At 40.3% G+C, this 131118-nt stretch overlaps 2 protein-coding genes across 2 annotated transcripts; one reads left to right on the top strand and one right to left on the bottom strand.

The window, feature by feature from the left end:
- Positions 1-10849: 10849 nt before the first annotated feature.
- On the bottom strand, positions 10850-77799 carry si:ch1073-280e3.1 (complement factor B). Its single transcript, XM_056264628.1, has 18 exons — positions 77691-77799; positions 60790-61017; positions 59942-60178; positions 57944-58129; positions 55914-55991; positions 55677-55810; positions 33852-33990; positions 33599-33730; positions 31013-31117; positions 29492-29629; positions 29214-29323; positions 28973-29102; positions 28589-28736; positions 28243-28319; positions 28002-28093; positions 14412-14544; positions 13064-13113; positions 10850-11178 (listed from the first exon to the last, which is right to left on the bottom strand). Exons 1-18 carry the CDS (start codon positions 77755-77757, stop codon positions 11020-11022), a joined length of 2343 nt encoding a protein of 780 aa, XP_056120603.1. The 5' UTR covers positions 77758-77799; the 3' UTR covers positions 10850-11019.
- A 27886-nt stretch (positions 77800-105685) lies between these two features.
- On the top strand, positions 105686-107883 carry LOC130097686 (E3 SUMO-protein ligase ZBED1-like). The gene is made up of 2 exons (XM_056264627.1): positions 105686-107149; positions 107383-107883. The coding sequence occupies exons 1-2, from the start codon at positions 105686-105688 to the stop codon at positions 107881-107883; spliced, it is 1965 nt and encodes a 654-aa protein (XP_056120602.1).
- The last annotated feature ends 23235 nt before the right edge of the window (positions 107884-131118 follow it).

Here is a 131118-nt window from a genome sequence, read left to right as displayed (position 1 = left end):
CTGCGATCAAGATTGCAATGCTGGAGTGTGTGTGTGTGTGTGTGTGCGAGAGAGAGAGAGAGAGAGAGAGAGAGGCGCGATTAACAGTATGTGTGTGTGTGTGTGTGTGTGTGTGTGCGCGCGCGTGTGCGAGAGAGAGAGAGAGAGAGAGAGAGAGAGAGGCGCGGGCGCGAATCGCGCGATCGAACAGTGTGTGTGTGTGCGCGCGCGTGCGAGAGAGAGAATGATCTCTCCTGCGCGATCGAACAGTGGAAACATAAAAACATACTCCGTCATTTTTTTATACAGGACATCATTAAAACTGCAAATTGTTACTTATATTTGTGTACACTCGCAATAAAACACTACATTGTGCTTTTGTCAGACTCTAAACTCTTGTCGAACTGTAACCTACAACTGTAAACAAAAGTTTTGAATGGTAGTATTATTTTATACGGAAATCAACTATTTATAATTCAGATGAGAATAAAGTTAGGGTTAACTAAAATAAAGGAAAACAAATATATTGATCTGAAATAGCAAATTGATTTTAAATTCATTCAGGTACAATTACCAAACTGGGTCTGGGTACTCAAGGTCTTTTCATCTTTTTAATAATTTAATTAATAAACTAATTATATAAAACTATTGTCAGTGCACTACAAATAAACTGGTTCTATGCCTTTATTAATAAAACTTATTTAAAAAATACAAGGCTTAAGACATTTATAAAAATGCCTTCTGCATTTTTGTTTTGCTTTTCACTCCATTGTACCGAAATCATACCGAACCGTGACGTCTGAACCGAGGTATGAACCGAACCGTAACTTCTGTGTACCGTTCCACCCCTAACAGGCAGTGTTGGGGATTAGGCTAACTACATGCAATTTAGTCAAATATTGTACTTACAAATTAAATGTAAGTGTTATCTGTTACAGTTAGGCCTACTGGTAAAATATGTAATTAAATCACAATTTCTTATGAAAATGTTTAAGATGCCATATTCTTTAATAAGCTTGGCTATATATTGAATAATCATTTTGTTGCATTATGTGTATTTCATGTGCACATTGTCTTCCTTTGCCATTTCCAGCCACAGTTGTTTAGTAAAGTTTGTTGCTGTTCTGGTGCTTTTGATTGGTTCTCATGTTTGAATTTGCAGCACTCAATTAAACTGCCTCTCAAGCTGTGTTTTTAAAATGGTTAACCATTGAAAAACAAAACATTTATGGCAGCATCAAATATGAGGAAAACATTGATGTAAATAAAACATGTAGCTTGTTGTTGGTCTATTTTTTATATTTTAAATGCCAGTTGGGTACACAAAGTAAATGATAAAAGCACAATTTTAATCTACAGAATAGACCACAAATAAACAACATGCCAGTTAAATGAAAAATGGGAGGCTAGAACTTCAAGTTGTCCCAGTTATCTATAATACAAAAATATAGCATAATTTTATGGCCTATAGGCTAGTCAATTAAATTACAAATGTTACCAGTTATATTTTAGTTAGTTTTTAGTTTAAGTTAGAGCTATAGTCTATTAACGAATAAATGTAAAAACACACTCAATGTAATATTTAATTAAGTAAACCCCACAATTAATTGAGTTCCCTTTCGAAGGGACAATTCGAAACAATACGTCATTCGACGCTATGCGGGAACGCCTCAGGCGTGACAGGTGTCTGAAATCACTATCAAATCACGTCAATCACATTGACCGGCGACAGCCCGTGAATCATTAACGTGAATGATTAACGTGCGACCTGGAAGTATATAAGGGCGCCTTGCAAACATGACAAATCATCTTTTCGTCTTCAGGGACTGTTTTGTCTGTAACTGCTTTGAAAATCAGGTAATTATGAAATGCTTTCAGAAGTGTGCAGACCCGTGCTCAAGATATCTGAAGCCGGGTGACACGCGAACTGTGCATTTTTCTGTCTGGGAAGGAAAACGCGCACAGGCAGTTCTCGAGGGAACTGCCTGTACAAATTGTGATCGCGCGTGTCCCTTTTCTCGAGAGAAGAGGGTTCAGCGTCTGGATGTCACATATGAAGCTCGCCGATCGCCTTGAGAGGGGTGTAATCCTCTCAGACGATGCGGCGGCTGACGAGAAGCTGCATTTGGATGAAGTAAAAAAAAAAAAAAAGGGGAAAACTTAGTCCAGCAGCAAGCGCTCTCCCGGACAAACAGGAGATGGCTAATGAGTGTGGTAATAATAAGATATTTTCCTGTATCTTCCCAGCCACCCTGCCCCATGTATGCTGAGCTGGTTGGTGTTATAGAACGCGCTGCGGGCAGGCTGCAGCTGCCGTGGCTGCTCGTTGGGGGAGAAATCGCTTGCTATGAGAGCGGTTTTTCCCCGGTCATAGAACCACCAGCTCAGGTGAGCCTTTCATTTCTTCCCGATCTCATACTAAGATCGAGAGGACATGGAAGAACCCATACTCTGCCTGTATCCACCAACATCAGCAGGCTAGTCTCGCTGATGTTGAGAGGATAGGAGAGCGTGGGTATGCGTCAATGGGAAAACAATCGACACTGAGAGCTCAAACCCTGCCAGTTGAATGGCAGAGCATACACGTCAGCGGGTCAGGCCGGTGCTAGCCTGCACATCATGGCGGTGTTGCAGGTACACCAGGCCGATCTGCTGGGGGATCTCGACCAGGGGGTCGAGATCCCCCAGTCCTGCTTTGCAGGTGCAGTGGGCCGCTAAAATTGTCCCATCATCATGGACCACGATCCATGGTTGTGTGGGGGTCATGTTGACAGCCTGAGAGTGGTTCACCTTAAGAGAAGACAGCAGTCTAATTAGTCTAGTAAGCAGACCAATTAGTCTAGTAAAATCAACTCATTTGTCAATCAATGCATTTAAAGCACAGTACCATGTTACAACTGTTTTTTTTTTTTTTTTGTACTACGGGAGTGGAGAATTACCAGATCATGAGATACTACTAAATGAATGTTGAAGAAGCCAACAGATTCATTAAAACCATCATGGTCATTGACTGTTAGTTTAGAAAGGTATGTTAGGTTATTAAATAAATGATACCAGACCTACATATTATGTGCTTGTTGCATTTCAACAAAGGTCCAAAATAATCAAATAATCAAAATGTAAATATGACTTCGATGACACAGTAAAAAAAAAAAAAAACATACCTGTTATTTCCTCCCCAAAACATGAAAACACGCCGCTTTTCATTTACAAAAAGAGCATTTCTTCGCTATTTTATTGTTGTTGCAAAGTGTGCATTAGATCTTGTAGTTCGTTTTGAAACCATAACTACAGGGCTGCCAACTTTTGAGTTCAGCTTAGAGTGAGATTTTGGGGGGCGGGGCTTGGGTTATGGGGGAGGGGCTTATTGAGGGGCGTGGCTTGGTGTGGGGAAAAATACAAACACAAAATCCTTGCATTAGCAGAAGTGTATTAAGTATATATTGATTGTCAAAGTATTTGGTATCTGTACAGAATTTCTTGGGAGATTTACATTACATTTAATTTTACATTTAACATTTTAATTGACATTCTGTTCTTAGACAACAATAATTAACATTAACTACTAGGCATGTCCATATTTGTCATCTGGAAATGCTTTTGTACTGTTTTTATGATAAAGTTATGTAAAATAACTGCTCAGTGCTGCAAAACAAACAACTCTGCTATTGCTAACTTAATTCTATATAAACTATATAACAGGCCTATTACCAGCCTAAACTGGATGGAGACAAGGAGCGCCCTGTAACTCACTGACCTGCCTGCGTTCACAATTCACACGGTGCAGATGGGAGGGAGAACAGAACGGCTGACTACACAGTTTATGGGAATAAATTGTGTATTTCCCTCACAATTGTCACAAAAAACTCACACTGTCTGTCTGGTCTCCAGAGCCGGTCCGAGCCTTTTGGGGGCCCTAAGCAGAATTAGATTTGGGGGCCCCCTCCCACTACGCGAAGTCCCCTGTGCTTGACGATTATTGACACAAATGTCACGCAATAATGATACATTATGAATGAATACAGTAAGGTTATGTATTAATACAAAATTAATAGGTCTACTTAATAAAAAATAGATGCCTACTTAAATAAAAAAGTTTTAACTTTTACTTTACTCTTTTACTAACTCTTTGAAACTTCTTAAAACAAACCATATAAAATAAATGATTTGCTAAAATAATGACAAAACTGAGAAATCAGAAATATAATAAGAGCAAGGGTTCAACAATGACAATTATTGTAAAAAACTGTAAAAATATTATTATTTCTCAACTGTCTCAATACAGTGTAACTGGTTGTGTTGCGAAAGACACGCAAGCTCGCTTACCTCTCTGCCGTCGTGCGCGTGCGCGGTTAGGAGCGCCGTTAGGAGCTCAACACATCTGTCTCGCATGCACGCTCGCTCGCTATAGATTACAGGATATTTTAACTAATTTGCGGTAAAACTAGTCGATCACGAATGGCTCAACTGGTAGATCTATAGATAAACTTATCTTTCAGGCATTTGACCGACCGGGTTGACACTTCAGCGTGAGAAATCGGGGGTGTGGCGTGAGAGCGTGAGAATTGGCTCAATTGCGTGAGTCTCACGGTGAATGCGTGAGAGTTGGCAGCCCTGTAACTAAATGATTTAGCTACCCCTTGTGCTGACTTGCTAGAGAACAGCTAGAAGTTAGTCTAGATAGCGTTGAGTTGTTAGGCTAGCTGCTGTTTACAAAGTTTGGTTAAAAGAACACTTACCTTTCCTTTCACGAGAAACATCTTCTTCTTGTGAAGGTGCCATATTTTCGAGTCAAGGACCCAGCCTGCAACAAAGTACCGATATGCCTCGGTACTCTTGTAGGCTTTCAGGCTTTTACCGGTGTATGGCGATGGATTATGTACAATGTATATATATCATTGACTGCCATGATTGGTAGTTCGGTAACGTTAGCAGCGGGCAGAGGCTGGAAGTACGCATCAGGTATCGCGTAGGGATCACACCCTAACGATGTTGATATTTTTTTAAAGTACCGTTTCTTTTCATGGCAGTAGAGATGCGAAATGTTGTCTTACGTAGCCATTTCCTTTATTTCATACGAAGCTGTAAATAATAACAAGCAAGCTAGCTAATGCTTGACAGTACTCGGTAGGTACTCAAGATGGCAGCAGTCAACTGGAAAAAGAGCGGATGACGTAAGAGGTCATGTGACTGATATTCATGTATAGAGCAGGATATTTTTTTTTGAAATATCAGGATATTTTTTAGATACAGAATATATTTATGGTTCCTGAATGACATAGACCGTAAAAAATTGAGAAGGCCGCCATCATTTGTGTGTGGTGATGTTGCTGAGCCAAATAAATATTTCTCTTCCCCCAAACAGGCTACCATTCGTCTTTCTTGCAAAACAGCCCACATTGGCATACCCCATGGCGATTTAGCCCTTTTTATAATTTCATACATCTCTCTGGACATTATTTTGGTCCATTCTGGTTTTTATCTTTGAAGCGACCAGTTGTGCGAAGGACAGTGCATAACCAGACTCAGACCTCAGGTCTGGGTTTTGGATTTATTTTCCCCTTACCAGCCGTGCCTCGTTCTCTGGACTTCATTGATGGCATTGGGGTGTTCCTGGTAGTGTTTTATGGGTGCATGTATGGATTTATAAAAATTTGAAAATATTTTAAAATAAAAAACAACAAGGTTGATAGCAAGAAAACGTCTCATGACGCTGATATTTCAAAAAAATATCCTGCTCTATAACAGCAACCTGTGCGGTGGGAAGCTGTTGCAGGAGAGTACTGGTCTCGAATCCAAAGATTTGATCCTTTTCCCTTTGTTCTAGTTTCAATTTGAGATTGGTCATCAACTCGAAAAGTTCACACACAGTTGTCTCGGCTCCTCAAATTTAAGCATTGCGTTGAAAAAAAACTTTGAGGCTATTTTGCAAAAACAAGAAGTATGCCTGGAGTTCACAGGGCACGTTTTCTCCAAGAGATAAACAATATCTTTTGACAGCTGTCCAGGAGTCGTGCAGACGTTTGACAGAAGGCCACAAACTTAGCCACCGTGTCGGCACACTCTTGTAAAGAGCCGTGTACTCCTCGTCCACAAACTCAAACACTTCCTTTAATTCTTGCACACGTTTAGCTGAAGACGAAAAGTGGTCGTAAACTTTTGTGACTATGTTCTCAATGTCAATTCTCAGTTTATCGCCTCCCACAGTTGTGCAGAATATGGGCCACGCATTTGGCCTTGATAATTGATGCATTCTTGTCCGTCAGTTTTTTATACACAGAGTTATGCACACCATAATTGACACTGGCGTTATCAGCCGAGTATGCAGAGATCCGTTCTAACGGTTTCTCTCCTTCACATCAGAAAATCCTGAAAATCGCATCAGAGTAGGGGTGTGCGATATCACGGTTTTTGATCGTGGACGATTAAAATGTCTCCACGATCTGCTTTTGAAGAAATATCGTAGTATCGTGCATTTTATCAGTTCTGGCGCCGAGCTCCGTCTCAACATACAACAAATGTTAACGCAGAGGAACGGGACACTGCAGTTCACAGAAGTTCATTATTTGCATGTGCTTTAAAGCCTTGCTGGTTAAACATGTAATTCACGTGCTGATGCGCTGTTCTGACGTGTGCTTTCTGAGCGCATACACCCGAAGCACACGGGCACTAAAAGCCTGTCTAACAGCGTCTGTTTACTGGACTACGTTATAAGTTATCTTTCGAGTCTTATTGCGCTAATATTGTCAAATACACACAAGGTTTACATAAACAAAGTTGGTTATGTCTAAAGTGAAAGCAAACAGGAAAAAAATGAGAGAAAATCTGCTTGTCAAATGCGTGTATATTAGACGCGTCGCGTGCAGCTCTTAAAGCGACAGTAGCCAGTTAGTAAACAAGCTGCCTCTTGTCCTTAAAGAGATAGTTCACCCAAAAATAAAAATTCTGTCATTATTTACACACTCTAATGTTGTTCCAAACCTGTATTAATTTCTTTCTTCTGTTAAAAATTAAAGTTATTTGGAAGAATGTGGCTAACCAAACAGTTGCTGGTCCCCATTGACTTCCATAGTAGGAAAACATATACTATGGAAGTCACTGGACTACAGCAACTGTTTGGTTAGCCACATTCTTCCAAATAACTTTTATTTTCAACAGAAGAAAGAAACTTATTCGGGTTTGAAAACAACTTGAGAGAGTAAATGATGACAATTAAAATGTTTGGGAGAACTATCCCTTTAATGTTAATAAAACAACAAAACACAAAGAGGAAATCACTCACTGCTCTTGACTGAGAACTTTAGTAGTAGCTTTAATAATAATCAATGTATAATTTATACAGTGAAGTCTATGTTGTGTTTTATTTTCGTATTTGTTCATTTAGCCTAATTACTTTCTTCAATGCTACTGTTAAATACCCCTACTGTAGCTGAAAAAATAAAGCACTGTTTATTTCATTTGTATATTAAGTTGTGTATGCTTAATGTGTATCTTTGTTCCTAATTCTTAATAACAAAGAAAATAATGATAAAGATTTTTACCTTCACCACTTTGGCCTAAATGTCTGCCATTCTTTTTTCTTTTGTTACCTATAAGGCTTTTTTTTTTAAATAGGGACATTAGTTTGGCTGTAATGCTCAGTCACTTGCAAAAATAGTAAAACCAACATGAAAAAGAATCGTGATAAAATCGTTAATCGTGATTTTCCTGAAAAAAATCGTGATATGATATTTTTGCCATATCGCCCACCCCTACATCAGAGTTTTCGTTGCAATCATCATAAAAGTCCAACAGTTTGTTCTGCACTCCTAGGTCGGGTGTGTAATATCTTAATGCTAATAGGAATAACTTGGTTGTTCCATGGTTTGATGCATCAGACACAATGGAGAAATGTGGAAGAGAATCCGGTCTATCTGCAATCATTGGCGTATTTAACTGTTTCAAGCATGCTTCTAAAGATGCTGGTGCAAGCACACCTGTAACAATGGATTCACTCTTCGTTCTGGACATTTTTTAATATTACTCTGATTGTATTTGTCTGAAACAATGTCATATACACCTAGTATGGCTTCAGGGTGAGTAAATCATGGGCTAATAATTTTTTTTGGGTGAACTATCCCTTTAATATGCATGTGCATACCGACACCGTTTTCACAGATGCATGTTTTTGAAGTTTTCACGGAGATGATAACGGTATTTCAATTTTTTTTTATTTCTATTGCTTTGAAACCTGTTTCAAAGTTTGCACTCTCAGGCCACCAAACCACTGCTGTCGTGTAAATGAACGGCCGAACCGCACAAAAGTTTTCTGTTTTTGTTTAAAACGGTGTCGTGTAAGCTGCCTCTAATTAATAACTAATGATTTTTACAATGGTAATGAATCAATCAAAAACTTACTTAAACTAGACAATGACTTTGTCCTAGATCTGCTATACAACCAAAGCAATATTTGTTGCATTAATTTTCTATTATCACTGTAAAGCTGCTTTGAAAAAATCTGTATTGAAAAAAGTGATATATAAATTAAGGTGATTGACCTAAAGAACAACCTTGCTAACACCCCAATGAACCAGCCCAGTCTCATCCCAAGACGTCATCTGTCTGACGCTTTTGACCATACGTCAACATCCGACGTTTTAGGGTACCCTTTAACGTCAGTTAGATGACGCTATCTAATCCTAACCCTACCCCAGACCTTAACCTACCCGCGTCATCTAACTGACGCTAAAGGTAAAGCGTCAGTTAGATGACGCCCTAGGATCGTCATCTAACTGACGTTAAAGGGTACCCTAAAACGTCGGATGTTGACGTATGGTCAAAAGCTTTAGACAGATGACGTCTTGGGATGAGACTGTGTTAAATGAACATGTCAAAAGTGACATACTTCATGCTCCTTTTCAGTATAGTAAATTTGCCATTAACAGATACTTAAAAGTTTTACATACCTAAGTTATGATATGTCTTTGCCTATTTTTTCTTTGCTTTTTGATGTGTGAAAACGAATAAGAGCCAGTGAAACTTTGCAGAGTGCAGAAATTCCCACTGAAGCATTTCCTTGGATCAGTCTTACCTTTTTGAAGTCCCTGTGTGGCAACGGGTCTCTCTCTTTCTTTCTTTTTTCTTTGTGGAAGAAATTTTCTTTAAGATGTGTGACCATTATATGGCAGTAAAAGAGCACACACAAACCTCATTCTAATATGGAATTGTATTGGAATGGTAAAGAGTGTTGGTAGGTGACAGAAGGGCCTCCACTCAGGGTAAATATGATGAACAAGTCCAAGAATGTTCCACATCGTTGAAATACCATCATTGGCCTAGAAAGATGGGAGTCAAAACTATAATAGAGGAAGGATGCCCTCACTAAGTTTCCATCCACTTGTCAATCGAATTATCTGAAGTTCGGTAAAAAAAACTCATGCGAATAAAGCTGGTGAAAGTGTGTTTCCATCCAACGGCGTTAAAGTGAATAAAAACCTGTATGTAATGACGTCACATGCTGTTCAAATTGGTATATCGAATTGATTAGAGACATTTTAAGGTGTTTCCATTCATTTTCGCACTGAATCGCACAACATTCAAGCAAACATTAGCTAACAAAGTTTTGCTAGACAAAATGGATCGCGCCATCTACCAACAAATGATCAATATTGCACAAGTTGTAGCCTAATAGTGCTTATGTGCCAGCTGAAAGCGACATCAGCCTCCCCTCACTGTCACACTCTGCAGCCACTCTGTGTGACTGTATGACTGCTGACCTTTTCTTGCAAGAAAATAAACCTCATCAAAGACAGTTGGAAATGTTTGTCTCTTATTCAGTGATAGAGTTTGTTTGCCACCACATCTTCTAGATTCCTGTTGACGGAGGCTGGCACCAATCCCCATCGTCCCGCTGACTTAACATTCAATCTCACCAATCCTGTTACCCTGTTTACCCTTCTTGTTGTTCTATGTTCTGATAGCATACATTGTCAATTCATTGTGTTGGACGACATTGTGATTTGTTATCTTCCCCTTTGTCTGTGTTAGTTATGCTACATAACTGTCACATGACCTTGTTACGTTGCATGTTGAATTCAACAAGTGTTGTTCAGTTATCTCCGAATTAAATATTTTCTATTAATCCACTTTATGTAAAACATCTACCAACTCTAGGATGATTTAAAGAAAGATTAAAGGATGAGATATTTAAAATCATGGCTTATGATATTACTTATGGGTTGCTCATTACATTGCAAATGGACGGCCCATATTGAGTCTGTTGCATTGTAGGATAAAATACCCAGTACAGTGTGCTCTGTTGAATATTGCACTTACTGCAAAATAAATCATTCAGGTGTTCTTTACATACATAAATACTCGTATGCATACTGTACACTAAAGAAACAATAAGAGTCGTATGGTTCTATGCTGTACTGAACATGGCCTAAAGTCAGTTTGATAAATCTGTAGGAACACAACACCTATCACAGCATTTCCATTTAAGTGACTTTTTCAGTTATTCTTCAGTGGCTTCATTGTGTTGCTCAGAAACTATTACCCTCCATCATCCCCAGCTCTTCCTCTTGTCTGCAGTCAGTACCTGTCCTGACATATCTTAATGCCATTTCATTATTGTTATCAATAGCACTAATGATATCTGTAATACATTTTGTTGTTTGGGTTCTGTTTAACAGGGGTTTTTTATCCCTGCTCTTACCCATTCTGCGCTGCATTGATGGACAGGGAGTTCTTGCCTGGAAACGATCTATATCACCAACCCAAACTCTATGATAAATGTCAATCATCTTTGATGGTAATGGTCCTGACAGAACATTAGATTAGTATTGTCTCCTGTCAACCATTTACCTAATACAAAAAATGTCATCATAAATTAGATAATAATCTGTTTTTGTTTATTATCTTGAACTGATACAATCCTTTGACAAAAGCATGTCTGCAATGTCAGCTCACTCATAGACCATGCACTCTGAAAACATTCAGGAATCTGTCAAATCGGCATAGTTTCTTATGCATTCCTGTGTTTCAGTCGGCTCCGCTATGCTAAGGACGAAACTCCAGCTCCTTGTAAAGGTGTTGTTTGAGCCAGGGCATCACTGAGAACACACTGATGTGGAAGTCCCGGGCGTCGAGAGGCCTGTTATCTCTGACAGCTGTCCTTGAGTCACATGTCTGCTTAGTGCCCCAGCTAATGACTGCCACCTGTGGGAGAATAACAGAAGTCAAATGATTTGAGAAGTCAAGAGTTTTGCTCTGGGGTGTGTTTCCCGAACAATGACGTAACTCGCTGCTTAACTAACCATAGTACGATGCATCGTTGAAGAAATCAACTAGCTAGTCACGACTGTTTCCCGAAACCGTATTGTCGCAAATTTGTTGTTCAGTAATAACTTATTTTAATGAATACGTTTAAGATCGAATTAATGCTAAAAGTTTTGCTATAAATTACAGACATGGCATCTGAGAACTATGTCCCATTTTTCTTAGTTATTTTGCTTAGTTATTTCCAGATTCAATCATAGTTCTTACGTACTAGAGCATGTACATGCTCACTCTTCAAAAATGACGCTTTAAATCTCGGCAAACTAAAAGATGAAAATGACATTTGTATATATTAGAAATAAAATATATATATACACTGAATGTCAGCTTGCTTATTTTGCTGAAGATAAGGATTTATTAAGTCCACATATCACATATTATTCGGGAAACACAGACTCGCGACCATGCTTGGCTAACGATGCTTTCAGGAAACGCACCCCTGTTTAGTTTTAGGGTTTGTTCACAATTGTAGTTTGGTTCTCTTGGAACTTTTGGTCTGGACAAAAAAAAAAACAATTATACATTTAGTCCTGGTTCACTTAGCGTTCACTCTGTCATTTTTAACGCCGAACTTAAAGATAAAACAAAAAGGAACAGCTTTTGTGACTGAACTTACCGATCATTCAAAACAATGCTGTGTGCTGCTGGACTTAATGCGCTCATCGTGTGTATGTGCATATTATGGTATTTTTCTAGCTGAAACTCGTGAAGAGCTTAGAAAATGTGCAAAAGAGTAAAAACAGAGGCAGGAATACCTCCGTCACACAAACAAAGATATGCTTTAAGAAGACGCCTGTACTGAACTGTAATAGCCAACTTAGCTCCAATGACGAGAAAATCCAGTGTTGCATCCGAAATGGCAAACTTCCCTTCTATATAGTAGGCAAAAAAAATAGTATTTGACAAAAGAAGTAGCCTATGTCCGAATTCACAGTACTCATAAAAGATTAGGCAAAAAGTACCCTGATGACCGACTACTTTCGGTGAGATTGAGGCCACAGGAGAAGATATATGAGTGGCAGTAAAACGACGCAACTGACGCTGGTGGGTCACATGATAATGACAACATGGTGGATGTAGTCAGTCTGGATTACATTCATACTACACACATTCATACTATATAGAACATACTTTTTTAGTAGTTACACAGTAAGTCGCATGCAAAAACAAGTGAGAACCAAAGAAATATGAATAATTGATTATGTTGAAGTCAGTGTAAGCTTTTCCCCGTGAGCTTTGTTTTTCTATGCATTTTTTTGCATATCAAAATAAAACCCTTAGCTGCAGTTTGCCTTCTTTGCCAAAAAGTAGTCAGATAAATACCTTAACAAAGTTTAGTTATTTGCTCTTCCCTCGTATTTAAAAAAAAATATATATATATATATATTTTTTTTTTTTGATGGTTTAAACGAAATTGTAGGGTCATTAAAACACTACTGTACATATTCACACTTATGAACACTGATCTCTCTAATTAACTTATCCTGGTGATAAATATTGTCTATATTGTAATATGAATATTGGAATTATTGGAATATGAAGTGGAAATTTATCCTAGAAATTTCTTATTTGCCAGTGATATCAAGACATATTCTTTAAAAACACGTAATATTATCTTACATTACTTTGATTCAAGTAAAAGTATTATTAAGAGAAAAGAAACCAGAATAATTTTTGTTCTTTGCTGTGCACTTTAACTTCCACCTCGGGGGCTCTCTCTTTATCAAAGTGAAAGAAATTTGAAAATAAACTATAAAGCACTCACTTGAAAATATCGCATCCTCTTACGTAGAAAGAGAGCTCCTCCAGAATCCCCTGCAAAGAATTGCACTCATTATGTGTCAGCTCAGTGTGTAGATATGAATATATATACACTCACCGGCCACTTTATTAGGTACACCTGTCCAACTGCTCGTTAACACTTAATTTCTAAGCAGCCAATCACATGGCGGCAACTCAGTGCATTTAGGCATGTAGACATGGTCAAGACAATCTCCTGCAGTTCAAACCGAGCATCAGTATGGGGAAGAAAGTTGATTTGAGTGACTTTGAACGTGGCATGATTGTTGGTGCCAGAAGGGCTGGTCTGAGTATTTCAGAAACTGCTAATCTACTGGGATTTTCACGCACAACCATCTCTAGGGTTTACAGAGAATGGTCCGAAAAAGAAAAAACATCCAGTGAGCGGCAGTTCTGTGGGCGGAAATGCCTTGTTGATGCCAGAGGTCAGAGGAGAATGGCCAGACTGGTTCGAGCTGATAGAAGGGCAACAGTGACTGAAATAACCACTCGTTACAACCGAGGTATGCAGTAAAGCATTTGTGAAGCCACAACACGCACAACCTTGAGGCGGATGGGCTACAACAGCAGAAGACTCCACCGGGTACCACTCATCTCCACTACAAATAGGAAAAAGAGGCTACAATTTGCAAGAGCTCACCAAAATTGAACAGTTGAAGACTGGAAAAATGTTGCCTGGTCTGATGAGTCTCGATTTCTGTTGAGACATTCAGATGTTAGAGTCAGAATTTGGCGTAAACAGAATGAGAACATGGAACCATCATGCCTTGTTACCAGTGTGCAGGCTGGTGGTGGTGGTGTAATGGTGTGGGGGATGTTTTCCTGGCACACTTTAGGCCCCTTAGTGCCAATTGGGCATCGTTTAAATGCCACGGCCTACCTGAGCATTGTTTCTGACCATGTCCATCCCTTTATGGCCACCATGTACCCATCCTCTGATGGCTACTTCCACCATGTCACAAAGCTCTAATCATTTCAAATTGGTTTCTTGAACATAACAATGAGTTCACTGTACTAAAATGGCCTCCACAGTCACCAGATCTCAACCCAATAGAGCATCTTTGGGATGTGGTGGAACGGGAGATTCGCATCATGGATGTGCAGCCGACAAATCTGCGGCAACTGTGTGATGCCATCATGTCAATATGGACCAAAGTTCCTGAGGAATGCTTCCAGCACCTTGTTGAATCTATGCCACGAAGAATTGAGGCAGTTCTGAAGGCAAAAGGGGGTCCAACCCGTTACTAGCATGGGGTACCTAAAAAAGTGGCCGGTGAGTGTATATATATATATATATTTTTTTTCAATCAAACCTTTGCAAGTCATTTCATGTCTGATTGTCTCGGTTCCTCCAGTGCACATGAACCTGTCTGTGATCACTTCTGACAGAGATGCGCTGCTGTTTGCAGGGAAGGTGGATCTTGCTTTCTTTAAGCATTCACTTCTCTGTGGAAGAAAGTTTCATATTATAATATACATAATCGACTAAATTATAGGATGCACTGATTAAATAATCAAATGGATCACATGAAATTACATTACAAGTGAATTATTGTTTGTTTTATTTCCATTATATTGAACACAAGTCTATCACTGTCCTTCAGTCCTACATCCTATTCACAAAGGGTGTGTTCTTACTTCAAGTCTTTCTGTTTTAATTGTTGGTCTATGTACAGCTGTGGCCAAAAGATTAACCAGTGACAAATTCTGTGCAAACAAATCACTGCAAAACTGAACTTTGCTGCTTCCGTTTTTACTGTGTTGATGCACATTTTTTCTAGATTATTGTGCGGAGGGATCAGATGCATTTTAAATAACTGCAAAAAGCTTCACTTTATCACAAAAACCCTAAAATATGTTTGTTATTTTTTTTTGGCCCTGGCATCTAACATCATTTCACTTATCATATAAATAGCTCATGAGAAAGTGTGAACGAGTACAATTCTGGTAAAATCACTCTATCATTCTCATTGAATTATGAGAGCAAACTTATTGCATTAAAGGAAGGAAAGAAGTGTTTCCAATCATTGTGTTCTTGTGTTAGCAATGGTTGCCTCCAAAAAAAGACTTGCAGCCATCATCGCTTTGCATCAACATGGCCTCACATGCAAGGAAATTGCTGCCAAGAATATTGCACTTGAAATAACCATTTACCGGATCATCGAGAACTTCAAAGAGAGAGGTTGGACTGTAGTGAAGAATGTTTCAGGATGTCCCAGAGGGTCCAGAAAGAGTAAATGGCTACAGAATCGTGTCACCACCAGTGCAGAGCTTGTTCTGTATTGTCAGTAGGTGGGTGTGATGCATCTTCACGCACATTGAGGCCAAGTCTTCTGGATAATTGCCTGGTGTCAAGAGGAACAGCAAAGAAGCCACTTCTCTCCATGACAAACATCAAGAACTTACTGAAATTCTGTAGGAGGTACAAGGATTGGATGGCAGAAGACAGTGCAAAGTTATTTTCTCAACTGTTTGGGACATCTGGAAAATAGATTGTCTGGAGAACAAAAGGTGAACGCTACCATGACAGCATTGTCACCAGCCATATCACCCTGTAGCCCAAGACTGGTTGCCCACTGAAGCTAAGCAGGGCTGAGCCTGGTCAGTACCTGGATGGGAGACCTCCTGAGAAAACCAGGTTGCTGCTGGAAGAGGTGTTAGTGAGGCCAGCGGGGGGCGCTCTCCCTGTGGTCTGTGTGAATCCTGACGCCCCAGTATAGTGACGGGGACACTATACTGTCAAAGAGCACCGTCCTTCTGATGAGACATTAAACCGAGGCCCTAACTTTCTGTGGTCATTAAAAATCCCTGGATGTCCTTCGAAAAAGAGTAGGGGTGTAACCCCGGCATCCTGGCCAAATTTGCCCCTTGGCCTCTGTCCATGATGGCCTCCTAATAATCCCCATATACTGATTGGCTTCATCACTGTCTCCTCTTCACCAATAAGCTGGTGTGTGGTGGGTGTTCTGGAGCAATATGGCTGCCGTTGCATCATCCAGGTGGATGCTGCACATTGGTGGTGGTTGAGGAGATTCCCCCTTCCATGTAAAGCACTTTGAGTACCCAGAAAAGTGCTATATAAATGTAACAAATTATTATTATTTATTATGAGTCCCATGCCGTTCCAACAGCGAAACATCCTGAGGCCATCCATGTGTTGGGTTGCTTTTCATCCAGGGGAGTGGGCGCTCTAACAATTCTGCCCAAAAACGCTGCTTAATAAAGAATGGTATCAAAACATCCTGCAAGAGAAACTTCTCCCATTGACTCAGGAGCAATTTGGTGATGATCTGTGCATTTTCCAGCATGATGGCGCAGCATGTCACAAGGCAGAAGTGATAATGAAGTGGCTCAGAGATCCTGGCAACTCCCTGGATCTTCATCCCATATGTTACGTCCAAGGACGTATTTTTTTTCTCTTGTGCATATGTTAAGGTCATTGCTATGTATTTTTGTGTATTGTTACTTATGCGGTTTCCCTCTCTATTTTCTCTCTATGCTGATGCTCTTCAGGTGTTGATTGTAAACACCTGCAACTCATTTACTCATGGTCATCTGTTACCCTATTCATTGGTTCCTGCAAGAAGAGGGCCAGCAATAGAAGCACCCTAAAGCCACACAGCAAGCAGAGAGATTTGGAGGTTTTTCCCCTCCCCGTGTGGACTTTTTCTCTTCTGCCCCAGATCATTTGCTAATGTTTTTTTTTTTTTTTTTTTTTTTTTAAATCAGTTCATATAAACTGCTAATTGAATTGAAGGTATTGGATTGGTTTTTGCTAGTGGTGGGCAGATCGAGGCTTAGTGAAACACTGAAACAGTTGAAGCAAATGTGCCGAATTGTGTCGAGGCTTCGAAACAATCCGACACCTGTCTCTATGGTGACCCCTAGTGGTCAGAACAGTGTAAATGCAACAAAAACCCGAGCCATACATGCATAAAACCTTTTACTAATCAATTGCAATTTTTTTATTGAAAGTAAAATCTTTCAAATGCAATCATCTAATCATCTAATAAGATTATCAAGTGTCAATATGTTCTTCTATCAATTGTATCAATTGTTTGTTTTGTTTGTTCTATGAATGGCTCAGCTAAACAGGCCAATAAGACTTTTAACTAACATTATTCATTTTAATTATACTAATGTCTAATTAAAACGTCTACAAATGTATCAAACTGGTCAGAGATCAGGTAAAACCAACAGATACTTGTTCATTGGTTCTCAGTGACTCCTCATGATTCATGGGTTGACAGATATCTTCGCCCCCAGCGGTGAACCATTGAAATTTCGAAGTGTTTCGAAACAGTTGTGACATAATGAAGCCTCGTTTACTGAAATCACTTGACTCTGGCAGTTTAAAACACCATTGTTTCGGAACAAAAGATTCGTAAAGGCTTCATGAAGCAGTGTTTTGAATTTGCCATCACTAGTTTTTGCTAAGAGCGTGCTCTGGTATACCTTCTTTGTGCTGACAGTTCAAGTTGTTAAGTCTTTTATTAGTTGAGTTATTTGGAAGCCTGTAGGGAGGTGGGTGCCGTTTTTCTTTGTAATTTATCTTTTTCTCCCGTTTTTCTGAGTGAGACAGGGAAGTTTTGCTGTTTTTCTTTTCATTTTATTTTTGTTATAGGTAATTTATTAGATTCAAATTAGAATATTTTTGTTTATTATTTTGGCCTTGCTCACTCCTGAAGCTTTTGTTCCCTTTTTTTCCTGTTTTAATGAATTATGCTTCAGTTTGACCTCTGGTTGTCAGTGTTCATTCGTGAGCTGGGGCTGGAGATGAGAAGTTTCCCATGGTCTCTCTCATCTCATTGTTACATTTTCCCTTAACACCTAGACATAAAAAGGGGAGATCGTAACACATAGAGAACCTGTGGTCAATCCTCAAAAGGTGACTGGACAAGTAGAAGTACACAAATTGTGATCAACTTCAAGCACTAATAATGTAAGAATGGATCATAAGTCTGGTTTTGGCCTATAAGATGATATCCAGCACACCAGAGAGAATTGCAGAGGTTATGAAGAAGAAGGGTCAACACATATTCTTTGCATATGTTGAATGTTTTTGGCAATAAAAGCCTTTAAAACTTAAAACTGCATATCATTGTTTTCCAGTATACCATAGAAACATGAAAAAAAAAAGATCTATGAATAATGAAGCAGTAAACTTTGCGAAACAAGTTTATGTCACTGGCAAACTTTGTATTCTGTGCTGCCGCTCTGAGACCCATCATCTGCAGAGCCATACATGACAGCATTTTCTGACTGGCAGCACCGGGCAAGCAGTCTCAGAGCTGTTAAATGCCTAACCTGCTCCTAACCTCACTAAAACTATAAGCTCCACCATATGAATGCCTAAACCCACCTTTAACCTCACTGACACTATAATCTCCTGCTGACCTGGTGCTGCGACTTTGAACGTGGCATGGCTGTTGGTGCCAGACGGGCTGGTCTCAGTATTTCAGAAACTGCTGATCTACTGGGATTTTCTCGCACAACCATCTCTAGGGTTTACAGAGAGAGAATATATCTAGTGAGCAGCAGTTCTGTGGGTGAAAATGCTTTGTTGATGCCAGAGGTCAGAGGTGAATGGCCTGACTGGTTTGAGCTGATAGAAAAGCAATAGTAACTCAAATAACCACTCGTTACAACCAAGGTCTGCAGAAGATCCTCTCTGAACGCACAACACGTGGAACCTTGAAGCAGATGGACTATAGCAGCAGAAGGCAAACTGATGCCACTCCTGTAATGATTTCCATTACACGAGAGTAGATGTTAACCCTCTGGGGTCTGAGGTGTTTTCAGGGTCCTTGGGATGTTTTGGCATGCTCTGACATTTCTGCTTTTTTCAGTTGCTTATAAACATATTAATGGCACAGGTTAAATTACACTCTATATAGCACACACAGGGCTACCATAATATGTGAACAACATGTTAATACATGTTTGTATTGTTGAGAGAATATTGTTTATGCGTGGTAATTGAAAAAACTAAAAAATAAAGTTTCTAATATAAGGCCACAAATAACATACTAAATATCTGTCCACAAGACTTTTGACTAGTGGATGTTGTCGCCTAGAGTTTTTGCTTCGAATTGATCTGAAAATCATTCTGCCTAATCATTCACATAAAACAATAGATTGTTTTAAATTGTGAAAAACATTTTTTTTTTGCAAAGGCAATATGCGGATGGGCGGAACGGCCCAACCCCCTCATGAATAATTAGGCAGTTCTCACCTGAGCAGACTGCATACTAATGAGCCTTTCATTCAGTGGTGTCACACAAGAAAGAATGCAAGGACAATATATATATATAAATAAATAAATATGTATACACACACACACACACATATATATATATATATATATATATATATATATATATATATATATATATATATATATATACACTACCGTTCAAAAGTTTGGGGTCAGTGAGAATTTTATTTTTATTTTTTGGAGGAAAGAAATCAATACTTTTATTTATCAAGGAATAATTAATTTGATCGAAAGTGACAGTAAAGACATTTATAATGTTACAAAAGATTCTAACCCTAACCCTATTAATCAAAGAATCCAAAAAAAAAAAAAAAAAAAAAAAAACTGTACAACTGACAGACCAACAACTGTTTCAACATTGATAATAATAATAAATGTTTCTTGAGCATCAAATCCTCATATTATACTGATTTGTGAAGGATCATTTGACACTGAAGACACTGACACTGGTGATGCTGAAAATTCAGCTTTGATCACAGGAATAAATTACACTTTATTGTATATTCACACAGAAAACAGCTGATTTACACTGGAATAATATTTAATACTATAACTGATTTTTGTTGTATTTTTAATCAAATAAGCGCAGCCATGGTTAGCAGAAGAGAATTCTTTTAAAAGTATTTAAAATCGTACCGACCCCAAACTTTTGAACGGTAGTGTGTATATATATACAAACAATCAAAATATAAATGAAAGCCAAAAGCACATTTTTAGTCACACCTTTTAGCCATCCACATACCATTTTTAGCCATCCACCACGGTCAAAATAAACCAGTCGCATTTCAAAGTCGTTCGCGAAACGACCGCCAGGTGGCGCAAAGGGACATTTAGCAAAACTTAAGTGGGGCTAATGTCTGTAGCCTAAGGATGAAATACTACAAGTTATGGTAATTTCCAAATAAGCCTACAACAAACATTTATAAGATATAATCTTTTAAAACTGTAAAAGGCTAAAGTATAGGCCTACACTCACAGGCTAAATGAAAAAATCGCTCATGTGAGAAACAGACGTTTGGGTATTTCTCAGTGAGTAAATTCATAGCCAAGCGGTAGAACTTACGGTTCATCATCAAGATGACACGGGTTCAAATCCCGCACAAACAAGGTCTGCTGTATATTTTATATTTATTTAGATTTGTCTAGCTCTAAAACTCTGTTACACCATACAGGTTTTTTTTGCTTATATTTATAAAATACAATTATCATGCATTTCCATTTTACACTAAGGAAAAAAAATAGTATCCAACAGAACGACTTTGCATCTGTATAATAATAGGCTACCAATCGTAATTTCAAAAGCAGTTATGTAAAAAAATTAATTATATATAGCCTATATATATATATTATTTTTTTTTCAGGGCTGCCAACTCTCACGCAATTGACCCAAATCTCACGCTCTCACGCCACACCCCCGATTTCTCACGCTGAAGTGTCAACCCGGTCGGTCAAATTCCTAAAAGATATAGTTTATCTATAGATCTACCTGTTGAGCCACTCGTGATCGACTAGTTATACCGCAAATTAGTTAAAATATCCCGTAATCTATCTAGAGCGAGCGTGCATGCGAGACAGATATTGTGCTCCAAACCATGCGCGCGCATGGCAGAGAGGTCTGTTCCCTACAACCTAGAGTTTTTAAAAACATGGTTTTAAGTAAAGTGTGATTTGCCAGGGGGGACTAGGATTTCCTTCTGGTCTAAACATCCCTGCTTCTGCTGAATTATTTTAATCCCCCCCGTAATTTTTTGGTCATACAGATAAGAGTAGGCTTACATCGTTCAAAACTGTAAACTTGTATTCATATAGGCTAACGACAAAAACAGTATAGGCCTACAGAGGATCTACTCAAACATGCAATGTAAGCGCTTCCCAATGAGAAAATGACAAGACAAGGGTGAAAATCTCGCTCTATGTAGGCTAAATCGCCCTGAATTAAAATGTAAAAACAAATCAAATAATGTATTTGTCGAAATGTTGCGATATTGTTTCATTTAAGTTCATAATTATTCTATAAATGTTATTTGATTTAGCAGCATTACCACGAAGCACCGTGTTTCGATATGTATTTGAATAATACAAAATAAAATAAAAACTTAATTCACAAATTGCATGCCTTGTAAGGATCCAAAGATCCCTGTAGAATTTAATATTGAGTTGAACATTTTGTTCATGACAACAAATTAACATGCGTTTTTTCAGATTATATTTAGTTTTGCTTGGAAAAAGCTGGCCCAAACCAGTTTTATTTCATCAATTATTGAAATAATGAAATATTTAGTAATAAACTTTTGTGACAGAAATATCACTAGGCTACATGTAACTTAAATCATTTAATTCCTTCATTATCAACACTGTCTAGAATAGCGATTTAAGTGTGAATTGCGACTTCTCTTTGTGTTAAGTCAGCCTCAGACTCCGATAGCCTGTGGGGGGTTGGAGGGACAGTTGCTGGACAAAGGTGTTAATGTTCCTCTTTCATATGGAGAGTGTCGGATAGCCAGCCTGATGAGCAGGCAAAATTATTGTAAGGATAAATCTGTGTGCAAATGTAGACCCCATATCTTATTAAATTATAAATATTGTAGTTTATTTATTGTAGCCTATTTAAAGTTTTTTTCACACAAAATTTCAATTGAAGTTATTGTAAGGTGAATTCAACAAGGCATGCTGTGTCTTTGAAGCAACAATTAAAGGTTAAATAATTTTTTCGTGATTTGTATGGCTGACACGCAGCGACATATACAGTATTATCAGCTGTATGATGTGTTTTTACCCTGAAATGTTTAATTTCGAGAGAGAGACCCGCGCGCGCAGCGAGGGAGACTAAATAAACTTGTTAAAAAGAGATCCAGCGCGAGAGAGGCAAAGAGAAACGCATGTTTTTAATTTAATTATGTTTCTTTGGACAATTTTCGTTTTGTAGGCCTACTGTTTTAATTGTTTAATTTAGCTGTAATTTCTTTGGCAATACAAATTTAAAATGTCGCAAGAATAAGATTAGCCTAGTGTTTCTTATTTTGCATCGCAAAAGAAATAAACTCTAAACAAGATGCAACCCTGTTTTACATTAAACAATTTAAACCTTGAAATGTTCGAACTTGGTTTCAAACTTAAGTAATTTTAGTGTTCTTTTACATTACACAATAATTTAACAGACTAAAGACGAGCTTCTTCATTTTCATTTTCTGATGCAATCGGCTGACAATCTTCCTTCATCAGTTTTTGTCGTTTGTGCAGCGCTGCGGTTCTACAGGAATGTAGCAAATTTATGTTGTAATGATAATCAAACAAAACTCTTGACTTTAAATAAGTAAACAGATATAAACAGTTACCTATTTAAGCATCAAGGTGGGAAAATATAAACGTAGGACAACATCGGTTAACAACATGTATGCTACATTGAGATTCGATCTCGGGTCGAATGAAGCTCCTCGAAGCTCGTGTCGTTGCGTTGATTACTGAGCTGTCTTCTGTATGCTGTTAAAGTTGTAAAGCCTCATTCATGTAGCCTAAATGTTTTTATTGCAATGTTTTATGTTGAAATGTTTTCATTATTTATTCAATTACATTTCAGTAGCCTAATTTCAGTATTGTGATTATGAATTATTTTAACTACGTTTCACTTGTTGAATTCTTCTGCTACCAGCTTTCAATCGCTCTGAATCAGCGCGGTGCGGCAGCAGATTACGCATTAGAGAGAATAAACCGGAATAAACGAACACTTTTCAGAGTCTATGATTGTAGCGCCTCTTAGCGGTAAAAGGCAGCAAATACACCACACATTTTACCGCCGCGGTGGAACGGCTGATGTGGGCATGGCTTGCCTCGACATTTGCGTTTGAATAGCGCACGTCCTCCGTGGGCGTGTCAGATTAACGCGTAATGAAGTGTAATGAGCTGGGGAAAAAAATACTGACAGCACTCTCTTTTCATACAGATTGCATAAACTGAGAATATTTGTTTTTTATATAAATTACTTCATTTAAAAGAAGAGAATTTAAGCTTCATAAAGAAAAACCTCTCGTGCCTGTGTGACAAGTAATCGCGAAGTTACAGTTAATCTTAGGACGCGTTTCAGAATGGACTTCACTGACAGAGAGAACGCAGAACTCGCATCATGTTTGTTTTTCTTTATTTGGTGAAAAGCACAACACTTTGTTTTTATTGTGAGTATCCACAAAAAAAATAGAAACTTAACAGGATCTAATGATGTACAACACTTATATGTAAGATCAAAATTAACCGAGTCACCCCCCTCCGTCCCCCACTCAACTCAGCCCAGCTTAATGACATTTACATCCCTCCTGCTGCTGAGGTACTCCTTCCTCGTAGTTCACGTGTGACCTAGCCGCAATCTCACAATCTCTCCGCAACCCAACCATACGCGCCAACCCGTTTGACTAAGGCTGTCGAGCCCCACTGGTGCGTTAATGCAGTTTTAGTGGCAACGGTAACAAATAAACCAACAGACTCTTCGAGTTTTTCAAGAATTCTACGAAACCTTAGCGTGGCGGCCTGTACACAGCCAGCCAGAATCTTTCCGTCTCAACCACAGCCAGTTGCTGCTCCTCTCTGCTGCTTCAGATAAGTTCTTTACTGTTCGACGCAACTCTTGGCCACTGAATCCGACGTCTCTGAGGAACCGGGTTGTTGAGTGTGCCACAAATCCTCGACAACCCACTTCCACTGGATAAACCTGGACTCTCCATCCTCGCTGTTCTGCTTCAGTGGCCAGATGAGCATACCGCAGTTTCTTCCTCTCATATGCCTCATCTACAGCATCCTCCCATGGCACTGTTAACTCTATCAGTAGAACAATGCGTGCTGATCCAGACCACAAAACAATATCTGGTCGGAGGTTAGTGGTGGCAATCTCAGGTGGAAAAATAAACCGTTGATCAAGATCAGCCAGCATTTTCCAGTCCCTAGCAGCTTCCAGTTGTCCTGGGCGAGAATTGGTTTTAACATCTTTTCTTGGTGGTTGCTCGCCTGGGCGGAGGAATATTGTGTGCAATGTTTTGCTAGAACAGGCGGCAACTTATTGGTCATGTTGCGCTTGCCTTCCAATGCTAAAGCCAAACATCGCAGTACTTGGTCATGGCACCAAGTAAACGGACCCTGGCTAAGAGCCACCTTACATCCTGTCAAAATGTGCCTTAATGTGGCAGGTGATGAACACGAAGGACAAGAGGGATCCTCTCCTACCCAGAGGTTTAGGTTCTGTGGTGATGAGAGAACATCATATGTTGACCTGATATGGAAACTGATCCTACTCTCTTCCATTGACCAAAGGTCTTGCCAGCCCATCTTGCGTTTTTCCACACTCTCCCATCTCCCATCTCCCTGCTTGGCCTGAGAAATGGCCTTTATACACCTCATCCTCTCCTCCTGCTTTCGCACCTCGTTGACTACCAGCTTCCTCCTTTGAGCTGGGCCTGCCTTGTGCCATTTAGGAAGAGCTAAACTGAGCCTTAAAACCCCCTCTTCCATGCTGTACCTGTCCCACGATATCACCAATTTGAAGGGCAGCCTTTGCCTCTACCACCGATTTCTTTGCTGACCACTTCCTACCAGTTTTTAACACAGGTGCTGCATCCCTTAAACATTTGTCGCGTGACTCTACTAAGGTCATTACCAGTCTGACCTTGGCGCACTTTAACTCCTCGGTTAAAGCAGAGACTGGCAGCTGCAATATTCCTTTACTATAAAGTCCCACTCTGCTGAGGCAGCGTGGAACTCCCAACCATTTCCTGATGTATGAACTTATTAACGCTTCCAACTTATCCACTGTTGTCAAAGAAACCTCGTACACAGTCAGTGGCCACAGCAACCTCGGCAGTAGACCAAACTGAAAGCACCAGAGTTTTAGTTTGCCTGGTAGAGCACAGCTGTTTATGCTCTTCAACCCTTCCACTGCTTGTCATCTAACTTCTCCCACCCGAACTGTGTCCTTTAGATCCCCATCGTACCATCTCCCAAGACTCTTCACTGGCTTCTCAGAAACTGTTGGTATTCCCTCACCATTAATGAATAATGTTTTATCTACTACCTTTCCTTTAACTATCGAGATGCGCGCTCCTTGATTTAGAGGGCTTAAATTGCATTCTTGCCCATTCAATATTATCGGTTAACTTACCCAATCACCGATTAGTGCAGGCTACTGTTGTAGTCATGGTTGTCATGTCATCCACGTATGCTCTGATTGGTGGTAGTCGCAACCCAGAAGCCAAGCGCTCTACTCCTACTACCCATCTCGATGCCCTAATGATTACTTCCATTGCCATGGTAAAAGCCAGTGGAGAAATGGTGCATCCTGCCATTATTCCAACCTCTAAGCATTGCCATGTAGTGCTGAATTCTGGAGTTGAGAAACTAAATTGCAAATCTCCAAAATAGGCTTTCACTAAATTTGTTATTGACATTGGTACTCTGAAAAAATCAAATGCTGCCCAAAGAAGCTCATGCGGCACTAAACCATATGCATTAGCCAAATCCAGGAATGTCACATGGAGCTCATTCCTCTCCTTTTTAGCTGATTGAATTCGTCGCCAGATAACATTGATGTGTTCTAAGTAGGGATGGGACGAAATATCGTTTGACAAAATATCGCGATACAAAACGTGACGAAACGCATCGAGGCCGAAAAAAATGGATCGCGAAATAAAGATAGATGGCACTGCTGCATGATTTGCGTAGTATATAAATAATTTAGTGTATTATATGTGTGTGTGTATGTATATGGGGCAGACATACAGTCTATGGTGGCAGGCTGGCAGCACCAGCTGCTGATCAAGCAGGGTAAAACTAAATGAAAAAAAAAAAAATTATATCCGGGGAACGGTGCGGTACGTCATCACGTCAAGACAGCGCATGTTCCAACAACAACACTGCAGTCTACAGCGAGCTAACAAATATTAGCATTAGCACCAACTGCCTTGCCCCCAAACAGCCGACCATGGAGTCAAATGTATATATATACCGTAAAACTTCAAATAATAGCCCGGGCTTTTATTTTCCCAAATCGTCGAACTGCACCGGCTTGTATTTGAGACAGGCGTCTATATGAGACCGGCCTTTATAATTTAGTGTTGAGATATTGTTCATTGAGTGTAGGCCTAGAGTCTCTAATCTCTAAAAATCTCCAAATGCTCCACGTGAAACTGCGGTATTCCGACCTTTTACTATCGTGTCAACTGATTTTGATTAATATGCACGAGGGAGAGAGAGCAAGACAGCGCTCGTTTTGTTTGAAGACGTGAGAGTGCGCGCGCGCGGCCGGGGCGCTCTCTCTCTCTCTCTCTGCTCGTTATGCGCCCTGTCAAGCGCAGCAGTCAATTCTACATCACTCGGCGGGACACACATTTGCTTTGGCGGCCGCCAAAAAGCGGACGATCTGACGGGTTTTAGAAGGTTAAATACAACCCGAAACTAAAAAACAGACCCGGCCTCTATTTGAGACCGGCCTTTATTTACCCAAACCTGCAGCCACACCAGGCGTGTAAAAGAGACAGGCGTCTATTTGGGACTCGGCTATTATTTGAAGTTTTACGGTATGCTACATCAGTGCCCAGTGAGCGTGTCTTTTCCACAGCAGGAGACATTGTGTATGCTCAAAGATCACTGATTACACCAGAACATGTTGATATGTTAGTTTTTTTGAAGAAGAACCAGTCCTGAGATAACTTAACCTAGGATTAGAGCAGCACTAAGGGAGTGTTCTTGTTTGTGTTTGGGCAGTTAGGCCTTGTGTTTTCCCTGTGTGCAGCTGAAACAAAAATAAATAAGTTGTTGTTATACAGTAATTTTTTTTTCTTTTTTTTTCCTTTTTTGATATCGTAACGTGACGTATCGTGACCCTGGCATATCGAGGTGCATTGTATCGTGAGTTTCCCTAGTTCTAAGCATCCTCAGAAGCCTGGAATGCCCGCTTTTTGAACTGAAGTGTCAATGAAGCCATTCTTTAATAGGTAGGTGGACAATCTCTGAGCAATAATGCTGAAGAAAATCTTACCTTCAACGTTTAATAGCGAGATAGGACGAAACTGACTGATGCTTGTAGCATCTTTTTCTTTAGGTATAAAGACTCCACCTGCTCTGCGCCATGCTCTAGGTACAACCTAGATTCATCCTGCCTTTTTTCAACGGTTCAGGTTGTGGTGTGAGGGAAACTGGTTTCTTGAACACGAAAATGAGTTCACTAAACTCGAATGGCCCCCACAGTCACCAGATCTCAATCCAAAAGAGCCCTTTTGGCATGTGCTGAAACGGAAGATTCGCATCATGGATATGCAGCCGACGAATCAGCAACTGTGTGATGCGATCATGTCAATATAGACCAAAATCTCTGAGGAATATTTCCAGCATCTTATTGAATCTATGCAACAAAGAATTAAGTTCTGAAGGAAAAAACATGTCTAACCCAGTACTAGCAAAGTGAACTTAATGAAGTGGCCGGTGAGTGTATAAGGCAGCTGTAACTCGGATGACCTGAGTTTGAGTCCCGCCTCAAGGTCATCCCCCCTCTCTCCTCCTCCCTGTTGTTTTCTGACTCATATACACTGCATTATCTAATCAAGGCACAACACATATTAAAGTGTTGTAATTTTGTAAGGACAGCACTCACTTTTGCACCACTATGTATGTGGGTGTCTGATCGATGAGTTCCCTGTCTGATGAAGTTAGCCGGAGTCTCTTCCAGGTGGATCAGGGATCTCTCTGGTCAATCACACAAACAATCATTTCATCATAGAATTAAATTTTTATCTTTTAGCTAAAGATTATGAGGTCGAGTATGTTTTGAACTTTGATGTTATTTATTATAAATCTTCATAACAGTATATTAATTGAATTTTATAAATACTCACTGTGCTCGTCACACGTAGAGTCTGGATCCATTCTGAGAGCCCGGTTTGATGATTTGGTACAAGGTAAACAAATGGGCCTGTGTAGAAAGTTATATATGTAATGCATTAATTGGCAAGACAGAACACCAGGGCTCCAGTCTGCTTGTTAAGCCATGACATATTGAATACGGTTTCTTGTCCAAGTCTTTACTCCGTTTCATCTGAGAATACCATCTCAACAGCAGTTTATAAGCACTATTTATTTATTTATTTATTTATAGCACACATTTAAGATAAAAAAAACCCACCAGAATAGGTTTGCAAGCATCTAAATATATACCCAAGGGAAAGGGTTGTTGAATCTTACCTTGCCTTCAAAGATATCGTAATGTTTTCTCTCATCCTAACCAGAGCAATGTCGTAATCATAAAACTCATTTACATTCTTGTCCTTAAGGCCTTTCACATTAAACAGTGGATGAAGAATCAATTCCATGGCTTTAACTTCACCATTACCTTTGTAAGAGAATTGAAGCAAAGTACATGTAGTTTAGCATCTGTGCATGACCGGATAAAATCAACATAAATTCAAAGTTGACCCAATTTACTGTTCCTGGTCTAATTCAACACTGCAAGTGATTTTATTCGATTTGGCTTTGATTTTTAGCTGACTTTATAAGAGATTCTTTCTGAGGAGCATGAGTCACCTTGAATTATTCCATAACATTGTTGACAAAAGAAACAATTCTTACCATGGTGAACTGTTATGTCAGCAGCACTGGCAACTGATACAGATTCATCTGAATTCACCTTTATTAAGCAGTGTGCAGCTGTCAATACCATGCTCTTAGTCACTAGAGTCCCTCTGCATGTTTTAGCTCCCTGGATGACAACAAAGTAAAATGTGATCTTCCATCTGAAAGCAGTGCTTTTATAGAAGTCTTTGTCTCAAGTTTTATTAAATTGTTAAACTCTTGATATGAATTTACCAACCCAGAGAACATTGACATGCCAAGGTCTGGTGTAAGTGGTTTCGGGCTTCTCTCGCTCGTCTTGGTCCTCTTGCTCTTGTGCCACTCCACACTTAGTCACAGCAGAATCACCTGATTTGTACAGTAAGGCACTATTATCAGTAAAGCTGCTTTGAAACAATATATCCGGAGAAAAGATATTCCGATTGAAACTGAAAATAGACATATTAATTGTTCAGAGTCTCTGGACAACGATTTCAACTGGGGGACGTAGAGGTTCTCTGATATCTGATCACTTACTGATCATTCGGTTGAACACAGATCCCAGATGTTTATAGTCCTTCAAAATAAAAAAATGCAGCTCATCTTTCTTGGAAGAGGCAATGCTTGTGAGATCTTTCTTGTTAACTTCTCCACTGACAGCAAACACATACACGTCTGTGAAACATATAAATGCACACAACTGGTAAAACTAAGAAAACAATCATTAGGCTGTATTTTTTTAAACTTTGGATCAAGGTCTTCACAACCACACTGCTACACAAAATGGGGGGGGATCACATTATGAAGTAAATGATTTTCTCCAAAACAAGTTGGCCATAATTATTGGCAACCTTTTATTGTTGCCAGTAAACCTTTTTATTGAATGTAACGTCCTTTTGCCAAGATAACAGCTCTTTTCTTTCTCCTATGATGCCTGATGAGCTTGGAGAACAACTGACAAAAGATCAGAGACTATTTCTCCATACAGAATCTCTCCAGATCCTTCAGATTCCCAGCTCCATGTTGTTGTTTCTTCTCTTCCGTTCACTCCACTAATTTTCTACAGGGATCACAGGGGATTGGGATGGTTATGACAGAAGCTTCATTTTGTGCTCAGTGACACATTTTTGTGATGATTTTGATGTTTGTTTTGGATCATTATCCTGATCGAAGATCCAACCACGGCCCATTATAAGATTTCCAGCAGAGGCTGTTAGGTTTAGATTTTTTTATCTGTTGGTATTTGCTAGAATCCATGGTACCATGTGTCTGAACAAGATGTCCAGGGCCTCCAGCAAAAAAATAGGCCCTCAACATTAAAGATCCAGCAGTATATTTAACGTAGACATGGGGTATATTGCTGCCAAAAAGCTCTTTTTTTAGTTTCATCTGACCACAGAATCTGGTCACTTTTGAAGTTCCAGTCGTGTCTGACAACTGAATGTGCTGGAGTTTGATTTTTGGATGAGTGAGGAGGATATTTTTTTAAAACCCTCGCAAACAACATGTGGGGATGTCGGGGTTGTTTGATCATTTTTTTTAGGCTGTCTGACTCCAAGACTCAACTAATCTCTGCAATTCTCCATCTGTGATCCTTGGAGAGTCTTTGGCCACTCAAACATTCCTCCTCGCCGTGCATGCATCACATCATTGTGCGGTGGGCCCTTTAAGAGACTGATCACTTCTCTCATAACGTGCGCTGTTGTGCTGATGACTTAGAAGGACTGTCGCGTTGTGATCAAAACCACTGTAGATGATAAGTTTGCTCTGCCTTGCTATAATTGTGTTCTTACTTTTATTTGTAACGCCAAGAAAGGGTTAATCCATCATGTATGAGAGGATTCTAACATACTTTTGGAGAAGTGGATGGGATCAGGACTGAATTTTGTGGGAGTGGGACTAAAAAATACACCCCTCCTCAGACAATAAGATATGTGTCCAGTTATAATGATTCAAAATAAACTGAAATTTGAGCAATTATGACAAGAGAGGAAAAACAGGGTTAATATCAAAATGAGTCTGATAGGGTTAAGACATGAACACTTTTATGAGACAAACCCAGGAGCTCCTCTTGTGTGTGGTCTACACTGCTGGGTCTGTAGCCGAATAAGTTCCGGATCTTAGCTAACATGGTTTGTGGCCTGGGTCCCATATTTGAGTGGCCTGGATATACACAAAAACAAAAGCAAAATTAGTACATCATTAAATGAGCTTTAAAATTATTCACAACTTTTGGGCTTAAAATGCTGGGTATTACGTTATTAACATACAGTATCTCCAATAATGATGAGCTTACTGAGGGCTTGTACAGTAGTTAAATATATAACGTTATATAGTTTAATTAAAATGGAAATTCTGTGGTCATTTACTCACAACACAAAATATGATATTTTATGAATAATTTGTGGAACAAAAAAAGGAGATATTTTGAAAAGTCAAAAGATATTTGGAAATCCCCCTTTTTTATGTTCCCCATAAGTAAGAAAGTCACGGAGTGTATAATGACCTTACTTAATGAACCGTTATGTTTTTATTACCTTAGAATGAGCCATTTATATCTACATACACTTCTCGTTCCCCTAACATTGACATGTTTCTACAGTGGCCCTAAACGGACAAACGCGTTTCGTCACTGTGTTGTTCTTCGTGCAAAGAAGATAGCTAAAGTCAGCGAAGGGTTGCCACCCGTCCCTTAAAATACGGAATCGTCCCGTATTTGTGAAATAAACAGCGCGTCCCGCTTTGAATCAATACGGGACGCGGTTTGTCCCGTATTTCCGAGTTGTCTTAAATGCATCATCACATGCAAATCATAACACCCGCATTCTGTGAAGACTCGTCCTATTCTACCCTTGATTGGGTAATACTCGCTGCCATTGTTGGTTTGATTGGTTTGTTTAATAACATCAGGTTCAGGGCCAATCAGAGTCAGAGGAGGGCGGGTCTTTTGGCAGAGAGTTGATAGCAATGCTAGCTTAGAGAAATCAAAGCACCGTCTCACAGTTCTTCATACGTTAAGGATCTCCCGAAGCAGATAGTCATAGTGTAATGACAGTTTTTTAATCAGCTCAATAATGTTCTGATTGATTACGTTTTCATATGCTTCATACCCTATGCCCATTTGCTAAGAAATAATGTTTCAATGTAAATGAATTATATCCATACATTATGGTATGATTTGTTTATTATAGTTAAGGTAGTCAGACACATGCATTTTTTAAATAAGAGAGAGAGATATTTAATAGGCCTACATATTTAATAATAAAAATGTGCATGTGTGAAGAAAATGACTTATGCTTAACAAATCTAGAGAATAGGTCAATAGGTCTGAATACATAAATAAATAAATACATAAATAGATTTTCTTACCAATAATAAAAATAGTGTTATAATTAAATTTAGAAATGTTTGTAGATTATAGGTTATTTATGTGTGGTATCACTGTTTGGATGGTGTTACATGTTTGAAAGAAACAGCTACTCGGTGCTGCATGGAGTGACAAGTACACTTAACGCCTATAGTCCAATACTGCACAGTACTACTGGTCTACTGATGTTTTTGATGTTCAAGATCCTTTGCTAAAGTCATAGTTTTTTCCAATCAAATTTAGTATTTGTTTGAGTATCAACACATTTGTTTAATTTATAGTGAATAATTTATGGATCTGTTAATTTAATAAGTTAATAAGTTAACATCTCACATACAACTCCGACGAAAGGCCATTTTTTTTGTAATCTCATTGTCACACTTTGTTAACGTTGTTTGTGATAGAGAGTGATTTATTCACAATGATTTCAATAGCAGATAGCTTATTATAATGTCCATTGGTATGATCTTATTACTTTCCTGAAAAATATGTTTTGAGTTATGATACCATTGGCATACCGTCGGGCCTGTGGTCATTGTGGCCCTGAGGGCTTTGGCCCCCGCTGCGGCCGCCGGCAGGCGTCCCTTATTTTTTTGTATTGAAGGTGGCAACCCTATGCACAAATAACAATAATATTCGCAATTGTTTTACTGAATAATTAAGAAAACCTAATTTCTTAAAGTATCTCTGTAAAGAAACATCATTGTTTAACTGGCTCCTTTCTGCCGTCTCAGACGACGACATCATTTCCTGTCGGCCACCATGACTTCCGTTGGGTGCAATTCGCAACCTCACCACTAGATTCCGCTAAAAATGACTGGCAGATATACACTTCTGCATCAGATGCTGTAGGCTCTGCATATGGCGGTTACAACATATCCTACAGCTGTGTCTCATTTTAAAGGCTGCGCCCTCTGGAGGTCACATTTGTCAGCCACATACATCATTGAGGATGTCTCATTTCAGAAAAATTACCATTATGAAACTGATTGTTATTCCTTGTGAGGCATACATTTCTTTACTTTCTTTCTTACATTTAAATGAAAAAGTTATTTTTCTTAAATGAGGCATCCTTGATGGCACAGTAGCCGACTAAAGTATGAGCCCTGGTCCTTGTAGACCCCCAACACTGCTCTGCTATGTCTTACTAATGAAGCACTGCCATAGACTGCCACATCTACAGAAATGTGTGTGTGTGTGTGTGTGTGTGTGTGTGGGTCAGACACAAAAGTAAAGCCACCCTTTAGCCTTTCTCTTCTCATATTGGTCAGTCTTACCATCAGTCGTAATGATTACGACGTTCTGAGTCTCATTGAACTGATTTCTTTTGGTCTCCCTGAGGAAACCAAGCTGACTGTACACCCTTTCTAGGGCTTTATACAGATTGGTGCCTTTCTTACTTCCATGGCCTGAAATGAAATTTAAATGAATTACATAAAACTGGAAACTGGAGTTAGAAAGCTATAATAAAGATGTAGTAAAACACATGGCTTAAAAATGTAAAAACAAACATTTGTACAGTGAACTTACTTTCGGCACTAAACTCCTCTAATTTCCTCAAGATATAATTCACATCTTGACTCTCGATGCTTGTAATGGACACTATTTCTTTGGGCTCACTGGCATATGAGATGATCTCAAACTTCATGTGGACTTCATAGCTATCCAGCTGGAAGATGAACAAAATTGCACAGCAAATTTAATTTTGCACAATCAATTATTTTGATTCAAACACATGATGGCTATTTTATGCTTTAGAATTAGAGGTGGGAAATTAAATAATTATTTATATACATATGTAAGTATGAGGAGCAGTGATGTAGAGCAGGCCTATTCAGTTAGCAGTGTGCAGAACAAATGTGCAGGCATGTTTCAATCCTTTTGTGGCCCATGTAAAATCGGCAGTTATTTCTCTTAGACTATTATCCCTAGTGTGAATTGCAATCTGTATGAATGCACTATTATTTACTGATCAAACACTCATCCCTCATACATATTTGCACATAAACAACATGCCATATATCATACATATTGTTCAAATTTTTCAGTCCATCATAAGCTAACCACAGGCTCTACTGTTCACCACAATGGTAACCTTCAAAACTGCAACAACAGAAACCCATGTAAATCTCAACATAACAGAAGATTAAACACTAAAGCCTGTTTTATGCTTCTGCGTCGAATCGACGGCGTACCCCCGCAGACCTCTCTGCGTCGCCGCGAACCCCTCTCCGACCCCTCTGCCGTAGCTCGACGTGCACCTCCAAAAAATTGTAACTACGCGTCGAGGCGACGCAGACCACAAGGGCTGTGATTGGTCAGATACATCATTTCGGGAGTGAAGCTTTACCGGTTTCCCCTTCCCGCTATACCGCCATTTTTAAAGTGACCACTGCACTGTTTGTTTTAACGATATCAAGTTGAGGAACGTTTGATTCTTCTGCGATTAAATATTTGCAATAAAATCATTTGTTGTTCAACGTCGATTAGCTCCAGCTGCAACAACAATCTCTCTCTTTCGCTCGCCATCAGGCGCGTTTCCATTACAGATTTGCGCAAAACTTTTGCGATTTTTTTCTATTTGTCGATAAAAAACTATTGCGAAATGACGGCGTTTCCATTAACCGATGTTATGCGACTAAAAAAAAAGCCATTATAAAAATCATGGTACCGGACGTTGGTAGGTTTAACGTTATAGCCTATAGCCACCGCACTATACATTATTATTATTAATGGAAGGAGACGTGGTGTGTAATCCAAGCATTGATGGCAGGGAAAGACACGCAGGGAGAGTTCTCCCTCATTTCTGCTCCGAGGTCTTGATTGTGGCATTTCTTTGAGGTTTAGAGTCCATAGGCTATTCCTGTAATTATTGTTTATTTTATGAATTTAATAAAGAACTCTGTCTCGTATTAATTCCAAACGGTCAGTGTACTTTTGTGTCCATTCGTTTTCCCTTATTTAACCCGTAATTGCAAAACGAAAAATGAACTGAATTATTTTTAAAACGCAAAGTTGAACACAAAAATTTTAATTTGAACGGTACACCAAATGCTGCGCAACAAAAAATATATATATCGACGAATTTTAAGATATTTGTTTATGATTTTTTGCCCCTTTATTAAACATTTAAAATATTCACAAATTAATATGGAAAAATTTAGATTTTACTGGTTTTCTAAGGCCAAATTAGAACCTGGAAATTATATTTTTCCCGCAGTGCTGAATGAGAAGACCATAACCACAGCCTACAGAAAGGTGATTTATAGGTGAGTTATAGGCTATAATAAATGTGTCTGAAAAAATAACGAGGCATTTTAATTGTTTATTAATAAACTATTGTTTTCTAAATCAATGTCGGCTAAAAACATATCTCCATCTCCGGATGCACCTTTAGAGAGAAATGCACCTTTCATACCGATAACATAATCAGAAGGTATTAGCTTTCGATTCGAATTTGTTCGTTTTAAAGTGGACATTTCAAGCTTTAGCCTACATAGGCTATATTTTGTTTTAGTTATCGCGCTTCAGTTCACGGAGACCATGAAAGCGCGCCTGATTGTTTTATTTTATTTTACAAAACCACAACGTTTTCTTGTTATTGTGAGTTTACGCAAATAAAAGTAGTTGCGAATAATGTATTATTATTTTCTGTATGACCAGAAATGATAGAGTATTTTAAGTTGTTTCCACTGTTGATAGGAAAATGCAAGTGTTCGCGCCAGCGCGCCTATCCCTGCCATCCAGTGCGCGCTCCGCTTAAACACTTGAATATGCGTCAAAATCTTGTGTTTATTTGTGATAATCTTAGCCCCGTATTATTATTGCCCAACCTGTATTTTGAATGAGATGTGACGAATTGCTTTGTTCCTTTTTTGGATAAAAGCGTCTTCTACATATGTAGCCTAATAAATGTTATAATAATGATGATAATTATTATTGTTATTTGCGGACACGGACCCCAAACACACCGCGTCTTCTAAGTCAGGTGACTGTAAATGCGCAAAACCTTCCATTGCAGTTTTGCTAAATATTTTGCGAGCATAAAGTCTTTTTTTGCGATAAACGGGAGTTTATGCGAAATGGACGTGGTTCCATTGTGCGTATTTTCAATACGCAATTTCAATTTGCGCAATTTGAAGGGTAATGGAAACGAAAGCGGAACCGACGCACGGAACCAAAACAAACTAGCAAAAAGATTCGCGAAGCACACACCCCCCTAGCGTTCTGGCGGTGAAATACACCGCGATGCAACGCAACCTGACGCAGAACCATAAAACGGCCACGACGCCGTAGGAGTGACGGCGTAGCTACGCCGTGGAGTTGACGCAGAAGCATAATGAGGCCTTAACACATCACTCCCTATATTAATTTTGTGCAAAAACGTCTCAGGTTACGTATGTAACCCTGGTTCCCTGAGAGGGAACGAGATGCTGCGTTTGAGACGTGGTGGGAACGCTCTGCGTGATTACGTCGTGATGCACATGTAAAATCAATCCAATGGAAGCCCGAAACGTCATAGGCAGGTGACGTCATAGATCAGGAAACTGTAAAGCACCCCTGAATTCAGACCGCGCCAGCTTCTGAAAAAACCTGAAGCAAGTCGATCAGGGCATGCAGGAAGTATGGCAGGCAAACGCAGCGTCTCGTTCCCTCTCAGGGAAAAAGGGTTACATACGTAACCTGAGACGTTCCCTTTCAAGGGAACTTCGAGCTGCGTTTGAGACGCGGTGGGAACCCCATACCCACTACGCCATAGTGACAAATGCCCGTTCTGTGTGAAGTCCTTGCACACACTAAGAAGCAAGCAACCTCGCCCCTGGAGTGGAGAGGTCAAGGTCATAAAACCTGACAAATGTATGTGGAGAGGACCAACCTGCCGCATTACAGATATCAAGAAGGGAAACACCCGAAATTAAGGCCGTAGAGGCCGCCATACTCCTTGTAGAATGGGCCCGTACAGCCATAGGTGAAGGCTGACCGGCCGCTTCATAAGCCATTTGCTCATTACCTGTTTAGATGCAGGGCATCCTCTCTTGAGTGACCCAAAGCAGACTAACAATTGTTTAGACTTACGCCACAGGGCAGCCCTGTGAACGTAGGCATCTAATGCCCAAACTGGACATAACAGGTTCAGTTGTTCCTGATCTGGGGTATTAAAAGGTGGAGGATAAAAGGCCTGCAGCACTATTGGGCCCCCAACATTAAGTCAAAGTCAAAGTCAAAGTATCTTTATTTGTCTCCCCAAGGAGAAATTAGTTTTGGATAGAGAGATTGCTACATGAAGATTTCAACAAAGACAAAGCACAGGTATAGGGTTAAAACAGTTGAAAACAAAAAAAAGACATACAACATTAAAGCTACTCAGAGAACTGTGCAAAATAGCAAATCACCAAATTCCTAAATTCTGCTCATGCAAAAGTGATATCATATCATGTCCATGCATAACATTCAATCACAGATATACAGTATCCGGCTATACAGAATTAAAATCAAATTAAAAAACAAACAAGTACATAGGATATTCAAGCTACCCGAAGAGCTATGCAAATTGCAAATCACCTTTTTCTAAAAACTACTTATACAAAATTAATATCCTAACATGATCATACATAAATTAATCACGGATATAAAAATATATTAATAAATTCATAGTCACATGTTCATCGCTGATCATTTATAAGCTTAATTGAGAGAGGAACAAATGAGCGCTTATACCTATTATGTTTGCACAGAGGAACCCTGTACCTCTTTCCTGAGTTCAGTAACTCAAACTCTGTAAACAACGCATGAGTATTATCAGATATAATGTTTTTAGCCTGCCTAATTGTTGTCTGGTCAAAAAGCTCCTGTGGGTTGAGGGGTGGCGATGTACCCATAATTTTGCCTGCCGTCTTGACCAAATTAGAAATCTGAGTTTTTGATTTGACTGTCAAATTTCCAAACCAACTGGTGATACCATATCGAAGAATGGACTCTATTGTTGCTCTATAAAAGATTAACATAATATTTTTACAGACCCCAAACACTCTAAGTCTACGTAAAAAATAGAGGCGCTGATGAGTTCTGGCACAAACATTTATAACATGTGTGCGCCAACTCAAGTCATTATCAATAGACACCCCTAAGTAATTAAAAGATGTCACCTGCCTGATATCATGACCATGAATGACCACAGGGCTCTGATCTCCAACTGTTTTGGGGTCCACCAACATTTCCACAGTTTTTTGTGTGTTAATCTGAAGTTGATGTGAATCACACCAGTTGACAAACTTGTCCACTGCAACTTGGTGGATATTCATGTTGCTTTCTTTATTGAGCAAACTAAGAAGGACAGTATCATCAGAGAATTTGACTATATATTGGTTTGGCTCATAGCTGACACAGTCATTAGTATACAATGTAAACAGGAGAGGTGAGCTAACACACCCTTGGGGGGCGCCAGTGCTGCACACCGCTAGATCAGACAGAGAAGAGTTAAACTTCACCTGCTGTGGCCTGTTCGACAAAAAGGAATGATACCATCTGATTAAAAAAGGATTTACTTTTAGCTGAATTAATTTCCTAAGAAGGATGTCTGGCTGGATTGAATTAAAAGCAGAACTAAAATCAACAAAAAGCAGTCTAGCATATGCAACAGGACTTTCAAGGTGCTTCAAGGTTAGGTGCGTTATTGTCGATAAAGCATCACTTGTACTACGTTTTTTTGTATAAGCAAATTGGTATTTATCTAAAAAATTTTCCACATCTGTGTGGAGTTTCTCTATCATAAGCCTCTCTAGAGATTTAAAAACATTGGAAGTAATGGCCACTGGCCGATAGTCATTATTCTCCTGGGGGCATACCTTTTTGGGTACTGGAATGATGATAGATTTTTTTTTTTTTTTTTTTTAACTGGGACCATAGGAATATAACCCGGTCTAGGGTAGAGAAATGCTTTCACCATACCAGGTGCAAATTCCAGAAATGAGGGAGCAACCGACAGGACATGCAAATCTCTTGATAGATGAAATAGCAAGGAGAAATAAAGTTTTTAGAGTGAGGAATTACTCTGAAACATCTTCAATGGGCTCGAAAGGAGCCAAAGCCAGACCCTCAAGTGCAATGGCCAAATCCCAAGCCGGTGCTCTAGAGTGCAGTGCAGGTCTCAACCTCAGTGTACCACGGAGAAAACGAGTAATAAGAGGATCTCTCCCGATAGAAGTACCCCCCGAGGGGTGTGGTAGGCAGATATAGCCGCCACGTAAACCTCTAGGGTAGAAGGAGATGACCTAGCAGAGAAACGGTCTTGCAAGAAATCAAGAACTGAACCAACAGGGCAGTTAACAGGATCTAAATGACGTTCACCACACCAGGTGGAGAATAATTTCCATTTCAATGCATATAGTTTTCTCGTGGAAGGAGCTCTGGATTGGAGAATGGTCTCAACGACCTCAGTCGAGAGACCGGATTCTATGAGCCGGGCCCCCTCAGAGGCCGAGCCCACAGTATCCAAAACTCCAAATGAGGGTGAACTCCCAGGAGCAAAGATATCGGGAAATGCGTACCGGTGTAGCGTCAACCACACCTAATACATCACATCCAGTCCAAGCGGAGCTGGATGTGTGAGGGAGAACCAAATAGAGCAATGCATTGTACAAACGATGTGAAAGGTCGACTTGACTTTAGTTTGACCAAAGTTCTCCCTAAGAAGCTCCACCACCTCGGGGTTGAAGTCTTTAATCCCTGGGCCTCAGCCCCTGCCTCAACAGGATATCTGCTCTGATATATACGAGACCAACAGTGTGTTGTTCGCCATTCGCCGAGCGACCACTCATGATCGCCCCCACTTGTGAGGGAAGTGGCCCAACACTGGGCCTGGGCGAGGAACCAAGGTTCTTCCACATGACCGAGGCACGAAGGCATAGCCGCGTGACCTTGATCATGCGAAAACATATTTCCCTTCGGAGAAAACCCCTTGGTCCCGAGCCACCACTGCAGGGGTCTCATGTGCAGAAGGCCAAAAGTAATTACGTTGGACACAGCTGTCATGAGACCCACCAGTCTGAAACTGTTTCACAGTGAGTGACTGGCCTAGATATACCCCAATACGGCTGTGAGAATCGCTACACCTAGAAAAGTGGTCGTCAGAGCACACTCTTCTTGGCATTGAGAGGCAACCCAACATCCTTAATGAGACAGAACGACATCTCGATGCCGAACTGCCATAAACTCAGATTGAGCTAGGATCAACCAATCATTGATGTATGATAATACGCGAATGCCCTGGAGTCTCATAAGAGCCAGAGCTGCATCCACGCATACTGTAAAGGTGTGGGGTAATAAACCTAGGCCGAATGGAAGAACCCTCATCCTCTTTCGGAAACAATGAGGTAATGGCTGTCTGCTGGGAGGAGGAACCCCTTCTACAGCTCCTTTTGCAGAAGTGACAGTACTTTCTGCTCCATAACCAAAGCCTGCTCGGTGTCCACCAATTAGAGGAGGACCCCAGAAATCTGGGTGAACGAGAACCGAACTGAATTCTGAAACCCTTTTCTATAGAGTGCAGGACCCACTGAGAAATATGTGGGAGTAGTTTCAACGCTGCCAGAAATTCTACTAGGGGAACCAATCTCTCAAGACTGGCCTCTGGATTTGTTTGAACAGTCACTACGGCGCATTGAAGCGGCGAACCGGCAGGGAACAACCGAACTGACCATTCTACGACCCTCCTCGGAGGATCGCATGGGGACACTGACACCTCGGTGCCCTGAACGGCGAACCGGCAGGGAACAACCGAACTGGCAGCGCTGCATCCCTCCTCAGAGAGTTGCACCCCAGAGGGCGCAGAGGAAAAACGATTTCTCAAAACCGTCCCTTGGTTAAACAGTCACTACGGTGCCCTGAAGCGGCGAACCGGCAGGGAACAACCGAACTGACCGTTGTACGATCCTCCTCGGAGAGTCGCACCCCAGAGGTCGCCGAGGAGAAACGATTTCTCAAAACCTTCCCTGCCCCGGAGGAGCCCTCAGAAGCCTGATAGCCTCGTTTTTTGCGACAGGACTTCTTGTCTAAGCTTTATTAGATATGATGACAGTCCTCAGATCTTGCCTACCTCTAACTAGCTTAGTTCCTACGACCCTCTTTGAAAGATCGTTGGAAAAAGCAGGCACTTCGGCGCCCTGAAACGGCGAACCGGCAGGGAAACCGAACTGACTGCTCTTCATTTTTTCTTATTTGAAGGCTCGTTTGGGGACACTGACACCTTGGTGCCCTGAAACAGCGAACCGGCAGGGAAACCGAACTGGCAGTGCTGCGACCCTCCTCAGAGAGTCGCACCCCAAAGGGCGCTGAGAGGAAACGATTTCTCAAAACCGTCCCTACCCCAGAGGGGACCACCCTTAGAAGCCTGATCGCCTCGGCGTTAGGGCTTCTTCTTTGTCCAAGCTATGTTAGAGATAAAACAGTCCTCATATCTTGCATGTCTCTAACTGGCTAGACTGCGACCGCCACCCAGGTACCCCTCAATTGCAGAGGAGCCCGAATGGTCTGTTTTGCACTTGTGCTGAGAGGAGCTTAATAGGCCGAGACTGCTCCCGCCCAGCAGTCTCAGGAACATTAGATTGGTGAGGAAGAAACCTCTGGAACGCCGCTGAATGGTTTATTTCTTAGTTTTCTTGAAAGCGGAGCGTCCAGAAGAACAGACATAATTATATGTTTATTTTCCTTTATCTTTATATCAGAAAAACTTATATATATATATACATATATATCACTCTGTGGCCACCAGCAGGAAACAACCGAACTGGCAGCACTGCGACCCTCCTCAGAGAGTTGCCCCTCACATTTATCCATGTCCTTATATACTTTACCCACCAGCGCTGCCTAATAAAAATTAATTAATTATTTAAGATGGCTGGTGGGTAACGTCGGGGTTAATAACAATGACGCCGATTCGGGAGAGAGAAAGCTCGCAAGCGTCTCTTTAACCCGAGGCACTGTCATACTATGATACTTAATACCCAAACTTTACTATAGTTAGACATCTGGGGATTAAACACATAAAATACAAACCGGTTTATTCCACGATCTGGACACCTCAGTGTGGAGATAGGGAAAAAACCACAGTCCCCGACGAGGAGGCTGAGATACAGAGTTTTCCTGTTTTAAGATACAGTTCATCTTACAAACTCTTCTTTATTTTCAATCTCATAATGTTCAGCTGTCCAGTAAATATTTGACTGGCAACAGCACTAGATAAAACCTCCTTTTTTTAAAAACAAGCTCCTCTTTATTCAGCAGAGTTATGAGCTGACTTATTTATTCATTGAAAACTCAAACATCTGCATTTTTCTTAAGATTTATATTTGTTTTGTTCTCTTTCTTTTTAAACAAAACACGAACGATACCAATTCCTCGGAACTGGAAATCGCAGCACACTAGATCTGGCATGTGAAAGCTGAGAAAGGGCGGAGCCTGTCCCAACCCACGCTGTCAGATCCGTTTGCGAACCCCGAAATGCGAGCCGTCTCCATGCCTCGGCAACAGAGAGACCCGCGCAGGGAACGCGAACCGAACCGTCCTCCTCGAAGAACGCCCGGCGGGAGCGGAGCGTCCTCACGGACAGCCTCTCGCAATGCACAGTCAGATCCCTCGAGAACTGACTGTTGGCATGCTCCACTCCCAAACAGCAACAAAAAGCTGATGTGTGTCCCCGTGATGTAACGAGGGCAGGGAACAACACAACGTCTATAATCTTGCTTGCTCGCCATAATGATAGATAGTGATATATATTGGGCTTGACAAAAAACAATAAAGAGACAAGAACAGATTTCACAGAGAGCGCTTGCTGAAGGTTACAGAAGCTGGCGCGGTCTGAATTCAGGGGTGCTTTATAGTTTCCTAGTCTATGACGTCACCCGCCTATGACGTTTCGGGCTTCCATTGGATTGATTTTACATGTGCTTCACGACGTAATCACGCAGAGCGTTCCCACCGCGTCTCAAACGCAGCTCGAAGTTCCCTTGAAAGGGAACTCATACAATAACACTTAATTTCAATATGTGTTCTCCTTATGCAGTTTGACGCTAGGCATTCTGGACACTAGAACTCTGCTGCACTCATTTAGTTCAAGTTCAGATTAAAATAATCCGCTAATAAATAATAATAATAATAATAATAATAATAATCTAGCTTCATGGATTCTTTTTTTTTATCAACACTTAAATGTTGGGTATGTTTAATAAAAAAGCTAAATTTTGGACACATTTTTTTTGTCAAAGGCTTACTTTTCATTCTGTAGAATAAGGCAGTTTATTTGTATGCTGTTGAATGTTTAATGATCGAGTTATTTTACATGAGCGTAAACAATCTTCTATAACATGTGTTCTGCTTCTCCTCCTGTGTTTTAATCCGGACATTCTGTAATCATTCAGAAGATTTGTGATAGCGCCCCCTACCGTATAATAGCGAAAACATGGATTGCCGGAAAATTCTATCAATGGCGGGGAAGTGTTGTGTCGTGAATGACGGAAAATTCCATCAATGGCAGTGAAAGAGTTAAGTACAATGAACCTTCAGTAATATTTGTGTGAAATAAACTTTCATTTGGTTAATTTCACTGTTCGGGTTTATAGTGTAGGCTGAGAGTCCACCCTGAGCTGGCTCACTTGAATGCCATAGGTATTATTGCCAGAGTGTATTACACCGGCGTATTTCAAAAGGGCTTGAGTATTTTCAGAAAAAGGTGTTTCCCACAGCATCAGCTGATGCAATGTCTCATTCATTCCCTAATTTCAGGGAACTGAGGTTATGTAAGCAAGCAGAGATGTTTTGCGGACAGTCTGGGAGGATAACTCAGTAGTACGCTGTGTTTTTATCTCATCAAATCTTCAGACTGCAAAATCGAAACTCGGTTAAAATAAAAGGATGTGTGCCAGATGATCCAGGTTCTATAGGTAATGCCATTTGCTCACCAGGGCTGCATTCAGCCCCGACAAAACGTTGCACAACGTTTTTTAAACAGAAACGGTGATGCGTTGAACACACTGTTCTGATGACGCAAGAGTTGCAACTATTGGCGCTTTTCCACTGCATGGAGCGGTACGGTTCGGTTCGGTACGGCACGCTTTGGCGCTTTTCCACTGCATGGTACAGTACGGCTCGGTTCGGTACGGCTCACTTATGGCTCATTTCCACTGCATGGTACGGTACGGTACGGCTCGCTTCGGCTCGCTTTAAATGGTACCTGGTCTGTTGAGGTTCCAAGCGTACCGTACCGATACTAAAATGTGACGTGAAAACACTACAGATCACTGATTGGTCAGACAGACAGAATCGTCACTATCAGCGTCATTGTATTTGCGACACGAGACACTAAACCCACTAGATTTCAATAGCCAGTAGACAACAGCCACCGCTGTAACACCTGTTTTAAAACTACTTGCTTGACTTGCTTGAAGAAAAAAGAAAGAAAGAAAACTTCCATAAAAAAGAAATGGCTGAATCATGGTCAGTGGACGAAGTGCAGACGTTCGTCTCGTTGGTTGCCGAGGAGCGGATAAACTATAACGGTCTGACTATAATCCCACCCACTTTGAAGCGGTACTAACTGCAGTGGAAAAGCAAACCGAGCTAAAGCGAGCCAAGCCGTGCCGTGCTGAGCCGAGTCGTACCAAGCAGTGGAAAAGCGAAGCGAGCCGAACCGTGTCGCGCCGAGCCGAACCGAACCGTACTGAGCCGTACCAGCAGTGGAAAAGCGCCATTAGGCAGCTGAGAAAGGCCATTCTTTATGTTCTTTGTAAAGAATTTTCGGAGCCTGAGGAAGTCGGTAAAATATGTGTTTAATATTACAAAATATGCCCGATGTTACAGTTACTGCACTTGCCGACCAGAACACAAGAGAACATCCCAAACGAGTGAAGGGATTTGTGGAAACTGAAATGGAAGCACACATCTTACTAGGGCTGTAGCGATACACTAATCTCACGATACGATACGATACACGATATTCGGCTGACGATACGATATATATCACGATATTCAGCCAACGATACGATTCGATATAATTCGATACACTTACATCATTTTCTGAAAGATTTAAAGGGGACAGAGTGATTTTGGTGACATCTTGTGAGTCTTCCATTTACTTGGATTGAATTAATTGAACTGAAAACTGAAAACATAATTTACACAATATATGTCTCTGACTGGGCAGAGAGTACAGCTTGCAAATGCTGGACAAAATGAATCAAATATGTGTAGAGAAAATTAGTTCTATTTATTGAAAGACAACAGTGCAAACTGTAGCTTATAAGCCTTTGTTAATTGCAATACTGCACTTTATTTACTTTTCAATGGAGAGTTAAAAGGTGCAGCAAGTGGCCTGTTGTGAACAGTTTCTTTGCACTGCCTTTTCTTTGACAGCTTTTTTAGCTTGACACTGAACATGTGACGTGCTTCAGTTGTGCGCGAGGTCAAGCCGTCGCACGTCAGGGAAACTCTCTCCGCGCTGGCCAGGGAGGCTTTGACGTGTGCTCTTGCCTGAGTGTACAGCCTGGGAATGCAAACCTTGATGAGGTGTTCGCGGGTTGGAATAGGATAGCGGGGCTCCATCGCATTCACCATGCGCCTAAAGCCGGCGTTTTCCACCACCGAATACGATTTTTTTTACATTTTTTTTTTTTTTACTAAGCCTATTTAAAATCGTATTTGATTGCAGAGCGCCGCAGCGCATTCACGCAGCACTACCTCGCTCTCGCTCTCTCTCTCTCTCTCTCTCTCACACACACACACACACACACACACTCATCCGTACCTCGCGCACTTTCTCACTCACGGAACACCGCTGCACAAATCTGTCCAACACAGCGCTGTCAATTTCGGAGACCCAGCTTTAAAAAAAGCTACTAGCCAGCATGCAAGGAGCCTAGCCAACAAGGAGAGCTAAGTTGTTGTTTGAATACAGCTGGATTTTCGTCAATATCGATGCACGCGCGCAGCTGGCCACTAGCGGCTGGCTGACCAAATCACTCTTCATGCAACGCGAACGGGTTTAACACGGGGGATTTGAATGGGACTTATGTATCGATACTCGCGGCCTAAAAATCGATACTTTCTTGGGAGAAAAAATATCGATTTATATCGCAGAATCGATAAAATCGCTCAGCCCTACATCTTACCTATTTCAGACTAAAACACATCTATTTAGCCTCACATACTGACTTTATTTGTAGCTCATACTGTTTTAATACCCTGTATTTTCTTTCTCATTTTTAGGAAAAGCACTTAATTACCATTGTTTATTTCTATACCAAATGTCATACACTTGCAATGAAGCTAAACATATAAACAACTACATCATTATGTTGATATCCTATATTTTTACTATAAAACTTACGACAAACATGTCTTCTAATATCCTCAGTTTATACCGAGCTGCATCGAACACATTTGTAAATTACTTTCCTTGAACCCATTGTGTGAGTTCACTTTAATGCCGCGTGCTTTATATACATGTTGCTGCTGATTGGACTGCAGTTCTGACACACCCACCAAACAAGAGAAAACGTATCTCAAACCCCGTTGCACACCGGTGCGAACCATTTCCAGGAAACATGACGTTCCACCCGGAAACCGTAGCAAAACGTTGCGCACCGTTTTGAACTTGAACGTGCCCCAGTTCTGTGTTAACTTCTGATTAAGGTTAATTGTTTTACAACCTTTAGTCTATGGTCCTCCATGTTGTAGCCTATTTACGTTGATATACACTTTTTCATAGTTTTTTGACACTTGTGAATCTATTACACTGGTGGTGATGAGCCCATAGGCTTTATGTGGACGGCCAAGCTGAGGGAACACAGAAGACAGGAAGTCTCGATTTGACGATACCGATAGGGAGACTTATTTGAGCTTTCCAAGAATCTACGTAAACCTCAATCTCCTCTCTAATACTTGATGCGAATAAAGTTATAATCCAGGCATCAGTCAGTTTAGCGAGGACCGTCTGTGCATTCAGCCTCTAATACAGGAGATGGACAAAAAGTCTGTCAAAACACATCTTGAAGAACGATATACGATATATTTTAACAGCATATTATTGAATTTACATTTATTGAACAACTGAGCCTATCACAAGCCTAGCGAGGAATCTTGCTATCGAGTCAGCACATTTTTGCCATCTAGACTTTTGGTCCATTCACAAAGGACACACCACTGAATTCCATCTGCACTATTTTTGATCTCGTGGTCTGTATGCATATGCATCAGATGTACACATGACGTTAACAAGACGTCAAGGGCCTATACCATGAAGCTGGTTTATGTGGCTAGCCTGGTATATTTTAGTTTAGTTTGCACCAAACTTGGGTTTCAGGGACCATGAAAGTGGCTTGGCATTTAGCGGTGTTCATCGCCATAGTAACTTACGCTCCACGGCTAAACTGCTCCAAGGCAGGTTGTTCCGTGTAAGAGATCTCAAACCAAAATTTGACCAATTGTGTAAAAAAGGCTTGCAGTGCAGCGGGAATCGGAAACTGACGCTGAAGTTACAGCAGTATAAATTGTTTATATATCGCATTGCATATATATCGAAGTGTTGTGCGTAAATGCAAAAGTAAGTTTGCAATCCTTAATTATACACTCGATGAGGACTGCATTCGCCCTTGTAAACAAGTCATTATGCCCGTGATGTAATGATATAGATGTGTGTGTGTATTCCAGGGACGTGCGGTCAGGGTAGGCAGGGTAGGCAGTGCCTCACCAAAGGAAATGTTGACATTACATTTATTAATTCCAAGAGTTTTATTAATTCACCACATTATTAATTGCATTTATTTTATTCCAAATATTAATTTTTGTAACAAAAATTTTCAGGAATACACATATAATATACTCCTTTTGCCATTGTTTGCTTCTAAAAACCATTGTTTCATGCAGGAAATTCAAGGCCATGGCCATTGAGGCAGAGGTTAGCAGTGCCTCTTTGGTCCATAGAACGTAGTTTACGTAGATTTGCGCATGCGCACTCGGTTCTCATTGCTGTCTTGCATTATCAACATTGAGGCAGAGACCGAGCTTGCTTCATGTCACGTTGTAACACTAGTCTGATTTCAAAGACAAAATGAAACACAAAAAAATATAAGGGGGGAACCACATCCAAATATAATTGCCAAACACCAGCTCAAAAGAAATATCAAAATAATATATCACAATGTCATAAAGCAACAAGACTCTACAATCACTCAAAACCAAGCCCCATGAGTTATTTGATGTTAGCTCAGTCCAAAAGAATTTAACCACCCAATCATAAAATAATAATTTGGATAATCTGTGTGTAATGGACCTAAAGAACCTGTAATCCCGCGATGATCAATCCAATTGTCAGTGCATCATAGTTCAGTTCAGTTAGTTCATTGGCGGCCACAGTCTCATCACAGCAAAAACTCACTCAGTCAAAAATTGTAGTCCTAAGGCAAAGTTGAAAAAGGGAAAAAATATAATCCACCAAGTTAATCCACCCAAAGAAGATTTGATGCTGGGGTTGCGTCCGTGTTGAATTCGATGATTCCGGCTAGCACTCCAAACAAACCCAATTGAGGAAACATATATGGTCTACATTGAGCATTGCAAACACACTGTTCCTCAATGAGTAACCATAAAGAGGCATAAAAGTTGAGCCTCACTCAAAACCCCTCTTAATTTACCAGACTCCTCCAATCGAGCCACCACATGGCTTAAAAGCCAGATCACCCATTCTACTTCATATCAATATTCTAACCCCCTTACCTGAGGGCGTTGCCCCCTGGTGACCAGGAAGAAAACTACAACACAGCTATAGTCAGCCAGTAACAGTGAAAACACTCTGGAACTGTTACATACCCCTCCCTTCTGAAAAAGGCTAGACAGCTCCAAAAAAGGGTTTTAACTTCTCTACATGATAGATCTCAACATTCTTTGGCTCCTGGACCATTTGTACTCTGTAATTGACTTTATTAAGTTTAGACACAATTTTAGCAGGACCTTGCCACTTAGGAGCCAACTTTGCCATATATGCATCACTTGCTCGAGACAATGGGTGAGTGAGTACCCATACTAAGTCTCCTTCCTCATATTGGACTGAACTCCTTCTGAGATCATAATACTTGGCCTGTCTCTCCTGGGCTCTACTCACATTTTCTTTGACACATTCCAACAAGGCCTTCTGTCTCTCAAGGGTGTTATAAGCCGCTTGGTCAGGGTCTGGAGGCTTATGGACAAGACGCTCAAGGGGACCTTTCAGTTTTCTGCCAATTGCGATTTCAGCAGGCGTGTGGTCAGTGCTCTCCTGCCATGCCGAATTTAGGGCATACCGAAACTCTGGGATACACCTATCCCATTGGCGATGGTTCTCTCGCACATATGAGGCTAACATGGACTTAAGGGTACGATTAATTCTCTCAGTCAAATTAGTCTGAGGATGGTAAGCCGTTGTAAGTTTCTGGACCACACCCCACTGCTTACAGGTGTCATGAAGCAGTTGGGAGGTGAATTGAGGTCCTCGATCTGAAACTAGATATGCTGGGGTACCCCACCTGGTAAAGATTTCCTTCGTAAGGACATTTGAAATCAAGGGTGTCTTTGCAGACCTTAAAGGAAATAACTCCACCCACTTACTGCAATAATCCACAATCACCAGCAGGTATTCATTCAGGCGAGTACTTTTGGGAAAAGGCCCCATTAGGTCAATCCCTAACATAAAGCCTGGTTCAACGATGGGAGTTGATTGAAGTCGGCCTGCGAGTTTGGTGATCCGCGGCTTATACTGCTGACACGTCAGACACTCTTTACAGGTCTTCCAGACATCCTTCCGAATCTCTGGCCAATAGGCCACCTCCAGCAATCTGCGCAAGGTTTTCATGCGTCCCAGGTGTCCGGACAGGGGGTTTGCATGGACAAATTGAAGACACTGCTCTCTGTATTGTGTAGGAATGATCACTTGGAAAACTTGACCTCCATCTTTATCGACGGTACACCTAAATAAGTAGTCATTTTGAATAACATACCGGGTGCGGTTTGGATTTGCATCATCAATTTTGGCTTCATCCCAGAGAAGTTGAAGAGAAACATCCTCTTTCTGCCCACGCTCTATGTCCTCCCAGTTCAAAGGTAATTTACATGGGGCACTGACCGCCTGAGAGAGAGCAATTGTCCCAGATATTTCTTCTTCCATTCCACGTGACAGCGTGTCAGGGATAACATTGCACTGCCCTCTACGGTACTTTACCGTAAAATCGAAGCTTTGAAGCCGAATGGCCCATCTTGTTAACCGGGATGTGGGTCTTGGATGATTAAAAACCCATGTGAGGGCAGAATGGTCTGTAAGCACATCAAAGTGCCGTCCTTCGAGGTACTCTCGCCATTTCTCCACGGCCCATACCACAGCGAGACACTCTTTCTCAACTGTGGAGTATGACTTCTCAGCACTTTGCAGCAGCCTGGAAGCATACGCTACTACATTTTCCCCTTGTTCAGTTTCTTGTGTTAATACTGCTCCCAAACCAACGTTACTGGCATCTGTTTGCACTCTGAAGGGCCGACTGAAATCTGGAGGTCTAAGTATAGGGGCTTTCTGCAGAGCTCCTTTAAGCCACTCAAACGACTGTTGGCACTCCTGAGTCCATACCCATAAGACATCCTTCTTTTTCAGGGCATGAAGAGGTGCTGCCCGCTCTGAAAAGTTAGGTATGAAGCGATGATACCAACCCACCAAGCCAAGGAATCGCTGGACTTCCTTCACATTCTTGGGTGTTGGGAAATTATGGACAGCTTCAACCTTAGAGGGCTCGGTCTTTACTCCTCCTTCTGAGATGACATGACCCAAAAACGAAAGGGACTTTCTTATCAGGTTGCATTTTTTCAAGTTCAAAGTCAGACCAGCAGCTTCCAGTTTTGTGAACAACTGTCTTAAATGCCCAAAGTGCTCCTGAACATTGGCCGAATACACAACAATATCGTCTATATAGACAAAACAACATTTACCGATGAGCTCTCGTAGGATGTTATTCATTAATCGCTGGAAAGTCAAAGCAGCATTTTTCAAACCAAAAGGAAGACGAATGAACTCAAATTGGGCAGATTTGGTGACAAAAGCAGTTTTGGGAATGCTATCTTCCTCCATACAGACCTGCCAATAACCGCTCTTCAGATCTAAAGTGCTGAAAACTGAGGCTCCATACAAAGAGACCAGTATGTCCTGCACCTGAGGCATAGGAAAACCATCTAGTGGAGTTTTTGCATTTAAGGACCTGTAGTCTACGCAAAAGCGCAAACTACCATCCTTTTTTGGCACCAGTACAATAGGTGCAGCCCACGGGGAAGTGGATGGACGAATGATTCCCTTTTCCAGCATCTTCGACACTTCGTCCTCAATCAATTTTTGCTTGTGAACTGGGGTAGGGTATGCCCGTTTCCTCACTGGAATTTCATCACTGGTGTTGATGCTATGCCTGATCGTGGAAGTTCTTCCCAGTGAATCTGTACACACGGTAGGCCAATCAAAGAGAAGGCTTTCTAACTGATGCCTCTGGGAAGGTAAGGCATCTGCTGAACTCACAAGGTCTTTAAGGATAGTTCTGGTGGCCTCATTGATCTGAACAGCAGGTAGTGCTAAATGTAATCTGGTTGCAGTTGGAAGAAAGTCAGTATTATGTGAAGATGAAATGGAAAACTGATGCAGCTTATCCTCTCCCGGCAAAGAATATGTTGCGCCACGGACGTCTAAGACCATACCCGAGACATTCAAGAAATCAAGGCCTATTATCAACGGAAAAGTTAAATCACAATCTCTCATGACGTAAGCTTTAAAAGGATAAACATGGTCATGCACTATACATTCTAATGTTACCTTTCCTAAGGCATGCTGAAGGTGTCCATTGGCAAGGGAGAACATCTGCCCTCTGGCAGACTGCCAAGCTTCCTCTCTTTCCCTGATACGATGCCAAAGAGATTCTTGTATCAAAGAGTAAGTGCTGCCTGTATCTATTAAAGCTTCAAAGGGATAACCACGAATAACTAGAGGTAATGTCAGAGGAGTTATAGAACACTCACAAGTTCCATCCAAGAGAGCAATAGGTTGACTATCGTGATGACCTCGACCGGCTCTTCCAACCACAGCAGGTTTTCGTGATTGCTCAGCCTGCCTCTGTCTCCAATATGCTCTCTCCTCATTGAGGTCTCTCTCCACCAATGTTCCAACTCTAACCATCTCGTCCACTGTGGATACGGTACCCCTTAGTACGCTAGCAATACGAGGATTGCAGTTTCGGAGAGTGGCTTGTAGAATTTCTCTTTCAGACATAGAAGGTTTCAGTCTTAGGCACAACGCTCTGTATTGATAAACAAAAGTGCGTATACTTTCTCCTATTTCCTGTTTTCGCTCCCTGATTTTTCTTTCAGCTTCGACTTCATGGTCATCAGGTAAGAATGATCGCAAGAAGAGGGTCTTAAATTGAGCCCAAGTTTTTACCCGGGTTTTCTCAGCAATCCACCAGTCTTTTGCTGTGTGGATAAGTACTGATGGAAGCATGGATAATATTTCTGTACTACTTAGAGGGTGGATGGCCAGATATTCATCACACTTCTCTAGGTAGGCTATCGGATCTTCTCCTTCCTGACTGCTGAACTTTGGAAATTCAATTTTGATGGGAGCACTAAAATGAACTGATCGCTGACCAGTGTCAAAAGGTGGGGCTGAAGTTACAGTGGGAGTGGACATGGAATATGGAATGGGGAGTACATTGGCCTTTAACTGTACATCTCTTCGTCTAAGGCAGTCCATAACGGCATTTCCCAATGATTGCATATTCTGCTCAAGAAGCTGTTTCACTCTCTGACATTCTTGTTTAGTCCCATCAAGTATGGTTTCTGCCAACTTCTTGTGCGACCTTTCTAGGGCATTGACTTGAGATTCCAAATTATACATCTGGTCATGCTGGTTTTTAAATTCATCAAGCACCTGTGTTTCAAAGTCCTTAATGCGACACTTGATATCATTCTCCAACCCGCTCACTTTTTGTTCAACTTGGCTTACCCTTGAGGCGATCACCATAGATATCAGACTCTCATCATCCTCTATTGGCGGTGGCGGTGGCAACACAGCTAGCTCTTCTCCCTCTTCACCCTCCAACACGGGATCCAAATAGAGACTACTGAGTGACTGTATGATATCTTGCAGGGGTTCACGATGCACAGTAAAAGCATCTGAACCATAATCTAGCTCTATTAGACCCTCCCCCACTGTCTCGGCAGGATCAGCATCCATTTTGGAATGATATGGGTAAACTACCGTATAAAAATATAAGTTGGTATTAAAGCAACATAAATGACTGAAAAAAAAATAAAACGTAGTACTGCTCAACTATAAACAGTTAAGTATACAAAAAAAAATACAATCGTTCGTGCAATACCCAGTACACTCAAACAAATAAATGAAGATTCTTTCAACTGAACTGGTTGCCTTTGGAAGGTCCCTGTTCGGGCGCCATTTTATGTAACACTAGTCTGATTTCAAAGACAAAATGAAACACAAAAAAATATAAGGGGGGAACCACATCCAAATATAATTGCCAAACACCAGCTCAAAAGAAATATCAAAATAATATATCACAATGTCATAAAGCAACAAGACTCTACAATCACTCAAAACCAAGCCCCATGAGTTATTTGATGTTAGCTCAGTCCAAAAGAATTTAACCACCCAATCATAAAATAATAATTTGGATAATCTGTGTGTAATGGACCTAAAGAACCTGTAATCCCGCGATGATCAATCCAATTGTCAGTGCATCATAGTTCAGTTCAAATTTAGTTCATTGGCGGCCACAGTCTCATCACAGCAAAAACTCACTCAGTCAAAAATTGTAGGAGCGAATAAGCTGTTTTTGTACTTTAAAGCTGTACTGCTGACATAATGTTTTCTGACTGTAGCATATTGTGGTGCGCCGTCACCAGACCAAAAGTGTGTGTGTGGCTGTCTGTGCACGTTTGCACATTTTGAAGGAGTGACTAGGCTGCTTGTCGGTTCGTTGCACCGCGCCGCTTCCCTCTCTTACTGTGTCCCGCACAAAACATTTGTTTGTTGTATAAATCATAAGATAGATGTGTCCATTCATTTGATTATTAGATTTGATTGTGCATTAGCCTCACAAATGACTGACTTTGCTCTGTATGGTGATGGTGCCTGATATGAACTTGGGTTGCTACATTAACTGAATGAATATATGAACATATATGCCACATTGATAGGTCACAGCCTACCCATGACAAGATTTCACCGCACGTTACTGGTGTATACATACCCATCGTGTATTCATGACTGTAACTCTCTAGTTTGTATGTTTATATACATATCTTTATTATTGTCCGCACTAGAGTTACACTTGCTTTATTATTACATCATGTTATGTTATTCGCTGTATTTTTTCTATACTTAATGGGAGAATTGTTGTAAACAATTTGCTGCACGCATGCGGTCTCATAACCCAGACAGAGCGGCGCCATACAAACTTTGCAGCCTTACAAGGTGTCAGGTTACAGCTGTGCGTTGCATATAATATAGAAGTTACAGCCTACCTTACATTTGCTCTTAGTTTTTTCTAATAATGTTCATGTTTAATCATTAATCTTGTTTTTTTGTGCTGTATAATTGATCATATGTTTAATTGTTGTAATTTATCATCATTATAATTTATAATCACGTTTGTGTTACTGTTTATTTTATAGAAAACCACAACCATGCAAACCAGTCTGTTATTCCCAGAAAGTGCATCTTTGTTTTCGTCTCTAATCGGACAGCCTTTGATTGGTCAGCACCCTGAGCCGGCAACTTGTGTTTTATAGTGAAGTGATACCAATCAAAAGCATTTTTTTCAAATTAGCTGTGAAACTAAACTAGCTTAGTCGTTCTTCTCTCTGCCATGTTTAAAATGTATTGTCTACCCAACTCAGTAAACTCAGATATCAAAATGATCTCAGTTTCCCAGTAGTACGACTTGAGAGGGCATTCATGTCCAATTCCTGAGTAAGAAACTCATATTTACGGTAATTCCAATAGCATGTGAAGTCAGCATAAAGCCAGAGTTTTGTCAACTCGAAACTATTCCTCTAACCCTGAGTTTGTTCAACTACCATTATGGTACGAGCCTGTGGTCTTTGGCCATCTACATCTAGCTGTTTTAGAGAACACATTCCTATTAAATGAGTTTAACGTTTTGTTTTAAATAAGTATATTAACATGTTTAATTGACAGCTTTTTGTAATTGTAAAAAATGTTTTAATACATTTTTGTAATTTTGTAATTTGCTTTGTCTTCTAATTTTTCCAAGTTATAAAAATACAGACCTTACGGACAAGTTCAATAATGGCAGTTTTTGCTGTCTGAAAATTCTCCTTTGAAATGCTTCCTGATGTGTCCAAAAGGATGAAGACATTCAGCCGACCATCTTCAACCCTGACAGTCCTACCCAAATATTTCCCTATGATTGTGCAATAAAACAAATGTAAACAGCCATGTAGTAAAGGTTAATGTTCCTTACTTGTGTAAAATAATTTTTTTTTTTCAAAAATGTCTCTTTTCACCTTTCTTTTTAAAGTTAGGGTGTGACACATCCGTCAAGCTTGCTTTTGACTCGCGCTTCCTGCCTCTCTTGTGGCCAACTAATATTAAGTTTTGCCACAGCCCGCGTCACAACCTCCACGAGCTTATCATAATTAGGCACAGTTTGAACTGAGTAGTGTGCCTCGTCCTGATCCCCCGCCACGATGCTGAGCACGTCTAATTCCTCAGAATCAGACAGCCGCAGTACCGGGTCTGCATCCCGATTTGGAGAAGCCGGTAGGCGGGCTCCCGAACGGGGAACAGGGGAATCTGAGCTATCAGATGAGGATCAGTAAAGTGCCTCTGCAGTCTCGATCCCCTCTGCAAGCTCTCTTTGCGATCCCCACGATCTAAGCCGCCACATCGCCTCGGCAGGACCTGAACCACGGGGTGCGCGTACCTGACCATCTTCATTAAATAAAGCCAAGCGGGAACGCAGCACTCTGATGGAGAGTGATTCACAGTGGCCGCAAGCAGCCCCCTCGAGGGCTGCCTGGGCATGCTGCATTCCCAGACAAGACACACACATCTCGTGTGTGTCCCCACCCGTAACATAACTAGGGCAGGGCAACACACACTTCCTGAACTGCTCACTTGCCATGATACAAATTGTTGAAAATAGGACAAAACAACACCAAATAAGACAGACTGTTTCACACAACACAGAACACTTGCTGAATAGCGAAAGCTAACTCTGCTGTGTGCCGGCGTTCCTTTGTACACATCCGTGTATGCCGTCACACGCTACGTCATCACGCAACGCCTATAGGATTGGTTTAGTTTTTATTCATGATTCAGACGTGCTACGCTGAGGGGCGTTCCCCTAGCGTTGTCACCGACACAGTTCGAATTCCCTCGAAAGGGAACAAGCCCAGCCCACGTAAAAAAACAAAAACAACCACAAGTAAAACAAAAGTAACGTAACGCATTACTTTTCTAAAAAAGTAACTAAGGAAAGCAATCAGTTAATTTTTAAGGGAGTAACGCAATACTATAATGCATTACTTTTCAAAGTAACTTTCCCCATCACTGGTTATTAAAGCATCAACATTCACAAACCACTGTTAATTTATCATAATAGCAAGCATAGACTACTGCGTGCATGGTTTAGCATGACAGAATGCACCCAAGTACGCTCCCTTAATAATTCCTAAAAATCTTAGTTCATCGCGCTCTTACAAAGCTCTGTTATTATCAATGAAGCTGACTAAACAATTAATATTTCATAACGTCTACACTTTGTTTGTTATAATCAGAGGATTTGCCGCAGTGAGGGGATTCTATCTTAAATGCATCTGATTGGCCATTGCGTTCAATGACATGACATGACATGCGTATGTCTGTGATTGGCAACATTGCACAATGCTGCAAAAACATGTTATAAATAGAAACTCTGCCTGTAACTTGTTTTTATTTTCATTTTAGTTGTTCTTGTTGCTTTTGTACGAGTCCCGCGATTCGTTTTATTCTCCCGCAACCCGCACACATACCTTACCTCCCCCATAAATCTAGTCCCGCGCCGCACTCTGTTGCGTTGTGTCCCGCGGTAGGTTTTCATGTCACCAAAACGCAGTTGTCGTATAAATGAACAGCCAAAACGCATACAAAGTTTTCAGTTTTTAGTTTAAACGGTGTTGTTTAAACAGCCCCTGAATCTCCAACAGAAAACATCTGCCTAGTTTGTAGTAGGCTACAGCCATTATTTACATAATGTGGCTACATCACCATGTAGCACATTTGCATAATTTACACATGCTGCCTCTTTGGCTCGTCCTCAAACAAAGGTAGTTATAAGACCAGGAGAAGTTTAAGAAATTAAGAATTTTTAAAAAAAAATTAACTCAAGTAAAACTATTCTAGTAGACCATCTTGAAAAATTATGAACCATGTAAATATAATGTTTCAATTAAGAGTAATGCGGGAGTAGCATATTATAAAAGATAGTAAAAGAAAACAAATCACAACTTCATTTGTATGTTCTGTTTGGAAACAAAGGAATATAAATGCTTACACTGGTCATCACACACTGGTGTTGCACCAGTCCATCCACCCCACTGAGTGCAGTTCCGCTCAGCAGATCCAATCAAATCAAATCCTTCATGGCATGTAAAGGTCTGTTTTTCTCCAAACTTGAACCACTGTTTCCTTGGCCAGAACTGCCCGTTGTCAAGCTGAAGTTGAGCAGGGCAAAGAATCTCTAATAGTGATACAGAAACATGGGTGGTTAAAGTGGAAGCAAAACATGTAGTCTGTAGAGCTTTTCACACTTAAAATTGTTAATCTTTGGGTTACCTTTTTCCATGTTTCAGACTGTTCAATTTTTACCTTGTGTGAATTAATCTTAGGTTTTCAGGATTTATGCAGAGCAAAGGTGTTAAATGTACTTTTATTATTAGTCCAGTCACTGCAACAGTGTTTAAACACATTTGTTTGCACTGTGGCAAAGATAAAGAGTAAAAGACTTCACCTGAAATCAAATTCACTAGTTTTGTTAATCAATAGTGTTGTAGTAAGATAAGCAAATATTGTCTCTGAAAATGATTTTGCATGGGGAAATTTTAACTGTCACACGTAGACATCAAAACTTGGCAATGGTGACAGTCAATAAAAGATTCATGCCGCAGTGCATGCTGGGTACCAGCATAGTGCCAAACTCAACAATGTCGCCCAACATGCATTTTGGCATGGGTCTTTTAATATGAAAATGTTTGACTTCAAACAATGTTAGGTTTTGAATGACAAGTGCTGATGTCTAAGCAAAAATCTATTGAAATGTTATATCCTTCAGAAGCAGTGTCTGCCCACTTCTCCATAAGTAGTGATGGGAGCAATTAAGTTTTTTTTAAAGTTGAGGCTATAAGTCTGCTTCAGTCTTGTTCTCATTTTCTGTTCTTGTTCTTCCTCTTTCCTTCAGTAGACTCTGTTCATTAACAGCAGGTGTCATCAGTGGCTACGTTTACATGCAAAACTTTTGTTTCAATCGGACTGAGTTCATTCTGATTGATGAATCTAAATGTAGTGTTTACATGAACACTAAACAAGTGATCAGGTTGATGTGGCCGTTTATATGTCACAAGCTTCAAATCGTAATATATTTTTTGACATGCGCACACTGCACAAATATAGGAGTTTCTCGCTGTTTGCGCATATTAACCATTCTCCTACATTGGTTCTTTATTTGTTTTAAACAGTAGACTTAATATTTATCCATTTCTGGTCATAATTTGGAGACTCTGCTTATATTTATAACACTGTAAAAATGCCCAAAACCAGTCGTCTGTGGATGAGAGTCTGAAACAAGGACTGGTGGGATGTTGTCCTGCTCCACTTCACAGACGGAGTGAAATGAGAATTTTAGGATGATGGGACACTCATTTATTTGACACTTTATTCAACAGGAACAGGAGCTCATTCTGTGTGTCATACGTTACGCTATTTCAACGTCATTGCATATGCGCAGTCCTTTCAGTTTCGGTTTTTAATCCGACCAAGTGTTTACATGAGCTCAATCGCATCGATTAAGGTGTTTACATGAAGGCTTTTCAGTCCAATTGAGCCGTCAATCTGATTACTAACGGATTATTTGGTTGCATGTAAACGTAGCCACTAAAGGCCAGTCATCACTTTTAACACCTGTGGGTGAGATTCATATACACCTAGAGGTGTTCATATAATACTAGTGTTTTTGTTGTGTTTTAGCACTGTACATTTGTAAATTCTGGTATAACATTCATTATTATTTGTCAATATTATTAATTGGACAAAGAGAGCATGCAGCCTATTTAATTAATAACTCTTGCACATCAGTGGGATTTCTATATTTCTGATCCTATGCTGTGGAGCTTGGTTTTATACCCCATCTTAATAGCATTAGTGGTGCTAATCCCCATTCAAAATACATAATAAACGTCTGAAAATTAGTTTGAACTCAGGGTTAAACAGCAGAGTATGTTAAAAAGGATGATAACCCATGGAGTAAAAAGGCCATGTGGCGATAGGAAGAAGGTACCCTTGCACACAGCACTGAGTGTTCTCTTTCCATTTGGGAGTCTCATGGCTGACCATTGGCCATCTCTTTCACAGACTCTTTGCGTTGCTGGAAAAGGGTAGTGTCCTGCCTTGCAGTGATAGGTCAGCATGCTCCCCTCCAATCCCTCATTGGAGTAGGCCACACTACCTCCCTTTATGGACACTTCCAACGAGCAGTTCTTCTGTGTTTCCTCATAATCTCCATAATCACTGGTTTCTAAAATAAACAGATTCGGTTAATAGTAATCCTAGAATTAAATGAGATTTTTTTACAGTAGACTAAGTCTAATGACTATATTAACTACAGTATAGTCATGACATCGTTCCCTTTACCATTGTCAATGTCAGTTTAAATATGCTGTAGATAGCATATTACATTTTTAGTTTCAATTTTACCATACAAATGAGGATAATGTTCCTTGTACTCTGGCCACAGCAATTGAGGAATTTAAGTGATTATTAATGATAAAAGACCCAGATTATTTCCACCACAATGAAGAATATAAAGTTTGTCAAAAGTTTTCCGAAGTTACTATATTTTGCTACCCATGAGACAAAGGTGTCAGTGAAAAGCATGCTTGAAATATGAGATATGTGATGTGTAAAGAAAACAAAAGAAAAATGTAAAAACCATTTGTGATATTTTGGGCAAAATTCTTTTGCGTGTAAAGTCTGATGTGATTTGGGCAAAAGTAGGTACTATGAAAGTAACAAGCCTTATGTTTCCAGTCTCAAAGCCCATACATATTTCATGAAGCCTTTCGTGGTATCCAATACTTTACTTGAACGGGATATAGTAAATAAATATGATCACTCTTTAAAGTTTACCTTCACATTTGACCCTGGATACTCTTGGCTCCCATTCTCCATCAGAGCTGCAGACTTTTTGGCTGATTGGATAAGGTTCAAATCCATCGCTGCAGTGGTAAATTAGCCGACTACCCACAACACCGCCATTTGAATACTTCACCATGCCTCCAATGATGGATTCAGATGTGGTGCAGTTTTTGGGCTCATTCTCCCCTAAGTCATAATCATAGTCATATCCCGATTGCACTGAAACAGAGAAATATTGAATATTGTTAACCTTTACATTTGATCCTTTTAAATCTGAAAGTTAGGGCAACTTTTGACTAAAATCATGATTATACTCGTTCAATTTATCAGTAAAATCCATATCTAATTTAATCCTCTTGATATTTTTCCTCTCGATACCTGCCAATGTTTTAATTCCCTACAATGAAAATTTATTCTGATTCAAGGGGAATCAGAATGCCATACTGACTGGACAAGAGGAGGAGCTGGGGATGGAGGAGGGTAATCAGCTCCTGAGAAACGCGATAGCTGCTGATAATACTGAAGGAGCTTATATATGTATACAGTGATAGGCGTCATATTCCTATAGGTAGACGTGTATCAGCTGAGAGTCAGCTAATGCAAGCTTGACTAATGTGACCTGCCAGAACCGCACAACTACACTTAATTTCTCTTACTGTGATGTTGGTTCACCAAAGTCGATTTATATACAGTCAAACTCCCCCACCTTGATTTTTTCCCAAACAAACTCAAGCACCAAATCCACAGATCTCCAGAGAAGAATCGAGGTCCTGGGAGTTAAGCCAAATTTCCGTCAGTGCGATTAAACAAGCATTCTTTTATTCCCGAAGGTAGGTGACGTTTGCCTGTAATTCATTCACTTTATTCCTCAACGATTGCATTTGATAGGATCATAGATGGGAGTGGCATGCGGTTTCTCCGTTGCAACTCTTTAACACGGTCCCGCACACCTCATTTCATTCCATTATTTCTCTCTCTCTGATCTTTCTCCCAGATCCAGGGCCGGCCCTGACCAATTTGCTGCCCTAGGCAAGATTTTACCTGGTGCCCCATGCATTACAGCCCATTTCACCCCATCATTGTGTTGGTGATTATTTAGTCATATATATATATATATATATATATATATATATATATATATATATAAATAAATAGCAAGAGCATTACATCTAGCATTCAAGTCAAGTCCCCTTTATTTTTATATAGCGCTTTTTAGCCTACAATACAGATTATTTCAAGGCAGCTTTACAGTGATAACAGGAAAATAATGCAACAAAGTTTGCTTCTCCTGTACAGCAGATCTAGAAAAAAAATAGTGTCATAATCCAGCTGAAGTATGTTCAGTGATGGTTTATTTTGTTGTAAAAAAATATTTATTTATCTAATTTATATATAGCCGCTCTGGATAAAACCGTGATGTCATCGTCCAAATGTCATTCATGCACAAACTATTCATTGAGCACTAGCAAAAGTGTTTGTTTGGGAGTTGATGGCAGCAATCTTCCACTAAATTATGGCACGGTTCGTGTTTTCAACATGAATGAAACTGCGAAATGTCTTCTTTAATGTGAATTTTACATAAAACATAATAAACCTGTAGCCTATAAATATCGTTAATAATTTTGGCAAATAAAATTAAAAAAATGCCTAATATCCCCCTCAAAACTGCACAACTGTATAGTAAAACATTAAATAATAAAAGTGATAGTAAATGCGTCTAAAAAAGACTGACATGATTGTTACAAATCGCATTGTCTGGGGGCTCTGAAGAACTCAGAACTACTGTTAGCATAAAGTTATAAGGTAAAAATAACTGCCATTAAATTATATTATCATCTTACTACTATGCAATTAGATAAACTGTTCATTCATTACATCACTTTACCTCTGTCTTTATCCCCTTGTAGCCTCTTCTCTTTGGCACTGTATCTATCGCATGCTATAATCCTAATTTAAATGTGTCATGAAAATTTGGCCATCCGTCACAATGAGGAAACTTTCACCGTGTCTCGAGCTGGCGCGAGCTGCCAGGCGCGGGCAGTGCTTGAGTGTATTAAGCGCCCTCAAACGAAAGCAACGCTGTCTACATTGGATGCGGCGAGGGGCGACGCTGCACAACAAATTACCAACAGTAAACTGATCGCGCGCGCTCTGTTTCTGGCGCACTTCAAGCACTCGCTGGGCGGGGGGAGATTGATGCGCTGGACCGGAGTCGGGGGAAGTTTTTGTGGAGTTGTTTTGCTTTATTTTGTAGTATTTCGAATTAATGGTTTTAAAATAGTATTAGTAAAAAAAAAAAAAAATCACTCTTTCACTCATTTTGGCGCCCCTATTGAGTGGTGGCGCCCTTAGCATTTGCCTATACCGCCTATGCCACGGGCCGGCCCTGCCCAGATCCACCAGGGCTCCATCACAAAACGGCAAGTCGTTTCCTTCCCGAAACAACAGAAAATCCAGTGATTCATCCAGTGAAGTTTCAGCTCAAAATACCCCACGGGTTATTTATTATAGAATGTTTTGAAAGCCCCTATTTCGGTGTGAGTAAAAACACATTGATTTGGTGTGTGTCTCTTTAAATGCAAATGAGCTGGTGCTCCCTTTTCAGAAGTGGGCGAAGCCTGTACAGCTAATGCTGTTGCTAGTTTGGATCAATACTCCAGCAGCAACAACTGGAGTGTGGAGAGCTTCACACAAAGAGTAGAACTCTCAAAGATGGATCAATACCAACTGTTTGTCCAACTTCATATTCAGGACATGTAAGTACTGCATGTTATATTTTGTGAATCTACTTGTTAGCACGCTGTACGGCTAATGTGCCTAAAGTTACCATTGTCTCTGACTGAATTCACAGAGATGAGAGCTATGTCATTAGTTTTATTTTTAAGAAAAGTAATAATAGTGCGCTTCTGAATTGCACAGGCAGTGAGTATGTTCGGGTTAAAAATAACAAGATCTGGGGTCTCATTTATAAAGCGTGCGTACGCACAAAACGGGGCTGGAAACATACGTACGCCAGTTTCCACGCAAAGGTTGTGATCTATAAAAAACAAACTTGACGGGAGAATGTGCGCACCTTTAAGCAAACTTTGAGCCGTGCGTACGCACATTCTGGAGACAAAGGGAATTGGCGACACAGATGGTGAGTTGGAGTTAAATGTCTTTTTGGTCACTTTTAGACAGAAAATCTAAAATAAAATTATACAGAAAGATAAATATAATTTCACTCACCAAGCCTATCACTTGAAGCAAATATCCATCCCTTCTTAAATGTCTGCGCCAGCGAGCGCGTTGGGCCGTTTAGTGAAACTGACGCATTTTTAGCCTATCTAACGGCAGATGAAGTAAAACTGTAAATCTTTATTATGAGTCATAATCATAAATAGAGTGCATGTTCACAATGACACTTTAAATAAATAAAATAATGATTTAAACTATGTTTTACTTTTGATATAAAACTGTAGATTAAATATGCCATTCCCATTAATGGAGTTAAACACTTAAACTACATGAAATCATTACTGAGAAGTTACAACATTTTTTTATATTCAATAAATAGAAATATTTGTTGTGGATGCAATGCTTTTGAACACTTTTCCTCTGGCATGCTGTGTTTTAATGTTTTACATACATAATTGCTTATCATGATAATAGCAGATTGTCTGAGAAAATAGTTTCGTGCAAATAATGCACAAGATCTGTCTGTTTCCATTAAAAATATAATCAATTAAAAATACTATTTGGCCAGTGTGATTGAGAAACTTTATCTGAAATGTATTTTACACTATTTGATTTATTTATTCAAAAACAAGGCAAGGATAGGCTTATGATTTTTATTAATGTAGCCTAATGTGACAGCACATCCGTATTTCATATTTTCCTAATATCTTGTATCGTTAAACATGGTATCACGTGGATGCATAATCATATGCAAATGATATGCAGATGAGGATATGCATAGTAAAACTAGGCGTTGTGAGCTCCATATATGGTTCTTTCGGGGAGGAGACGCGTGTGCGCACATTCTTCCACTGACTGGGATTTATAAAGTGAATTTTGCGCAGGTTCTGGCGTACGAACGGTTTTATAAGTCTGAATATTTTTTAGCGTACACCATTTTTGGCTTTCGGACGCACGTACACTTTTAGTAAGGATCCTACGCACAGTTTTATAAATGAGACCCCAGGTCTTTGTGAATACAGTAAGAGACCACGGTAACTTTAGCCTCAATAGCACATTCAGAAAAGCGATGTCATATATTTTTGTCATTAATTTTTTAGAATGTAAGACACACACAAACACATGCCTATCTTCATAATCCTAGTTTTGACTTGTAAAGTTTTTTGAATTCGACCCAAATCCAAAATATCACTTGCACTGCAATATACAGTGAAAGTCCAAAGTTTCAATACTGCTCAAAATCATTTTTTATCCATGATTAATATTGCATTGCATGTGTGCTGGTCAACTAATCTAAAATTAAGAAACCCCTAGAAAACAGTAAAAAACAACAACAACAACAACATATGACCATTGTGTGTGCATTTAAGATAGGCTACTTAATTTGTTATTCCAATATCCAAATATGATACTAAATCTCACAGAAAAAAAAAGCTTTTATTTGTGACGTGCTATCTTTGCATTTGAACATTGCACATTTTAAACAGGACACGCATTGGCTTCATAAATGTTAGCCAATACAAACCTATTTATAGAAAATAGTTGACAATGACTAGACAGGAGTCCAATAATAGCAAAACGAATCACTTATTCTAAAATTAATATCAAGATTAAGTTAGACAAATCCGACATATAATGAGGGCTATGTTAACAGTAAAACGTCTATGTTAACATTTTAAAAACACAGATGGATAATACAAAATTCTTTCTGACATTTTGACAGAAAAAAACACAACCAAGAACAAAATTTAAACTTAGCCCGTCAATTTTCATTTTACAATTATCTTCTCTCTCTGTGTGCGCGGTCTGTGTTTGTGAGAGGGAGAGAGAGCTGATACAACGGTACTTTTTAATCCATAAGTAAATAACGTGCTTGTTTTCATACAAAATAAATATGTAACATAATTAGGTACTTTAGTTATTATTAACACAAAAACGTAACACATGCAGGCTACGTTTCTCAACACTGAGAATGAATAAATAATTTTCAGTCTCTTCTAATTTTCTCTTTTTAATGATAGGCCTTACACTTGGCAAACTCTTCTTCTTTTGCTGTTGCTTGATTTGAGGACTGCACGTCATGAGGCGCGCAGATTTAAAAATCACAGTCTCGCAACTTGCCATCACTGAGACGGTCTATCTGCACAACCATCAACACCTCCAACAACCCTGCATCCCCCGTTCCTGCACTTCAGGTCTGTGAAGAAGATGTGTGTCTGATCTTCAGGAGACAGAAGACAAGGAAAGCACCAGGTCCAGATGATTTCACCAGCCTATCTAAAAACCTGTGCTGTCCAGCTGGCCTTCATCTTCTCACGGACCTTTAACAAACCACTGGAGCTGTGTGAAGTCCCTTTCTGCTTCAAATGCTCCACCATCATGTGAAGTGAAGGCCAACTATGCAGTGGCGTAACTATCGGTAAGCAGGGTACGCGGTTGCTTACGGGCCCGGACCAATCAGGGGCCCGCTTGACTGGAAGATATTGATTGACAGCCGGGGCCCCCTATCGCATATTACTACTTTTAGTTTGATCGCATTTTACTTTATCACGATTTTGTTTTAAATAAATAATGACAACAACATATTTTACAGATCATTAAATACATGTGTGAAACGAACAATCATGGATTTTGGTGTAATTTGTTTTGAGCTGGGAGCCTGGGACTGGGGAATGCCCGGGTCGGCTGTTTAACGTTACATGCGCGCGCCACTTCATGCGTTTTCTCAGATCGGATAGCTACTGATTTATCAAAACTATTCCATTTACAGCTGGTCACATAAATGTGTTTTTGCAAAACAGATATAAATCCGATCTTCAATTTCCGCGCTATATGCAGATTTAATAGAGTTCACGTCACCGAAAGCAACAGATAAGCTGCATTTTATTGATCATCAGCTAAAATTTCTAAATCGAAGACCGCAATTAGAGAGAGCGGCAACAGTACTGGTAAGATCATTTCGTTTCTTTACTTTTAATGAAGATGATTGTGTGTTAAGCGAGCGTCTGCGACTTACTTTCACTTTGATTTGCGATATTTTGTGCGTTGGCTTGATGAATAGATGCTCATCTGCGGTGATGCGTGTTGTTGCAGAAGCGTCGTCATATCTGACTATGACATATAGCCTATAACACGCTCTCACACGTTTATTTTTTAAATTTGACATATGTGGTTTCAACAACCAGATGTATTTACACTTGTCCAGTGTCGTCTGGAATGCGGCCCAGACCACCTCCTGAAGTGGTTTGAGCGACCGGATTCAAATCCGTCTCGAATGCGTTTCGAAGGGAATTTACACCTGGTCTTTTCACGATTGGATAGCTATACCTATACGATCACAGAAAAAGCATGAAGTGGCCAGGTGTAAACAGTTCCTTGCGTATTGCATGCAAAAGCCTACTCGTGGACATTGCCTCATCACGTGTTGTAGGGGGCCCGCCTTGATAATCCTGCATAAGGGCCCGGTGTTGGCTCGTTACGCCACTGCAACTATGGTAACCCATACTCGAAATTTGTCCTCTGCATTTAACCTTTCCAATTAGTGCACACACATTAGAAGCAGTGAGTAGTGAACACACACACACTGCAAGTCGTGGACACACACTCGGACCTCTGCAATTCTGCACTCTAGTAGAGTCACAAATAATATATTCCTTAAAATCAAGCAGCTTTACAGTATTAAACATGGAAAACAGTGTCAGTGTCTTGTTTCATCAAAATCTTAATTTTTGACTATAAAGCGGCTTTCTAGTGTGTTCATGTTTTCACTCACGGACCTCAACGGACTCAACAGAAGAAATGAACCAGAAAAGATTTCGATGAGAAAGAAGGCAGAGACTCCACAAACACTTAACTATTACGTAGTCGCCACGGACGAATGGAAGTACAAAGGTGTTTACCAGCTGAAGCGAACTTTTCCGAAAAGTTTACTTTGGCCAGCTGTTTCGAACTCCGACAACAAACTCCAAGCGAAGTTTGTTTTGGCCTGATTTTGTTCGAAATGACGTCACATAAGTTCAAACTTCGATTTTGCTTGAAGTATATCAGGGCCTTTAATGACTACAGACCTGTTGCTCTAACATCTGTGGTTAAATATGATTAAAAAGATGACATACATCAAATGTTTATGATTTAGGCCTCAGTTACATCAATAAACATCTTCCAGTGATCATGATGAGAGTCTTCAGCCTACTGACAACTCCTCATGCACTTCTGATGAAGAGGATCTCTTCTCTAATATCAAAAATATGCGCCCATGAATCCAATGTTTTGTTTTTTACTCATAAAATTTCTTCTAGGTTGGCAGGTCTGCTTTCTGGATCCGCCATCAAATTGATAAGTTTAATTATATCAAGTGCTGTGAGAAAAGGCTATAAATCTCCACCTCCAGCATCCTCACTCGCAATATAGCTTATACTAGCCGAGACTCTTCTTTATGTGTACAGATGTGACGTAATGACTCAATATAGCCTACTAGCCGAGACTCTTCTTTATGTGTACAGATGTGACGTAATGACTCAATATAGCCTACTAGCCGAGACTCTTCTTTATGTGTACAGATGTGACGTAATGACTCAATATAGCCTACTAGCCGAGACTCTTCTTTATGTGTACAGATGTGACATAATGACTCAATATAGCCTACTAGCCGAGACTCCTTCTTTATGTGTACAGATGTGACGTAATGACTCAATATAGCCTACTAGCCGAGACTCTTCTTTATGTGTACAGGCATCCATGACATTTTCACAGCTCATTCCTTTCCCTTTGTTTAACCTCCTGGGGTCTGCAATCGCGACGGGCTCACTTCTTTTCTTATCAGTGCAAAAGAGACTCAAAATACTCTGTTGATTTTGTTCTTACATATAAGTGTTGTACATCATTAGATCCTGTTAAATGTCAATTTTTTGTGGATAATCACAATATAAACAAAGTGTTGTGCTTTTTGCCAAATAAAGAAGAAAAAAAACATGATGCAAGTTCTGCGTTCTCTCTGTCAGTGAAGTCCATTCTGAAACGCGTCCGAAAATGAACTGTAACTCAGCGAATACTCAGTCACACAGGAATACAGGCACACAGGCTTGAAGCTTGAATTCTCTTCTTTTGAATGAAGTAATTTTTATAAAAAAAACTAATATTCTCAGTTTATGTAATCTGTATGAAAAGAGAGAGATGTCAGTCGTTTTCTTTTCAACTCATTATAGCTCATCAAGTGTTAATGTGACCACGCCCACTGAAATAATCTGAGGCAAGCCATGCAGTGTCAACGCCCCCATCAGCTGGATAAAACACATCAAGTTTAATAAGAATCATTTACTTTATGTCGTCTTGCTAAGCTGTGAGGCAGGGCCGGGCCGGGCCGGAGCCGCGTAAGGCGCCAGAGCCGCGTAAGGAACTTTCCGCTTTTATTGTACTTCATTAACACTGCAACGAGTGGAGCAATAATGGGATTTACATGGCATTGACTTTCATGTTTTTTTTTTTTTTGTGATCAAATTTTTCTAATAAATTCTTACTTTAACGTGACCAGGGGGGAGTTGAAGGGATCACACATATACACTTAGTTCACGGTGCAGAACAAAACATCAGGCGCCACAAAGCAGGATGGGAAACCACCTGCTCGCCTCCACGTCAGAAGCATCAAGCGCTCCTCCTGTCGCCTCCACCTCAGTAGCATCAAGCGCTCCTCTTGTCGCCTCCACCTCAGCAGCATCAAGCGCTCCTCTTGTCGCCTCCACCTCAGCAGCATCAAGCGCTCCTCCTGTCGCCTCCACCTCAGTAGCATCAAGCGCTCCTCCTGTCGCCTCCACCTCAGTAGCATCAAGCGCTCCTCTTGTCGCCTCCACCTCAGCAGCATCAAGCGCTCCTCCTGTCGCCTCCACGTCAGAAGCATCAAGCGCTCCTCCTGTCGCCTCCACGTCAGAAGCATCAAGCGCTCCTCCTGTCGCCTCCACCTCAGTAGCATCAAGCGCTCCTCTTGTCGCCTCCACGTCAGAAGCATCAAGCGCTCCTCCTGTCGCCTCCACCTCAGTAGCATCAAGCGCTCCTCCTGTCGCCTCCACCTCAGTAGCATCAAGCGCTCCTCTTGTCGCCTCCACCTCAGCAGCATCAAGCGCTCCTCTTGTCGCCTCCACCTCAGCAGCACAACCTAGCAGGTATGCAGCAGCATCAAGCGGACCTTCTGTTGCTCCAATAGACCCAGCTGACTGGCCATCTCCTCTAACTGATAAGGTACAAACAGAGTTGGTTCACAGAGGTCCATTTCAAATAGAAAACAGCTTCACATTCCCTAAAACAAAAGACGGACGAAGATGTCAGCATGACTATTTTTTCAGACTCTTAATCAATGGAGAAAAAGTCAGAAGAAGCTGGCTTATGTACTCTAAAAAAGATGATAGCTTGCACTGCTTCTGCTGCAAACTTTTTTCTAAAAGAGAGTACAAACTTAATAGGGAAGGACTAAAGGACTGGAAAAATGCAAGTCACTTGCTCAAGGTCCATGAGGATAGCCAGGAGCATAATGCTCACATGGCAACATGGAAGGATTTGGAGGTCCGTTTTGCAAAAGGGATCACAATAGATAAACAAGAGATGGCACTTGTTGAGGCTGAGAGAAAAAGGTGGCGTGACATTCTACATCGATTGGTGGCAATAATTCAGTCCTTAGCTGAAAGAAACATGGCTTTCAGGGGTTCCACAGACACATTACATAAACCAGACAATGGAAATTTTCTGAAAGAGGTGGAGCTCATGGCCAAATTTGATCCAGTGATGAAGCAGCATGTCAGTAGGGCGGAAAGTGGAGCTGGCAGTCTTGTACATTATCTTGGCAAAACAATTCAAAATGAACTGATAGACTCCATCAGTTCTAAAATAATAGAACACATCCTGACAGAGATAAAAATATCCAAATATTTCTCCATCATTTTAGACTGCACCCCGGATCTGAGTCATAAGGAACAGCTCTCTGTCATAGTCAGGATAGTGTCACAAGACCTTAAAGTTAATTCCTCAAGTAAAAGAGCATTTCTTAGGCTTTCTTGTGGCAGAGAAGTCAACAGGAGAACATTTGTCATCTCTAATCCTAAAAAGGCTAGAGGAACTTAACATCCCATTTGAGGACTGGAGAGGCCAGTCCTATGACAATGGCGCCAATATAAAGGGGAAAAATAAAGGTGTTCAGGCAAAGTTGCTTCAGCTGAACTCAAGAGCTTTTTATGTCCCATGTGGTGCGCACACTTTAAATCTGGTAGTAGCTGATGCTGCAAAAAGCTCACCAGATACAGTAGATGCCCTTGGCTACTTTGGGCATTTGACAAAGTTATTCAAGCTCTTCTCAGCCTCCACCCAAAGGTGGGATGTCCTCTTGAAATATGCAAAAATCAATCTGAAATCATGGGCTGAGACCAGATGGGAAACCAGGGTGAAAAGCATTGAGGCAGTAAGGTATCAGGCTGGGCAAATCCGAGAGGCTCTTCTGGAGGTGAGGGAAAAAACAGCAGACCCTATGGTGAGAGTTGAAGCCCATTCTTTGGCTGAGGAGATTGGATCCTATCGCTTTTGCATTTGTACAGCCATATGGTATGACATTCTCTGCAAGATCCAGCATGTCAGTAAACTGATGCAGTCACCCTCCATGCAGCTTGATGTAGCTGTCAACTTGCTGAAGAAAACAAGAGATTCCCTCACCAGTTACAGAAACACTGGATTTTCTGATGCACAGACAATTGCGAAGGAGATGTGTGAAGAGATGAACGTGGAGGCTGAACTCAAACAAAAGCGCTTGAGAACCACAAAAACACACTTTGGCTATGAGTCTCCAGATGAGCCCATACAAGATGCACTGTGAAAAATGGAAACCACATTTTTTTATGTGGTCGTGGATACTGCCATCTCTTCACTTGATGAGAGATTTCAGAATCTTGGAGAGGTGAATAACACGTTTGGCGTGCTCCTTGATTTCCCCAACTTAGCAGAAGAGGACCTGCTACAGAAGTGTCAAACTGCTCTGACCCATGACAGCCAGCCGGACATTGATGGCATTGAACTTGCAAGGGAAATACAAAGGGAAATGCAGAATTTCCCACCATTGCCATCAAAGAATATGACAAACATGGAACTTTTGACCTTCCTGCATGTGAAGAAGCTGGCAGAAATGTACCCAACATGTGGGTTGCTTTGAGAATCTCTGCCACTCTTCCTGTTACAGTGGCTGCTGCTTACCTGAGATCTACTATGATGCAAGAACGTCTCAGTGGACTTGCCATCATAAGCATCAACCATGTGGTCTCTAATCAGTTGTCATATGATGATGTTGTAGATGACTTTGCCTCAAGAAAATCCAGGAAAGTCAAGCTGTAGCAAGTCATGTGAGATTAAGGAGGTTGTGGTGTAGTTTCTGAAGTAATTTAAGGCAGGACCAAAAACACCAATAGAGCTCTTTTTAAGATCATCTTTTTGTTTTGTTTTATTCAAATCCTTGTAGTATTTCTGTGCCTACTTAAAGATACAAATAGATAAGATATATAAGATAGATAGATAAGATAAGATAGATAAGATAAGATACTAATGTCTTATTTTGCACAGTGCCGTATTTCTATTGTATTTAAGTTAATGTCACTTGTTTACACTTTTCATTTCGGGAGTATTAAAATGTAATACTTTATATAAGCTTTATATATGTTGAGTTCATTTTTTTTTTTGTTTCTTTAATTATTATTACTATAATTAGTATTTTGAATGTGCAATTGTTATAGTTAAATAAAAGAATGTCTAAAACAAAGCTAGTAAGTTTCTTGTGAGTATATGTACACTAACAGTGCAAGTACTGTACTGCGATGCGCGGGGGCGCCACTTAAAATCTTGCCTAGGGCACCAAATTGGTTAGGGCCGGGCCCGCTGTGAGGAATAATACTATCTAATAATCCTGGAAAAACTTGCCTCGAAGTGCTGGTAATTTCATTTCGAGGAGCAACGAATCAAGCTGATGAAGTAAGTCATTTATTCTTAAGTGCTTTGTTCTAATCGCGATATGGAATAGTGTCTGTAAACCACAAAAGACTGTTCAAATATGAATCGCATGTGTGAATGAATGAATGAATGGTTGTTTACTACAGCTGTACAGCGCGCGCGTCTGTGCCGTTCATTCATTTATTTTTACATGACCACATCTGCTAGTTTAGCTTTGACCAAACTATATTGATATAGCCTACTGAGATGAGTAAAAATAGACTGAAATATGTTGAAATAAAATGTCTTTGTATAAGCAACAAACTGCAAATTGACATTTACATACTAATATATCATACACACCATGTTACAGACTATATGAATGTTTAGACAAGATTTCGTTGATTAGTTTTTACTGTAAAAAAGACTACTGCCACATCAAATAAGCTTTTGTTCGCCAATTTCTGCTCATATGTTAAATATATAGTAGCCTATGGGAAGTTTTGTCAAAAATAAAGGAGGTATATTGAATTATCAACTAAGATGTTATTATAGTGTTTGTTCCAATATTCAAACTAATGAATGCTTACCTTTGAAATATGTATGATAAAATATATACTTTTTATGTAGAAAGATTACACATGAAATATTAGTAAAATTGCAATGGTTGTTGTAATTGTAACTTTTTTTTAGTGTTTTATAGTGACAATTTTGGGGAGGGGATACATATTCCAAGACTTTCTGAAAATACAGTATGAGAATTAACTACACAATTACTAGAAATGTTTACCTTGGATATTATACAATTTGCATGCATACAAAATTTGTGGAAAAAGACTATTTTTTTCAATACGTTTCCAACTAACTTTGAACCAATTCTATAGGATATATATACAGTGTATATATATATTTCTTTTGTCTTCACATTCTTTGGTACCCAGTGACACACCTGTGTGAAAGGTTCATTATGCGGCTCATTATGCAGGTCATTGTCTTCTCAGGTGTGAATCAGGGCATTATTCAGGATCCTCACAATCATTCACGCATTTTTTTCAATATTCTCTCAAAAATACAAACATGTACATACATGTTGCTCACATATTATGGTAGCCCTGTTTGTGCTGAATAGAGTGTAATTACTCCTTTGCCATTAATATGTTTATAAGCAACTGAAAATAACACAAATGTTAGTGCGTCAAAACATCTCAAGGACCCCAAAACACCTTAGACCCCAGAGGGTTAAAGTTAATAGTTTTTGGTTTATAATAAAGAAAACCTTTTTGATTGGCCTATACATGTTGTTTGTGTCCCCTCATTTTTGTCACAGGCTATGAGCCGGCCTGTGACAGATGTGACGTAATGACGCTAAGACATCATTGAATTTTCCGCGGAAATCCACCAGTACCACTGAAATTAAAAACATTATTACAAGCTTACCGTTTTGAATCGAGCTACGGCAAATAGAGAGTTTTGAACACTGGCTAGTTATGTTCTTGCTCAAATTTATTTTGGATTATTTTTAACCCAAAAAAGTTACGGAAAGTTAAGAAATGCGTAGTTTCCAACCGTGCTGTCTCTTTTTTTCTGGGGCATGAGCGATGCCCCATTCATTAATGGACTTGAATCGCAAATCAGCAACTACGGGACATCCCCGCAGCCCCCGCGGTGCGTGGGGGGCCCCCACCCTATGATGGGCCCCGTCGCAGATTTGCCTATTTACTACCAGATTTAATTAGAGATTCTCCTCACGTGTTGACTGTGTTCTATTTCATGCAAATCGAGGGAAAAAAAACACAAACATGTCGATTTTCTGTTTTTTTTTTTAAGTAATTCTCAAGATCCATGTTTTAGTCTTGTTTTCTGTTTATGCGTGATAAAAACTTCACTAAACATTTAGCGCACTCAAACCCTGTGCTCTGTCATTTTTAATATTTTATACAAAAATATTAGATAAAAGTTTCAAAATCTGTCGAAAACAATTAAGTTAATTGCGACTGTTAATTGCGACTTCTGGCTCAGCGCCAGCCAACGCGCGAAAGCACATTTGAATTTAGCAGCTGATCAACTGATGTAATCGTACGACGTTAATCTAATATATGTAGCAGGGATTTCACTTACTTTTAGTGTATTTTATTGGGCTTTAAAAATAAAAATCTTGTGTTCCCTCACGTTTTACCCCTGATTTTTAGTGAGAGTCAACATGGGCCACTGATAGATGACAGTTGTTCGCCCCCCTCTTCCTCTCCTGCCATACCCTGCCACACACACTTCTTCTCACAGCCATCCACCCACATTTAAAATACTATTTTAACTATGTCTGTAACTTTTCTGGGCCGGCAGATGAAATTACCGAGCAGCCTATGAAGGAGTGAGACAGTTCTCAGATTTCATCAAAAATATCTTAATTTGTGTTCCGAAGATGAACGAAAGTCTTAAGGGGTTGGAACAACATGAGGGTATTTACTGACATAATTTTCATTTTTGGGTGAACTAACCCTTTAAATGTTCCTGCATGTCTTTTAAGGAGCTTTCAATGTTGATGTTAAACTTTTTTTCAATGATTTGATGTTACACTGGATGATTCAACACAATATTAAGGGTTTTTCAATGTTTTCTGTTACATTCCTAAATTTAATGCAAGATAAATCTGAAATGTCCGAGTGATAATTTTACTGTAGCAAATGGAATTGATACATTTATTGATGGATGGGTTTTTTTTGTACAAAATTACATTGTTGATGGTTTTATTATTGATTTTTCTTTTTCATTAAGTCATGCACTAAAACGGATTCAGTATTGACTTTAGTAAATCAAACAAATTCAATCTATAATGTTTTTAAGAACAAGTGGAAATTCTGGTTTCTGTGAGTTTGTTGGAAGATTGCACTAAATAAACAGTTAAATGTTTGATTCCAGAGTGTAAAAGGCTTATTTTTTCAGACAACAATTCAGTGATATTTCATGTTGTGTGTAATTTTGTTTTGTTTATTTTGATATTTAATATCTAAAAGTTTGAAAAATTAATTTAATCCAAATAATAATTTATAATTGAATGCTTATTAAACAAATCTCTTTGGTTGAAAGAGTATTTTTACTTTCAATTGACTACAGAAATGTGATTTGTGCAAAAAAAAAATTTAAGTTGAGAAAAAGTAAACCAATTACTTGTAACAAGTAATTTTTTTAACTTTGATCCAACGACTCAGAACAAATCTGTCATGAGAAAAAGTTATTGCAGCCATGTTTAAATGTTTATATTAAACTAACAAATTGTTGTAGAAACATAACAATATCAAATGTTTTTATAAAACTGTAGTTTTACATTTTAAATGTTTGTGCAGCCTAACTTTTGGTTGTTGATTATTTAAACAATTGATTAACCAATTTATGTTTCGTTTTCTGCGCAATTCTTCTCAAAGGAAATCGTTATTGTGTAAACATATACTAAATGTAGACGGAAGGCCAAAACGGAGAGAAAAAGATGCGTTTTCAAACGAAAACGTAAGTGTGGACATGGCCTATGGGGCTGTTTACACGACATTGTTTTCAAATAAAAATGTAAAACTTTTTATGTGTTTTGGCCGTTTCGACAATGGCGTTGTGGTTGCCTCAAAACGCAAACTTTTGAAAACGGTCTCCGTGTAAACAACAAAAACACGAATCTCTGAAGACGATGTGGTCTTGCACACACGTATTACGTGTTCAATCTACACTGTTTCATCTCCATCTAATGGCCTGACAGCAGAATACAGCATTTGTAGTCATTTTCGCGGATCCGTGTCAATGGGAATCGTTTCGACAATGGTGTCATCTGTACGCAGAAAACTCCAAGGAAAAACTTCTCCGTTTTAAGCATGTCGTTGTCGTGTAAACGTACCTTAAGACATAACCAACTATGTCTACTAGGATACTAGCTGAGATGGGCATTTTTTACATAATTCTGTGTGAATTTGTTTATTGAAGCGCAGGTAGGCATGAAAGAGAGCTCAACTTCACGCACTGTGGCTTTCAGCGTGTATGCTTCGGATTCTAAACTTCCCACACAGTGTGTGAGTAACAAATTCCCTTTCTCATGTTCCATTGCTTGAATATTTACATGGGAAAGGCTGAAACTTTAGTGATGATGCAGAACTGACCCGTCAACTGAACACAGCGGCGTTCACGTTTGTTCACGTTCGTTCACATTCATGTTGTCACAACAATGCATTTTGTCGAATTAAAAAAATTGTTAATGTCCAACTGGCGACTGACACCATTTTATTCACTCACCAACAGAGATTTTTACTCACATTTTGCAAAATGGTTTAACTAGTTGTCATAAACTGTTAAGCATATTTTCTATAAATTTCTAATAGAATTATTTAATGTGTCCTGAATTGATGAATTGCAGAGGTTAATGTAACTAATAAAGGGAAATGTAAAGGGCTAGATAAACCAGTTCTCAGAAATATCTTAGAGTGCTTCTCATGAAGCTTAATTTGGCAAGCGTATATAGACAGAGCACGACACAGGGTTAATTCTGACAATGAAAGTACAAGGAAACAAACAAGCTCAATTGTTTTGAGAAATGCACTTACTGGTTTGCAAATCTTAAGAGTGATTCAAAAAATTTACCAAAGCGACTGAGAAAAACTGTAATGCATAATAACAGCCACATAATGATAAAAAAACAGAAGGTTCAGCTACAGACCTTCTTCATATTTCTAACATGGATGAACACATCATTCTCAAACTTTGCGAGAAAAATTGTCTCATTGGGGACTTACCTTTAGATACAGAGATGTACAAGAAAAAAGTGATGATACATGCAGTAGTGTAGTGCATAGCTGACATGATCAGTGCTGGCTTCTTTTAACTCTCCACGCTTTGGGTGAAATACAAATATGAACCTTTGTAACGTGTATTTGAGGAGTGATTAAACATTAACATTTTAATGCAATTCTGGTAAATTCTATAAAGAAATCAATTTCGGTGAGTCTTAAAGGTGCAGTGTGTAATTTCTGTCCTAAAGAAGCGAATTTCTGAAATAAAAATGGTTTTCCAAAACAGTAATTTCATGGTGAAAGATGAAATGTGGCCAACTTTGATAGACCATGTTCTTGTTCATAGAAAGACAAAGAGTACAACCCTATTTGAGCAGATTCCCCACAGCAGTGTTTTTTCTGGTCCACACAGCCCCCAGATCTGGATTTAAGACAAGGGCCACACATGGGCCTTAAGTTGCCAGAGTCTCAGCCAATTATTAACCCTTAAATGGCCCTGCAGAACATTAAACACTAACCGATCTCTCAAGATCTCAGCATATTCACTAACAATCTATACTTTACTTCTTTCATCCTAAAGTTGTTATTGAAAATTAACAGAGGTTCAGATGTTGATGTTTTATTGAAAACATATTTTGGTGATCAGTGTTTGCTTTAGTTGGGCTCTTGACCCTTGACGTCTTATCATTAGTTTGTCTCTGGCTGCTGCAACTGTGTATTTCTGATACACGTATGTTATGGCAAGAGAAACTCAGATGATGTTGGTCACTTGTTAGTGATTGCATAGTCATCTTTTAGTGGCCTGGTTCACTGATGTCAGAGTCTCTGATTAAATTGTTTAATATTAATTGTTAATTTCACATGCCAATACTACTGCAGAAATTCAAACAGTGCCGTGATACTCTGAAAGATTTTATGAAGTCATTATGCAGAAAATGTTCTGACAAATGTCATGTAGACTCACACAGACATCAAGAATCAGCATATGAATCTCAACAGTGGTGACAATAAAAACAATTATTCAAATCAACTTTGAACGTCACAAAACAAGCTACTAAAGTCACAAAAAAAGCTTTGTTTATTGTCACCATTGTTGAGATTCATATGTTGATTCTTGATGTCTCTGTGCGCCTAAAAAAACACAGGTCACAATATTTTCTGTATAATGACTTAAAACAAATTTGAATAACAGATTGTCATAATACTGATGCCACAATATCACAAGGCTACTGTAAATCATGTGAAATTGACTGGTAATGTACTTTATGTAATATTATTGTGGGAGAATAAGTGATTTTATTATTATTTTTATCGTGTACTAGTGATTCTGAGTTCCTCTCCCTGGCATTTCCGTTCTCATTTCTATCCAGGTAAGTTAAGACTCTGCTGACGGTGTAATGTGAACAGCTCAAGGCAAATATGTGCTATTTCTAGTTTAAATTAAAAGTTGTTGAGTTGTTGATGGAGTTGGTGGCGTTGGTGTTGTGGCAAATTGTGGCGGAGTTTGCTCTCAGGTACATGTAGTCTTCGTATTAAATCTCTAGATTGCTTGCGGTGGTGGTGGTATTGTGTATTGCTCTCAGTAATACCAACAATAGCAGGTGTGTGAATACTGGCCGGTAGACTGAGCCACGGCACCTGTTGTGAGTAACCATACATCTTTACATCTGGTGTTTGTTCAATCCAAATCATAAGTACGCCTCGCCCTTTTTCACATTTAGGGTTTGGTGAATTTAGTTTACCTCTTAGATTTTTTTGTTAAAGGTAAAGGGGGAATGGAACATCAAGATCTTTAAGCCCTATTCCTAGCCAAAGATGCTACATGTACGCTGGTGTTTTGCTTACTGGCATTTCTTTGTTTTTGTTTTGCTCACGGGTATCTGTGCTGTTTCCTTGCTTCTCTGCGGGTCTCTTGGGCTTCTAGCTTATGGTCATTGCATCCGTGGGGCTGCTGATCAGTTTCATTTTTGATTGCTTACAAGGGGAACAGGGGAGTCTAGCTGCTTTGTGGTGTGCTTCACAGTGTGCTGTCTGTGCTGACACATCTTCCTTATGGTGTGTGTGCGTGGTGGCTGATTTGGTGTGAATTTATGTGGGTTTGAATGACTTCCTGAGTTGCAGCCGGCCTGCCTTGTTTCCGCTAAGCCTGGCCCTGGAGAGTTATTTTTATAATTTTGATTGTGCTTTGTGACTCCACTTATTAATGCCACATTGTGGCGTAGTCGGATTAGTTTAAATTGTGATTTACTTTTCCCTCCACTTGTTAATGCCACATTATCACCAATTGTTGAATCTCAGATGTTAAATATATTCAAAGTTCGTTGGAGTTGCAGAAACTTGATGGCGTGTCTGATTAAAACACATGGACAAATACCAGTCCTTTGCTCTCCTTTATTTTAAGTTCAGGATGCTTAAGTCTTAGGTAATTCACATGACATGAAGTTCAATAATTCACATGGAACTGATACACATGATGCCAATGGACAGATATTAATGGATGGACAGGATGAACCGGATGTACAATATGGTCTTTAGTCACTACAAACAATACAATAAAGGAAATCAAACTCATATAATTCATCAATAAACATATCAACAACATATACTCAATCTAAACAATTCAAATAAACAAATTCAAACAATACAATTGGCAAAACAAACTTACTTAACGCATCCTAAGGAAAGGACATGGTTGGGTGTCCATTCAAACACCCACACCTCACCAATACAAAAGAAACAAAGGAAGGAAGTGAGGTCTACTTATAGACCTCGACCAGGAGGTATATGGGTAATGTAGTGTAGTATACTTGGAATTGTGGGATATGTAGTACAAATATATATATATATATATAAAAACAAAAAAGAAAAAAAAGGTCAAATTAAAGAAAAGGACCAAATTCACAACACCAATACATGACCAACTTCATCTGATAAGATTTTCTCCTGCATTTTTTCGGCATAACAAATATGTATCAGAAAGACAGTTAAAGCAGCAAAAGAAAAACTAATGTTAAAAAGTCAGTGGTCAATAGCCCAACTAAAGCAAATACTGATAACCATAATGATGACTCCCCCCAAAAAAATTCCCAATAAGACATCAACAACTAAACCTCTCAATAAGAACTTTTGTATGAAAAAGTCTAACTGGATTGTAATGAAGATGCTGTGATCTTGAGAGATCTGTTAGTGTTTAATGTTATGTTGCTGCCAGTTATTTGAATTAATTTAGGAAATACCTGTAAATATTTCTGTTTTTTTGCACTTTATTTACCGTTTTTGTTTGCAACCGTTGCTGCAAGTCAGTTGACAGACAAATATCCATGAATAAAAGTTTGAATTTGGATCTGTTCCTGTAGTAACTTGAGAGAGGTCTGAGAATTAAAGATTGATCATTTACTGAGTGAGTTCAATGGCAAGCAGTAAAATCAGCCTCATCACAGGCGGACTCCACATGCACAAACAACAGATTCTTCTTTGCTGCTCTTTAAGCTAAGTTCAACTGCATTAGACTGTCATAAATATTCACATACAACTTTTAAATCTCACTCTACAACAGTTCGTCACACAAAGCATGACATTCCAAAGATTTGGATTACAGGAATAAAATCTGGTGTATTTTATGACAGCATATTAATAAAAGTATGCCCCACGATAAATAAAATTACAGAAATATTGCATGATTATGGTTAAATGATCACAGAATTTTTTTATGAATTCAATATTCTATAAAAAGTCTATAAAAAAGTCAAAGTCTATAAAAAGAACGTACGAACATCACAACGAAGTTTTTTTATCCCGGATACGGGATGGTGGAGTTAATGTGGTTAAACTGTAGTATTGTTTAAAATGTATCTTTCGAAATGCCAAATCATAACAGAATTAAATTTTATCATTTCAAATGAAGTATAAATTCATAATCCTGATTTGGACCAGATGATCACTGGATTGATCTGGGCCACACTCCTCCCATCATCAATCGGCCCTAATCATTTCCACATGGCCCAGCTCTGGCTGACAGGATATGTGCCATTGCCGACAGAAGGCCAGCAGTGCCAGCTTGAGGCCACATTCGGGCCAAGCTTGCTTGCTATGTGGGTCTGTGTGGATTAATCAGGGCATTAAGATAACAGGTAATTGTTTCTTTATACTTTGTTTCAGTCATTAAAAGTGTACTGTATGCATTTGATTCAGCTCATCACTTTTTCAATAGAAAAAAATGTTTTTTTCCCCATTGTACCAAAAGTCAAATGAAGAGATATGTCTACCAACCAACAACACAGTGATGTGCTCAATGTGGCGAGTGGGTGCGGTTGAGACACAAGCTCAAGTTGATTTATTACTAAAGAACTCCGACTACGCCACCCTAGGAGTTAACCCCAGGGAAAAATACTAAACATTGAGTAAAGCACACAGGTTCGGTTCCCTCATAAAGTTAGACAAGAGACGTGAGTACAATACAAAAATACAAATATTTATTAATACAAGAATGATTAAAAATGTTGGACACTAAGACCCACATCAAACACTAACAACCCCACTTCAGATTAAAGAAACAAACACAAACCAATATAACAATGTATATCTGCAAAGCAAAATACCTAAATTATAACAGCAGGGCTGGGGGCTCCCAACGAAGGGGAATCACTGTCGGTTTTACGGGGCACACGTTCACGCGCACACACACCCGTGCAGTCTAATCGCACTCAAGTGTACACTGCACACAATAAAGAAGAACCACCACCACAAAAAAGAAGAGCACTCCGGCCGTGGGACCCCAGCTCCTGCAGTAGAAAATAAAAACAAAGAAACTATACAAATGAACATAGAAATAGCAATAAAGACATTACCAATAAAGCAAAAAATAAGAAAAAGAAAACCAATAACCTAAAAAGATCAAAGAGCTGGTCTGGAGATTATTACAAAGCAGTTTCAACTCAGTAACGTTAGATGTTCACACACACAAATGAGATGACATTAATGGTCTCAAAATCACATGCATCCAGATAACCACTTCGTTGGTTGTTTTAATTAAAGCAAAGGGAAGGAAAAGAAGTTCAATCAAAGGAACAAAACAAGAAAATATGAAGCAGGGCACTAAAACGACACAGTAAGAAAATCAAACGAGCAGTCCCCTTGTTGGTGATGATCGCATCGGCGCGGCTGTATCAACCACAGCGCTTTAACAGCGTGAGAGCAGCAACTACAAATCTCGGCAGAGAACGATCAGTCCCCTTTGTTATAGTGATGATCGCGTCGGCGCGGCTGTATTAACCACAGCGCTTTAACAGCGTGAGAGCAGCAACTACAAATCTCGGCAGAGAACGATCAGTCCCCTTTGTTATAGTGATGATCGCGTCGGCGCGGCTGTATCAACCACAATGCTTCAACAGCGTGAGAGCAGCAACTACAAATCTCGGCAAAGAACGAGAGGGAGAATCCTAAAATGACATAAAAAAAGGTGTTACCAATCATCGTACTATCACAGTCCCAGTCATGGTTGCGTTTAAACACTTACCATCAGGATATCACGTCAGATAGCACACTTTATAGCCACGGATTGGTCACAGTCATGCCCCATCGATATCACAATGGGATACAGGGAATCACGCCTATTTAGTGCGCAAAAAGAGTGTTAAACCCACACAGCCACACCAGCACTATATAACGAGCGCTTAACAATAAACATACCTGCAAGGCGATCAATAAGCACATCCACCAGACAGCGCGAATGGGCAACAGCACCAACACATAAAGCTGCACTATGATTAACAGAGACGATTCAACGTTATACACACCACAACAATCCCCAGAAACCATCAACTATTACAGCCTAGCACGCTTACCTACAGCCACCATGGACACGAGCAAACAAACGGGGAAAACGGACGTGACGCATCCCGGGTGACAACCAATCAGACTTTAAATGGAAAGTACAGTTTGCTGATAGGCCAATATTGCTGTCAATCACCTAATCCCGTCACATTCCACCACCAGTTTCTGCAACGTCGCCCCGACGGTGAACCAGACAAACTCCCAACCAGGGACACTCAGTTCCAAGGCCGAAACAGGGTACCATCTGTACTACTCACTATTCGGGACACTGAACCAGTACCCACTGTTCGAGGAAGGTGATGCCTATTAGAGTGCTGACCTGCAGTTCTCCGCCCAGTCCTTCTCACCATAACTTCACCATCCTCTAGTGAGTTAGAAGGCACTATCAATGATGGTAAACCCATCTCAACCATAGTACCCTCTACTACCCCGCAGGTCTCCACAACTTGCAGAGCACCAGATGACTGAGGGGGAGGAGGAACAATGTCCTGTAACCTCTCCCTACCTCTAACTTGTGGTGTCTCGGTCACCAAGACAAACAAATCCTCATCACACCCCTCTTCCAGGGACTGCACAGACTCTGCCACTGGACTATCCGGACTATCAGACAACCCAATCGGCAGGTCCTGACAGATCTGAGCCTTTAGCAATGATCGGTGCACATTCTTGACTTTTCCCAGATCTGTAATGGGAGCAATGGTATATACTGCGCCACCTGCTTTAGGTGCCCTCATTACCTGGTAGACCACTGAGCTCCACAGGTCCTGGATTTTACATCTACCCCTCACACTGTGATTGCGGAGGTATACCAGCTGACCCTCCTTCAGTGGTACTTCCTTCACCTGCAAGTCATGCCGGGCCTTTCGCCGACCGGCTGCAGCACCCAACCGTTCACCAGCACCCTTAAATGCCACTTGCAACCGATCCTGCTGCTCCAGAATCCACCTATTAACACCGCCAGCCAATGGCTCTTGGACTCTGCCCAGTAAGAAATCAACAGGGAGTCTGGGTTCCTGTCCAAACATTAAAAGGAATGGAGACTCCCCGGTTGCCTGATGAGGAGTAGTATTGTATGCAAAGAGGACCTGAGGAAGACAAAACGGCCAATCACCCTTTTTGGAGGGTGGCAAAGTGCGCAACAGATCATGTAATGTTCTGTTGAAACGTTCGAACTGCCCGTTTCCAGCCGGGTGATATGGAGAGGTACGCGATTTCTCAACTCCATAGAGACAACAAAGCTGTTGAATGAGGACGGATTCAAAATTCTGACCTTGGTCAGAGTGGATGCGACCTGGCACTCCGAATTGACAAAACCACTCTACTACTAGAACCTGGGCGACAGTCTCTGCCCGTTGGTCTCTAGTAGGTACTGCCAAGGTATATTTTGTGAAAATATCGGTAATGACCAATACGTTCTCAAGGCCAGACCTCGAGGGCTCCAACACTGTAAAATCTAAGGCCACAATGTCGTTAGGCCGAGCAGCCAACAAGTGTCCCATAAAACTACCAGGAGCAGAAGGAACACCTTTAGCACACTGCCACCGCTCACACTCTTGGCACCAGCGCGCAATATCTGCCGACATACCAGGCCAGTAGCATCGCTGACGCACTAGCTGGAATGTACGCTCTACCCCCTGGTGCCCATGCTGTTGGTGAAGCTGGGTCAAGACATAGTGTTTCATAACTGCCGGCAATAACACCTGGAAGATTTCCTCTCCCCCATCTGAGCGAAACACATGCCGGTAGAGCACTCCATCAGTCTCCACCAGGCGGTCCCATTGCCGGAGCAGAATAATTGCCAACCTGGAGAGTTTCTTGCGCTCGTCCGGAGTCGGGGGCAACTTGCGCCTCCAGAACACCAACAACTCTCCTATCACTGGGTCTGCTACCTGCTGAGCACCCATGTCACTGTTGGAAGTGCAAGGAAAGGAGGTAACCTGATTAACCAAGGTCACCAATCCACCTTGGGCAGCTTGCTGCAAGGCCACTGGAACAGCCATACCTGAACACCACTGGTGCACATCTCCCGAATCCGGAAAGTTTTGGCGTGATAATGCGTCAGCATTGCGATTGCTTCTCCCTGATCTATACTTGATCTCAAAATCAAAGGATGCTAATTGGGCAGCCCAACGCTGTTCCATGGCACCCAATTTCGCAGAAGTCAGGTAGCTAAGGGGGTTGTTATCAGTAAATACCGTGCATTTCTGGCCCAGCAAGTACTCCCTAAACTTTTCAGTCATGGCCCACTTGAGTGCCAAAAACTCCAGTTTCATTGAGCTGTAGTTAGATGTATTGCGCTCAGTGGGCCTAAGACTGCGACTGCCATAAGCTATAGAGCGTACTTTGCCCTGTTGCTCCTGTGAAAGGACTGCCCCTAGGCCTCCATGACTGGCATCTACCTCCAAAATGAAAGGCAGTGAAAAGTCGGCATAGGCGAGCACTGGGGCTGTGGTTAACTTACCTTTCAACCCCTCAAAGCCACACTGACATTCCGCAGACCAAGATTCAGCAAACTCCTGAACACCCCGCTTCGGGTGCTTCGGGCTTGCCAGCTGAGCCACCAGCCTGTGGAGGGGGGCAGCCAACTTGGCGAACCCCTCCACAAACCGTCGATAATAACTAGCAAATCCCAAAAATGAGCGTAACTCTGCAACACTGGTGGGACAAGCCCATTGTGCAACTGCCTCTACCTTCCCGGGATCAGTAGATACTCCTTCGGAAGAGATGACATGCCCCAAATAATGTACTTCTTTTTTGAAAAAGGCACACTTGGATAGTTTGGCCTTCAATCCTTCCGCCTGCAAGCGGCTCAGGACAACCTCCATCCGAGCAAGATGTTGATCCACCGAGGAGGAAAAGACAACAATATCATCAAGATATAAAAGAAGGGACTGGCACTGATGGTCACCAAACAACCGCTCCATCAATCGCTGGAAGGTGCTTGGGGCATTGCACAACCCAAATGGCATCCTATTCCACTCAAATAGGCCAAAAGGAGTACAAAAAGCAGTTTTAAATTTGTCCCTCTCATCTACAGGTACCTGGTTGTACCCGCTGGCCAGGTCCATGGTAGAAAACCAACGGGCCCCAGCCAGCGAGTCTAAAGTCTCCTCAATACGTGGTAGAGGGAACGCATCCTTCCTAGTCTTTGAATTTAAGCGACGGTAGTCCACACACATGCGCAGACTACCATCCTTCTTTTTGACCAGGACGATGGGCGAAGCATAAGGACTACAGCTCTCTCTAATTACCTGAGTTTCCAACAATTGATTGATATGTGCCTTCACCACCTCATACTCGGATGGAGGAATACGCCGGAACCGCTGCCTAACAGGTATGTCATCCAACAAGGGGATCTCATGGGATATCAAATTAGTGCAACCCAGATCCCCATCGTTCATAGAGAACACAGGCACATACTTCTCCAGTAGTGCCCTGACCTTACCCTGTTTTTCTTCTGACAGCACTGATAAGTCGAACTGAGCTATCTGTTCTTGTACAGTGGGGGAAACCTGCACCACCTGTGTACTCACTTTGGCTGTAACAGTCTTAACTTCAGTAACCTCTGGGGGCAAACTAATCACATCCACCTTATTCACTGTACCAATAACAGTGCTAGCGTACAGCACTACATCTATAGTACCAACATTAACTACGGGCACATAGACCGTACCACCATCCACCCTTAAAAGAGAAGGAGACGCCAGCAAACCTGCAGGTAAACCAGAAGCTGGTGGTTCGAACAGTACTGTAATGCTCGAATATGTCATCGAACAGGTTGCTGCAACAAATTTCATGGTGCCACCCGAGATGCGACACGCCCGACGTCCCCGCACCTTAACTCGCCCCCCACAATCCGAAACCGACTGAACGTCAACCTGATGGCAATATTGTAAAGCCTGAAGAACAGAATTAGGGGCCCGTGACACCACGGGTAGTTTGAAAAGCGCTGTACCATGCTGGCCAAAGAGCTCCTGGTAGCAGCGGCTCAGGATGTTAATACCCAACACCCCAGGAACAGCTGCACACACACCAACAGGAGGATCTCGGACCACCAGCACACCGCAACCCAAAACCACTCGGCCACAAAGCTCCACGTCCAATTCTAGATAACCAATATAAGGAATTGAAAGGCCGTTGGCGGCTCGAAGCTGTAACCAATGACACGACCTAAGCCGTTCCTGACCCCATAACCCAAAATTAGCCACAAACCAACTTTCAGTAAGGGTGGACACCATGGATCCGGTGTCCACCAGGCAAGGTACCTTAACCCCACCCATCAATACTATGAGCTGTGGGCAAGTAGACATAAAGCGTGACATAAAATCGGAACCAGATACATTTTCGGAGCCTATCTTTTTCCCAACCAAGTTGCGGCCCTGAGACTCGGTGGGAACTAGTTTTCCAACGGCTGCATAGACGATGACTGTCCACCTCTCATTAAAGCAGAATTCACACGGGCTGATGGCGGAACCAATATCCGCTCCCCCTCGCAATCCCTGGCAAAATGACCAGGTTGCTGACACCTTCTACAAATTAAATTAGCCTTAAATGGTCGCGACCGTAACGGGGGATTTTGCAGCTGAGCCATACCTTGAGTTAACTGGTTCAATTGTTGCTGTTGCTTTCTAAGCATATCCCGTAGTTCACTTATTTCTGACACTGCTGAACCACTGCTATTACGATGCTGATGTCCCTGCACCCCATATTGAATGCCATAAGCGGATGGGACAGACTGACTTCGACCGCGCACCCCACCAGGCATACCTTCTCTTTCCCAACGAAGAGCTTCGCTGCGAATATCGAACAAGGTAGCAGTGGGTTGACAACGCACTAGTTGCTTAAGTTCATGTCGAAGAGCGCAATCATTAACATATTCAACAAACTGGTCTCTTAGCAAAATTTCACTATTAGGCATACCATGAGGCGACTGACTTTTAACTTTTTCCAGAAGACTCATCAGGGCCAAGGAGAATTCCACCAATGTCTCCCCCTCCTGCTGTCTTCTGGAAAAGAACGACTCCTGGAGCGCTACATAAGACTTTGTGCAACCATACAAATCACGCAATACCTGAATAATTTGATCCGGATCCTCCCTCTCATCCCTAGACCGATAGCGAATCTCCTCCCTCGCTTCTCCCTCCAGATGATCAAACAAAAAAAATGCCTGATCCGCTGTAGACAGATGGCGAAGCCGCATACAAGCCTGGGCCTCCTCCACCCACTCATTGATGCCAATGCCCGACCGGCCACTAAACTTTGGGCACTTACGATCCCGGGGAACAAAAACAAACCGCTCTGGGGCCGATGCATCAGCACCAATACGTGGGGGATCTGCAGCCACAGGAATAGCAACATTAGATGGACCCGGCTGTGCAACGGACACTGGCTCTTGCCGCAGCCTTTCATTATCAGCTTTAAGTTGAGCTACTAAATCTCTTAACTCACGCAATTCATCCTCCATTTTTGCAACTGCCCAAGCACTTACCGCAAATATAACGCAAGATTGACTTGTGCCGATCAACCACAAAAATGGACTGCCACGGTCTGCTCGTTTGGTTCCTACAGAAACACAAAAAAAAAAAAAAAAAAAAAAAAAAACCACGTCTCTGTACTATACAAGAGGGATCCTGCCGACTACGCCAGAATGTGGCGAGTGGGTGCGGTTGAGACACAAGCTCAAGTTGATTTAAGTTGAGCTACTAAATCTCTTAACTCACGCAATTCATCCTCCATTTTTGCAACTGCCCAAGCACTTACCGCAAATATAACGCAAGATTGACTTGTGCCGATCAACCACAAAAATGGACTGCCACGGTCTGCTCGTTTGGTTCCTACAGAAACACAAAAAAAAAAAAAAAAAAAAAAAAAAACCCACGTCTCTGTACTATACAAGAGGGATCCTGCCGACTACGCCAGAATGTGGCGAGTGGGTGCGGTTGAGACACAAGCTCAAGTTGATTTATTACTAAAGAACTCCGACTACGCCACCCTAGGAGTTAACCCCAGGGAAAAATACTAAACATTGAGTAAAGCACACAGGTTCGGTTCCCTCATAAAGTTAGACAAGAGACGTGAGTACAATACAAAAATACAAATATTTATTAATACAAGAATGATTAAAAATGTTGGACACGTTTCCCAAACTTGTTATGCACTTTACCATTTATTTACAGTGTACATAAAATAGAATCAGTGTCCAATATTTATACGGTATCAAACACTCTCCTGGCTTGGAAAGACGTTTTGAAGTATCTGAATATTCCACATATTTTATCTTTAAAATCTCCTATTTCATTCAACCCTGACCTACCCCCTGCTATTCAGAACATTGGTCTTCGATCATGGAGACTAAGGGGAATTTTGGAGCTGGACCAGTTATTTGACAAGGGCAATCTAAAATCATTTCAGTTGTTAAAACAGCAATTTAACTTACACAATAATGATTTCTACAAATTCTTGCAACTACGACATTTTCTGGAATCACTTTTAAAGGACAATAGAATACGCTTTGATCTTTCTGATATAGAAAAACAATTGCATTCTTCTATTTCCCTCAAAAGGAAGATTTCTGCTTTTTATACTATATTATCTAATGTCGGGCCTTCCTCCTTTGACCCTCTGAAATTGATATGGGAAAAAGACTTTGAAACAAATTTCAGTGATGAGGCGTGGTTATCGCTATGCTCCGGTGTCTTTTTTAGAGGAGCCTCTATATTGAATCATGAGCAAAACTTTAAGTTCATTTACAGGACTTATTTAACACCGGCTCGTCTCCATAAGATTTTCCCTAATGTCTCCCAATTGTGTTTCAAGTGTAAGTCTAATATTGGCACAGTGATGCATACGTTTTGGAGCTGTGACATGATTAAGGTGTACTGGAAAGAAATACATAAAATTGTTCAGAGGGTTATTGGTAAATCTTTTGCTCTATCTCCGAGTATCTATCTCCTGAACTATAAAGCCGAATTGCACCTCAACCATGATCTAGAATGTGTTCTATATCTTTGTACCTACTTAGCGAGGAAATGTATACTCCTGTTGTGGTCCACTCCTCATGTCCCTTCTGTTAATATGTGGATGAATCAAATTGCTATTTTCCTTCCCTTAGAAAAGCTAACTTGTGACTTACGCCGGAGGTCTAATGATTTCTGGCGTATTTGGTCCCCTTTCTGGAATTTTCTTGAAAATGACTGTTGAATGTGTTTAATTCTTCACTCTTGCTGTTTTTTTTTTTTTTTTTTTTTCTCTACTACCCTTCACTCGATTCTTTAACTACCTGTTGATGGATGATTGTATGTGCTGCCATGAGACACCTGTACCACGGTTCTGATACTGTAAAACTATAAAAACATTTTTTTTTTCAAAAAAAAAAAAAAATAAGTTGGACACTAAGACCCACATCAAACACTAACAACCCCACTTCAGATTAAAGAAACAAACACAAACCAATATAACAATGTATATCTGCAAAGCAAAATACCTCAATTATAACAGCAGGGCTGGGGGCTCCCAACGAAGGGGAATCACTGTCGGTTTTACGGGGCACACGTTCACGCGCACACACACCCGTGCAGTCTAATCGCACTCAAGTGTACACTGCACACAATAAAGAAGAACCACCACCACAAAAAAGAAGAGCACTCCGGCCGTGGGACCCCAGCTCCTGCAGTAGAAAATAAAAACAAAGAAACTATACAAATGAACATAGAAATAGCAATAAAGACATTACCAATAAAGCAAAAAATAAGAAAAAGAAAACCAATAACCTAAAAAGATCAAAGAGCTAATCTGGAGATTATTACAAAGCAATTTCAACTCAGTAACGTTAGATGTTCACACACACAAATGAGATGACATTAATGGTCTCAAAATCACATGCATCCAGATAACCACTTCGTTGGTTGTTTTAATTAAAGCAAAGGGAAGGAAAAGAAGTTCAATCAAAGGAACAAAACAAGAAAATATGAAGCAGGGCACTAAAACGACACAGTAAGAAAATCAAACGAGCAGTCCCCTTGTTAGTGATGATCGCATCGGCGCGGCTGTATCAACCACAGCGCTTTAACAGCGTGAGAGCAGCAACTACAAATCTCAGCAGAGAACGATCAGTCCCCTTTGTTATAGTGATGATCGCGTCGGCGCGGCTGTATCAACCACAGCGCTTTAACAGCGTGAGAGCAGCAACTACAAATCTCGGCAGAGAACGATCAGTCCCCTTTGTTATAGTGATGATCGCGTCGGCGCGGCTGTATTAACCACAGCGCTTTAACAGCGTGAGAGCAGCAACTACAAATCTCGGCAGAGAACGATCAGTCCCCTTTGTTATAGTGATGATCGCGTCGGCGCGGCTGTATCAACCACAATGCTTCAACAGCGTGAGAGCAGCAACTACAAATCTCGGCAAAGAACGAGAGGGAGAATCCTAAAATGACATAAAAAAAGGTGTTACCAATCATCGTACTATCACAGTCCCAGTCATGGTTGCGTTTAAACACTTACCATCAGGATATCACGTCAGATAGCACACTTTATAGCCACGGATTGGTCACAGTCATGCCCCATCGATATCACAATGGGATACAGGGAATCACGCCTATTTAGTGCGCAAAAAGAGTGTTAAACCCACACAGCCACACCAGCACTATATAACGAGCGCTTAACAATAAACATACCTGCAAGGCGATCAATAACCACATCCACCAGACAGCGCGAATGGGCAACAGTACCAACACATAAAGCTGCACTATGATTAACAGAGACGATTCAACGTTATACACACCACAACAATCCCCAGAAACCATCAACTATTACAGCCTAGCACGCTTACCTACAGCCACCATGGACACGAGCAAACAAACGGGGAAAACGGACGTGACGCATCCCGGGTGACAACCAATCAGACTTTAAATGGAAAGTACCGTTTGCTGATAGGCCAATATTGCTGTCAATCACCTAATCCCGTCACATCAACACAAAACACTACTGGGAATATCCCATCATTATGTTTATATACCTTTTCCATTGGGATGGGGCCGATCCAGTATCGTTATCGGGAACGATACCAGCGTAATTCACGTATCGGATTTTCCTGATCCAACCTGCAGAGATATCCGATATCCACAGAGTCGGCGCAGATCTACTGGAGGGGCATTGGGTCATCCGCGGGGGGGCACTGCCGTTTGAGAAAAAAAAAATGTTCTGCTAACACAGCAGAAATGCTTTAAAAAACGAAACACGTTTTTTATTTATTAATATTATTTTTTAATTGCGAATTTGTGGCTACTTTACAAATAAATAATTTTACACACAAAAAAAATATTAATTTATAGAAGTTTGATTTAAAAACGATAGCTTCCATTCTCGTCTCTGCCCCATAGTTCAGCACAGTATCAGCATCGGTCAGAATCGATTTTATGTCATTAAATGACTTAAGAATGACTGAGACAGTGGCAAGATGCCCTGTCCATCTCTGCGCCAGAAGACGTTTAAGATGCGCACCTTTATAAGGCATAGCAACCGTTGGCTTTCTACAGAACTTGTAGAGGGAATCGCACACCTCAAAAAACTCCAAAAGTGCGGTCTCGTAAATCTCGTAAAAATTACGATTTTCGTAAATAGTGCTGTCTATGATATTATAGACGGACAAACTGTTCTTTTCGATTCAAACAACAACTTTTGCGCGCTGCAAATCAAATGTAACAATTTTACTCAGCGACCAATAAGGATTGACCAATGATGACCAATAGTCAATAGTCATGAACAACCAAAATTATTTATTTTGAAATCATTTCATTTTTTTTCATTTAAGTTAAAGTTTGTACATTTGATATTGAAAAAAATAACTAAAAGGGATATTTTTTTGGGACACGCCATTCAAAGTGCTCGTGGACTGCGATCTGTGGTGCTGATAGTGTTCTCTTGTGGCTCGCGCTGCCACAAGAAACATCTTCACACGGACGCGCGCTTGATCGGTTGCGGAGAAATCTCTATTCGTACCGGTGAAATCACAAAGTAAAATGCACTCAAACATGTCCCTGACAACCACTGATAAACATAATCGGTTTTAATGAGGAAAAAAATAAATAAATTATGCGAGTGTGGGTTAGAACCCAGAATCTCTTGCACGCTAGTCTAAAATTCCACCACTGGACCATTCAAGCACTTACAATTAAAAGTCGGATTGAATATATCTAACGTTATTTCTTCATGTGAAAATTCTTGGTACTAACATATATTAGATCTCATTAGACAACAAATTAAACACAATGTACTATTTAAATAGATTGCTGGACATTTGGTGTTGTATAGCCTACATCTGATTTATGATTTAGCATTGTATTAGAAACTCTGGTAGGAGGGGCATCAATGAGCGCTAGGGGGGGCACTGCCCTCGAATGCCCCACCATAGCGCCGACCCTAGATATCCATGAGCCATGTCTGCGCTTAAACGTTGTCTGCTGAAATGACTCCAAACGTGATTCCCGCCGGCTAGTCTGATAGCTGGCTGCAAACTGTGGACTGGATTTCCTGAACGGAGGCGCGGCTCAATGAGACACAGAGTTATGAGACACGCCTCTGCTCAGGAAATCCATTCCGCAGTTTGCAGCCAGCTGTCATGATAACATTGAGCAGCATTGTCGCTAGCCTAGTAAATAAGTCTTTGGCTGGACAGAAATTCACTTTGGCGGCCGAGAGAGACAGAGGGAGAGCAGGGAAAGGAAATGCAGCTGAACAAATATGCTGCGTTTTTTAAAGGGGTGGTTGATTATGATTTCAACTTTAGTTAGAGTGTTATGTTGCTGTTTGAGCATAAACAACATCTGCAAAGTTACAACGCTCAAAGTTCAAAGCAAAGGAAGATCTTTACTTTTAAAGAAATTGCTTTTTAAGGACTACAACAAACGGCTGGTAGGGACTACAGGACATTCCTCCCGGGTTAGTGACATCACCAACCCTACAATTTACATAACCCCCGGGAACGCGATTTATAGATTATCATGACAGAATAAGCTAATCAATGTCTAGAAGATAACTACACATAAACTACATAAATTCATCAACTATCCATTCAGAAATGTCCTGTTGTTTCTACATGTTGTCACTTCTTCTTGAGTCTTTCCATCTTTGTCTGACTCCGGTTTGAACATAAAAGGCTAAAAGTTTTTGAAATGTTCAGTGCATGTCTGTGTGAGGTAAAAGGACACTGTTGAAGCTCCGCCCTCTGTGCCGGGAGAAGCAGCTCATTTACATTTAAAGGGACAGACACAAAAACGGTGTGTTTTTGCTCACCCTCAAAAAGTGACAATTTTAACATGTTTTTATAATTTACTTTTTTTTAATAACAAAACGCAATATGTGGCGGCCAGTGTTGATTCCTTGGCGCATCGCCATGAATTAGTCGGATGCAGCCTTCACATTGGGACACAGCTTATGTGTGGGAAACACTGCCTACCTTGTTCTTATAGCTAGCCGGATCCTGGATGGGGGCGTGTATGTGTGCAGTGCCGTAAAGCAATTCGTTACATCACGAGAGCTGATATTACGCGATACTGATATCCCGCCGGCCCAAAGTTGCAAGTGTGGTTTACCGCTCACAGGCACCAGGGGGGTGCGAGATGGCCACCATTCAACCCAAAAAATATCATATAACCATTCCAATAACTCCGAAGCTTTTCAGTAAGCTAAAATTACTGCATAGTTCCCCTTTAATTAGCTTTTTCAGGTGTGTTTGATTAGGGTTGGAGCAAAACTCTAAAATTAGGCTTGAGAAACCCCTGTTATAAATCATACCAGATGTTTTTTGTTTGATTGCTGTATTTTATTTATTGATTTATTTTCTGTAATAGTTTTGTTTATGGGTCTGGATAGGGGACAGAGTGTAACACTTGTACCGTTTAAAAATCATGTCTATGAAGAGCCCTCACAAAACACACACACACACACATGTGTGCGTGTGTATGTGTGTGTGTGTTGGGTGGGTGGGGGTGGTGGTATGTGTGTAGATGTGTATAAAACAGGATTATAACGGCGCTCAATCCTCTCAGCTGACTTGGCTTTGGGAATATTTGGGAAGAACGTTCTGAATACCAGCCACTTTCTTTTAACAACACAAGATGTTGGACCATAATATTACAGCATTACAAAGAAACAAAAATAAATCAATTTGATAAAAAAAAAAAAACATTATATTCTATGCACACACTCGATGGATTTAAAAACAACTTTTTATCTCCTTTTAAAACATGTCCAGGCATTTTCTTTTATGGATAACTTCTTAAGCTCCACTCATTTTCACAACCAAATTGACTGAATGAAGATTTCAGATAACTAAACATATATAAATGGTTTCTCAAAATGCAAAGATGATGGACTCTGACATTTCAACTGGGAGCCGAGGTGGATATGAGGTAAATTATTATTATTATTTTAAGTAATAGTTGTAGCCATGGTAGAATTTATTTGTTATTTATACAACATTCAGTTTTGGTTCTAAACTTTGTTTTAACTTTCATAGAATGTTTTCTGCAACCCAGTTTTCGAGCCTGATGAAGAAAATGAGGAAAACAAAGAAAATCTCAAAATTGACATATACCTTGAATCTACTAAAAAGCCAGCTGCAGGTAATTGTGCATACCTTGACCCCCAATCATTCTGATATATTTAATTTAGGATATTCTTAGTATAAATACAACATTTTATAACACACTTGTAATATGTACAGATTTTAGCGCCTTTCAGTGTTGCAGTAAATCTAATCTATGTATTCCATTTACAATATTTTTGTCTTAATGTCTTGTCATTTATGAAAGGTCACAGTGTGGTAAATGGCTGTTTGATGACTTTAAGAGAACAGTTGGGTTGCCATGGAACAATAATGGTGTCAACCGGTGTGTTTTTGATTACGGCTGTTCTTTGCATCATACTGCTCCTTGCTCTCAACCGTGAGTAAACAGATCACATTTTACCCTATCTTTTATATTGCTGTTCTTTGTGAAATTTATGAAATTCTATTTAATTTTGGTATTTTTATCATCTTTATTTATTTATTCATTTATTTTTTGACAGGACAGGCAAATTTTAAGACATTTTTGTTAATTGGCACACAAATAATTTAGTAGCTTATTCCTTACATTCTTTGAGTTATTTTCATTCTTTCATTTGATGTTTTATTTTCTGTCACTGTATAACTATTGTTAAAATAACCTTAGAATTATGCAACTTAGATGTTTATTGTGATTCTGAGTAATGAAAGGTTGAGGACTTTCAAGGCTTTGGTAGTATAACAAAGGTTTTAAAATAACATTCTTGCTGAGAAAACAAAAAACAAAATTACAGGTAAGAATACTGTATATCAGTAAGAACAATGTAAAACAATTTACATAGGATGACAAACAATAACTTATTAAATAATGAGGCAAGTTAAAACAATGATTATATAAAAAGCAAAACAAAGGAGCACATGGGAAAAACAAGGGGTGGGAATCACCAGAGGGCCCACGATGCAATAATAATGCAATTTTAAACATTTTGTGATTATGTTAAGTATTGCGACAACATATTGTGATTTATTGCCTTTTTTTCCAACTGCAAATGTCCCCAAAGGTAAACTTTGACCACATTGGCAGTGTCCTAATGGTTAGAGAGTCAGGATGAGTTTGAAACCGCATACTGACTGAGTAGGTACTTAATTTCAATAAGTACTTACTTAATGAGCGCTAAAAGAGTATGTACTATATAGCCTGAAAGTGTGAAGTATGAATGCGATCTGGACATCATCCACCATGTTGACATTATCATGTGACCTACAACGTTATCACAAGCACAACAACTTAAAAGATACGAGTGATATGTTTTATTCATCTATCTGTAAATATCTTGATATTGATGAAACTTTCTCATTTTGCAGTCTTGTTGAAGAAACAGCTGCCCATTTATTTTGTGATTGTAGTATAACCAATACATTTTGGTTTGTTTTAAAGGGATACTCCCCTCTTTTTGGAAATAGGCTCATTTTACAACTCCCCCAGAGTTAAACTGTTGAGTTTTACCGTTTTTGAATCCATTCAGCCGATCTCCGGTTCTGGCGGTACCACTTTTAGCATAGCTTAGCATACATCATTGAAGTGGACAAGACCATTAGCATTTCTCATTAAAAAATGACCAAAGTGTTTCGATATTTTTCCTATTTAAAACTTGACTCTTCTGTAGTTACATCGTGCACTAAGACCGACGGAAAATGTAAAGTTGCGATTTTCTAGGCTGATATGGCTAGGAACTATACTCTCATTCCTGCGTAGTAATCAAGAAACTTTACTGCCGTACCATGAGTGCAGCAGGCGCAGGCACTTAGTCCCGGTCACGTTGGAAATTACCGAGCTGGGGACTTTTTTCAGGCGCTGCGTCATATCATTACGCCTGCTGCTCTCATGGTACGGCAGTAAAGTTTCTTGATTATTACGCAGGAATGAGAGTATAGTTCCTAGCCATAGCAGCCTAGAAAATCGCAACTTTACATTTTCCGTCGGTCTTAGTGCACGATGTAACTACAGAAGAGTCAAGTTTTATATAGGAAAAATATCGAAACACTTTGGTCATTTTTTAATGAGAAATGCTAATGGTCTCGTCCACTTCAATGATGTATGCTAAGCTATGCTAAAAGTGGTACCGCCAGAACCGGAGATCGGCTGAATGGATTCAAAAACGGTAAAACTCAACAGTTTAACTCTGGGGGAGTTGTAAAATGAGCCTATTTCCAAAAAAAGTGGAGTATCCCTTTAAGATATTTTTAACACTTCTAATGTAACCCACAGTTTAGTCCTTAAATTAAGAAAACCCAAAATATTATTTCTTGAATATGTAGTTAATTTCTTTATTTTATATGCTAAAGTTTCATCCACAAGCAAGTGGCTTAAATCTCCTTTATTTTCGTCCTTTTCTTGTTGAATTTAACTCTATTTGTCTCTTGAATTATTCAAAGATATTTAATTTTGTCATTGTGCTTTTTATCTGTGTATATAATATCATACTACGATGAACTCAGAACCATGATATTTGTTTTTTTGGTCATTTTGATTGATGACATGTTAAAGATACCACCATGGCAACTTTCCCTGATCTTGTATGTAAATATATGCAACAAAAAAAATGAAGATATATGAGCGACAGGTTCACTAACACCTCATAACATCAGTAACTCAACAACCCTACCTAGAACAGTTTTCCAAAGCCTAGCCAAGTGATGTCACAATTCCTGTAGAACTGAATGGTAAAAAGGTTATAGCTTTGGTAGACACAAGATGCACCCAAACTTTGGTAGAAACTGATCTTGTATCTGAATGTTCTATGGAAAGTGTTTGCCCTGTTATGGTTAAATGTATTCATGGTGATGAACGGTCATATCCGACCACTGAAGTGTATTTGAGCAACGCACTTAACTCCAGGTTGCTCCGTGGGGATTGTGGATAATAAGTACACTGTAAGTCGCGTTGGATAAAAGCATCTGCCAAATGCATAAATAAATGTAAATGTGATTTTTGTAAACGTTCCACTTTTTTTGAAAGTTCACCCAAACATATAAATTCCATCGCTAGTTACTCGCCTTCACGCTGTTTATTGTTTATTGTTAAAAGGATTCCCATTAGCTGTCACCAAAGTGAGATGAGCTAGTCTTCCTGGGGTCCACAAAAAAGGAAGAAAAAAATCACATAACAATGATCATTTAAAAGCTGTAAAACATTGTAGACATCATTATAAACATCATCAGAAATGATTCAGAATAAATTAATACAGTATTATATTCATTATTACATTCATACAGTAAATATGTCCATTCCCTACTCACAATTTTAAATAGTGCATTCTCAGATGGTCCTTGAAAGAGAATTTTACGTATAGTCAGTGGGCAATTATTCCAATGATTGATGGCACGATACATAAATGTTCTCTTTAAAGCATTTGATTTTGGGCGTGGAAACATCATCTGGCCATCATCAGCTGACCTAGTCAAATGAGAATGAACCTGATCACACCTAACAATTTGGTTTTATAAGAAAACGGGTTGAGAAGAAAAGATAGTGTTTCTGAAAAATGTATTAAAAACCAGCCTGTTCTCCACCGTTTACCATGAGAGTCGACGGTGCATACTGATAGTGTTTGTTCTGATGGGACAATGTAATACTAACCTGGCAGCTCTGTTTTGGGCAGTTTGTAATTTCTTTAGTTGACCTTTAGATGTAGATGACCATACAGGGGTACAATATTCCAGGTGACATAAAATTAAAGATTTAGCCACCTGTCCCACGATGTTTGTAGAGACAAATTGTAAGACATTTCCTCACCATAGAGATACCACAACCCATCTTCTTCACTATGATATCAATATGTTCCGCCCATGACAGCTGACTATCTATTATTGTGCCAAGTCATTTTACTTTATCTACCTGTTCTATAGGTTCCCCAGACAAGATCAAACTCATCTTTGGTGTAGATGACAGTTTATGACTTGATCCCAAGATAATTGATTTGGTTTTCGAAATGTTCAGCACCAACTTATTTCGTTTTATCCAATCAGACCATATTTAACTCGGCTGATAAAACATTGTCCAGTTCACTAACAGTTTTAGCAGCATAATACAATTTGGAATCATAAGCATACATTTGTACAGTTGCTTTTAGGGATGGGAACCGAGAACCGGATCTTCTTCAGAACCGGTGCCCAGTAAAAATAACCGGTAACCGAGAACCGGTTCTTCTTCAGAAACGGTGCCCAGTAAATCCATGCCTGCTTAACAATTCCGCTTATCGGTTCCGCTCGTTGCAAATGCGTCATGACGTCACACACGCGCAGAACGCAGCAAACATGGCATCGAGGTAGAAGCGCTCTAAAGTTTGGTTATATTTCACGCGAAAAGACGACAATACGGTCACTTGCAACACTTGTAAAATTTCCATTTCGTCAAAGGGGGGAACTACCTCCAATATGCAGAAACATTTGGCCACACAGCATGCAATTCATTTGCAGGACTGTTGCATGTTTGATACACTACTACTTAGCGACACAAGTGAGTCAAGCAGCAGCAGAGCTAACGGGATGCCATCTGTTATTAATGCCGAAGGTAACTTTAAACTCTCCAGGCAGGACAGGCCCTGTCTATTTAGTTAATGTGAGCGCCATTTCATTCATAAGTTGACAGTTGTGGTCTTTACAGAAGACTTCTTTGTATTTTTTATGTCAGTTGAATTTTGTTTCAGGTTGAATCCAAATGAGCACTGTTAACATTCCAAATGGCACAAGCTCTTCCTTGACTGTTTTCAGTCTGTGTTTTTAGTTTTTATGGCACATAAATGACAGTTTTATTTATTTTTTTGTCTGGACCAATGAATGTGAAAATGAACAATTTCCTAATCCTAAGGCACTCTTCTTGATAATCTTTCAAGGCACACACTAGCGTGCCATGGCATACTGTTTGAGAAACACTGCCCTTTACTTTGAGAAGTAGCTCACCTACTTTTAGGTTTGTTCTGAGGTTGCTACACATAATGTGTGTATACTCTGTTCTGTATCTTCTGATCAGATATTAAAGCGAGTTAATACAAACAAACAAATTTGTACTTATTCCCTCAACCAATGAGAATCGATAAGGAATCGGATCGATAAGCAATATCGATAATGGAATCGGAATCGTTAAATTCTTATCAATTCCCATCCCTAGTTGCTTTACACAAAACTGGTTGTAAATCGTTTGTGAGGATGGAGTATAAAAGTGGTCCCAGGCAGCTCCCTTGTGGGACCCCGCAGTCCAAGACCATAGAGTGAGACCAGCTGCCGTTGCGTCCTACTTGTGCGATTAACTCTTCATAAATTGGATGGCGTTTAGACTAAATCCATAGCATTCCAGTTGACCGATGAGTAGATTGTGATCTATGACATCAAATGCCGCACTAAAATCAAGTAATACTGCACCAATCATCTTTAAATTTTCCATTTCCTTGAGCCAGTCATCTTTCATTACTGTAAGGGCGGAAAAAGTTGAATGGTTATGTCTATAAGCATGTAGGAAATCTGTGTTCAAGCCTTTAAATTCAAAGTATTCCTGTATTTGTGAGTGAACTATTCTCTCCATCAGTTTACTAAGAACTGGGAGAATAGTGATAGGTCTACTGTTCTTCCCAGTGAGTGCTAGTCTGCCATCTTTAGGTAAGGGAATAATTGTACCTTCTTTCCAGATAGTGGGAAAAACACCTTTCTTTAAGCATGCATTTAATATTTGACATAACGGACCGCAAACATAGTCAGCTGCCAGGCCAAGTACCTTACTGTCCAAAATGTCAGTACCCACTGAGCTGTGTTCGGGCAGGGACTTCAACAACTTCGTTACTTCCCGCACCTCCACACTATTAAACTGGAAAGTGCAATTCTTATCTAACATCAAATTATTTTTTATGAGCTTTAATTAGAATCAGTATTGACCATATTCTACCTTAGTGCATGGACCCTATTTATGAAGAAATCATTAAAATAATTAGCTATATCAGATAGTTTGGTCAGAAACTTGCCTTCTGATTGCACAAAGGAAGCCCCTTCAGTTGTCCGTCTCCCCATTATTTCATTAAGGGTTTTCCAGAGCTCTTTACCATCATGCTTTACAGCATTTATTATTTGCATGTAATATTCTTTTTTTCATCGATCCCTTCCTTTTTTTAACCTGATTTCTCAGTTGTGTTGTGAACTTTTTCTTCTTAATGTGTAGAAAAGTCAGAAGAGCAGACCAGGAGACGGAGAGGTATCTTTTAAAGCAGATGTTCTTTATTAGGCCGCTGTAGCATCTCAATCTCGTCCAACTAAGGGAAAGGTTCCCTTGCAATTTATACATTTAGAGGGGGAGGAGTTTACATTGGGGAGGAGTCCCTCTGAAACAACGCATGCAAATGAAGTAGGAACACACCCTACTCTGAGGGCATTACCAATCCAATTGAATCAGCATAACTATTCAAATGCTGATAGTGGCCAGGAACTCTGGTTCCTAAAAGCCATCCCAGAGCCATTAAAGACAAAAGGTGAAAGTCTCCCCGACAGCTAAACCAATCAACCTAACGATTCTATCTAGGCTGAAAGGAGAGAAAACAGGACTATCAGGAAAGGAGACTCTTGCTGGAGACTCAATATTTCATCTGAAATCAGTCTACTGAACTTTATCAGTTTTATACCATTGGAGTGGAAACCTAAATAAAACATTTGACAAATTTGTATTCCTTCAATTCCCCCTTTGGGAGTTCTAAATAACTACCACAATATATACTAATTTAAACAATTAAAATTCATTCTTGCAACTTGTGATAGTTACAGGTACATAACTTAATGATCTGTGTTTGCTTTTCTGTAATTGCATGCTGACACAGAAAAAAAACATGCAATTAAGGTCCGTGTAGTGTTTTTACGGGTAATAGTCTTTTCTGGTTGGAACTTTGATTTCATCTTGAGAGGCGTGATTCATTTGTTGAATGAAAAACTTGATACTGTGGACGCATAGATAATACGCTAATAAGAGAAACAACAGCAGAATTGCTATTTCCTTCATCCACATCCACTGTTTACCTAACAAGTTTCCGAACCATGAAGAGTTATCTTCAGTCATCTTGTTGTAATTTTGCTGACAGATCCAGAATGTCTTATTGGACCACCATGTTTGTGCACAAGTGAGTCCTGGAATGCAGCCATCTTCGGAGGTGACATGAAAACGTTCTTTCCAGCAAACAAGGCGTTTTTGACATATTCATCAGCTCTAAGAATATGTTGTTTCTGGAGTCCGGACTTTGTGCGATCTTCATGATGTGTCAATCTTGAGCATGTCGATGGATGACTGAAGGTTTCGTAGTCTCTGCGTTGTGTATTTTTTTTTCCTTTTCTTTATCCTTTTGTGATAGTTGGCTCGGCAGTAGGTCTAGTTGATTTCTTGAGTTTGTGGCTTCATACGCAGATGAGGAGGTCGGTGCGTATGGGTCTCGGGTCAGCCATCAAGTGTTACCTGCACAGAGGAAGAGAGAAAACAAAAAAAACAGGAGAGCAGTATTTGTTCAAACCCTAGGGTTGTAAACTTTTCCGAGTCTGCTATCGTTGTTCCTTCTTTCCCTATTTCTTAATTCGTTTGACACCTAAATAGAAGCAGTGAGGTAGGGGTGGACTATGGAGGGGGAAGGCCTATGAGGTAGTCTTCACCGCAGGGGTTGGCCCCCGATGCCTGTTGCAATCGGTTCTTCCCTGGGCTCCTCACTGTTCCGTGTCCTGTCATTTCCCTGTGGGAGGGGGAACAACTTTTACAGTGTGACACAATGAGTCCAGGTTTATCCTGACACAATACTGCCGCTACTTTAATAGACATCATACATGAGAATGGTGACAAAAGTGACTTTTGCTTGATTCATTAGTGCGGTCACTACATTGAGGGCATTTTAAGTTTACAGCCTGACCCAGCTCATTACTAATGAAGGGCCTGTGCTGTAGACAACATTTCAGGCTGTGAGCTTACTTAACCATTGTCCCCACAAAGGAAAGCTGAGACAGTCACTTTCCTTTTTGTTCTATTAAACAAAAATAAGTCTTTTATCTCTGTTGTAAGTTACTGGGGAGAATCAAGCACTCACAACACAAATGGTTAGCACCTCAACATGTTGCCCCACCCGTTTAATGACGAAGGGAGGGGCTGCTTCAAATTAGCAAGCAGATTGAGTAGTAGCTTAGCAACATTATTAACCTCAATAAAGTTCTTTTTGCTTTTCCTACACTCTTTTATCCAGTGTCCAGGCTTACCACAGTAATAACAACTGCCCTCTCTCTTAGGACATTTGCGTTTCTGTTGCTTCTCTGCGTTGACCTTAAAGGAAACTGCTGCAATTCTTACTCTCTCTTTAACATCAGAATCTCTTTCCCAAGTAGCTAACCTGTCTAGGTTACTTTGCAGGGTACTGGTAGCCCATGTGACGTCTAAGAAAGGCAATGCATTTCTATGCTCTGACAAAAGACCATCATACCATGTGCGAACTAATGGCCCATTGTCATTTAACACCTTCTCTGAAGTGTCTGCTATTCCACTGTAAGTTACAGCTGACTGACAAAAATTGTCTGTGTACTGACTAACAGTTTCATGCTTCTTCTGTACACAACTAGTGATTTTTGACCAGTCCACTTTTGGTCCAAGAATGTTCTTTAACACTCTCAAAACTCCTTCTCTCAATTCATCTTTTCTGGCATGCTGTAGTTCAGAATTGTTTACAGCATTTTCAAAATCATTGAATTCTGACTCAGTCAAGATCTGTGATATTAGCTGGGTGACTTCAGCTAGAGACATATCGTAGGGCCGCATCTTTTTGGACAATTCTCTCCTAAACTCAGAAAAATTTCCATGTACTGATGGCAAACTTTCAGCAATTCTCTCTATTTCTTTAGGAGCTAAAGATAATTTGACTGCTTGTAGCTGCATTATGGGGGTTGCTAATGGAACTGGATCATTCCCTTTTGCCCTAGTCTGAGCCTTTTGTCTTGCTCCACACACTTCAACTGCATTTACATCTTTATCTATCAAACCAGCATTTCTAGTGTTTTCTAGTCTACAGAAAGACTGTAAATCAGGATAGCTTTCATCTGACTGTTGGTCTTCAGGGTCACATTTGGTTGAGGCCTGGTTATGGCCCACCTTTGTCTTGAAACAGGACACTTGAGTGTTCAATTGTTTGTTTTGTTCATTTAACTTAGCAATACACCTAGCTTGTTCTTGTGCAATGGATAAGCTATATTCTCTATGGCAACAGATTATAGGGATGGGACGAAATATCGTTTGACGAAATATCGCGATACAAAACGTGACGAAACGCATCGAGGTCGAAAAAAATGGATCGCGAAATAAAGATAGATGGCACTGCTGCATGATTTGCGTAGTATATAAATAATTTAGTGTATTAAATGTGTGTGTGTATGTATATGGGGCAGACATACAGTCTATGGTGGCAGGCAAGCAGGGTAAAACTAAATGAAAAAAAAAATTATATCCGGGGAACGGTGCGGTACGTCATCACGTCAAGACAGCGCATGTTGCAACAACAACACTGCAGTCTACAGCGAGCTAACAAATAGCATTAGCACCAACTGCCTTGCCCCCAAACAGCCAACCATGGAGTCAAATGAGGTCGAAATTGAGGACGCTCCGCCTGGATACAAGTCATATGTCTGGCAGTATTTTGGCTTTCTCATTAAAAAAGACAAAGACGGCAATAGAGTAACTGACAAGACTAAGACTGTGTGTAAGCTATGCCATGCTGTCATTCCGTACACCACATCCAACACATCAAACATGAACCACCACCTTCAACGTCACCATAAAAATGTGAAGACGGCCCCGGAGAAAACGTGCCTACCGAAGGGAAAGCTGACCATGAAACAAGCGCTGACACCAACTCTACCTCCGTCAAGTCCGCGTGCAAAACAGATAACCAGGCTCATTGGCGAATTCATAGCGGACTATATGGCTCCATTTAACATGGTAGAGAACAGAAAATTCATCCAAATGTTCAATGTGCTAGAGCCTAAGTTTAAGATGCCATGTCGAGGACATTTTTCAGAGAAGGTAATCCCGGAAATTTACAATGAAACCAAACAAAGCGTGAAAGAGTATCTAAAAAATGCCGACTGTGTCGCCCTGACCACTGACAGCTGGACCTCGCGTGCAACACAGAGTTATGTAACCATCACGGCAGAAGTCATCAACGACAAATGGGTGAGAAAAAGCTTTGTGTTGCAAACTCGTGAGCTGAGTGAAAGTCATACTGGTGTTAACATAGCTCACGTGTTGAGAAATGCACTGAGTGAGTGGGAGCTAACGAGGCCACAAACAACCATTGCTTGTGTCACAGACAACGCAAGCAACATGGACATTGCTGTGAGAGAGAGCGGTCTCCACCCTCACATCAAGTGCTTAGCGCATGTTGTGAATCTGGCCAGTAAGCGAGGCTTGGCTGTATCCCGCGTCGCGCGCCTTCTTGGTCGTGTGCGAAGAATAACTACATTCTTTCACAGGAGCACCACGGCCACCGCCGTCCTGACCAACAAGCAAACCCAGTTAGAGCTGCCTCGGCATAAACTCATCACCGATGTCCAGACCAGGTGGAATAGCACATACGAGATGCTGGCGCGCTACCTGGAGCAACAAGCAGCTGTCTCAGCGGCGCTGAGCTGCCCAGGAATCCGAAGGAATGCGAGAGAAATTGACACTCTGGATAACACTGATATATCAGATGTCGAGGACATAGTGAAACTGCTTAAGCCACTGAAGACAGCCACAACAGTTGTCTGTGATGAAAAAGAGCCCACTGTTTCACTGATAATGCCACTGAAGTTCATGATCGAGCAAAGCATGTCACCAGAGGAAAATGACACACAGACCATCGCCAACATGAAAAGCGCTATTCTACTCGACATCTCGGACCGGTACTCTGGTGACTGTAATGACATGCTGCAGGAGTGCACTGCGCTTGACCCACGATTCCGAAGCCTGTCCCATCTGAATGATGAACAACGCGAGTCCGTCTATGCCCGAATACGTGAAAAAGCTTCAGCACTTCATGAGCAGCGCAACCAGGTAGGCTAACTTTTATTGAAGAAAAAAAGAGGTGCCCTGCGCGTGTGTAACTCTGTAGTGTAGGCCAGAGCCCGAAAACTTATTTCTCATATTGTTTTTTTTTATTAGTCGATGAGAGAGAGAGAGAGAGAGAGAGAGAGAGAGACTCTGTGTGCGTGTGTCTGTGAGAGAGGGAGGGAGTGAAGGATTGAAAGACAGAAATGTTTGAGCTAGTTTTATTTTACTTTTTTCAGACCAGTGATATAGATGAAAGAACCACTAGGGCCAGTGCTTCAACATCAGGGGCAGCAGCAGAGCAGGCCAGGGTCATGGTTGAGGCAGCACAGGGAGCAGAGCAGAGCCAGGAAGAGCCAGTGGAAGGAGAAAGGCAGATGCAGGACGTGACACAGCCTCCCCCACCAAAAAAGACAGCGTTAGAAGATCTCCTTGGGAGCTCCTACACTACTGTTGTTGAGACAGTGCAGTCCAGCAGAGGGATTGAAATGGAGATACTCTCCTACAGAAATGGGATTCCTATCCCACTCAACAGTAGTCCACTTGAGTGGTGGAAAGTTAATGCATATGCTTACCCCATACTTGCCCCCCTTGCCAAAGCCTACCTTTGCATTCCTGCTACATCAGTGCCCAGTGAGCGTGTCTTTTCCACAGCAGGAGACATTGTGTCTGCTCAAAGATCACTGATAACACCAGAACATGTTGACATGTTAGTTTTTTTGAAGAAGAACCAGTCCTGAGATAACTTAACCTAGGATTAGAGCAGCACTAAGGGAGTGTTCTTGTTTGTGTTTGGCCAGTTAGGCCTTGTGTTTCCCTGTGTGCAGCTGAAACAAAAATAAATAAGTTGTTGTTATACAGTAATATTTTTTTTCTTTTTTTCCCTTTTTTGATATCGTATCGTGACGTATCGTATCGTGACCCTGGCATATCGAGGTGCATCGTATCGTGAGTTTAAGTGTATTGTCCCATCCCTAACAGATTATGCCTTTCATGTTTTTCTTTCTGATACATGCACCTAACACCTTCTTGCATTCTTCAATAGACCAAACTTTGTCTGGATCGATACCAAATTTATTTGTCAAATCCAATCTAACTGACTCAGTCACTATGGAGTCCATTTTCTCTCCTAACAATGACTTGAACTCACTGTCTGTCCATAAAGGGCTTGCTAATCCACGTTTCTCAGTATTTGGAATCAGTCTAGCATTCTTCCTAACCATTTTGTGGATTTCTTTGTTACCAACTAAAAAAAAAAAAAACTTCTCTCTACTGTCTACAACAGAGGGTACAATCTTATTAGCACATGATGCTAAACAAACAAACACTAAAACTTCTCTGATCAAAACAGAGGCTACACTTGTTAACACAGATCAAACTATTGTTAACCTTCCTTGGCAGAGCAAAGGGTAACACAAATTACTAGCACTTTACGCTAATCTTCCCTGATTGAATCAGAGGATACAAACAACTTCCCTGACTATTCAGAGGATAAAACCAAAATATTATTAGCACGTAATGCTAACCTTCTCTGTGACCAGAGGGTAAAAACAAATAATTAGCACCTGATGCTAAAACTTCCCTCCCTGAAACAGGGGGCAACCAACATATTAGCACATAATGCTTATCTTCCCTGACAAAGCAGAGGCTACACAAAAATATTAACACGTAATGTTAATCTTCCCTACCTGAACACAGTTTCACTTTCATCTCTAAAAGAAAACTTTTTAAAAGGTACCAAAATAAATAGCCTGTAAGACTACCCCTTCTCTGCTTGCACAGAGGATAACAATATTTTAACTTGAGTGCTAAAATCTTCCCTGTCTGGGCAGAGGATTACTTTTCATCTCTAACAGAAAACTTTAGAGGATAAACTTAGCTAACCAAACTCTACAGCTGTCTGTTAACTCTTCTCTGACGGCGCAGAGGCATAGCAAAATTTGTACTGGTCTTCAGCGGTTCTTTGAATAGAGTGAAACTCACCAAATCGTTTGTTGTACGAAAGATTCCGTCTGGAACTCAGTCAGAAATGTTCATTCTTTGTTGAGATCTTTGTTGAGCTTGATGTTTCAAGATTCAATCTGGAACTCAATCAGAAATGTTCATCCTTTGTTGAGATCTTTGTTGAGGTCGAAGCTTCTGGCACTCAGTCAGAACTCAGTCAGCTTTGGTGAGATCTTTGTTGAGGTCCAGTTCTGGATTCTGGTGAAGTTAATTCTATCTGGGTCACAGGGCATCATCTGTTGTGAACTTTTTCTTCTTAATGTGTAGAAAAGTCAGAAGAGCAGACCAGGAGACGGAGAGGTATCTTTTAAAGCAGATGTTCTTTATTAGGTCGCTGTAGCATCTCAATCTCGTCCAACTAAGGGAAAGGTTCCCTTGCAATTTATACATTTAGAGGAGGAGGAGTTTACATTGGGGTGGAGTCCCTCTGAAACAACGCATGCAAATTAAGTAGGAACACACCCTACTCTGAGGGCATTACCAATCCAATTGAATCAGCATAACTATTCAAATGCTGATAGTGGCCAGGAACTCTGGTTCCTAAGAGCCATCCCAGAGCCATTAAAGACAAAAGGTGAAAGTCTCCCCGACAGCTAATCCAATCAACCTAACGATTCTATCTAGGCTGAAAGGAGAGAAAACAGGACTATCAGGAAAGGAGACTCTTGCTGGAGACTCAATATTTCATCTGAAATCAGTCTACTGAACTTTATCAGTTTTATACCATTGGAGTGGAAACCTAAATTAAACATTTGACAAATTTGTATTCCTTCAGTTGACAGTACTTGAATCTGTCCTCCACTAATCCAGACTTTACTAATGTAGATTTGGCTTCTTCTCTTTCCTTAATGAGACTCTATAATATTAATATTGTATAAATATGGTCTATGCAAGTGGCAGAAATATGGCCAGCACTGTTAGTAAAGACTCTGGTTGGTTGAGACAGATTACAAGCATCGATCAATGAAACTATCTTCATTGGACATTGATTCGCAAACCAGTCTATGTTCATATCCCCAAGTAAAAAAATATAACCATTCACATCTGTAACTCTGCCAATTAACAGACATAAATCATTCAAATATTGCACATCAGTCCCGGGAGGTCTATAACAGCAGCCGATCAGCACCGGCTTAACCCTCTGGGGTCTAAGGTGTTTTTGGGGTCCTTGAGATGTTTTGACATGCCCTGACATTTGTGCTTTTTTCAGTTGCTTATAAACATATTAATGGCACAGGTGTAGTTACACTATTTAGCACAAACAGGGCTACCATAATATGTGAGCAACATGTATGTACATATTTGTATTTTTGAGAGAATATTGTTTATACATGGTTATTGAAAAAACTAAAAATTAAAGTTTCTGAAATAAGGCCACAAAACACATATTGATTATTTCTTCACAAGACTTTTGAAAATTGTATCACATAGCCTAGAATATTTGCTCCAAAACTATGTGAGAATCATCCTGACTACTCATTCAGATAAGACAATAAAGTATTTTACATTTTTAATGACGTGTTTTGTGTCAGAAAGCTTTATGTGAAGGGGCATGATCTCTCATTAATATGTATGCATTTCACACCTGAGAAAGACAAAGACCCTCCCATAATGGCCCTATTAGGTGCTATCAGGCTCTATCATTATGAGGAGCCTTGCACAAAGAATGAGGAGATTTAAAAAAGAATGGCTTTTAGATTGTTTGGATTTATTTACAACACAACATAATCCAAAGATACACAACAAAGGACAAAAAGGCACATTAGTAAACACACTGATCTAAAGACAGAGGCTTGAACAGTCACACAACTTGGTGCCATTCCTGAAACATCGTACATACCTGTCATTTCCAAGGTGTTTGATTTTTCATTTTACCATGTTCATGTACAGAGACTGTTGAATGTTGAAGTTAGCAGGACTCATCAGTGGCATCTCGTCCCTGTAAAAAAAAAAAAAAAAAAAAAAACACCTTTGAACATGCTGATATCAAGAGAAACTATATGGCTGCACGACTTTGGGCATGCATTGTAGATTTTTCTGGTTAAAATTGTGATTTAATTTTATATATATATATATATACACACACACACAGTGCTTAGAATAAGTGAACACACCCATGCTAAAGTTGACTACCCATCACAATATAGACATCGTTTTATTTCAGTTAGCCTAACTGAACATTTATACATAAATAATATATTGTATTTAGACAGTATCACATATTTTACCGGAGGCTGAAATATATTTCACTAAATCATTATATAACCTAAGCAGTTATTCGCAAACAAAATAAATTACGCATAAGGCAGGTATTTTAGCATGATAATCAGTGTCATAAACTAATCTCAAAACTGAGTGAAATATATGTAGTAGGCTAATATCACATTTAAAAAGTTTACACGAGCGTATAGGCCTACGTATAGGGATATTGTGACTGTGAGGTAGAGGTCTTCACGGGTCCAAAAATTCATGCCCGAACCGGAAGAGACCCGTAATGTGCTACACCGAACCGACCCGGACCCGTCTAATATTTCAAAAGTTGGACCCGGACCCGTGCAGACCCGAGAAATGCCATAAATGTACTGCCCGGACCCGACCTTGACCCGTCTGTTATTTGAAAACTGCACCCGAACCCGGCGGGAAGACACAAACCTGACTGGACCCGATTTTCACATTTTATTTCACACAAGTTGCGAAAAATAAACCTTTTTGTCTTACCTAATTTTAGTAGCCGTCGTCTCACTTCCTTGTAACGTTAACGTTACCTGACTGACTGTGATGCATTACAATCCACTGACAAGAAAGTTCTATCCATGTTATTTCTCTCGTTATTCCAAGCTTAATCCACTCATTATTTCAGCTTTAAAAGTCCACTTGATGTCAGGGTGATGGATGACAAATGCGACTTTGCACATGTAATGTTACATTCTGACTCGAGTTAATTCGCATAATAACTTTAACTGTTTGTCCTTTAGAACTATGATAACGATTGCTCGTTCAGTGCCATGGCCGCTGACGTTATTTATTTGCTATCTTATCTGTGCTCTCTGCTCTGCATTGAGTCTGAATCTGACCACCAAAACTTTAAGATTAAACAAGACGGTTCATTTATATTATTATAAAAATGGAAGAAAATGTAAAGCGCGGTTTACATAAAATATAGTCTGAAAATTCATTTGAGCTCTATAATCAGAAAAGGAATTATATAACACTAAACAACTTACTCCGAACTTGTATCCTCGGCGGGGTCAATTCGTTCTTCAAAATGCAGCCGTTTGTCGTCCGAGTTTCAAATTCCTCTGAGGAAAAGGTGAATTCTTCCCCGCTGTGCAGAATCATCTGAAGGAGTAGAGTGCCATCCTCAAAACGCGATGAACTATCAGTGAATCTGATGAAGAAACTTCGTGTTTTTATGCCATTGATTGCTGGGCGTGTGCGATGCATAACGTTAGATCACCTATTTACCATGTGAAAAGCGCTGGGGGCGTGGCGGCCTCGGCTCATTAAAGATAATAAAGGGAGAACGAAAAAACCGTACCTCTCCTTGGTTTTAAACGGATTACATAAACTGGAAATATATATATTTTTTAATTACTTCATTTAAAAGAAGAGAATTTCAGCTTCAAAAAGAGAAATCTCTCGTATCTCTGTGACAAGTATTGACTGAGTTACAGTTAATTTTTTCGGACGCATTTCAGAATGGACTTTACTGACAGAGAGAAGGCAAAACGCGCATCAGGTTTATTTTTCTTTATTTGACGAAAAGCACAACACTTTGTTTTTATTGTGAGTACCCACGAAAAATAATAGACACTTAACAGGATCTAATGATGTACAACACTTATATGTAAGATCAAAATCAACAGAGTAATTTGATTCTCTTTTGCACTAAGGAAAAAATCGGCCGGCCGACCCCAGAGGGTTAAGGTGAGGAAGATGCACTTTGACCCATAAAGATTCTAAACCATCTGAGATAAACTCAGAGCACGGAGTTATTTCGGATAGTTATTTCAGATATATAATGCTATGCCACCCCCATGTTTTTTCCTGTCCCTTCTAAAAAAACATTATAGCCATCAATGGAAATCTCTGTGTCAAGAACAGTAGCATCCAGATGGGTCTCCGATACAGCCAAGATATGAATGGTGTTTTCTGTAATCAGATAATTAAGTTCAAGTACCTTATTTCTGATGCTGCAGACATTCAAATGGGCCATAAAAAGACCCTTTGAAACAGGAAGGAGATGCTTATCATCAATGGGCCTACTATTCATAAAAAAATGTAGTTCAGTTCAGTCTAAATGGGCTCTAGTTAAGGAAACCAGAGAACTAGACACAATAAGCTTGTCATGTCAGATGTCTGCATTCAGTGTAGTCCTCATTCACATAGATGTTGGTGCCTTTCAGATCCTTAGTCTTTCCCAGAACAGTCATTTTATCTTTGCATCTGAGGAATTTGATCACGATAGGCCTAGGTCTCTTTCCAGAATATCCGGATGGATTGCCAGTCCTATGTGCACATTCAATCACCATCTGTCCAGGTGAAGTTTCTCATTTATCACACACCAGACTTTGTCCTCAGTCTCCTTCCAGCTTTTCATTCTGGGCCTCAGGAATGCCATCCACAACAAGGTTATTCCTTCTTGTTTGACCCTCCAAGTAGTCTGCTTTCTCAGTCATCTCTGCCAATTTCTCTTGCATTGTTTTGGTTTCAGCACAAGCAATTGTTCTCTCTGACTCAATGTTCTCATTTTTATTTATTAGATCATCAATGTCCTTCTGAGAGAATTGCAAGCTGCTTCTCAGCTCATGTGTCTCTCTGGTCAATTTGTCAATCCGAGTATTCACATTGTTCACAATTAATTCCACAAGTCTTAAAGTTGCTTTCTTGCTGCTGCAAAAGTTGCATGCACAGATCCCTTTGTTGACTCATTAGATCTCTTACCTGTGAAAGCGACACTAACTCCTCTCCATTACTTTGGTTGCTGCTTTGGTTCTTCTTGGGCGGCATGGTGTGTTGAGATTCTCCGCTGTTCAATTCCTGGTTTTATTTATTTTTTCTGAACACAAAAGGTGATTTTGGTCAAGTGTGTCCTGCTGGTTTCTGTTCATACAATATCAGTCAATGGAGCCTGACTTCCAGAAACTTCATGACATTATTTGATGATGCCTTTGAAGCTTTTGAAAGTCAGCAGAACAAAATTGACCAAAATAACATCCTCAATGCCTTAGGTCTTTTTCTAGATGCTCTCGCTGGCTCTGTGGTTACTGAGGATGAAGAGACCACAGCAACATCCGGGACAGATGAGGCAATAAGGGCAGGTGTAGTGATGAAGGGTCTCTTCCATGGGACTATAACATTTCCAGGATGCTGCTGTGGGGATCCCCATCCTCAGTGCTCAGATCATTTCAGATGCTACAAAAATGCACAAACAGAATACAAAAGCAGTCATTTTAACAGCAGGATGTCATTTAATTTCTGTATTTGAAGTAATAAAATTCTTACCCCCCCCCCCCCCCACACACACTTGTGTGCTCATCCTGTCCCTGTAACATCCAAACAAGATTCAAGTTTCCTCTGTGATTTGTACTACATGTATACTACATTTATACATTATTCTGCTCAATACTACATTTACATGTTGAGGCAGTTGCTGATGTGTTGCTTTATATCCAACACAAACGTTCCTCAATTTATCAACAGTACTGGACAAATAAAATAGATTACTTTGTTTAGTTATGTAGATTTGTTTATTTATATTAGGATTCGGATATACTATTAATTCACCTACTGCTTTTTGCCAATTATATAGTAGGACAGTATGCAGTTTCGAACACAGCCTCAGACTTATAACCCGATGGTTGCGGGTTCGATTCTCAATAGCAGCAGGAAAATGTAGGTGGGGGAGTGAATCAAAAGCGAAATGTCCTACTGTTTGCTCTGTTTGAAGTTCAAAGACATTTGGACCGTTAAGAAATGTCAGTATTCTTGCTCAGAAAGAGGAGCTTGAAGGAAAATATTATGTGGACGTTGAAGATCTCAAAGATTGAGTTTGTTGAAACAGTGGCGAATCAAGTACAAGTACACAAATCACCTTGGGTTCACCGGCGTCAGAATTAACCCAGAACATCCAAATCTCAGTTACAGTTTACAACGCCAATAAAACAACTTGTAAACAATGTCACGTAACGTCACATTTAACTCAGAAAAAAACATATTCAATGACCATAACTTGTTAGTCAGCTAGAAAAATTAATTCTAGAGAGAAACCTTCTGTTAAATATATGCACCATATTACATATTTATTATAATGTTTAATGTTCTTCAATATGTAATGCATGTTTGAATACCCGTCAAGTAGACATTTATGTTTATATTCCAAAAATGAATTGGAGTAGAAATATAATTATGTAAAAGGTAATTTCCCTTGAGAAAATTTGCCATGTACCATATATATATATATATATATATATATACACACAAAATAATCAATATCAAATCAAATTGAATCCGAATTGAATCGCAAGCTTGTGAATCGAAATCACATCGAATCGTGAAATTAATACAATAGTAATAGTTCTCTTATTAGAGGTTCTCTCGTATTGCGTAAGTTTAGCTTACGCTACGGGAAAGATTCATCTTCTCGAGATATTGAAGCCAAAAAATTATCCTTAATTTTGTATTCATTGTCAACGCAGTGCAGCAGCTAGCAGACCTAGAGCAGGCAGTCTTGCGTGCTCATTGGCTGCCCTGCGGGCATCTGCTGCAGCCTACCAGTGAGCCCCGCGTGACGTCACGCCCAATGAAGGGCGCTCGCGCCTTCATAGCGTCATAGCCCGCCAGAATGGGCGTGGCTTAGCGTATAACAGAAGGGGCTGTAGGCTGAATTCCCTGGTTTTCGTCGACTGAAGCGAAGTCGCTTGAAGCCTTTCGCATCGCTGGATCTGAGAGAAGCCGCCGCCGCCGTCGAGCAGCGAACAGCCAGCTTAGGACAGGGCTGAGGAAGCCGCCTTCAGCCATCCGTGCGAGCTATGTTATCCGGCGACTTATCCTTTTTACTCTGTTGTATTCTCTTCTAGCTTCTCCTAAAAGACCGCGAGTGTCTTTTTAAAGATGCCTCACATTTCCTGCGGCTCGTGTAGGGCCCCGGAGACAGCCGGTACCTGTGGCCACTGCGACGCGCTCGCCGGAGAACCTCCCTCGAGCCTCGCTCTCGCCTTCCCCGCCTCTCTTCACCGACACACAGCTGCCGCTCACGAGCCTCACTGCCGTCGCGTCTGAGGATGAGGTTGAGGGACACGCCACAAGGGACTGCTGTTCTAACCGCGGCTAGCTTCCTTTACGTTACAAGGAAGCTACCGCGCCCCGATAGAAGCAGTCACTCCGCCCTTTGTGGGACCGCGCAGTGATAAGCGCCGTTCCCAAAGGCAGCCGGAGCCTGTAGCCACAGCGACGCGCTCGCCGGAAAGCCTCCCTCGAGCCTCGCTTTTTCACCTTCCCCGCCTCCCTTCACCGACGCGCAGCTGCCGCTCACGAGCCTCACTGCCGTCGCGTCTGAGGATGAGGTCGAGGGACACGACACTATGGACTGCTGTTCTAACCGCGGCTAGCTTCCTTTACGTTACAAGGAAGCTACCGCGCCTCGCGCGCTCTTAGTTATGTGCTCGCGCTACTTAAGCTTACGTTGTTTCCCCCGTGGCTCAGTGGCTAAACACTAAGCTTTCGCGCCAGAGACCCGTGTTCGATCCTGGCTCTCGCAGCAGAAAAAATTTATGCAGCTCTCCTCTGAGCTCGCGACCAGCTTTCTTACGTACAGAAAGCGAGCGCGCGCCCTGAGCGCATGCGTCACCGGCGAAAGAAGGAGAGAGTGTGGTTTTTTGTCCCGCCGAGGCCTGACAAACCCCCTCTCTTTCTCAAACATTTTCCAGCTCCTCCTAGTTCGAGCGGCTGGTAATGTCTATACTGCAGTAGAGAGCCTGTTATAACACGCACGCCTGCAGACAATGCCGACACGCACACGAAAACTGTGATGACGCTCTCTCTCTTATGTGCTCGCGCCAACTAAAGCTTATGTTGTTTCCCCTGTGGCTCAGTGGCTAAACCCTAAGCTTTTGCGCCAGAGACCTGTGTTCGATTCCGGCTCCCGCAGGAGATACAATTTATGCGGCTCTCCTCTGCGAGCCGCCGTATTCAGATCCGGCTCACGCCGATGGTGTTTTCAGTGTAGAAAGGTGCCCACATCTCAGTGTTCACCCCTACACACAAGCACAACACTTCCCGTGTTATTTACAGAGCCCACTCCCTTAAAGCGGGAAACCGCTCGAGTGTTGAACGTAGGAAATGCGTCCACGAGTTCGTGCCCACGCCTATTTTTCTGCCCGCTCTATCACTGAAGACTCATATCAAACTATGAGAGAGAAAGACGCGCGGTCCCGCTGCGGCCGGACTGCCGTCAAAGTTTATTTCCCTGTCAGTCCCCTTCAAACAGGCTACTGCATTGGTCCATTTAGCAGCCAACGAGCCGGTTCATTTGCCCTCTCGCCTGCACACATACGCCGTTTTCACGGCGACCCAGAGAAATCTCAAAGAGTATAATGTCTGGTCCGGCTCACGCCATTGGTGTTTTAAGTGTAGTGAAAGTGCCCACGCCCCAGTGTTCACTCCTACACACAAGCACATCAAATCTCGTGTCACTCACAGAGCACACTCTCATAAAGCGCAGAAAAGCCGCTCGAGTGTTGAATATAAGAAATGTGTCCAGAGGTCTGTGCCCACTATCTGCCCGCTCTGTTACACGGTCAATGAAACAGGTTATGAATGTAAGTCTCGTGCCCGCCGGAGAGCGTTCACGCTTACTAACACACACCTCCCCCCGGGCGCCGCCCGCGCGTTTAAATGTTATCACAAAATGCAGGGCATTGCTAAGACGCTCCCCATCCGTTATGATCGAGGCGTCAAATACACTTGTAAGTCTCGTGCCCGTGCACACGCGCTCACGCTTACAGAAAGCTTTTCCGCCCAAAGCGCTGCTCGCGCGTCAAAAAGTGAGAATAAAATGCTGAAACCCAAGCTTTCCATGTGACTGAGAAGCACTGTTCTGTGAGATAACAGCTCCGTCTCTGACTGTGCCAATATCAGCCAATCGTCCAGATAGTTCATTATTCGCAGCCCCTGGGTTCTCAGGGGGGGCGAGCGCCGCGTCCATGCACTTCGTAAATGTACGGGGTGCTAGAGACAGGCCGAACGGCAGGACGGTGTATTGATATACCTGACCGTCGAAGGCGAATCTCAAAAATTGCCTGTGACGGGGTAATATCAGAATCTGAAAATAGGCATCCTTCAGATCTAGAGAAATAAACCAGTCCCTCGGGCGAACGTTGCTCGAGGATTTATCTGGTCGTAAGCATTTTGAACGGTCTCCTTGCAAGCACTTTGTTCAAATGTCTCAGATCTAGGATAGGTCTGAAAGCTCCGTCCTTCTTGGGTACGAGAAAATATCGGCTGAAAAAGCCTGACTCGCTCAGAGAAGGCGGTACTTTTTCTATAGCCCCTTTGCACAGCAGTTTTGCTATTTCTGCGTGAAGTAGGTGTGCTACTTCCGCATTCACTATTGTCGCGTTCCGGGCTCGAAAGCTATGCCGGAGCTCTCGGTTCTGGGCAATGGCTGCTCGCTGAAAGCCGAGACCGTCTGATTTATGTGAGGTGTCCCAACCATAAGGGATGGGGAGCATTTTTTTTTTTTTTTTTTTTTTTTGCAATGCCCTCTGGGCATCAGGGCTCATTCCACTAAAAGGCATGGCCTCATCGTGGGCGTGGTCCAGCGGGATTTCTATCCACGACATATGTGTAGCGGCGGGCTGGAGCTCCCCGTCTACCTTTGTCAGGTTCTATAACCTAGAAGTTCCCGCCCCGCAGGCTAAACTTCTGTCAGTCTAAGCGAGTTGTGTGTTCTGCCCAGATATATCATGCTCAGACCACTCTTACGTGACTCCGCTCTCCTGGTTGAGCTGCACTAGTAGGGATGTGCTATATGCTTATGGGCCAGTGACAAATAAGGTTTTCAACTGATAAAAAATTAAAATTGGTTAAAATTGCACATCAAAGTAGTTATTATCTTTATGGGGATGTTTTTTACTTATTACTAAAATCTCAATTTTAAACAATGTATTTTAAGCGGTTTTACTGAGAATCATGTGACGACACCAGTCAAAATGTCATACGGGATTAATGCATTTTCTAAATATTATGGTATTAAAACTTTTCAAATCAATAATACTTAATGAATATGTAAAGTGATGCAGTAAACAATATTTAGAGCTCAGAAAACATTTTTTTGCACATCTATTTTTGCTCATTATATTGTGCTTTCTTTAAACGTGACCCTACTTGTTCAAGTTCTTTACCCACATTTTAACACTGCAATGTGATTTAAAATGCAAAATGTCTGAAAATGCTTTACAGAACTTGGTATCATGTTATTATTGTTTCCTCAACTCCATTAAGTGAAATTATGCATTTCAATGGAAAAAAACAGCGTTATCCCGCCTGACTTAAATTGTTACTCGGTATGACACCATATGAGTTAACACATGAATTGTCATTTTTACAACATTTACACATAATAATGTTCATAAATAATTAATGTTTATGTTATGCAATGTTTTCCAGGAAATTAATTAGGCTCCACTGTAAAGAAATACAGATGTGGTTTTCAGTGAACTGTTACACACAAACTCAGTATGGTTTCTTCCCAGATTTGGAAAGTATACAAATACATTTAAACAATTTTTTCATGTTTATGAATATCAAAACAGCACAACTTTTCAACATTATAGGTTTAATTTAGTACTGAAAAGTACCTTGAACCATTTTATTGATGATCATAGTCACTCTACATCAATATTCATAAATAATGTAAAGAGTTAAAGTAGGCAATCTTCACTCATTTCACTGAACATTTAATTGAACAACAAATTTACAAAAGCATGTAATTGAACAACATATTTATAAAGAAAAATCTTATTAATGGGTTAAAGTACCTTGAATCACTAAATTTAATTAAATGAACACTACATTTTTTTATAGACATTGTCTAAAATAACATATAACATAATAACACATTTTAGAATAAAATGACAACCAATGAAATTTTGCATGCAGTTGCAGGTTATAACCTCATCTCATTAAACCTTTTCCAATCTTGGTTGCACAGTTGAGCACTGCGATTAGAGTATGGCTCTGGCTCAGAGATGATTGCATGGATTTCAGACCTGTAGTAATAGATGACATCAGGTGTCTCTGACCACACAAATGAGTTCTTTCCACCGGTTTGTCTCAAGCAGCTCACCTCAATTTCATCTTCCACCACCTGGAGAACTTGGCCCACAAAGGGTTGGGCATCATATATCACCACAACAAATTTCCCAATCAAATCGAGTGCTTGCTGTTTTGTGGGTATGGCCTCCACAATTGTCTCATTACCTAACTGATTGAAGTCGATTACTATAGGGTCATGGCACTGGCAGATCTCTCCTCGCCTGCAAAAGCAGGACAGCTCTCTGTGGGTGATCTTTCCAGGGGTTTGTGCAGCAACTTGGTGTATCTTCATTGTACCCTTTACAACTGGGAGCTTACTTGGTACAGATTCATCATATCTGGTCACATCCTCCTCTGGAATCCAGAAGTGATCTATTGCTGAGCTGTTCTTAGTGTTGTTTTTGGCGGCCTGTTTTAATTTTAGTTTTAGTCTAGTCTTTGTGTCAAGCTGTCATTTGAGTTTTTATTAGTTTTAGTCACATTCATACTCTTTTTAGTCTAGTCTAGTTTTAGTCGACGAAAACTGATGACATTTTAGTCTAGTTTTAGTCGAAGAAAGACATAGTCTAGTTTTAGTCAATGAAAATTGTATTTTTTTCAATACTCTTTTTAGTATTCTATTTAACCCAGTCAGTCAATATAGTAGCCTATAAGTAGGCCTACCTATTGTATAGACGAAACCAAAATTTTCATTTAGCCAAACCCATTTCAAACAATCTTATCTTCTGTTATCTTATTATATTATTGTTACCTTATAGACTCAAGAATACATCCATTCCAGACACGGAAAATGCTCTGATTTGAATTTACAACATATTTATTTTACCAGTCAAACATGTTAGAAGTAGCCTACACACATGATGAAATGAAAGTTTTTCCAAATGTCATTTCTTCTTTTTCTCCCAAAGACGAATCCCTTTCTCTGTGTCAGACTTAACTTTGTTTGTTGTCGTTTATGCTAATGCCTGTTTCACACATAGGCTCCTCCGTATTTTTTCCCGCACCCATGTAGAGCCTATGGTTAGAGCGCTCACACGCACGCGGATGCGGTCCGGCAATGCGCTCCAGGAGCGTGCGTGCATAACAGCAGAGCAGAGATCTACACACAGTATCTACCTCAACAACGCGACATAATGGATGTAGGCTAAAAATATTGATTTGAAATAAAAAATAGAGAATGAATGTTGTGATTGTGGTACAGCCGTAGATCAGTTGCGCACTGCAAACGGAGCACATGTGAAAGCAAAATAGCTCGTGCAGCTCCTGCATACACACCGCAACACGCACCATATACGCACTACACACGGAGTATGCACTCAAAAAAATGATATGTTGGCTTTACTTAACTTTTTTATGTAAACAGGTTCCACCGGTTCCACATAACTATGTTTCGTTAAACAAACATAATATGTTCATGTAACTTCAACATCATGGGATTTGGTCATTTTAAGCGACCCAATTAAACTCTGAGCTAATGAGTTAATTAAGTGAATAACTGAGTGATGATTGAGCATTATTGAAGACACCTGATGTTAACAAGCAGAATCTCTGAAGGAGAAAACCGGAATGCTTAAGTCACCATTGTGGAGATAAGTGTGTGTTTTAGTTGGGCTCTTGACCATTAACTTATTAATCTTGAATCTTGCTATAGATTTTGTTTGGTTGCTGTACATGAGTTATAACAGCCGGATGAACAATAAACAAAGGTCATCTGATGGTGTTGGTTGTGTTTTAACATAATCATAATTTCACAATCATTTGACCTGAGTCACTGAACTTATATTAAACCGAATTTCTGAGTTAAGTTTACCTTACGAATAATAGCAGCACTGTCATTGTAGAGCAAACTATTTTTAGACTTTTCAATAAAATTTAAATGATAAAATCAATAAATAAAAAAGAAACTTCCTAAAAAATCTTTTGAGTAGGCACACACAGACATCAAGAATCAGCCTGTGAATCTCAACAATGGTGACAATTATAAAGCATGTTGCAGTGCATTCTGGGTGCCACCAATCAAAACTCATTCATGGCTCCCATCATGCATTGCTGCATGAATAAATAATGAGCTTATGATCTGTTTGTCACCATTGCTGAGATTCATATGCTGATTCTTGATGTCTGTGTGTGCCTACTCAGGATATTTTTTAAGAAGTTTATTTTTTATTTCTTGATTTGATCATTTAAATTTCATTGAAAAGGCTAAAAAATAGTATGCTCTACAATGACAGTAAGGTAAACTTAACTCAGAAATTGGGTTCAATATAAGTTCAGTGATTAAGGTCAAATGATTGTGAAATAATGATTCTGTTAAATCACAACCAACACCATCAGATCTCCTTAGTTCATTCTTCATCTGGCTGTTATAACTCATGTACAACAACCAAACAAAATCTAAAGTTAATAAGTTAATGGTCAAGAGCCCAACTAAAACTCACACTTATCTCCATAATGGTGACTTAAACATTCCGGTTTTCTCCTTCAGAGATTCTGCTTGTTAACATCAGGTGTCTTCAATAATGCTCAATCATCACTCAATTATTCACTTAATTAACTCATTAGCTCAGAGTTTAATTGGGTCGCTTAAAATGACCAAATTCCATGATGTTGAAGTTACATGAACATAGTATGTTTGTTTAACGAAACATAGTTATGTGGAACCGGTGGAACCTGTTTACATAAAGTTAAGTAAAGCCAACATATCATTTTTTTGAGTGTGTGTCAAACAGCCGTAACTCACGCAGCTGCATCTTCTAAATAATGCCGCGAGTGGGGCTTGAGGATGTGAAGTCGCCTGCGTCTGCTCAGTGCGATCTCATGCAGCCCCTGAAGTGACACACGAAACAGAAATGCTGCATAATAATAATGCAAGTAAACGAGACGAAATAACGTTAAATAACATTTCGTCTCGTCTCGTTTTGGTCAACGAAAATGAAGAGACATTTTAGCATAGTTTTTATTTTGTAAACCACATTTAGTCTCGTTTTTATTCGTCAACAATATTGCATTATACATTTAGTTATAGTCATCGTCACATGACCAGCATTTACGTTGCGTCTCGTCTCGTTTTCGTCACGTGATAAAGGTTCGTTGACGACGATATTTAGTCATAATTTTCGTTGGCGAAAGCAGCACTAGCTGTTCTCCTTGAGAGCCCTGTAAAGTTCCTCTGGGGTCTGGATGTCTCTACCCATATTCACCAAGGCATCAGCAGTACGTTTCATGGCTCCTCCAACTCCATCAGGGGCCCCTTTCCCATGGGAGTTTTCAGAGAAATTCCATGTGACTTCATCAAATCCCCAAAGGAAAGGAACTGTGCTCAGAAGATAAAAGTTATTTTTATTTCGGTACTGTGTCACTGGGCCATCACTTAAGAAGTGAACTTTATTTATGGTTGGGTTCTCCTCCTTCACTTTTTTAAAGATTGGTTCAAGGTGTGCCCAGACAGCTCTTTCATCGTGACGGAGGCTGTTTGAGATGGTGGCATACGACTTGCACCCCTGCTTTGTGTATACCACACAGGTATGTATGGTTGCCTGTTTTCGACTTCCACCAAAATGGAAGGCCTGGATCTCTGTGCTTAGCTTGCATCCATAATTTTCAGAGAAGTCGATATGGACAACTACCTCTGTGTCACTGAGGTTTTCTTTGAGCTTTCTGCATTCTTCCAGCTGATGAAGCCAATTGAAGTGGTGTTTTGCAAGCAAATCTAGTGCTTGATTGAAGGATTTAACAAGCTCTTCCCATGACCCTGTGTCCACCTTCTTAACAAAGTTGGTGTAAACCTTGTCATCTTTGTTTACTTTTTCTCTTCTCCATTGCTGCCATGTAGTTTCCCTTGAGATTTTGTCTTCGGGTAACGTCACCTCTATCTCAGAGTAGCAGCAATGTGGACATATGCGATACATACAATCCTTTTTCTTCTGATCACATGCTATATATGAGAGAAGTGAAGATGTGCTTGATGTTCCCAGAACTCCACTATGAAACAGCTTTTCTGCAAGCAGCCTAACATTTTCATGATCAAGACAAGCGCAGGTGTTGCGATCTCTTGTTTTTGGCTCTGTCACAAAGAAGCAGGCGCACAAACTGTCTGTATGACATTTTTAACTCCTTCCCTGTTTTTAACTTCTCTTCACTGTACATACTGTGGAGTTCCTTCAGATTCCTTAAGAGCACTCTGCGCTGCTGCTTATTTTTTCCTTTGGTCATGGTGTCTTTCTTTCCAGGGAGAATTTGGCTGTTGTCATCTCTACAAAGAAATTTACTGACTTCTATTTTCTTTGATGCTGCCAGTCCCCCCCCCCCCCCCCCTTGGCTTGTACCTCTCATTCACAGTCTTCAAATGATTCAACCTTTTTTGACTTTTGCGCATTTTTTCACACTTTCTTTTTTGCTGAGCTAATTGCATTTTCATTGTGAGCATTTTTTGTTTCAACACCTTTTTCTCTCTTTTCAGTTTAGAGATAATATTGCTTCTGTCTTGAGTTGATGATCCTATTGGAGGTGAGTGCTGCTGAGGGTGAGGTGAGGGTTCTTCATTTTGGTAGGCATGAGGGTGAGGTGGAGTTGGCTGTGGATTATGTGGCTGATTTTGATGAAGCTGCTTAGGTTCCGCCACACTGTCATTAATAGAGTCAGGGGTAAAGTTTAGTACTGTATTTAAATGCTTCAATCTTTCCCTATGGTCCCGCTGGTTTTGCCTCCACTGTTTCCTCTTTTCTTTTGCAGCAAGAGTATCAAGGCATCTAATTGGCTGCTGAACCATCCCTGCCTTTTTACGTCTGTGGTAGCTAGATGAAAGATAACAAAGAAAAAAAGATGATATAATAGAGATTAGTGAAAGTGTATTTTGACTTATTTCAGCTTTTCTTTTATTGAACTACATGTGTTACTTCATTTCTCAATTACAAAGCAATACCTCTCTCTCTTCTTTGCCAAAAACTCCTCCCTAGCCAATGGGTCAGCATTCTTCAGAGCTTTGTTTGACAATGGCATCTACAAATCAAAATCTTCATGTTAAAACTGTACATACAGACATTAACTGTTAATTACAAATATTTATATAAATATTAAGCCTTGAGGCAAATGAAAAAGTAATATTACTTAGTCTGTGTGTGGGAGGAGGGAGAAGGAGGGAGCTTCAGTATACTATTCAGTATATTAGCTTACAACAAACCAGGACTAGCTAACTAGATAGCTGGTTGATAAAGAGCTTTTACTATAGTTAAAAACACATATTATATTTTATTCTAATCACTATTGGTGAATCACTATCACTATATTTTATGCCAGAAGGTAATGTTAAGCTTGGGCAGAGCGAGTAAGCAACCTAATAAAAGATTTTACAGTTGGAAATTAAGCTACTCACTCACCTCAGTTGAATTTCCCGCCTCTGAAGATAGAGAAAAAAATGCATGATGATGTCACTAGAGTGGATGGCCTGTTCTTAAAGGGGCGGATTCCCCAATATGACAGGTTGGACAATAATTAAATGTAATTGTGATTTAATATTATTATGAATTATATAATTTGCTAATATTCAACTACACAATGTTAATGATATGTTAATATCACAATTTAAATAGAAATTATACAAATTAAAGCTGAAAACTGTTTAAGAATATATTGTCAAACACATGTTATCCAAGATAACGGATGACATTATGGGCTAACAGAAAATAACTGTTATCCTATATGACAAAATTGTTATCCGGTATGACAAAACTCAGTTTAAATCTTAATCTTGCAGTATTTTTGGCTACCTATAAAAATCTGCAACATTTACCTTCAACTTCCAAATATGTAAATTCATGCTAAATAAACATATTTACATAAAATCCACATTATATATGTTATTTTAGCGTTATCCCATATGACACAGGATTTTACTACATAGTGTGTTAGTGAGGAAAAAGGGTAAGTTAAACAAATTTTATGAAAGACATACTTACCTTTCACCATTGTTTGGGGGTACTTCAGGGTCTTCCTGATTGTGTAACATGCTGTCTCACATCGTGTCAAAATAAAATTCACAATAAAATTGCTCCAGTTTTCTTGTTATCCCGTATGACATTGGCTGACAGCCAGTTTTGGGACAGAATGCTCCAAAGCATAACAATCAACTGGATGTCATATTCTTTGTAATATTTAAATATATTGTTGTCAAGACTCATACAATAATGACTGTGGCAGAGATGTTAGGGTTTATTAGATTTTTTACAGTTTGTTTGGCTTTTTTGTATGTCACTCTAAGGTCCGGACAGTTATCCGGTATGACATTATGTGACTATAATGTCTAACAATTCTTACACTTTGTAATACCCTCCATATATGTTCATATCATTTGATAAACAGAGATCAATAGATTCAATAAATGTGCTTTTTATTAAACATTTCCTTATTTTGACATCATAAAGGGGTTTGGACATCAAAATTGCACGTCACGTCATTGGGCCTTATACAGACCAGTGCTCTGCTCTGTATTCCCGATGTGTGCTTATGTACGAGTGATGGCCCGCGTGGCTGGCCACCTTATTTTTTCCACTTATTGGGTTCCCCGAGAAACCTCGGCGACTCATGGGTGGTTGCTTGGCGCGGACGGCGTTGACAAAAAGTTCCCGTAGCGTAAGCTAAACTTACGCAATACGAGAGAGAACCTCTCGTAAGAGAACGTACTCGGTTACTAACGTAACCTCGGTTCTCACTAGAGAGGGAACGAGTATTGCGTAACCGGCCGTGCTCGCGCCACAAGCGACTTCGCTTCAGTCGACGAAAACCAGGGAATTCAGCCTACAGCCCCTTCTGTTATACGCTAAGCCACGCCCATTCTGGCGGGCTATGACGCTATGAAGGCGCGAGCGCCCTTCATTGGGCGTGACGTCACGCGGGGCTCACTGGTAGGCTGCAGCAGATGCCCGCAGGGCAGCCAATGAGCATGCGAGATGGCTTGCTCTAGGTCTGCTAGCTGCTGCACTGTGTTGACAATGAATACAAAATTAAGGATAATTTTTTGGCTTCAATATCTCGAGAAGATGAATCTTTCCCGTAGCGTAAGCTTTTTTTATATAGTTGTGATTTTGTTATTGTTTTTGTTGCCAAATTGGTTTGGAACAGTTGTTGAATAAACAATCTGTTTGACTGACAGTGTTATTGATCACTTAGATAGCATTGACTTGGAATGAAGTTGGTTTAATATAATAATGAAATTTGAAAAAATAACTTGGATGTAGTAAATTACTTTTCCCATGTTGCTGTAGCTTAGCTTGCTACATTTCCCAGGGGAGTAGCTTCAGTGTAGTGAAGCTTAATTTAATATAGAGTAACTGCTAGCTTAGCTCATTCATTTTACAAAAAGCTCCAATCTCAATTTTTATATCTGAAACAATAATCAAAAGAAGAGGTTGCCCCACAAGTATATTTTCACATTTAAACATCAAAGTCACAGACGTTTTATCTCAAAACATCAAAGATTGGTAATGTTAATGCTAAAAATAATGCCATGAAAACATTTATTATAAATTACAACTACATATCAATGCTAATAAACCCTTTTTCATAAATCATAAAGAATCACCCCCTTTTGATAGTGAACTTTTTTTTTCCCTAAAATGCGCTTCTATCATAAAACAATTCTAATTTGTATCAGCATCTGTGTCTGGCAAGGTGTGAATGGCTTCTTTATTATTTCCTTTTAACAGTGCCAAGGGTTTCAAAAATGCCTATTTTCTTAAGCAAACCATGATAGCCCATATTTCTTTTATGTGAAAGTGACACTGTTGTGCGAAAGTGATACTGCTGTGCCTTGTCCCATCATTCCACATGCAAAACAAACAACTTCCTGATCTTCCTTTCTTTTCTCCAAACAATGCCTTGTAATGTCTAGCAATGTGACCAATTTCCACATGCATAGCAAAGAATAACACCTTCTAAATTTATTCTTGCAAATCTCCTTGGCCTATGATTGAAACCATTAGATAATGTAGAACATCCTCTCCCGCCAAAGGCAACAACTGGATGTCTAGATTTTGCAGCTTTTATTTGCCTTTTTGCATTAGCATTATTGTTGTAAAACTGTGTAATTTTAGCAATAATGTCATTATATTCAGAGAGAGGTGTCACAAGCATTGTCACAGCAGACCGGGTGAGTGGATCACGTTTGTTAATCAAGACTTGAAACAGACATCAGGGTTCTCAAGTTTTATCAAAAGCTTGGAGTGAGATCACATGCGGTTAGGGGAGGAGCCCAAGGGGAGGAGCCCCAGTGGAGCCCCGCAATCAGAGCAATCAGAACACTATGCAAACCTCCAATACCTAAATATGTTAAAACAAATTTGTATGCATTTAATCTTTATTGACCAAAGTACTTGCTTCTGACCTCCGATTTTTCAGTTAAACCATAAGCAAAAACGACTATAGATTTTTTTTTATATGTTTTTATTGGTAAAGTAAGTGTTAAATTTGTTTCTCCTGCATTCTCTTCTTCTATTACCCAGAACAGCAGCAGCTGAAAGGTTTGTTTGAGCGATGCCCTCTACTGAACACTACTGTACTCTACAGTACAGGAGTAAATCTGCATTTCCTTCAGTCTGAGGCTTATTATTTCACTTTTGGTGTGAAAGGGTCTTTACATTTGCCCAAAAATATATCTTTTTTGGCATAAAAAAACAAGCCCAGCCCAGGTGGGAAAAAAGTAACGCAAAAGTAACGTAACACATTACTTTTCTAAAAAAGTAACTAAGTAACGGAATAAGTTACTTTTTAAGGGAGTAACGCAATATTGTAACGCATTACTTTTCAAAGTAACTTTCCCCAACACTGTAATTAACCAGCACAAATCAAAATTATAACAATTGGTAAATCTGATAAATGACAGAGCAATTCATCACATCAAATATACTCTTTAATGTTATATTTCAAAATTACTAAAATATAACAAATTGCTCCAAACAGTTTGGAAAAACAAATCTTTTTGCATTTTTCCCTGACATCTTTGAAAAATACAAATGCAATGGCAATGATTAATGTATGTTTTGACAGGATATAAAATATTACCCAGAGCACTCTGCCTTAATACATGTAGCCTTAATGTAACTAGAAAGACTATTAATACAGTATAATATATAATTTAAAATAAAATTAAATTCTTCAATAAACTTCATTCCTTCCCATACCCACTAACATTTCCCTTAACAAAAGCTTCTGGCTTGGTTGCAAAGTAGTTGTAGAGTTTTTGACTGCATCAATAATAATGTATACGATTGGCTATATATTAAATGTTCTAGCCTAAAAATGTTTGACGAGCTTTCTTCCAACTTACCTTCTCCATCACGACCTATGATCACGACGTGTGTTCGCGCGATATTGTTGGTTACCTAGTAACGAACGTACGGTGGCCGAGAATGTGTGTGCGTACGTTCGCGCCATAGACATATATGCGTTCGCGCGATGGCCGAGAATGTTCCGTCAACTTCCGTGTGTTCGCGCATCTATGTTGCCTAGTAACGAACACAATCTGGCCGCGAGATACTGACGCGCTGGCTGCAGGAAACTTCACTTTGTGTGCCTGCGCCTCATATACAACGTTATATAAAGCTTGCAGGACAACTTGGTTGGCATTGCCTTTTCAGCGTGAGAAATACATGGTGTGGCATGTGAGCGTGTGAACTGGTTGAATTGCGTGTGTCTCACGGCCAATGCGTGAAGACTTGAGAACCCTGTGACATCATTCTTAATAATATCATGATTGCCACTAAAAGTTTTAAATGTCTCCAATAATCGTTCTGAAATTGATGCTTGATGGTCCCCTTTCCTCATGTGCATCTCAGATATGTTATCCCAATTAACATATCTGAGGGGGGGGGGGGGTGTTGGTTCACCCCAAGCCACTCACTCCCCACTCTCTTGGGCAGCTTTCTGCCTTCTTTAGGTGTGCTGCCTGGGCTGGATATAGGGACAAGTTTGTGGTGGCAGGTTATCAGGCGGCTGGAACTGGTGGGGTGACTGGAACTAGGGAGACTGAGGCACTGGTAGACCTGGTGGGTAGCTGGGAAAGGGTGGGTATGACCCAAGATGGGGGAAAAAGCAAAGTGTGGTGCTGGTGGGTATATGGGAAATGCAGAGTAAGATCCAGGAGGAGGGCCGGGCAGTGGGCACCTGTTGGAGATACGCTTACAAATGAAGGCCTCTCCCTCCTGATTTGCTGGCTCCTCTAATACCATAGCCTCATGCTCATGCTGTGCAGGAGCAGCTGGAAGTGTACGTGTTTCAGGAAGTGACTCGTTTGCCAAATATAATTGTTTGGTCAATGCAGTAACCTACAGCAGCATGTCTCTGTGAGAAACATTCTTCATCTTAAGTTACAAATTTGAATGGATTAAAACCCATCGTCTTTACTTAGTATAGTTTTTAAAAGAAACATGTACAGGAAGGTTTTATAAGTACAATCTTGATATACTACTGTGATTGTATAAAAGTATTGCATTTAAGAAGACTCACCACGAGGAGACAGTAGTGGTGTTTATCGGGACCAGAACCAGGTTAGTCTGTCCTAGAACTGCTCTGCTGTTCTCAGCAGCTGTTTTAAGTGGCTGTATACCACCACAATAGATTGTGGAATTGGCAGAGTTTTTCCTAGTGTGTCCTTGGGCCTGTTC

Source organism: Rhinichthys klamathensis, unplaced genomic scaffold, assembly GCF_029890125.1.
Source record: "Rhinichthys klamathensis goyatoka isolate OS25496 unplaced genomic scaffold, OSU_Roscu_1.1 h1tg000223l_1, whole genome shotgun sequence".
NCBI classification, from domain to species: domain Eukaryota; kingdom Metazoa; phylum Chordata; class Actinopteri; order Cypriniformes; family Leuciscidae; genus Rhinichthys; species Rhinichthys klamathensis.
This window is presented reverse-complemented; position numbering and strand designations above follow the sequence as displayed.

Excerpts from the sequence above, each read along its gene's own strand:
- si:ch1073-280e3.1 (XM_056264628.1), bottom strand. The coding sequence starts at position 77,757 with ATGTCAGCTATGCACTACACTACTGCATGTATCATCACTTTTTTCTTG. Across the intron at positions 60,179-60,789 it reads ATCCAGGGTCAAATGTGAAG|AAACCAGTGATTATGGAGAT; the intron begins GTAAACTTTAAA and ends TGTTTATTTTAG. Across the intron at positions 29,630-31,012 it reads CACACAAGAGGAGCTCCTGG|ACGTGTATGTGTTTGCTGTC; the intron begins GTTTGTCTCATA and ends TATGTTTCACAG.
- LOC130097686 (XM_056264627.1), top strand. The coding sequence starts at position 105,686 with ATGGAGTCAAATGAGGTCGAAATTGAGGACGCTCCGCCTGGATACAAG. Across the intron at positions 107,150-107,382 it reads TTCATGAGCAGCGCAACCAG|ACCAGTGATATAGATGAAAG; the intron begins GTAGGCTAACTT and ends TACTTTTTTCAG.